The sequence below is a fragment of the Adiantum capillus-veneris genome, chromosome 12, assembly GCF_014529385.1.
Source record: "Adiantum capillus-veneris isolate H3 chromosome 12, ASM1452938v2, whole genome shotgun sequence".
Lineage (NCBI taxonomy): Eukaryota > Viridiplantae > Streptophyta > Polypodiopsida > Polypodiales > Pteridaceae > Adiantum > Adiantum capillus-veneris.
This window is the reverse complement of record NC_140942.1, coordinates 70,424,905-70,569,083: the sequence shown is the minus strand read 5'-3', so window position 1 is coordinate 70,569,083 and position 144,179 is coordinate 70,424,905. Positions and strand designations below refer to the sequence as shown.

Below are 144,179 nucleotides of genomic sequence, written 5' to 3'. Positions count from 1 at the left end.
AGCCTGCAAAGTCTTGTCCCAATCAAATTAGTCATCCATGAGTTAAGTCAATTCCTAGGCCTTATTAGTGGTCCTGATATTATTATCTCTCATTTATTGAGGGGTCTTAATTGAAGGGTCACTCTAGGAACAAAATCTCTACACAATTCACTTGAGTCAAGTCAACATAAAAGAAGGCCTAGGGAGTAGGGCCATCATTTTCCAAAGATCACATTGGGCACCCAAGAGGCAAGGAGACCCAGCGAAGGCACACGCCCTCTCCCTCTCCTCTAGCATTTCTCCTTCGCCCCCATCTGCTAGAGTTGACAATCTCTCTCACCCTAGCGTTTCTACCATCACCATCTGCATCAGCAGCTTCTTCAATGTTTGCCCACAGCAACCATCGCCATCAGCACATACATAGTGTTTTCAACTTGGAGGCTTGGAGTTTACCAGAATTTCCTCTCCCATTGCTGCCCACACATTCAGCCCCTTTCCGTCCCAATCGGCCATCCATTGCCTTCCCAGAAGTGGCCTGATTTCAGCTTATCTGCAGCCAGCCAATTGGAGGACATTTCCATCGCGAAGAAACCATTCAGCTTGCTGTCCATCCGCTGTCTATAACAATTGTTCGCTGTCCAGCCATCAAAACAGTCCATTTTCAGCCCATACAGGTCCCATTCCATCGCATCATCGTATAGGGAATCACTTCCCGACATTGTACACTCATTTGTGCAATTCATAAAGCAAATACCATTCCGGTAATGGAGTGGGGGCCCCTCAGAGGGTAGTTGGGACCCCATCGGTGTCTTGTGTCTTCTCTCTCATTCTCTCCATCTCCATTCAAATCAAGGTTGTGCTAATATGCTAAAGCATAGATTTTGAGCTACGTTTAAATATTTATTCTGCTGCACCTTACAAGATGGAAAAGATTTTAGAGGAGATTGAGGTTGTGCCTGAGGCATTGTGTTGTACCCACAACACCCACAGTCACCGGTTTTGAAGGATTCTTCATTGGTTGTACATCCATTGAACCAGAAGCATTCATCATTCAGCAGAAGCAGTAGCTCGGTCTAGTACCTCACCTTTATAAGGGGATGTAGTGCACAACTAGCCCTACATGCACATGGACAAGCTGTATCTTACTTCTAGGGTTTATGTAAGCCTAGGAACTGATCTGACACCCTTGTGAGCTTGTGCGCACAACGTGCATGTCCAAACAATTTAGCTAGTTACATACCCTCTACTTGCACAAGCTAGTTTTCAGGTGTGATAACACGGTTGTGGGCGTTTGAAAATGTCATCATGTAGAGCCTTGTAAGGGGCGCGGGACTACCAAGTCCCATGCCTAACAAGCTAGACATCTAGCGGTTAAGAGCCGACAGAAAGGCTCAAATTGCGACCATTTTTCAGTTATGTCACTTATTATTATTATTAGTGACTTATTAATAACTAATAAAAGACAGGATTTCTAGGCAAGTCACTTTAGTAAGGCCCTATTAAAGAGCACCTAGGTCATTCATTTTAACTGTGATCACAAGAAGTTGGAATATGATGCGACTCTTTTTCATCCATTGCCGTACGATCATACAAGTGAACTTCCTCCAACTCTCTTGAAATGTATGGCATATCAAATTGTTGAGTATCATGTTGCAATGTTTTTGTGCGAGCATTCACATCTCCAACGACAATAACATCACCTTTGCCTTTAAAATAAACAATGTCCTCATCTAAATCCACAAATGATCGATCTCTATTTATGAAAGCATAAAAAGGGGAATCATGATGAGAAATGTAGCAACCGGCTACAAAAATGGGTGCTCTTTTTGTGTCATAATTTTCAGCTATACATAACGTTTATGCTTGTCATCTTTCACAATTGATACAAAATCTTCCAATCCTCTCTTAACCATACATGCTACCCCTCCTTGTCCTCTTCGTTGCTTGAGATTCTTTGACCACATCAATGAATGCACATTGTAATCCTTCAATCGGTTAATCCTTTGTGTATCATGCTTCCAAGTTTCAGCAAGAAGTACAACATTGGCTTTCCTTGTTAGTTCATCTATACCAACTCCCATATTCGTGTTAGCTTTACACCACTTTGCTGCTTCACACAGGTCTAGGGTACATCCTTGTATGGCTAGTGTCTCTGGGCTGGCCACCCATAGTCTAGGTTGTACTGTGTCCGGCCGCCCAAGTTTGGGACGGCCGTCCGTCTAGTATGGACTCTCTTTGGGCACTCATATATATGGGGCCAGGGGGGTACCCATTTCACATAGTTTGACATCTCATTGTACAGGTTTTATGTTGTGGTAGTCAGGGGGGTTGATCGGCCCCTCTTCCCCTACACCAGCGTCTGGTTTGTCTATTGTCTCTCTTTCCTCTCTCACGCTTCCGCACACGCGCACTCACATGGTATATGTTGCCAGCGTTGACAACGCATCATCTAGATGAGGTTTTCCTCCCAAGAAGAAAAATCTGGGAGCGTTTCTGCAAAATCAGCCAGCGTTTTACACCGGGGGGGGGGTTGGTTCCATAAGTTGGAGGACATCCCTCGCGAAGACCTCAACCCTCCCCTTGCGTTCTTGCTGAAGAACTGCAGATCTGCAAAAGGAACACAAATCTGTCAGCGTTTTGCAAAAATCGAGGCATGCAATGAAATTCTGAGCGTTTTTTTGTCGTGGAGGATCCCACCTCCACCTACGTTGTTGCTCCCACACCTGGCGATCACCTTCTGGCTCCCAATGCTGACCCTTTTGGGCATTTTCGTCGCCGGGAAACCCCTCCTTACAACTTGCGTTTTCAGCCAGATCTCGCGTTTTTGGCAAACAACAGCGTTTTCAACAGAGGGGGGACAACATTAGCCTTGGCCTTCTATAGATCTTGCCCTCCTACCCGGCTTGGCATCCGGTGCCTTGCTGTCTTGATTCCTCTTCATCTGCTACAGATATCAACCATACTTACCTGCTATTTTTCTCTGTTGCCAGCCCTCTCGGGGTTGCTACATTGATTCACCACCCTCCCTACACCCTCTGCACCGTTCCGGACCCTGTTGGGAGCGTACGAGCACGCTGAAAATCGCTGGACAGCAGCGTTTTCATCACCTCACAGTTGTGTTTTTGGGTGGATAGGAGCCTCTTCGTTTTTGTTTTTCATAAAGAATGAAGTTACCTCTTGCCAGGACACCGTCTGATGGTGGTCCATGCGGTCTCTCAGTGACTACTGCTGTACACGGTATCTTCGACATCGGCTTGATCATCGGCGTACGATCCTTGGGAGATCCATTCATTCATACCATCATTCAACGGTTGCGCACTCCAGAGGGGTGGTGTAACATTTAATGGCCTAATAACTTGTGTGTAGCGGAAATGAGCATGAACATAGTGGGCATTTCATTAGAATAGATTCCTAATGAGAATTACAAGAGTGCTTGGGTGGAGAGAGCAACAAAAAGCATAACACCTAATTAGATAGCATCGACAATACTTTCAAAAGAGAGAGAAATTAAGCTATTGACAACAGTTGAGGACCAGATTTTCATGGAGCCGGTCCCCCTCCAAAAGGCTTTGTATTATGGTTTCTCCCATCAAGAGAGACATTGTACAATACAATTCTTTGTGTTCCTTCAAGACTAGCTAGTGCAATGAAGATGAAAGCTTCATGCACTAAGCAAAACACTTAACAAACACAACTTTAATTATCCCCGTTCTCAAACCCAAGACCTCACACACCTTCGAAGATGGTGAGAGCTAGCAGGGTATGAGAGTAGATTGAGAGGAAGAAGGAGTATCTTACGAGAAAGATGTACATCTCCTCACATAATCACTCATATTAGCATAGCTTTAGCTTAGTAGTTAGCTTGGTAGAGGATATGAGCATGCATTGAAGCTTGGCTCTTGGTTGGATTTGCATCCACATGCCAAGAGTGTGTTGATGTAGGCTTCTATCTCACAAGCTTGGAGTAGGTGATGAGCTCTCCATTAAAGCTTGGGAAGAGATAGTCTTCCTTGCTTCACACATAGACTGTGTGTGTAATAATGCCTTGCAAAAATCAGCCCCCTCTCTCTCTCTTGGGCGAGCCCTCTTGCTAATTGCTCTTGCTGAAGCCTCATTGGCCCTCCCCAAGTCAAGCCAATTACAATTAAGTAGCATAAGTGATAGCCTTCTGACATGTGTCCCCCTTTCCCCTTTTGTGAGAGCTTTAGGTAATTAAATAATTAAACTAAACTCTCATTGGACCCCTTTGCCTCTTGGCCAATAGGAATCAGGCAAGCCATGGGGCTCCTGAATGCTCATTGGACCCCTTGGGAGACTGCCCAATAGTCTTCTAGGAGACTTAATTCTCATTGGTTTCTTTTATTAAATGTTTTTAAATTAATTAAACTAGATTTACTCTAGATTAATTCTCATTGGTCCACTTCAAGGGTCATCCAATAGAAATTGGGCACACCTTGTGGGCATCTGGCCTAGGGAGCTGACATGTGTCCCTCATTCCCTTTGTGTAAAGGGAGCCTGTGTGTGTGTGTGTGTGTGTGGCTTTCTCTCGCATCCCCTACCTTTAGGGCTCGCCCCCTCCCATGTAGGGATGTGCAAAGACTTTTAGGGCACACACAAAGAATCCAATTTTCCCTAGGGTTGACCTTTGGACACAACCTTTGAATTTTGGAACCTTAGCATTTTGGAAGTCTTAATGGGCTGAACCTTAAAGTCTTTTTAGCCCATTGTACACATGGCTCTTTTGCAGATGGCCCCCCCCCTTTGGATCCCTATTTTCCCTCCTTTGGATCCCTACTGTGGCCGGTCTGCTAGCTTAACCAATATTCTAGCTTTTTCTCCCCTGGCCTTCCCCACATTAAATGATCAGTTTAATATGAGAAAATCATTTAGGAGAATTAGATATTGATTATTATGACAGGTGGTGACTTGTGGTTTGCTATGGACACACCTATGCACTCATCAGAGGAGTTCACATGAGATATGGCCATGCTCATGGCATAGGGGATCACGAAATTCCCAAAGAAGACACCACCATCTTGGGTGGACAACACTTAGCACTTGACCTCGACACGTCAGATCGCTTGCTTACACGAGCATCTACATGGACTCAAGGAGAGGATCTTGGATCTCCTCTAGGACAGGTTCATTGCTTGGATCTATAGACTGGAGTGGGACTTCAAAGTACTCTCTTGGAGAGTTTATCCGCAAGATGGGGGAGATCAAGCATATCACGCGACTACATCCGGAGTCACCCGAAGCGGCTTGGATGGTAGTGCAGTTGCTCTTCTATACTCCTGATCATTTGGATTGCTACCTTCACAGTTGCTTACACTCACCCTCGGTAACCTTACAACAACAGACTTATACCCCGACTTGGGTAGTAGGCCACTCCCAACTCACTCACATTGAGAGCCACACTGAGCTGCGGTTTGGTGGCGTTGTTGGCGCAGATTCTGTTTTGGTTGACTCCGGAGGATTGGAGGACAAGCAAGACGACGCAGACAGATTGTCTGGCCTTTCCTCTTCTCAGAGGATCTTCACAGCGCATACTACTTAGTTTGGCTTCCCTACTTATATATGATGATTATGGTGCAGACAGCTTGGTCTGACCACACCTCTTCTCAGAGGCCCTTCATAGCGCAAACCAAGATGAAAAGATACGTAGTGTACCGCATGTTTTAGGTACGTACGGAACATACTACTGTACTGAACCACCTTTCAGGTACGTAATAGGTACGTACCATTTGTAAAAAACTCATGTTTTAGTGAAAACCCATAGACTCATAAACAAATTTACATTACAAATTACAATGAACATCTTGACAATTGGACATAAAACTCAAATGCCTCAAATTTCAATGATAAATCATAAAACCAAGTTCGATCACAAGCATATTGTCTTTGGTGTTAGCCAAAATCCGGCACTGTAAATGCTATACAAACTGAAACAAAACAATGAAACACAGGTACAATCGTACAAACTCAACTACAAGCATAATGTCTATGGCATCAGCCACAAGCTGACACTGTAAATGCCATACTGTATCTGAAGCTGATCATCCTCTGAAAACATGAGCCCAACATACTCAGATTGTTTTGTGCTGAGGAAGGTATCACTCCATAGCTCTGGCGACCTGTGGAGAGGATACAGCATGGCGGCCATCGCATGGATGGGATGGCTCATGAAAGTCCACCGTCTCTGCACACACTCCAATATATCGGATCGGCTGAAAATTAAGTTGAGCATAGTAATTAGAGTCCATAGTGTACACTCAATCATTGATAGATAATATCGTAGTATTACATAAAGGAGGAATCTCTTACCGATCAGCAGTCAACAAGGAGGATTTGGAGATATGGTCTTTCATCTACAAAAACAGATGAAAGACTAGACCCAAGGTTGATCCCTCCATATTGGTAAACAGGCTGAAGTGCCACTGAAAGAGCATGCTCCTCCTGCCAAAAACTCTCATCAAGGATCCGCCTCTGCACGTGCTTTGTAGGCTCCTGTTGGGATTTAGACATGTGCTGCCATTTTGGATCCACAACTGTCTGAAGGAGTGGATCTTTAAGCTTGTAGAGCCTCTGCAGAACCAAGTAAATGTATGCAAACCTGGTTTTGGAAGGTCGCACCATATCCAAAGTGCTATGGCTGCAAAAAATAGGAAGAGAGTAATGCTTTTTGTGGAAGAACGTCGTGACCTTTGTAGCATCTGCAACTATGGGCTGCACCCATGAAAGTTTTCCCAATATCCTCCATAAGAAAACCTAAACAATGTGCAGCACATGGAGTCCACACTATGCCGGGAAACGTTTCCTCAACCATCATTCCCATTGCCTTGCAATTAGCCGCATTATCTGTCACTACTTGCACAACATTCTCCTTGCCAACCTCCTCTATCGCTGCTTTGATGGGACCATATATAATGTAACACACTTCGAAACCCCAAGTCAATATTCTACCGGGACACAACAGAGATTCATCTCAAAACAGTTCACACAGATGACACGTCGGCCCGGCGTAGTTCCGTGCCCAAAGGTATTGGCCCCAAAGATTGGCGCCCTTTTCAGTATTTCTTTTTATATTAATCTTGTTGCAAAGTACAAAGAGGGCCTGCGGGTGCTCACTCTCAGACTCTATGTCTAGATGCTCTGAGAAGTGAGCCCCTAAGGACACTTATAAAGGTTACATAGGGTTGCTAAAAGCAGAGCCCCCAAAAGCTTCTCAAGCTCAAAAGCACTAATCTCCAAAAGCTTTAATGCTAAAAACAATAATCACCATAAAGCAACTGACTCCAAAAACTGTCAAAAAGCAGCCAGTGCAATTTACAGAAATCCGTACAATTATGCCACGTCAGCAGCTGTCAGTGCGTTCCACGGAATTGTCCATACAGTCAGCCTATCAGCGCGTCGATGCAATATTCGAGCAGCAGGGTGTGTAACAAACTGCTGACGTGTCAAAGCCCTGAGGAATGGAGTCAACTTGCATGTCGGCTGAGGAGCCTAAACCCTAAGAAGAACAAGTAACAGAAGAAATCCACCCAACTTATGGGGACCCCGTCCGATGGGGCCCCAAGTGACATAAAGGATTAAAATAAAGCAGGACTCACACACACGCAAAAATTGATGGCGTGGCAGATTTTCAAGAATTGCGCTGACATGATGATGTGGCATGCTCTATGGATTTTTGCATTTTGCGTTGGCTGATGACGTGGCAGGTTGTACGGATTTCCGTGATTTACACTGGCAGCTTTTGAGCATTGCTTTTGGACCAGATGCTTTTGAGTTTTGAAGGCTTTTCACTGTAATTGCTTTTTCAGGCCAAGGGCCTTTAAATATGAGGTTAGGGCTCATTCTCTGGCATGCTTCCTAGAGAAGGTGCAAAGTCTGGAGTACCGGCTTGTACTGTGTTGATGCAATATAAAGAAATACCGAAAGGGGTGCCAAGGTTTGGGGCCAATACTCTCTGAGGTGGAATCCCGCTACTCCGTGTCGCATGTCGTCTCTCTCTTTCAGTCCAGTTGTTATTGAAGTGTTAAAAGTCTGTTCAGTATGTTCTTTTCTATTGGCATGTGGTGCCCGTCTTGTGACAGTGGTATCAGAGCATCAAGCGTGTGCTTTTCTGAAAGCATACCGGTTCTACAAAAGAGCAGACAGAGCTTTCGGAATTTTATTCGAGGTATCTTCGCCTTCCAACCCAGACTTATTAGCCACTCCCACCCTTACTTCATCGCGCATCGAGCGCGCTCCCGTCTTCACCGTAGTGTCTTACAGGGCATAAGCCAATTAAGAACCCAATACTTGGAATACATGGATTCAACAGAATATTTGCAGTTCCTGCTCAACGAACTCCAGGACATTCTTTCGCGACATCCTCAGCAGAATCTTCCAATGCTGCAAAGTTTTCAACAATTTTTGAACTACATGTTACCTCCTCTGATGCCCTAGGTGTACCTCCTCCTCCGGCACTAGAAAGTACGAGAGCTTCCAACCGGCAACCTTCTCAGCCGTCTGTTCCAATCGGGGGAGTCTTCAGGAATATGGTGTAGCCATCTGACCCTGATACAATGCAACCGCCTTTGCCACCGCCATTGCCCCCACCTCCACCACCACCGCCACCAGGGTACAATTATTGGAGCCCATATGGATACCCTTATTATCTATACCCGGGATATGCGCCTAACCAACCCAAAGATTTCAAAGATGGTGGCACGACTGTCAAATTTTTTACTTTTTCCGGGGTGAAAGATCACAAGAAAGCATTGCAGTTCCTACAGCAATTCGACAACATCTATGCTTTGGGGAACTATACAGAAGAATCCAAGATTTCTCGAGCAGCGGGATTTCTTAAAGATAATGCTATGCAATGGTGGAGTTCAATCGTGACACAACAACATGCTCCAAGGACCTTGCAAGCTTTCAAGATAGTTTTTGCACGTAGTTACATGACTTCGATATTTGAAGTCCGGATTTTGGTAGAGTGGGGCAACTTGAAAATGCTTGCCACCGAAACCATGGACGAATATAACCAAAGGTTTCTCGATGTGTACCTTCTGGTGTCTTTTTTTAGACCTGTTCCCTTGGAGGCCCAGTGCAAGCGATACACCATTGGACTACCATCACCATTGCAAGAATATTGTCTATCCAAGCAAGTCTCTACCATGCAAGAACTTATGGACCATGCCGCGGTCGGCTACAAACTCATGAAGGGAAAGCTAGATTTTACCACAGCAGAATCTCCGGCCACTAACCACAACTCTCGGCAACAACAAACAAAATTCTCGAGAGTCTCGTGAAGGTCAACCAAAAAGGCCTCGTTTGACACCTCAACAACGAGACACCTTACTACAAGAAGGCCGATGTTTTGGATGCTTTCAAACAGGACATAACTATTTTGGTTGTCCCCAACGCACTAACAGACCTGTGGAGCCGATTCCCGTGTCGACGATCGAAAGAAACCTAGGACCATCTCCAACCAAACGAGCTAAATCGGCCATTGGATTAGTACCTGACATCTATGGCATACGCCTTGAAAGTACAAATGAATTGTGTCGAGCATATGGCAAAGTCAACGGTTTGAAAGCCCTAATTTTCTTTGACCTAGGAGCTACAGAGAACTTCGTCCATCCACAATTCTTGAAGCAGATGGACTTTGATTATGATGCAGAGGGTGGAGAAATTGAAGCTGAGCTAGCCACATGGCAAACTCAGAAAGTGGTACCACTCATTGGTGCTCTTCCAGTGACTATCCAAGATTATCATGGAAAAGCCAATTTCCACATTATGAAGTTGGGAAATTGTGACGTTCTATTAGGCATGCCTTGGCATGACAAGAACGATGCGACTCTCCAAGTTTGCAACCGAACCATCACCGTGATGCAGAAGGGCACGCCAGTCGTCCTCAAAATTCAGTTGTCCAAACAAAAACTGAATGAACTCTCTAGTTGTTCTATAGTTAGATACTTTTGAACTTTGTTTGAGAAAGTATTGTTTCAAGCTTTGTTTGAAACGGATGGTATCTGTTTTGAACCTGTCTTGGTGCCGATTTGAATTGTTTGACTCTGGTTTTAATACTGGTTTCAATGATTGGTGGTTTTACTCCCGGGTGGAGTAGTGAGAAAAGATGTTTGAGAATGCTCGTTCATACTCATGGCCCGGACTCTTGTGGTTATTTGCGCGGGGAGTATTGAATGATTGGAAAGTGTTGTTTTTACTCATGGCCTGGATCCTTGTGGTTATTTATGGGGGGAGTATTGTTGTTGTTACTCATAGCCCGGCCCTGCATGGTTATTTACCGGGGGAGTATCAAGAAGTCCGAGCAGTGGTTACTCTCAGCACCTCCAAACGACGCAGGCTGCGGTCTAGGGGGCGTTTGGTTGTAAAAAGCCTCTATATCTCATGGCTCAGACCTTTTTAGGTTATTTGCGGAAGGAGTGATGAGGGAGTCGTTGAACAACTCATGGCCCGGACCTGGATGGTTATTTGCGGGGGGAGTGTTCATCGGCGGCTTTATGTTTCTATGTGTTGTAACATGCATATGTGAGCATTTGTGTTGCATTGTGATGTGCCAATTACTGAATATTCCTAATTGGATGAGATTGCCTGGGTATATAATTTTAGTGCATCAAGACACCCATGGAAGATCAGTACGGTGGTCTGGGTGTGATGGCTAATTTTACTACGCCGGAATATCAAGAGTTCCGATGTGGACGAAAGGAGAAGCTAACTCCTTGATCAGAACAGCCAAAAGAAGAAGCTAACTCCTTGATCAAAAGAGCAGAAAGGAGAAGCTAACTCCTTAATAAAAAAGAGCAAACTGATTGTCCCTCGGAATGTCCCTCGGAATTTTTTTTAGCTAACTTGAGTTGTTTTGCAGATATGATGTAATCGCGGACGATTACTCTCTTTCAAGAAGGGGAGATGTAACAAACTGCCGACGTGTGAAAGCCCTGAAGAATGGATTCAACTTGCACATGTCGACCGAGGGGCATAAACCCTAAGAAGAACAAGTAACAGAAGAAATCCACCCAACTTATGGGGACCCCGTCCAATGGGGCCCTAAGTGACATTAAGGATTAAAATAAAGTAGGATCCGCACACACGCAAAAATTGATGATGTGGCAGATTTCCAAAAATTGGGCTGACATGATGACGTGGCATGCTGTATGGATTTTTGCGTTTTACGTTGGTTGATGACGTGGCAAGCTGTACGGATTTTCGTGATTTACGTAGGCAGCTTTTGAGCATTGCTTTTGGACTAGATGTTTTTAGGTTTTGAAGACTTTTCACTGTAATTGCTTTTTAGGCCAAGGGCCTTTAAATAGAAGGTTAGGGCTCATTCTCTGGCATGCTTCCTGGAGAAGGTGCAGAGTCTGGGGTACCGGCTTGTACTATGTTGATGCATATAAAGAAATACCAAAAGGGGCGCCAAGGTTTGGGGCCAATACTCTCTAGGGTGGAATTCCGCCACTCCGTGTCGCGTGTCGTCTCTCTCTTTCAGTTCAATTGTTATTGAAGTGTTAAAAGTCTGTTCAGTCTGTTCTTTTCTATTGGCACGTGGTGCCCGTCTTGTGATAGGGTGTGTGAGTGTGTGTCCGGGCTGCCACGTCACCAGTTTGTGACATACCCCCCTCTTGAAAGAATTGTAATCGCTCTCGATTACGCCTGCAAAACAGAGAGGCCATAAACTGTCTTAGTAGACACTGACTGTTAGTATCGACGCACTAGACACAACACATCTAGCACTTGTACTAATCGACTCATACATCACCGGGCATCATAGGACATCACAGGACATCACATGACAAATCACGTTCAAATTCATTCCAAATCTCAGACCATGATTAATCGGCAACGTATTTAGTAATTGCATCTAGATCCAGTTGGGACCTCACAGATACCCGATTAACTAATCCTTATTGCAATCATGTCTATAGAGATTTATGAGACCGAAATGTTGTAGTCATTTCTTCTTTCAGTTCCTGCACTCAAACAAGTCAAGTACAAATCAATCAGTTTCATTTTCGGGAATTCCCGTTCATAAAGTCATATAGTAGAATACTGTCAGCCCAACAGTATCTTTGAAACCCAAAGGGACATCAGTGACTCTATATCAAAAATCACGTAGGATGTCTGATAGGTTTTTGCAGGTCGCCGTTTCTAAAAACTAAGGTGCCTAATGTGTAGCTCTACTCAATGCGAACGCGTGGATATGCTGAAATGCAAAAACAGACATCGTTTGCTTACCGAATCCCTAGAAATAGCTCGTGGGTCAATCTCGCGAAGCCGGGCCGTACACGCGCAGTGTAGGTATTGACGCGTAGCTCTCTCCGGGGGCAACACGTTGCACTTCTCCGTACTCGATTCCGACCACAAGTGTGTGTGTAGCGCCAAGATAAGCTCACTCTCTCTCGTACACAGAATACGCTTCTCACAGATACTTCATAGAATGAACAAAAGGGTTTTTTCATTAAGGTTAGAATTTGGTATATATACCTTTCAAATACAAAACCTCATGTTCCAAAGTGAAGTCCTACTTAGTCTAATGGCAAAGATAATATACAAAATTGGAAAGTTCTGCAAGCTCCAAGTATTTACAAGTGAAATTAAGGGTTTTCTTAATCAGGGAATGACTACATAGGCTTTCCTTCTTTTATCATTTCGCTAGTCTTCAGTTGAGTGTGCCCGCTATTCTTTAGCTAACAATCCCCTTTATCACCGGTGCTCCTCTCTCTTTCTTTCTATCACTCTTTCTATCTTGCAGAAGTTCAACATGTAGATGAGCGCTAGCGCTCACCTTTCATGTTGGCATTTAAGGATATAGAGAGAAAGAGAGACTAGGAAGAGAGAGTTAAACACTGGTGTGGAAACATAGAATTGAGATAGAGACGATTTAGAGAGAGAGGGTGAATTTGTAAAAGCTTGGAAGAGAGAGAAGCTAGACACCATTTTGACAAGAAAGAATAAGAGAGCTTAGGTAGGGAGAGATATGCAAGAGATGATTGAGATAGAGTGAGGGAAAATTCCTTTAACAAGGCTTCGATGTAGCATGGAAGTTTCTTAACTTACGTCAATAGGTTACAAATGACACTTTGTAAGGTTATAATCACCTTGTTTGCTAGAGCATGTGTTTATATTCAAAGACTCTCTTCCTCCCTCTATCAGACTCTTGTCTGAATGTCCTTCTATATCTCTCTCTCTTCATTTCTCACTCTCCCACTCTCTTCCTTCCTCAAGCTCTACATTAAGGCTGAGCTTGAGGAAGTAAGAGAGAGGGAGAGCGAGCGATAGAGAGAAAGATAATTATGGTTTCTTCTTTTGGTTGATTCTGCAGAGTTTTTTGTCTTTGCAGTAACGTCTAAAGTGGAAGATGGCCAAGAAAAGTTATGTTGATGCATACGTCGAATTTATTTATAATGGAGAAGCTATTGGCATTGGAAAAATAGACAAGACTTCAAATTTGGCCAAGCTTCATGGAAGCAGATTGCCGGCTGGATGCTTTTTTGTTGTTGTGCTAGAGGTATATGAAGGGAAAGATGCTTCTCTGTCTCATGTCCGTTCTGGAAATGAGGAGATGACTACTTTGAAGAAGGCAGAGGATAGTTTTGTTGCATGGCCTAGAAGTGAATTGGTAATTTCTAGTTTCATTTCACTAATGGCTTGTCATTGATATCCTCTGAGTGGACTCATGTTGTGTGTACATCTGCAATGGGTTAAGTTGTTGAGTGATCTTTGCTTCACACTTTGTTAAATAGCGGGTCACCAAGACTGCAAGGACAAAACCAACACAAATGTCACCATCCGCTGTTGTCGGCCACTACACTAGTAGCCAATCAGTTAGTGTTGTCCCATCTCTACCTATTTCATCGGTGGAGAAATCTAAAAAGGGTGCAAAGGGTAAGACAAAAGTGCAGAAAGGGACATCTTCAGGGTTTGTGAGAGATGTTGTCAGCTTGGATGAGGATATCGATGATAGAGAGATGGAGGCTTACATGACAGCAAGGGAAAATTTCGGGGGGGAGCTTCCCTCTAACAAGGATGTCACTGTACGACAGGATATGTTGTGTAATCCTTTGTATTGAAATTATGCAATGACTTATGCAGATTGAGGTTTTTGACATAATTTGGTTGTTGCAAATAGAGCATGAAACCCCATTGCCATGGGTCCCTCTATGCCAATTGCTGACACTTGAGAAAGCACGACAAGTAAGTTGGGATTCCCAGCATCTCCAGCCACTCGCAGATACCTTTTTGTTGGAGGGATATTATGAGCCCAGGGGATCCTTCATCTGCTCTATCAATGCACCGGTCTATCCTAGCGTTGATGTTGATGACGCTATCATTCAAACATGAGATCCATTGTGGCGAATGATCAATGAAGAGTTTGAGGCCAAAATCAAAGATACATGGATGGGAACCATAGGTTAGCCGCTTGGATGGAAGTTCTTAAACAGAGTGAGTTTGGTTCTCTATGTGGTTAACTTGAATGCGCGTTTTGGGGTGAATTGGGGAGTAATCTTTTCTATGATTGTAGGTGTAGCCGAGAAAGATATCGATTTATATCCAAGGGTTAGTCTCGAGGCGGTACTCTTCAAACGAGGCTACCATGTTGAGCATAGTGATGTGTATAAACAAGTAAGTACCTTTAGGCAGGTTTGAATCAAGTGTTGCCTTTATAATCAAATAATACTGTCATTTTATGATTGTCAATGCAATGTAGATTGAATGAGACGGGATACGTTGCAACATCCTACACTGATATGTTATGGATGGTGCGGGCTATGGGGCTTGCTTAAAAGGAGGCAATCATGGAGAAATTGTCATGTGTGATCTATAGCTGGATGCAAGTAGACATCGACAAGAGGGTAGGGAGGAAAGCATGGTATAATGTGCCTGTGGGTCTCAACTACTACACCTGTGAGTACCATTGTAGTTTTTTTACAGAAGTTTGCGTCAGATATTGCATCTCGCAACATGTATTTATCAATAATGCCATACATGCAGGAAAAGTAGACTCTTGCATTGAAGGATAGAATGCTTCCTTTAGAGCTTCAAAGAAATTAGAAAAGTAATTCTTTGAAACAAATGCACCGTCCAAAAAAATAACAAAACATGCATTAGCCATTGTTGATCTAGCTTTAGGAGATGATTGGTGGAGGTATATTGTTTGACCTCTCATGTGCTAGATAATATGGAATTGATCCTTGTTGGCCTTTGTGCAGGACATTGCAAAAAATCGAGTAGATCATCCGACCAAAGTGGCTAATGGAAGAAAGATTATACGTGTTGGCATGTGCAGATCTTCTGCCTATGAAGAAAACATTCATTCTCCGTGCAATGGCTTCTAATGACCAGGCAAACATTAAGAGTTTAGACATACCACAAACATGTGAGCACATTTAGCCATTTCCTTAACAATCTACCTCTCTAGCTTGGCATGGAATCCAATTTTCATGACAGATGTTTTCACAATCGAGGAGAATCAGCTGTGTTTAGGGAGTGGCTACAGGTTGAGGTTTTCTGGGCATGAATTACAAGAGAAGCAAGGAAAGTACACAACAACATTCGAAGTATAAATTTGACATCCATTCCTGGTCTCAACCTTGATTCATTCATCGATGATGCCAAGATACCCATAGAGGAAAGATCTTCACATGAGATGGCACTAATCAAAAGGGTAACTCAATCAGAGGTGGCCAACGCGCTGGCGGATACAGAAAAAAGATGTCTTTGCAGGTTAGATCACTTTATATTACTGCTAGAAAGAAATGAAACATATTTTTGAGTGCTTGTGATTCTGTAAAATGTATTAGATGGTTGTATTAGATGTATGCCTGGTCTAGACCTTGATTCGTTCATTGATGATGCCAAGCTTACTCTTAGATAAAAGAGATTCGCTTATGAGCTGGCACTAATGAAAAGGGGAACTCAATTCGAGGTGGCCAAAGCGTTTGCGGACGTAGAAAAAATATGCCTTTGCATGTTATATCACTTTATATTACTGCTAGAAAAAAACAAAACATATTTTTGAGTGCTTGTGATTCTGTAAAATGTATAAGATGGTTGCGAAAGCGTAAGTTCAACATCAGAGGTCTTGCAAGCTTGCAAAAAATGCTTGAGATCAATAAACCAGAGCAAGTGTTCAACCCTTTGCAAGTGGCCCGCAACTTCAAGGGAAGAGTATACCAAGACCTGCCTTGGTTCTTAGAGTATGATGAGGGATGTTTCCCTATAAGTGAGGAAAAGAACACAACAACACAGTGAGTGAAAGAGAAGAAAGAGCACGTGCATGTACAAAAATGTCCACAACAGCAAAGTCTAGTGTGCAATTTCCTCGTGGAGAAGTATTTGATACAACTTCACAGGTACCATCATTTCGTGAATTAAAAACTCTTCAATTATGAGCACCGTCACCGTGGTGGCATTTCATTTTCACTAAGCAATTTAGCTAAGTTATGCAGATCGAACAGTTTGGTTGCTCTTCCAGCTCACAACGAGAGGCTAGTATGAAAGAAAAACGTGAGTTCTATTGATGTTTGCAAGAATCACAGTCTTGATTGTTTAGCTTGTTAATATGGTCTTGTTGTTCAGGAAAAAGAAGTGAGATGTCTGCAGAGGAGGTGGTAGACTTCACCATGAGTCTGGAAGCAGAAATGTTGCATGTCTTAGACTTTCCACTAGTTACAATACCATCTACTGGTAATTTCTAATCTCGGGTGAATGGTTGTTCAAGTGTGATTCAAGACTTGCTTGCTTAGTATATGTTTTGGTTTTGCAGCTGGCGGTGGCAAGTGTGTCCAGATTCTGCATCTTGGCTGGGACAAGACAGAGGATGACTTGAAAAATGCATTGTTGAGCAATGACAGGCCTCACGTGGTGGAGAAGTGTCTGATTCCAATGCGAGATGGGTCGGCCACTGATTTATCGGTGAGCGTATCTATTCTTTTCCTACCATCAAACGTGCCTGTGTATGGGCTGTCTGAAATAGAAGTCCCTGATTGGAGCAAGATGGAAGCATGCCATTTTGGACAACTCATCCTAGTTGCATTAGCAACAGCCGATGATAGAGGTGAGTTTTTGGTTGTTTTTTCGTCAGATAATTATGGAATGGTGCATGCTATGGCATCAAATGTTGGTTGGCAAGAATATCACTTGAGTTGCATGTAAGACACTTGTGTGCAAGACAAAAAGTAGAACCGTGTGCACGTTGTTAGTGTCAGCTATGAGAAAAGAGCAGACTTAGACTTCAGCAGCCATTGACATTCCATCAGATGATGCTTGGTATGATTCACTGCAAGAGGATGATTGGACACGAGAGGAGGATGGGACACTAATGCGAGGTATAGTTCGTCTTTCATTGGCTCTAAGTATAATTTTCCTTTGTCTTGTTACTAAATCCTTTGACAAATATTTGTTGTGTAGGGGGGATGGAATTTGGGAATTGGTTCCTTTGGCAGTTGCTTGCACAATACACCAATGAGAACGACGTTGTTATTCAATTCGGGGGTGATTGCGAACAATGTTTTAGAGATGCAACCCCATCAACTGCGAGAGATTCAGGAGTGAGACAAGAGACTAGCAGATGGGGTCGAGTGTTTTTTCAAGGCAGCGTCTCTTAGCCGCATCCAAACATTGTGGAACTAGATCCACCAGCCCATCCCATAGAGTACACTAACAACAAGATACCTCACATTTTGTAGACGATGCTTTGAACATTCTGTGAATAAATAGATGTGTTTTGTTTGCTCGCAAATACTTATAAAGATGGCTTTCTCTTGTTGTCGTAAACCAGATCATTTACAGTGAAAAAGGATGTACAAACTTGTATGTTTGTTGTCTCTTGCGTACTACGTGTATTTTTGGTTATTTTGTAAGCTCGATTAAACACTATGGTTGTCCTAAGTAGGGTTTATGTAAAGCAAAGAGAGAGCTTTTTCGTCTTTTTGACCCAATCCACTAAAACGAGCATAGAGAAAGCTTTTTCAAAAAAATAAACAATTGTTCTATTTTTAAAGAAAATCTTTCTCAAAATCTCCTTCAAAAATCTTCCTCCAATCCCCTACTCCAAAGAGACAAATCTGATTGCCCAAGTTATGTGAACACATTTTCTTGCCCATTGTAAGTGCACACATTCTTATCAGTCGAGATGTCTATTGTCATGTGTGTGTTTTTTAGGGTTTTTTGTTGGGGTGGGGGGGGGGTGTTTTATAAAGTTAGTGTGCTTATTTTTGTTTTGTTTTGTGTGTGTGTGTGGGTGGGTATGGTTTAAAGGAAATCACAACCAAATAATAATATCAATTAGGATAGAGATGAAGACTGATTATGATAAAAAATTAAAGAGAGAAAAACTCTTGGGCAAAGTGAAGCAGCTCCCCCCCCCCCTACCCAATTTTTTTTTCGTTGCTCGGAGATAGAAAGTTTGAAGATCGTGAAGGAGAAGAATGCAATTGAAGTAGGAATTCATCTTCAAGAAACCAATTCAAGAGACCCAATAGGGCCCATCCAAACCTCTCTTTTTGCTTCTACACTTGGTATTCATCTTGCTTCTGACACTTTACGCGTCATTCACAAATCTACTATGAGCTTGGAGTCTTGTTCTTCGGCTTGCAAAGTGGTGGGAAGCATATGTTCTGCTAGGCTATTGAAGTACTATTTTCAGGCTTCATCAACTAGGCTATTGAAGGACTACTTTTAGGCTTCACTATTGTATGTCTATTTTAATATTGTGAATGTCTCCTCTCTCAGGAGAAGGTTCTTCAGAGTGCAGTTCAAGTCCACAGATCAAGCTATGGAGGTCTTAGCACAAAGCCCTGTGGGATTTCATTTTGCTAAAGATTTTCTCGCCAGATGGGCATAGGGGATGGATCTTAATGGACTTGATGGTGGGATTGCAATTACATCTAGATTTCCTGGTCTTCTTTCAATGTATGCTCCACGTGTAGCTGAAATTGGGAGATGTATGGGCTTTGTGGTTGGTGATGTTGTGAGTCCCAAAGACGAGGATCACACAATCTCCATTCGAATGTTTCTTTGCCCATCCTTAGCAAAGAATCCTACGCAATTCATTTCTCTCCTAACTATCCATGGGAGAGAAATCTTGCGAAGAGTATTCTTCATTGGTCTTTGTGGCCACTACTTTATTGTTACCATATACATGTGGTAGTGATGTGTGTGAACACACTAGGATCGCAGGGGCATTTTTTCCCTCTTTAGGAGGTTTTTCCCCCCGAGCATTGTATATATGCCCATCACTCTAGGGCTATCGATCTTTCCATTGTAAACTAAGTAACACACTCTCTATTGTGTGCCTTGAGCTTCCTTCGTCTTCTCCAAGATGCGTGCATTTCTCTGAAACCCTAATTCCAACAATTGGTATCAGAGCAGATTGCATCCTTCCGAGCTTAGTCGCCAGCTACTCCTGCACACGCTTGCTCACTTTCTGCGATTTCAGTGAGCTTTGGAAAGCGTTTGCAGGTCTGCTCAGATTTTTGATTCGGGCTCATTTCGGCCTCCGTTTCCACTACAGGCACCTAGGTCTGCACAGGCTATTTCGTCATTTTGTGCAGAGTTTTTGTCTGTGCCATTTTTTGCATAACAAGTGCCTTATAGTCTTCTACGGTTTGTGCTATATAGCACGTATTGTTCCCGCTCCATTTCTTCTATTTTCGGGCAGTTTTCACATCAGGTGCAGCATTTACCATGGCTGACAACAACAACACAGATGTGTTCAAGATGTTTGCTGATGAGGACAGGTTGGATGGGGACAATTACCCTATGTGGGCTTATATGATGCAACACGTTCTTGTGTCAAAGGGCGTATGGAATATTGTGCAGGGCATTGATGTACGTCCTGGTTCTGAGGATGTAGGCGATGTTGAGGATGTTGCAGGTCTTACTGCAAGGATTGCAGCTATTCCAGTTGTTTTGCCTATGGCAGAACAAGCTCGTTGGGATGTAAAGGATGCACAGGCTCCTGCACTGATTGTGTTGTCTGTGAAGCGCACCATTGTTCCTCACATCCGTTCAGCAAAATCTGCAAAACAGGCTTGGGATATTTTGGCTGGTCTTTATGCAAGTAGCGATGAGGCTAAAATTTCTTTGTTGCGTAAAGAGTTGGAGTCAAAGATTATGCATGAGGAGGATGATATGGACACTTTCCTTGCTAGTGTCAAGGATATCAATGAGCAACTCATTTCTGCAGGTGAAGTCATTTCAGACAGTTCCCTTGTGCAGACTGCTCTTGATGCCTTACCAGATTCTTACCAGACTTTTGCTAGTACTTGGAGACTTATGACCCAAGGGAATCCAGAAGTTGTCAAGTTTGATGCATTATGCACATTCCTGTTGCAAGAGTCACTTTCCAAAAAAAACAGGACTAGGCAGCGTGTAGTTGAACAGGCTTTTATTGCTTCTCAAAGAAAGGGTGGTAACAGTAATGCAACCACTTCTTATGGTTTTGCTGCGAGTGGCAAAACTTCTGTCCCTAATGCTTCTGTTGGCAGCACTTCATCTGGCAATTCTAGTGATAAGGGCAAAAAGAAGATGCGTTGCGATTATTGTAAAGCTAATGATCACTTGATCAAGTCGTGTCCTAAGTTGAAGGCCAAAGAGGCTAAGAAGAAAGAGGGTGGTTCCACTACAAATGTAGCCATTGTTGAGTCTTCTGTAAAAGGAGACTATAATGCTGATGTTGCTACAAAATAGCTTTTAGCGCAGAGTGCACTTACAATCCTATTGTCCATGATGCATGCTTGTCAGTTGCTGCAGATTCACATGTGTGGTATTTTGATAGTGGTGCTACAAAGCACATTATCTCACATCGTGAATTGTTCACCTCTCTCGAGTCTGTCCCTCATGGGAATTCAGTCACTTGTGCCAACAATGCCTCTTATCGGGTTCACGGAATTGGAAAGATTGTGCTTACTGCTGCTAATGGCAGTTCTTTCACACTTGTTGATGCACTTTATGTACCTGGGATCAAGAAGAATCTTTTGTCTGTATCCGCACTTGCTAGACTTGGACTTGTAGTCAAATTTGTGGATGACAGATGTACAGTTCATGATCTCAGTTTTGGTGATGAAATTGTTGCATCTGGCCTTTTGTGCCGTGGGCTGTATAAGCTCACTTTGTATGACAAGTGTGGACAAAATTTTGCAAATGCAGTTGCAGATTCAAGGGCTATTTCAGATGCAAAAATTTGGCATGTACGTTTTGGTCATCTGAATTTTGCCAGTTTGTTGCATTTGCAGAAATCTAATATGGTTGCTTCTTTGCCACCTCTTGAAGCACCTGTCAAACATGTTTGTGAAGGTTGTATTTTGTTTAAGATGCAGCGTTTTAAGTTTCCAAAGGATGGTTCAGTTAGGGCCACATGCAGGTTGCAGCTTGTGCATAGTGATGTTTGTGGGTCCATGCAAACTCCGTCCTTGGGCAATTACCTGTACTTCGTGACTTTCATTGATGATTACTCCTGGCATGCATGGGTATTTCCGCTTAAAGCGAAGTTCGAAGTTTTTATGTGCTTCAAACAATTTCTGGCTATGGCTGAAAATGTCTCGAAATGTACTATGGGCACCGTCCGTTCCGATCAAGGGGGGGAGTATATGTCTCATGAATTCAATGCATTTCTGGCTACTCGTGGGATAAAACACCAATGTACAGTGCCTTATACACCTCAACAAAATGGTGTTGCTGAGAGGAAAAACAGGTCACTTACGGAAATGGCACCATGTATGGTCAAAAGTCAAGCTTTGCCGCATTCTTTTTGGCTTGAGGCCATCATGTGTGCCACTTATGTACTAAACAAGTGTCCTACGAAAGCTTTGCAGTCTATTACTCCATATGAAGCTTAGCATGATAGAAAGCTTTCTATTGAGCACATGCGTGTTTTTGGCTGTTTGGCATATGCTTTGGTGCCACAAACACAGCGAAGAAAATTGGATGATAAGGCTGTCAAATGTATTTTTGTTGATTATAGTGTTGAAAGCGATGGTTACAGGTTATATCATCCGCAAACAAAGCGTATTCTGGTTTCACGAGATGTAGTGTTTGTGGAAAATTCTGTTCAGCCCTTGCTGTCATGTACTAGAGACAGTAATGTAAGCTCACATGACATTTATGACACTTTGTTGCCTCTTTTCAGTGGTGGAAATACGAATGTAATTTCCAATGAGGCAAATGTAGAGCCTATGGGGGTTTCTGAAAATGTTACAGATCATCCTATTACTGATGCAGATGTACATGATGTACTTGATGAGGAAAGGGCTGAAAATGAGTAGGCTAGAGGTATGCCAAAATGGATGGTGCACACTTTGCGTGACAGTAAATTGGATGCACCTTTGTCCAGTTGTACTCGTTCAAGCTCTCACCATGCATCTTATGCATGAGATTGTTATGCTTTGGCTGTGTCTAGCTTACATGATGTTGAGGAGCCTCTATCTTTTGATGAAGCACAAAATTCAAAAAATTGGATGGCTGCCATGCAATCAGAATATGATGCACTTATAGAAAATGACACATGGACTTTATGTGATTTGTCTCCTGGCAAAAAGGCCATTGGTACAAAGTGGGTTTACAAGTTGAAACGCAAGCCGGATGCTGAGATTGATTGACATAAGGCTCGACTTGTTGCAAAGGGTTATGCACAGCAAAAAGGCATAGATTATGAAGAGACTTTTGCTCCCACTTGTCGTATGACTACTGTGCGTTTTCTATGTGCATTGGCAGCTCATTTTGGTTGGGATGTACATCAATCAGACATTGTTACTGCTTTCTTGAATGGTGACATATTTGAGGAAGTTTATGTAACGCAACCTCGCGGTTTTGTCATAAAAGGACAAGAAGACAAAGTGTGCAGATGTAAGAAGGCTTTGTATGGGTTGAAGCAATCTCCTCCTGCTTGGTATGAGAAAGCTGATACTCATTTGGTTAAACGAGGCTTTCGTAACAGTCCAACAGAAAGCACATTGTATGTAAAGCGTGAGGGTGATGTACTTCTCATTGTGGTTCTTTATGTTGATGTTTTGCTGATCACTAGACCAAATGAGAGACATATTTCTGAATTTAAGGCTGATTTGAATGCTACTTTCAAGATGAAAGATTTGGGGCTGTTGCATCATTACTTGGGTATACAGTTTAAGCAGTGTGATGGTGGTATTGCCTTGTGTCAGAAAAGTTACATACAGACATTGCTATGTAAGTTTGGACTTGAGGATTGCAAACCTATTGCCACTCCCATGGAAACATGTTTGAAGTTGAGTCTACATGATGCTGGCGATCCTGCTGATGTCACTCTTTACCAAAAAGCTGTTGGCTGGCTCATTTATGTATGCAACACAAGGCCAGATATTCAGTTTGCAGTCTCACAGGTCAGGAGTTTATGCATAGCCCAGGGTCTAAGCATTGGCAGGCTATCAAGAGGATTTTCCGCTACCTTAGTGGCACTTTACATCTTGGCTTGTTTTATCCCAAGGGGGGATCATTTCTGCCAGACTTACATGCTTTTTCGGACTCAAATTGGGCTAGTTGTTTTGACACGTTAGTGTCCACAAGTGGTTTTTGTTTCATGCTTGGCAGTTCATGTATATCATGGTTGAGAAAGAAGCAACCTACTGTGGCTTCTATGTTGTATTACTTTGGTGTAATTTTACCTTAGGATATGTGCACTTAAGGTGATTTTTTAATGGAAAGCTTCACTTTTCTAGAAAAAATTTTGATTCTAATCCCATTGATGAAAGTTAATCCACAATATACTGACTTATAATTAAGTTGCAATGTTAGAATAATATCTAATTAGTAAGTGGACAAATTCTATCTTGAGCAAGTGGATTCAACGTGTATGGACTTTTCCCCTAGGATTTCTCAAGCTTTATGAGATTTCATTTCCTCAACAAGGATGCTCTTTTTTAGGTAGTATGTGTCGTTGGTTTTCTGTTTCCACTATTCTTCACCCTTGTCCTTGGCCTAAGGTTTTCAACTTGGCTCATCTTGGTGGCTCTCTTGGAAGTGGAAGAATATGAACATTGCCAGCTATTATTCGCTTGCTTTTTATGGATGGTACTTGGTATCTATGTTTTAGAGCCAAAATAGGGTTCCCTCCCTCACTATGTTTAGTGTTTTACTCACTTTTGACCCTCTTCAACAAGGGATTTCTCCTTTGCTTGTTTCAATACTTTGGCTCTTGGATGAATTGTTTTATTTATATTTTGCCTCAAAGTTGTATCAAGTACGTGCTTTTTGGCCCCATCTTGTTTGTCACTCTTGGAATCTTCCCCTCTTGTGATAGCTTTACCTTTGGAGCATCCCATGAAAGGGTGCACACATGAAAGCTCCGCTTCATCAAAGGTTTCACATCCCCAAACACAGTGTGGTGCCACTCAACACAAAAATTAGACGCTACGGTACAAAGATTCCTACCAAATCACCTATTTTCGCCACTGTGGTTGATTTTACTCTCCATGTGTGCAGCCTTTGAGGGTTTCTTGTCCTACAATGTTACTACTTAAGAGAGAGAGAGAGAGAGAGAGAGAGAGAGAGAGAGAGAGAGAGAGAGAGAGAGAGAGAGAGAGAGAGAATAGGAAGAAGAAGAAGAAGAGAATCCCAAAGATCTATTCGACTATCTTGAACTCAAGACCAAATTGGAGAGAGAGAGAGAGAGAGAGAGAGAGAGAGAGAGAGAGAGAGAGAGAGAGAGAGAGAGAGAGAGAGAGAGCATGTAGTGTACACATTATATGCCTTTGGTCGTCTCCTATAGGATCTTTGTCTTGAATTAATATATGTATGTCTTTGCGCATGTGTGACATACATAGATGGTTTGCATGAGTATATTTTTGTACGACAGAATTCATGTCTTCATATGCTTTCTCATAGCATGTGTGCATGCTCATGCTTCACATGTGTTGTGTGTATGTCTTCATATGTCTCCCATATTATGTTATATCACACATGTGCATACACATGAGTACACACATAAGTGTGTATGTGCATTGCCCTATGCAAACTCTCTATGGATCACAGTCATGTATGAGAGTGTGCTTGCACACACATTTTTTGTGCGGGTTATCAAAGATACATATGCCTGTCTTAGAATGATAAATATATTAATAGACACCGTGGATTAATTTCTTTGAAGAATCAAAGACAACATTGAGCACAGAGATTTCTTTCAATTTTAAAATTGAAAGGGAAAAAAACTTTCTATTTCTTAAAACAAAAGGTTCCTAGCTGGTTGCTACGAGTTCTCTCCATCGTTCTCAGCACGTGGTGCATCAATTCGGTGGGCATGGTGATGCCTACGCGTGGCTCTTGCCCGATGGTATGCGGCCTTTGCCCGACAATGTTTCATGGCTAATATTTGGAAGGGATAAGCTCTGGAACGTTGAAAAAAAAGAAGAAAAGTTCCCCCAAAAATTTAACCCACCCCACTCTCTCTCTTATCTCGTGCTTGCACACCCCTTTTGGTTGCATCTTGTGCATAGTGATGTTTGTGGGCCTATGCAAACTTCGTCCTTGGGTAATTACCTTTACTTCATGACTTTCATTGATGATTACTCCAGGCATGCATGGGTATTTCCACTTAAAATCGAAGTCCGAAGTATTTATGTGCTTCAAACAATTTCTGGCTATGGCTGAAAATGTCTCAAATGTACTATGGACACCCTCCGTTCCGATCGAGTAGGGTTGTATATGTCTCATGAATTTAATGCATTTTTGGCTAGTCGTGGGATAAAACACCAATGTACATTGCCTTAAACGCCTCAGCAAAATGGTGTTGCTGAGAGGAAAAACAGGTCACTTACGGAAATAGCAAGATGTATGGTCAAAAGTCAAGCTTTTTCGCATTCGTTTTGGCTTGAGGTCATCATGTGTGTCACTTATATACATAATAGGTGTCCTACAAAAGCATTGCAGTCTATGAATCCATATGAAGCATGGCATGATAGAAAGCCTTCTATTGAGCACATGCGTGTTTTTGGTTGTTTGGCATATGCTTTGGTGCCACAAACACAGCGCAAAAAATTGGATGATAAAGCTATCAAATGTATTTTTGTTGGTTATAGTGCTGAAAGTAAAGGTTACAGGTTGTAGCATCCACAAACAAAATGTATTCTGGTTTCACGAGATGTTGTGTTTGTGAAAGATTTTGTTCAACCCTTGCTGTCATGTACTAGAGACAGTAATGTAAGCTCACATGACATTTATGACACTTTGTTACATCTTTTCAATGGTGGAAGTTTGAATGTAAATGCCAATGAGGCAAATGTACAGCTTGTGGGGGTTTCTAAAAATGTTACAAATCAGCCTATTATTGATGCAAATGTACATGATGTGCTTGATGAGGAAAGGGTTGAAAATGAGCAGCTAGAGGTATGCCAAAATGGTTGGTGCTGCATACATTGCGAGACGGTAAATTGGATGCATCTTTGTCTAGTTGCACTCATTCAGGCTCTCGCCATGCATCTTATGCATCAAATTGTTATGATTTGGCTGTGTCTAGCTTACATGATGTTGAGGAACCTGTCTTTTGATGAAGCACAAAATTCAAAAAATTGGATGGCTTCCATGCAATCAGAATATGATGCACTTATAGAAAATGACACATGGACGTTATGTGATTTGCCTCCTAGCAAAAAGGCCATTGGTATGAAGTGGGTTTACAAGTTGAAACGCAAGCCAGATGGTGAGATTGATTGCTATAAGACTTGACTTGTTGCAAAGGGTTATGCACATAAAAAAGACATAGATTATAAAGAGACTTCTGCTCCCACTTTTTGTATGACTACCGTGCGTTTTCTATGTGCATTGGCATCTCATTTTGGTTGGGATGTACATCGGTCAGACATTGTTACTGCTTTCTTGACTGGAGACATATTTGAGGAAGTCTATGGAACTCAGCCTCGCAATTTTGTCAAGAAAGGACAAGAGGATAAGGTGTGAAAATGTAACAAAGCTTTGTATGGGTTGAAGCAATCTCCTCGTGCTTGGTATGAGAAGGTTGGTCAAACGAGGGTCTCGTAACAGTCCAACAAAAAGCACATTGTACGTAAAGCGTGAGGGTGATGTACTTCTCATTGTGGTTCTCTATGTAGATGATTTGCTAATCATTGGACCAAATGAGAGATATATTGCTGAATTTAAGGCCGATTTGAATGCTACTTTCAAGGTGAAAGATTTGGGGCTGTTGCATCATTACTTAGGTATACAATTTAAACAGTGTGATGGTAGTATTACCTTGTGTTAGAAAAGTTACATAGAGACATTGCTATGTAAGTTTGGACTTGAGGATTGCAAACCTATTGCCACTCCCATGGAGACAGGTTTGAAATTGAGTCTTCATGATGCTAGTGATCCTGCAGATGTCACTCTTTACCAAATTGCTGTTGGATGCCTCATTTATGTATGCAACATGAGGCCAAATATTTAGTTTGCAGTCTCACAGGTCAGGAGATTTATGCATAGCCCAGGGTCTAAGCATTGGCAGGCTTTCTAGAGTATTTTCTGCTACTTGAGTGGCACTTTACATCTTGGCTTGTTTTATCCCAAGGAGGGATCATTGCCGCCAGACTTACATGCTTTTCGGACTCAAATTGTGCCGGTTGTTTTGACACGCGAGTGTCCACAAGTGGTTTTTGTTTCATGCTTGGCACTTCATGTATATCATGGTTGAGCAAGAAGAAACCTACTGTGGCCACTTCTAGTTGTGAGGTTGAGTACATGGCAGTCTTCACAGCTATGGTTGAGTGTGTATGGCTCAGACGCCTTAAATACAACTTACAAGAAAAGGCTAGTCATCCTTGGCATTTTTGATATATGACACATTCCAATCCCCCTGTGTTGACAAGGGACTATATTAAACCAAGCTGGATGCCAAAGCATAGGTCACACAACAAGAGTAAAACCTTAAACTTGAAAATGTGTATGAGAGCTCACAAGACAATGGTTCAATTTAAGTATCGAGCAAGCATGTTCTCATTGCCAATGATCAGGCACATTGTCTTACATGATTACCATATCCAAGAATGGTTGGATGCTTAGGGGATTAAGTTAGTGTGTGTCCCTTGATAGAAAATAGGCTCACACAGTCTCTATTACGAGAATATCACTTCTTGCTAAAATTAATGTTAGTATTTATGGCTGTGATGATTGTCCCTGAAGTAAGATATGGACTTGAAAGAATAGAAGGTGAGTGATCAAACTCTCACGAGTCTTCCCAAAACAAACACAAGTCTTCCTAACTTAAGACAAACAACAAACACAAACACCACACACCTACACACACACATGCTCACAAACACAAAACATAAGGTATAAACCTCTCTCTGCCTCTCTCTCTCTCTCTCTCTCTCTGTCTCTCTCTCTAACCTATAGCTAATGAAGTAATACACAATGTATTGTGAAATAATTGGTAAGCTGAAAACATGGAACCACACATGAACAAAGCTAATGAACTACCTAGCAAGCACAGTTAAAACACTCAATACATAGCAGCGACGACCGATGGCGAATGCTAGCAAATACCGATCACGAATGAGCAGAAGCACTAAAACATGGAGTGCCAACATAAATTGAAGATGGATCAACACCTATAGATGGCGAACACGTTAATACCAAGCGCATTAATCAACACCTGATAGGATATATTGAATTTTTTGTTTGACTATGCATGAGTTTATAGGTTCACAAACACGGATTCTTTTGTTAATTTCACTTTTGTTTTCTTACCTTTATTACTTAATTTAGGCTCATTCATCCAATCCAACTGCTACCGAAAATTACTATCAATAACTTCATGCCAAGTGGCCTTCCTCACCTTGCACGCTTTCTTGTGACTCCATTAGAGGTCATCAAGGTTCACTAGTGTGCCTTGATTAATTTTGTGTAGCTCTTGAGAGATATTTTCTTGTGGGAGGATATGTGTATTTTGCAATCAACATTTTTATGTTAGACAACTTTTGGAAGATAGGCTTTTGTAGGTTAGCGAGCATGCTTTCTTCTCTTTGTTGTCAAGCACAAACGAGCAAGATTATTTTGCATAATAGAAGTGGCTAAGGAAACGACACCAACAAGGGCTCTTGCCAACATAATATTGTGCCTTGATTGGTTTGTGAGTCTTTGACTGGCAATATTTTTCTAATATGATTTCATGTGGTTTTAGAGGTGGATTTTTAATAATAGACGTTTTGTTATTATATCCAGTTTTGAGATCTAAGAAAGCAATACGAATTTGGAATGCTATTATATCTTTAGTATTGTGTTATTGCTTGTGCTTGAGAATTCGTAATGCTTCTTCTTGAATTTGCTTCAAAACCTCAACCACCCCGCGCACGATTGAAATTAGGAGTTAGATGATACTTTAAGTAAAAGCAATTCCAGATTATATACTTTCTAGATGCATAGAGATGCAAACGTGTCCTTCCCTCGTATACTTGTTATCTTCTCCAATGTTGGAGGGAAACTTATGCTTCCCCTCCAGTGTTGGAGGGTCAGTTTTTAAAACTCTAATGCATGGGGAAGAATTCATACCTTTGAGTTTAGTATTGTGTTATTGCTAATGCTCAAGAATCTATAGCGCCTCTTCTTGAATTTGCTTCAAAACCTCCACACGATTGAAATAGAAGTTAGCTGATATTTTAAGTAGAAGCAATTTCAAATTATATAGTTTATAGATGCATTGTCTATGGGATTCTTGCGTCCCCAAAAAAGAAAAAACCATACATTCATATGGTGTGGAGGTGACACCATCCTCACCCACGTTCTATAAATTGTAAGGTACATGCTGAGAACGTGCTTCTCCTCCTAGTGTTGGAGGGTCACTTTGTTTTAAATCTCTAATGTATGGGGAAGAATTCATTACCTTTGAGTTTAAATAGACTTGATAAGTGTTCCCTCCTCTAGCAAAGGCCATCCCTGCATTTGTTGGATTGGCAACTCGTGGTTTTTTCTCTCCTATGTCTGTCTCGTCATCTGGCTGATCATCGGTAACATTGCTCATATTTAGTGTTTGCCTTTTTTAAAGGCTGTCCATACCAAGTGTATCTATTGGTGACATGAATTGGTCCTATTCGTCTCCTCTTTTGTTATTGAAAGATCCAAGTAGTGAGCTGAAAGCTCTTATCTAGCACATCTCATGCCTCTCCTTGCTTCATTTGCTTCCATGCACCAGTGCTGCTTTCGCAACTTTATTTCTATTAAGTAAATTAATCATGGTCAAAATGGGCATTTCGTGTAGTCCAGACTGCACTGTATCAATGCGTACACAAAATCGTCCTACCTAGGTAGCGTCCTCTCTTTTGCATCATCTAGAAACCCTTGTTCTTTTACTCCTTCACCAACAAACTGATAAAGTTGTTGTAAGGCACGCTCTTTTCCATCTGTTTCATGGTAAGAAGGCCCCCTCCTTGAATTTGTTAGCTTTTGGTAGTCCTTTACGGCAAACATAAGTAGTTGTGCTAGGGGGTTCTATACACGGGCTTTGTTTTGTTGGTCTTTGCTTATGCCAACTTCTGAAAAGCTATACATCCATGAAAAAAAGTTGCACGTGCACTTTTGTTTGTTTCATTCAAGCAAGAGCAATGCATGCTAACTTCACTAAAAATGGTAGAGTTGGCTTGCACCAATCCTTGTTGATTGCTAAGCAACAAGGGAAGCTTCCAAGATTGGTGTCTGTTAACCTTTTTGCAGGTCGAAACAACAAAACTACTCACATTAAGTTCAACCCAGTACTCACACCGTGCAAAAATGTTCTTAATTCAGCTTGTAACTCACACAACACATCTTCTCCCAAAGTTCCAAAGAGTTTTCATATCCTTCTTGCTTCACAACCCAATTCATGAACACATTTGAGTAAGTATCACGAGGGCCTTCTTCACTTCATTAGCATTTAATAGGGTGTTGTAGATGATCATATTTGCGATGCATTCCCTCTTCTCCAGCATCCTCTCTTCTTGTCGGCTAGATCTTTAAGGTCTCTTGAGATAGTTTCCTCCGACGTTAAAACTCTCTTCTTCTTCTATCTCGCCTTCAATAGGTCATTTATCATGCTGTCGTAGGTGATGGTGCACGAAGTGCATCCCCAGCTCTTCGTCATCTCATGCAACAAGCTAGGTCTTGTCGGCTTCCTTAGCCTTGTCAATCCATCTATCACACTGCTTTATGTGATCATTTTTGGGGTGCATCCTCTCTTTTCCATCTCAGTCAGTACAATAAGCCGTTATCAACTTTAACTACACCTTCTCTTCTTCTCCTGCTGGTTCTTAACGAGTGACGCCCTACAACAACAACAACAACGCGATTATGTTGAAGTTGACGACGATGATGATGGTGCTGAGCACCTGTTCCAGCTTTCGGGTTGGGGATTTGATTTGGATTGGTGGTTTAATGGTCTGTTGATCTTATACCCCCAATGCCTCCAGCAAATGATGCGCACGCTCTTCCTTCTTGAGTTCAAGCAAGGCGACATAGATCTCAAGCAATTGCTTTGTCTTAATTGAGCAGGTGCGTATCATTTGCTATATTAGCCGCATTTGTATTGAATTGAAGTGAGTCCGAGGGAAAGCATTTTTATTTACCATTTTGTTGTCATTCAAACATTCAACAAGAGTATATGTCAAGAGTATGCATCTGTAAACAAGAACCTAGAAGAGGAAAGGTTGGAGAGAGAGAGCTTATGCTTTGTTTTCCATAAATCATGTTACCTTAAGTTGACATGGTTCTGTGTTTAAAATGGCTACGCTTTTCACATCCCAATTTTGATGTGTTTAAATCTGTTCTTAGCTTTTGGATTGTATAATTCTTTGATTCAATCTTGCTCTATTGTGTATATTCTTGTCATTTGTGTAAGTGTGGTTGTGTCATATAAAAATTCAACAAGAGTATATATCCTCGGAGAAGAAAATGGAGGGAGAGAGAGAGAGAGAGTTAGTTTCTTACTTTCCACCAAAGCAAGTTATGTTGTTTCTTAATTGGTACTGTCTCTAGTAGCTTATTATCTTGATACTCCAATTTTGATTCATGTACCTTGCAAAAGAGCCATAAGAAGAGTTAGAATTTATATACAATGATGATATGAATCATTTGAAATATGTTCACTTAGATGTTGTTTCCTTTTTATGTTTGAAAAAAAAAAAGAAAACATGCAAGTCTTCTTACATGGGGGAGTTTGCATAGTCCTCCTGAATTTTTATAATATGAGGGAACGCACCATTTCCATTGCAGGGTGCAATTTTCAATGTATTCGTTTCACTACGTCGCTAGTAATGAGTATGAAATTTAGAGTATTTTACATATCCTTCTGTTTCAACATTCATTTGTCAATTGTTGTAAATGAGCATGATGTTGTTGGGCTAAAGCATTACCGACATGATGCTTGTATGCTTCTATTGGTATATCTTACAATCTCATTGTGGATTCTCATTTATGTTGATACTTAGCCTCTCTCTTGGTTACATTTAAGGATTTAAGTTTAGCATAGACATCATCAGATCGTGGATGACTGTCATCTCTAACCGGAAAGGAATGTACTTGATTCTCAACCTCAATGTAAGCCTTGGCTAGCATTTTCCATACTCCTGAGAACCTTCTCATGTGTTGTACTCTAGCTGCATTTTCCATGCACTGGCATAGATGCTAGACATCAATGTATAAGCAATTGTACAACCGCCTTTATCAAGCACCTGATTAAAGCAGTGCTCTCATAATGTCACATCATTATGTGTATCACAAGATCCAAGCAAGGAGGTCCATCCGATAATATCTAGAAAAGTGGTATACATTCCATTAGATCCTCTGCCTCCTTCAAAATTCCTGCTCTACCAAGGACATCTACCATAGAATTATAGTGCTCTAGGATAGGTTCTAAGTTATGGTCCCTCGCCTGCATGACTGTAAGCAGAGAACAAACTGATGAAAGTCGGATCATTTGGCTTGAGCACTGAATCTAGCGTGCTCTGAAAATAACCAGAAGAAGTTGCTCTGTAGAGCATAGTGTCACGTGACACATCCAACCCTATGTGTCCGTGGACAAGCTACAGCGTGACCAGGGTTCGATTCAGTTCAGTCAAGTCAGTCTGGCACTTTTGTGAGTCTGTTCGCAGACCGTGTATGTCTAGACACTTAGATTAGATGCATATCCTTTGGTTGCACACAACATGATCACTAGATTTCCATACGAACCCATCAGGAGCATTTTATAGTGCATAGATCTATTTTTCCTATTTTTTGATATTTTTCACTTATTATTTTGAAGTGACTTTTGTTGGAAACTCGGTAGGGCAAATTAGCAAGTCTAGTATATAAGAAAACCTAGCGCTAGCACTTTCTAGTAGAAGAGGCTGCAGGAGCTTCGGTTCAACAAGCACCTTCTCAGCAGGACACACCCCCCTCCCAAGCAAGACCTAGCGTTTTGCAACCACAGATCAACCTTGGCAATTTTGCATGGCAGATCAGCCTTGGCGACCACAAGACACAGCAGATCAGCCCTAGCGTTAGCAGTTTCCTCAGCAAAGACAGATTTCAGTCCCTAGCGTTTTTGGTTTGCAGATCAATCTCAGCGTTTTTGCAGATCTTCGTGACAAAATCAGTCCTAGACTCAGCGTTTTCAGTTTTCAGCAATCAGTCAGAATCCCCAAACCTCGCAGATCTCACCTTCCCGCAGCAGATCCTCACCGCACGGTCAGATCCCGCGAAGTTTGCAGATTCAGCCCGGAAAACGCAGATTTCAGCATCTGCGTTTTCAGCGCGTCGTCGTCGTACCGTCGTCATCGACATCGTCACCGACATAGAGTCAGAATTCAACAGATAAAGATTTGCAGATTTCAGCCATTAGCATTTTCAGATTTCAGCCCGTCTCGTCGTCGTCCTCATTGTCGTCGACATCATCGGCAAGTCCAAAGCATTGTAGAGATTTGTGCAATCAATAGTAGACCACTCTCGCCATAGAGAGTGGGGCCTTCGGAGGAGGATTTGACAACATTGTGGTGTCGTATTCTTCTCTCTTATCTCTCAGTCTCAGCACTTTCATTCACAATGTTCACTTTGTTTGTGTCCATTACACTCTCTCACTAAAGGAACGAAAGGCTATCCCTTCCGTAAGTAAAAGGAATCCTTGAGCACAGTTTGGAGCACTCATCTTGAGCAAAGTTCAACATTCACTTCCGCTGCACCTCTCACATAGCCAACAATTATCGTATTCCAAGTAGCAACAGTTCTTACTGGCAACCTTTGTAATAGCATGTGAGCGTCCTCTAGACTCCCGCAACTTGTGTACATACTTATAAGTGCGTTGCCTTTGTGGAACAACCTCTGACTAACAATATAATTGTGAATTTTTGTGCCCGTATCAACATCTTGCGTAGAGCTACATGCCTTCAAGATGCATGCGTAGGTGAGTGTATCTGGAGAGAGGCCCTCGCGTCGCATATGTTGAAAACAGACTAGAGCTTTTTGGCCCTACCTCTCTGGGGCAAATCTTGCGATTAGTGTCCACACTCCGGACATAAAGCTCCTTGAGCACTTGTGTAGAGCCACATGCCTTCAGACGAAAGCATAGGTGAGTGAATTTGGAGAGATACACTTGCTTTGCATCCGTTGAAAATAGCCTAGAGCTTTGTGGCCCTGCTCTTGATGCGCAAATCCTGCAATCAATGCATTCCAAGAAGCGACATTCTGGACAGGAGGTTGGTCAAGCACTTTTTGTGCTTTCTCAAGCGCACCACAACCAACACAGTAGGTGCCTGTTTGAAAAAGTGGAGCTCGTGAGGATCCCTGTAGAGCCTCCTCACTCTCCAAACAAATCTCCCACATAGATGCGACCACCTTTATGTTTCAAATTGTCTTTAACTTGCTCTATGTTACTAGCTCAAATCCCAACAAGAAGTTTAGCAAAGGAAAAATTGTGCTTTCATGCACCAAAGAGTTCTTCTTACACGAGGTTAGCAAGAGGGTGCTCTCTTCAAGCTTACTGTTCTTCTTTCCCATGCCACGATATCTTCCTCATTGTGACAAGCTAGATTTAGCACATTAGCAATGGTGTCAGAAGTGTGCACAAAGTGAGGAAGAAGAGAGTTTTAACGTCGTAGGAAACTATCCCAAGAGACCTTAAAGATCTAGCCGACGAGAGAGAGAGAGAGAGAGAGAGAGAGAGAGAGAGAGAGAGAGAGAGAGAGAGAGAGGAAGAAGAAGAAGAAGAGGAAGAAAAAGAAAAAGAGAGTTTTAACATCGTAGGAAACTATCCAAGAGACCTTAAAGATCTAGCCGACGAGGAGAGTTGAACTCAAGACCTGTTATTCCAGAGGGAAATGGCATAACCAATCTACCACACTTGGATGATAAAAAGGTTATACCATTTTCCTCCTTTTATTAGCGCGCACACACACACCCGAGAAGAAGAAAGTTTTAATGTCGTAGGAAACCATTGAGAGAGAGAGAGAGAGAGAGAGAGAGAGAGAGAGAGAGAGAGAGAGAGAGAGAGAGAGAGAGAGAGAGAGAGAGAGTGAGAGTTGTAGGTGGGTAAGTGGGGCGATCAACCCCATGGTTGTCATAGACCCAGACCACCAGTACAAAGTACAATGTGTGTGTGAGATGTGTGGTAGACCCTCATATAAATAGGGGCCTGGCCTAATCTCGAGACAAGTGGAAAATAGGGCACCCCCCCTAGTGGAGGCTCAGTAATGTGGGCGTTGGACCAGAAAGTGGGCGGCCTGCCGAGAATGCGAGCCATACAATGATGTAGCCTCAATGAGATGCAATGGGTGGCCAACCCGGAGATATACTAGCCGTACATGTATGTCCTAAACCTGTGTGAAGCGGTGTAACACCCCCTCTCAGCACTTGATGTTGAACAAATCGCGTGAAGCCGAAGATGTGAGGCAAATGATGAAGATGGTTGCTCCGATGTCCATTGAAGGACAATACTTCGTGAGTGTAGCAACAATCTGAGGTATCCCAACCGCCGAGAAATCTCCGTAGTGAGATGCCGGTACGAGCACTGTAGCAAATTGCTGTACTCCGCCATGTGAAGGTATTGCGTGAAGTTCCCGAATTGAGTGTGAAAACAACTCCTTGTCGTGAAAGAAGTGTCAATAGGCCTGCAAGTGTCCTGCTCAATAGGATTTGTGGTGTCTGTAGTCAAAATTGGTTGGAGAAAAATGGGGAAGCCTAGGAACCCGTCATCAGCATGCACGGAAACCTGACAATTCATGAACCTGCAACCTGATGTGGCCAGGTGGTTAAAACTATGAAAAACTCCAGGAAGGTTAGATGTAGCAATTTGCGAGGTAGACGTCCTCCAAACAAGGGAAGCTAGACTAAGCAGTCTACATTGTAGAAGCTACAGTATACTGCAACAGTCATCGAGAGACCGCATGGACAACCATCGGATGGTGTCTTGTCAGGAGGTGGGGTAATCTAAGATGAGGGTAAAGCAGACTAAACAGTCTACATTGTGAAGGGCCTCTGAGAAGAGGTGTGGTCAGACCAAGTTGTGTGCACTGTGATATCCTCCAAGAGGAAGGGAAGCTAGACTAAGTAGTCTGCGTTGTGAAGAACCTCTGAGAAGAGGAGTGGCTAGACCAATTTGTATGTGCCGTCCTGCTAATATCTCTTGCCTCCACTCCACTCGTGTCAACCAAAACAAAATCCGTGCCAACAATGCCATTAAACCGCGACTTGGTGTGGCACTCGATGTGTATGAGCTGGGAGTGGCCTGCTGCTCAGGTCGGGAGATAAGTCTGCTGTGAGGTTACCAAGGGTGAGTGTAAGCAACTTTGAAGGTAGCAATCCAAATGATCGGGAGTGTAAAAGAGCAACTGCACTACCATCCAAGCCAAGCTCCAGGAGACTCCGGATGTAGTCATATGATGCTCGATCTCCCGCATCTCGCAGGTGAACTCCCCAAGAGAGTCCAAAGCTCTGAAGTCCCACTCTAATCGGCAATGAATCTGTCACAAAATAGATGATGTGGCATGACCACCCATGGACATGCAATACGGGCTGATGACGCGGACAGGCAGTACGGAATCTCCAAAAACGCGCTGACTGGCTGATGACGTGGCAACTGTACGGACGTCCGCAATTCGCGTTGACATGCTAACCTGGCAATTGTATGGAATTCTGCTTTGAGCGCTAGCTGCTTTTACTGGCAGATTTTGATCCAATTGATTTTGGGACAGTTTGCTTTTGAGTTTGATGATTTTTGGGGCTCTTCTTTTGGCATCCCTTGTAAGAATAAAAGAGCCCTAAGGGCCTCACTTCTCAGAGCATCTGGGCGCAGAGTCTGAGAGCGAGGACCCTGCAAGAGTTGTACTTAGCTCAAAGATTAATATAAAAGAAATACCGAAAGCGGCGCCAGTCTTTGGGGCCAATCTCCGTGGGCACGGAACTACGCCGGCCGTGTCAACCAAATTGAACTGTGATTTTTAAAAAGTTGTGAAGTGATTTAAGTGATTCTCTCTCATGTCGCTACAGATTCTAGACTTGGGGTGTCCAAGTGTCACAAGACAGGCACCACATGCCAATAGAAAAGAACAGACTTTTAGCACTTCAATAACAACTGAATTGAAAGAGAGAGACGACACGCGACACGGAGTGGCGGAATTCCACCCCAGAGAGTATTGGCCCCAAACCTTGGCACCCCTTTCTGTATTTCTTTATATTGCATCAACATTGTACAAGCCGGTACTCTAGACTCTGCACCTTCTCTAGGAAGCATGCCAGAGAATGAGCCCTTAGCACATATTTAAAGGCCCTAGGCCCCAAAAGCAGTTTACATGAAAAGCCTTCAAAACTCAAAAGCTTCTGGTCCAAAAGCAATACCAAAGAGCTGCCAGCGCGATTTGTGGAATTCTGTACAACTGTCACATCATCAGTCAGCGCAAAACGCGGAGCGTCTGTACAGTTGCCTCGTCATCAGTTTTGCGTGCGTGTGTGTGTGTGAGTTCCCTTTATGTCACTGGGACCCCATCGGACGGGGTCCCCATAAGTTGGTAGGACTTCTTCTTCTGCTACTTGTTCTTCTTAGGGTTTAGGCCCCTCGACCGGCATTTGCAAGTTGCTTTGACACGTCAGTAGTTTGTGACACCAAGTTGGTTACAAAACCTGTCCAAGAAGAGATCCAAGATCCTTCCCTAAGTCCATGTAGATGCTCCTGTGTAAGCAGGTGACCTTGCTAGAGTTTTGGCATCTCAAGTCAAGTGCCCAAAATGATCCCATTATTTATTTTGGCTTTTAGGTATTTATTTTACTTATTTGACAAAGTCTAGGTAAGGCAATTTACTGAGGTGGGTATATACGTGACCCCTTGCCCCCATTGTATTGTATTATTCAGTTATTCATTACCAAGGTTGATTGGTTCAGGAGACTCTCTCTCTCTCTCTCTCCCCCCCCCCCCCCCCCCCCGGTCTATACGCTTCCGCATCGTCGACTTTGACATGGTATCAGAGCCTAAGCGGAGGAGAAGATGCATAGGGTAGAAGACCTGTGAAGTGAGAAGGTCCATCTCCCCGCCCCCCCACCCCCCCACCCCAAACTTTGCTTCTAGCATTCTAAAACGCTGTTGTGTAGCGGCGCTGGAAACCTTTCTCGCTAGCGTTTTTAAACGCTTGCACCCGTAGCTCTTGGCGATCGTCAGTGGCTCCTTGTTCCCTGGGGATTGCGTTTTGAGTTGACGCTTTTGAATTTGATGCTTTTCATAGGACAAGGGCCTTTAAATATGTGCAAAGGGCTCAGTCTCTGGCACTCTTCTAGGTGAAGACACACAACGTGAGTACTGGCATTATACTGAGTTCAAGCAATATAAAGAAATACCGAAAGGGGCGCCAAGGTTTGGGGCCAGTGCTTTCTTGGGGTGGAATTCCGCCACTTCGTGTCTTGTGTATCTCTTTCAGCTGAGTTGTTATTTGAAGTCCTTAAAGTTGTTCAGTGTGTTCTTTTCCGTTGGCACGTGGTGCCTGTCTCGCGACAGTGGTATCAGAGCTTCGAGCGTGTGCTTTTTTGAAAGTATACTGGTCCCGCCAGAGAGCAGATTAGAGCATTTGGCACTTCCAAAGTTCACACGAAATTTTATCCAAGAATCTTCGTGTCCTAACCCCACACTTATTAGCCACTCCCACCCTTACTTCATCGCGCATCGGGCGCGCTCCAGTTTGCATCGCTCTGTCTTACAGGGTATAAGCCATCAGAAACCCAACAAAATACTTTCAGTTTCTTCTTGTCGAGCTTCGTGACATTCTTTCGCGGCCTCCTCAGCAGAATCTCTCGATGCTGCAAAGTTTTTAATAGTTTTTGAATTACATGTTACCCCCTTTGATGCCCCAAGTGGTACCTTCTCCTCTGGCACTAGAAAGTACAAGAGCTTCCAACTGCTAACTGTCCAAGCCGTCTGCTCGATCGGGAGAGTCTTCAAGAATATGGTGCAACTATTTGACCCTAACCCGACAAAGGCGGTTACCCCCACCTCCCCCACCACCACCGCCACCTGGTTACAATGGTTGGAGCCCGTATGGATACCCTTATTATTCATACCCGAGACACGCGCCCAACCAAGTGAAAGATTTCAAGAATGGTAGCTCGACAATCAAATTTTTCACCTTTTTCGGGATGAAAGATCGGAAGAAAGCATTGCAGTTGCTACATCAATTCAACAACATCTATGCTTTAGGGAACTATATAGAAGAATCCAAGATTTCTCGAGCAGTGGGATTTCTTAAAGATAATGCTATGCAATGGTGGAGTTCAATTGCGAAGCAACCGCATGCTCCAAGGACCTGGCAAGCTTTCAAGACAATATTTGCACGCAGTTATATGACTTCTCTCTTTGAGGTCTAGATCTTGGTAGAATGGGGCAACTTGAAAATGCTTGTCATAGAGACCATGGACGATTATAACCAAAGGTTTCTCGATGTCTACCTTTCGGTGTCTTTCTTTAAGTTCATTTCCTTGGAGGACTAGTGCGAGCGATACACCATTGGATTACCATCACCGTTGTAGGAATATTGTCTATCCACGCAAGTCTCAACCATGCAAGAACTTATGGACCATGCCGCGGTCGGCTACAAATTGATGAAGGGAAAGTTGGAGTTTACCACAGAACTAACTCCGGCCACCAACCAAAACTCTTGGCAACAACAAACAAATTCTCGGGAGTCTCGTGAAACCCAACCTCAAAGGCCTCGTCTAACACAGCGTCAACGAGAAACCCTTCTACAAGAAGGCCGATGCTTCGAATGTTTTCAAACAGGGCATACATTCACTACATGTCCTGAGCGAGCCTCGATGTCTTTAGAGCAACCTTTTGCTCCCACCACAGAAAGATCCCTAGGGCCACCTCCAACTAAGAGAGCTAGACCCGCTATTGGACTAATCCTTGATATCTATGGCATACGCCTTGAAAGTACAAATGAATTGTGTCGAGCATATGGCAAAGTCAACGGCTTGAAATCCCTTATTTTCTATGACCTTGGAGCTACAAAGAGCTTCATTTATCCATAATTCTTGAAGCAGATGCACTTTGATCATTATACAGAGGGTGGAGAAATTGAAGCCGAGCTAGCCACGGGTGTCACAAATTGATGACATGGCATTTCTACTGGACACACACACAGACAGAGTACGGATGCTGACTTGGCTAACTGTACGGACATTGACGTGGTAGGCTGTACGGGTCCCATAAATCACACTGACAGGTTGACGTGGCACAGCGTACAGATTTTGCCCTTTTTGTGCTCACATGCTGACGTGGCCTGTTGTACGGAATTTTGCTTTTTGCGCTCGCAGCTTTTAGTGGCAGATTTTGAGCTAGTTGCTTTTGGGACAGCTTCCTTTTAACTTTCACTACTTTTGGGGCTGCTTCCTTTTAAGTTTCACTGCTGTCACGTGACACATCCCAACCCTATGTGTCCGTGGACAAGCTACACCATAGCAGGGTTCAGTCAGTCAAGTCAAGTTTAGATTAGCAGTGATCTGGCACTTTTGTGAGTCTATTCGTAGACCGTGCATGCCCAATCACTTAGCATAGATGCATATCCTCCGGTTGCACACAGCATGATCATTGGAATTCCCATCAGAATCCATTAGCATCAGTTAGGGGAATTTTCTAGTGCATTTAGCCTATTTTCCTATTTATTGGTATTTTCACTTATTATTTTTAAGTGACTTTCCAACAAAAGTAGGTAGGGAAATTTTGCTAAGTTAATATAGAAGCAAACCCAAGTTAGCACTTTCTGGCAGAAGAGGCAGCAGGAGCACCTTGCTCAACAAGCAACTTCTCAGCAAGACCAACCCCCGCGACAACTCTGGCGTTTTCTCCACAGAAGACCTAGCGTTTTTGCATCAGATCAGCCTTGGCGATTTGTGCACAGCAGATCAGCCCCGGCGTCATCACGACACAGCAGATCAGCCTAGCATTTTTGCATTTGCAGAACCCCGGTGACAGAAGGACCAATTTCAGCCCCTGGTGTTTTTGGATTTCAGCAGCAAATTAAGACCGGCATTATTCACCTAAAGTCTAGCAGATTCAGCCCGTCAAGACCATCAGTTTTCAGCCCTAAGAAACCTCATTTTTCAGCCAAGAAAACGCAGCCAAAACAGTCATTTTCAGCCACCGAAACAGTCCCGAAATTCAGCGATTAGAAGATCTCAGATTTCAGCCATCGTCGTCGTCATCGGCATAGACCAAGTTGCATAGTCCTTTGCATACGCATTGTACACCTTTGTGCAATCAAAGAATAGACCACTCTCGTCGACGAGAGTGGGGCCTTCGGAGGAGGGTTTTACAACCTCTCGGGTGTCGTATCTCTTCTCTCTCCTTCTCTCAGTCTCATTCACTTGCACGCACAATATCCACTCATTGTGTTTGTGATCATAGCACTCTCCATAAGACGGAAAACTCTCTCTTTCCCTAAGAACTAAAAGGAACCTTGAGCAGTAAAGATCACTAATCTTGAGAAAATACAACATTCATTCCGCTGCACCTAACATTGTTATCAGAGCTTTGGAAGTGTTCCGCATTACTCAAGGAAAGAACCACAAGAACCACAAGAATTTTCCCCACTAGGAGGTTTTTCCGACCCTTTCCCATCTACGACAACGATTGCACTAACTCCAATGGAGGAGTTGAAGCTGTTGTTTATGGAACAGACTTTACAACGCAAAGAAAGACATGCTGCAAGAATGGCAGCCATAACGCGTGAGTACGAGCAAGCACGCTTGGAAGCCAAAGAATGACAAGCCAAATTTGATCGTGAATTCAAAGAAATAGAACGCAGACACGCAGAAGCTGAAGCAGAAAGACGAGCAGCGAACAAAGCAAGACAAGCAGAATTTGATCGCGAGATCAAAGCCAGAAGGGAAGAGCGTTTGTGACTCTTTTCTCCAGCTCAGGCACAGATGCACCAGAATCGGGAAAAGGAGACTCTCTCAGTCTCTTCTTCTCCCAAGCATGACACACAGGATTTGCATGATTGTGTGAAGCATGATGATGATTTGATTGACAATGACTTGCATGATGATTTGAAGCACAATGATAAGCATGATGATTTGGATGCCAATGATTTGCATAATGATTTGGATGACAATGACAAGCATGATGATTTGCATGATCAAGATGTGATTTCTCACAAGCATGATAATTTGCATGATCAAGATGTGATTTCTCACAAGCATGATGAGTTGCATGAAGAAGATGTGATTGTTCACAAGAATGATGTGTTAGTTGATGCTTTTTCTAGCGAAGCTAACCTTGTTGTAGATTCGATCAATCACCAAGAATCGATCTTGGCTTTCGAGTCGAGGTCCACAGACCCCCCCATAAGACGATTCGATAGATCCTGAAGAAGCGATCTTGGCTCTCAAGCCTTGGTCAAAAGCAACCTCACAGGAAGTATTATGTGTTTGCTTGATTGATACGCACGCATTGTTCGAGTGTTTCATTCGTGAAGGTTTCCTGTATTTTAGTCAGCATCATTATGTGATCCCTTTTCCTAGGCATGACATACTGTATGTTGAGCACGTTTCTCTCAAGGATGAACACGAATGTATGCGGATTGTTTATGAAAAGTTGAAAAGTTTGTATGTTAGGAAGGCGCATTCCATGTCTCTTCCTTGGCATGACACAGTTTCCGAAAGAGCACATGATTATATGAGCACCAAGCATGGGCATTTCCATTGTGATTTGCCACAGTTGATTGATTTCGATCAAACAGAAAAGATTCGAGCGCATTGTTTGCATGTGTTTGATGAACGGGTTGTCACTCCGTCTATATGTTCATCTACATTGCATCCACAGTCTTTCGAGAAGACAAGATTTTTTTCCTTCACTTTACATGGAATGGGTATGTTCATGGTTTTGTGTTGGAGATGGTTTCAGGAATTTTCAGCCATGGAGACTTTTGAAAACGAAAGAAGCAGGACTCTAGACAAAGTTGAAGCAAGAAAGGAGATTCAGAAGACTTTGTGTCGCTTTCGGCGCGGCCCAAAGAAGCAAGCGTTGCAGACCTTTATGAAGTTCAAGTACCGCACGACCCACACATCAGAGTGGGCTGGCGAAGAGTCCCTTCTAGGATTCCGGATGCTGTTGGCGATCTCCCTCGACGCCATACAGTTCGGTACCAGTACCTCACTTTGAAAAGGAGGGGATGTCACGGACACATCCCAACCCTATGTGTCCGTGGACAAGCTACACCATAGCAGGGTTCAATCAGTCAAGTCAAGTTTAGATTAGCAATGATTTGGCACTTTTGTGAGTCTATTCGTAGACCGTGCATGCCCAATCACTTAGCATAGATGCATATCCTCCGGTTGCACAGAGCATGATCATCGGAATTCCCATCAGAATCCATTAGCATCAGTTAGGGGAATTTTCGAGTGCATTTAGCCTATTTTCCTATTTATTAGTATTTTCACTTATTATTTTTAAGTGACTTTCCAACAAAAGTAGGTAGGGCAATTTTGCTAAGTTAATATATAAGCAAACCCAAGTTAGCACTTTCTGGCAGAAGAGGTAGCAGGAGCATCTTGCTCAACAGGCAACTTCTCAGCAAGACCAACCCCGCGACTACTCTGGCGTTTTCTCCATAGAAGACCTAGAGTTTTTGCATCAGATCAGCCTTGGCGATTTGTGCACAGTAGATCAGCCCCCGCGTCATCACGACATAGCAGATCAGCCTATCGTTTTTGCATTTGCAAAACCCCGGCGACAGAAGGACCAATTTCAATCCCTGGCGTTTTTGGATTTCAGCAGCAAATGAAGACCGGCATTATTCACCTAAAGTCTAGCAGATTCAGCCTGTAAAGACCATCAGTTTTCAGCCCTAAGAAACCTCATTTTTCAGCCAAGAAAACGCAGCCAAAACAGTCATTTTCAGCCACCGAAACAGTCCCGAAATTCAGCGATTAGAAGATCTCAGATTTCAGCCATCGTCGTCGTCGTCGTCATCGTCATCGTCGTCGTTGTCATCGGCATAGACCAAGTTGCATAGTCCATTGCATACGCATTGTACACCTTTGTGCAATCAAAGAATAGACCACTCTCGCCGACGAGAGTGGGGCCTTCGTAGGAGGGTTTTACAACCTCTCGGGTGTCGTATCTCTTCTCTCTCCTTCTCTCAGTCTCATTCACTTGCACGCACAATATCCACTCATTTTGTTCGTGATCATAGCACTCTCCATAAGACGGAAAGCTCTCTCTTTCCCTAAGGACTAAAGGGAACCTTGAGCAGTAAAGATCACTAATCTTGAGAAAATACCACATTCATTTCGCTGCACCTAACATTGGTATCAGAGCTTTGGAAGTGTTCCGCATTACTCAAGGAAAGAACCACAAGAACCACAAGGATTTTTTTTTGGCTTGTTGAGGTCGCATGAACCCAAGTTTACTTGGGCGTGGCGATTCCTAATCGTGTTTTGTTGAAGAGTGAAAGGAATCCCAAGAAAGAAGGGCTTGTCCAGCCTCCCCTTGTGTCTCTTTTCACTCATTGAGAGCGGACCGTGCAGTTAGCGGCCGGCCAATCGACGTGAGGTGGGAAAAAGCAACCTTGGTGTGAGCGCAAGGCCACCAAGGGGTGCGCCCGCAGAAAAGGGTAGAACTAGGGTGAAGAGAATATCCTTCTCCAACGCGATTTGCAAGCGAAAGAAAATCTCAAGACCCGCAGGGACCCAAGTTCCTCGTGAACTTAAGAAACCAAGACCCTCAAGAACCAAAGTTCCTCGTGAACTTAAGAACCCAAGACCCCCAAGAACCCACAAGAACCCACGACTTCAGAATGATCATCACTCGAAGCGGAATGGATACTTCGCTTGGAAGTGATGAGCATGAGAGAGGCGAAGAAGAATTTTCCCCACCAGGAGGTTTTTCCGACCCTTCCCCATCTACGACAACGAGTGCACTAACTCCAATGGAGGAGTTGAAGCTGTTGTTTATGGAACAGACTTTACAACGCAAAGCAAGACATGCTACAAGAATGGCAGCCATAGCGCGTGAGTACGAGCAAGCACGCTTGCAAGCCAAGGAACGACAAGCCAAATTTGATCGTGAATTCAAAGAAATGGAACGCAGACACGCAGAAGCCGAAGCAGAAAGACGAGCAGCGAACAAAGCAAGACAAGCAGAATTTGATCGCGAGATCAAAGCCAGAAGGGAAGAGCGCTTGCGACTCTTTTCTCCAGCTCAGGCACAGATGCACCAGAATCGGGAAAAGGAGACTCTATCAGTCTCTTCTTCTCCCAAGCATGACACACAGGATTTGCATGATTGTGTGAAGCATGATGATGATTTGATTGACAATGACTTGCATGATGATTTGAAGCACAATGATAAGCATGATGATTTGGATGCCAATGATTTGCATAATGATTTGGATGACAATGACAAGCATGATGATTTGCATGATCAAGATGTGATTTCTCACAAGCATGATAATTTGCATGATCAAGATGTGATTTCTCACAAGCATGATGAGTTGCATGAAGAAGATGTGATTGTTCACAAGAATGATGTGTTAGTTGATGCTTTTTCTAGCGAAGCTAACCTTGTTGTAGATTCGATCAATCACCAAGAATCGATCTTGGCTTTCGAGTCGAGGTCCACAGACCCCCCCACAAGACGATTCGATAGATCCCGAAGAAGCGATCTTGGCTCTCGAGCCTTGGTCAAAAGCAACCTCACAGGAAGTATTATGTGTTCGCTTGATTGATACACACGCATTGTTTGAGTGTTTCATTCGTGAAGGTTTCCTGTATTTTAGTCAACATCATTATGTGATCCCTTTTCCTAGGCATGACATACTGTATGTTGAGCACGTTTCTCTCAAGGATGAACACGAATGTATGCGGATTGTTTATGAAAAGTTGAAAAGTTTGTATGTTAGGAAGGCGCATTCCATGTCTCTTCCTTGGCATGACACAGTTTCCGAAAGAGCACATGATTATATGAGCACCAAGCATGGGCATTTCCATTGTGATTTGCCACAGTTGATTGATTTCGATCAAACAGAAAAGATTCGAGCGCATTGTTTGCATGTGTTTGATGAACGGGTTGTCACTCCGTCTATATGTTCATCTACATTGCATCCACAGTCTTTCGAGAAGACAAGATTTTTTTCCTTCACTTTACATGGAATGGGTATGTTCATGGTTTTGTGTTGGAGATGGTTTCAGGAATTTTCAGCCATGGAGATTCTTGAAAACGAAAGAAGCAGGACTCTAGACAAAGTTGAAGCAAGAAAGGAGATTCAAAAGACTTTGTGTCGCTTTCGGCGCGGCCCAAAGAAGCAAGCGTTGCAGACCTTTATGAAGTTCAAGTACCGCACGACCCACACATCAGAGTGGGCTGGCGAAGAGTCCCTTCTAGGATTCCGGATGCTGTTGGCGATCTCCCTCGACGCCATACAGTTCGGTACCAGTACCTCACTTTGAAAAGGAGGGGATGTCACGTGACACATCCCAACCCTATGTGTCCGTGGACAATCTACACCACAGCAGGGTTCAGTCAGTCAAGTCAAGTTTAGATGAGCAGTGATCTGGCACTTTTGTGAGTCTATTCGTAGACCGTGCATGCCCAATCACTTAGCATAGATGCATATCCTCCGGTTGCACAGAGCATGATCATTGGAATTCCCATCAGAATCCATTAGCATCAGTTAGGGGAATTTTCGAGTGCATTTAGCCTATTTTCCTATTTATTGGTATTTTCACTTATTATTTTTAAGTGACTTTCCAACAAAAGTAGGTAGGGCAATTTTGCTAAGTTAATATATAAGCAAACCCAAGTTAGCACTTTCTGGCAGAAGAGGTAGCAGGAGCACCTTGCTCAACAAGCAACTTCTCAGCAAGACCAACCGTCGCGACTACTCTGGCGTTTTCTCCATAGAAGACCTAGCGTTTTTGCATCAGATCAGCCTTGGCGATTTGTGCACAGTAGATCAGCCCCGGCGTCATCACGACACAGCAGATCAGCCTAGCATTTTTGCATTTGCAGAACCCCGGCGACAGAAGGACCAATTTCAGTCCCTGGCGTTTTTGGATTTCAGCAGAAAATTAAGACCGGCATTATTCACCTAAAGTCTAGCAGATTCAGCCCATAAAGACCATCAGTTTTCAGCCCTAAGAAACCTCATTTTTCAGCTAAGAAAACGCAGCCAAAACAGTCATTTTCAGCCATCGAAACAGTTCCGAAATTCAGCGATTAGAAGATCTCAGATTTCAGCCATCGTCGTCGTCGTCGTCATCGTCATCGTCGTCGTCGTCATCGGCATAGACCAAGTTGCATAGTCCATTGCATACGCATTGTACACCTTTGTGCAATCAAAGAATAGACCACTCTCGCCGACGAGAGTGGGGCCTTCGGAGGAGGGTTTTACAACCTCTCGGGTGTCGTATCTCTTCTCTCTCCTTCTCTCAGTCTCATTCACTTGCACGCACAATATCCACTCATTTTGTTCGTGATCTTAGCACTCTCCACAAGACGGAAAGCTCTCTCTGTCCCTAAGAACTAAAAGGAACGTTGAGCAGTAAAGATCACTAATCTTGAGAAAATACAACATTCATTCCGCTGTATCTTACAACTGCTTTGAGCATCCATTTGTAAGAATAAAAAGGGCCGAAGGGCTTCTCTTCTCAAGAGCATCTGGACGCAGAGTCTGAGAGATGAGGACCCGCGGGAGTTGTACTTTGCTCAAAGATTAATACAAAAAGGAATACCAAAAGGGACGCCAGTCTTTGGGGCTAGTCTCACTTGGTTGGTAGAAAGCCATTGAGACACCAATCAAACCGGCAATCATGAAACCTCCTACTCCGACGATGTTCACTAAAGAAGAACTCCATGATGTTGTCGAGACCCGAATCATTCAGCTTTGCTGCGGATTTACTGCGGACGCTCTACACAGATCCGAGATTACTGCCTTGAGCAAAAGTCTCAGTCCATACAACAAATGATGGGACATGCTAAGCGGGAATTCTCGATACATTCGGGTAACTTGACCTACCCCAGTGATGAAGTTTTGACTCAAAGGACCAGACAGACCTCGACAAACGACAATAGAAAGAAGAAGAACTCTTAGAAAAAGAAGGATGCACCACTCCGCTTGGCCGCGGAATAGAGAGTTGACTATCTCAAAGAGGGGAAGTGTTTTAGTTGCAGGGAACAAGGGCACATCTCTGCAAAGTGCCTAAAAAAGGCACAACGAGGACAAATTGAAGAAAGGCCTGAGAGTTCTAGAACAGCGGAAGAACGTGGCAGGAAAGGCAAGATGAAAGAGGGTTACGTGGGAATCGACCCAAGTCAGATGGATGAAAGTACAGAACTTTGCCGTGCAAGGGGCAAAGTAAAAGATCAGGATGCCCTCATTTCCCTCATTTTCTTTGATGAAGGAGCCAAGTCCAACTTTGTTTCACTTGAATTGGCGGCTCGACTTGAGATTACGCCCGATAGGATGGGGCCACTGGCGGAGGCAGTTCTAGCGGTGCCCAGACGGGATGTAGCCATTACACCTATCATCTACAAACTGTTTGCATTGTCAGGGATATTTTGTGCACAAGGACTTTCACATCATGCCTTTGGAAGGGTGTGACGTCCTCCTAGGAATCCCTTGGTACCATAAGAACAATGAAGTGGTTGACTGTGAGGATTCTAGGTACTAATCCTTAATTAAGTACTTAAACTCATGATTAATACTTAAAAAACTTGAACTGAACTCAGAAACAAGACTTAGAAGACTCTGTGTTGATTGATTGAATGTGTGATACAAGGGCTCCTTATATAGGAGACGAAGAGACATAAATGAAAAGACACTTCTCATGGTGAAGAGACGCGACTTTAGACGTAAAGACACATCCTTTCGGCGAAGAGCTGCAACCATTGGGCGAAGAGTCGCACCCGTAGAGCGAAGGGGTGTGACCAGTCGTCGAAGGAGTGTGGCTTTTGGCGAAGAGGCACGTCTCTTGGGCGAAGGGGTGTGACCATCCAAGCGTAGGGGTCCTCCTTGGCATGGCACTTCGTGTATTTGCAACTAGGAGTAGATGCAATGCTGTTAACATAGTCACAATCGTGACATCGACTATCGGGCCACCAAGAAAGCGACTTTGGCCAATGAGAAGGGCAGGAAATTTGTACTTGATGTAAAATTGAAGGGTGAGTGTGCCCCTATTGTATCTACTTCGGCTATTTCAAAATTAATGAAATCCAATCTTTTTGTTTACTCGATTTATTTGAAAGAATTGAATGATGAACAACGAACGAACATGTCTAAATTGGACAAAGAACAACAATAATTTCTGCACACACATGCTGACTATTTCTCAAAAGCCCTACCATCTCCATCTCGTCCTGAGGACCACACTATTGATTTGATCCCTGGACCCTGAACCACACCACCGAACTGGCCACCTTACCGTGTTAGCCGAGCCCAGAATGAAGAAATCATGAACCAAGTGAAAGACCTTCTTGAAAAGGGTCTCATCCAGCCTAATACTTCACCTTACTGTTCTCCGGTTTTACCAGTACTAAAGAAAGACGGATCTTGGAGAATGTGCATTGACTATAGAACTCTCAATAAAATCACCATCAAGAATAGATTCCCGTATCCAAGGATGATGAAATTCTTGACAGACTTCAGGGATCCTCTTGTTTCAGAAGGATTGATTTGAAAAGCGGATATCATCAGATCAGAATCGCTCCGGGAAATGTCTACAAGAGAGCCTTTCGGACAAGCTTTGGTTTGTACGAATTTTTGGTGATGCCCTTGGACTTAAAATGCTTCACAACTTTCAACCGAATGATGGATAGGATTTTCCGAGAGCATCTATTTTTTGTGGGCACTTTTTTTAATGACATTATAGTTTTCTCTAAGAATGAAGCAGAGAACCGACACGATCTGCTACAGGTCTTTTAGGCATTGCGCGATCATAGATTTGTTATCATTGCAAAAAGAGCGAGTTTTTCTTGCTAGAAATACATTTCTTGGGACACATCGTCTTAGCACCAGGAGTACAGATGGACCCGGCCAAAATTGACACTATCCGCGATTGGCCTTACTTAAAGAATGTTCATGAAGTTCGAAGCTTTTTGGGCTTGTGCTCTTACTACCGGCGGTTCATCCGAAAGTTTGCAGAGATAGCTTTGCCTTTGCACTTATTGACTCAGAAAGGAATCCCTTTCTCGTGGGGACCGACAGAGGTGATTGCTTTTTAGACACTTAAGGAAAAATTGACTACTTACCAGTGTTGGCTTTGCCAGACTTGCAAAAGCCATTCAAAGTTTATTGTGACGCTTGTGGTCGTAGTCTGGGAGCGGTCTTGATGCAAGAGGGCCATGTGATTGCTTATGAAAGTAGAATGTTTTTAAGGCCAGAATTGGTAGCCCAGATTTATGAGAAAGAGCTATTGGCAGTGATCCATGCTCTTACAGAGTGGCGACATTATCCACTCGGAGCCGACTTCACAGTTTTTACAGATCATCAGAGTCTGCGCTACTTCTTGTCACAGAAGCAGCTTTCGGAAAAGTAGATGCAGTAGGCTAATATCTTGTCACAGTTTCACTTCTAGACTGTCCATGTTCAGGGACAGAAAAATTTAGTGGCAGATGCATTGTCTCTGAAGCCCCTTGTCTTGGCTATTTCCGCGATCCATCGATACCACCTTGAAGGGGGCAGAGCGTTATTTCTATTGGCCGAGACTCAAGGAAGATGTGGACGACTTTGTTCGCAGTTGTTTAGTATCCCAAAAGGTCAAGTTTGACAGGCATAAGGCATAGGGATTACTACAGCCTTTACCCATTTCCACCTGTCCCTAGAAAAGTATTGCAATGGATTTCATCTTTGATCTCCCGAAGACACAGAGTGGACACGATGGCATTTGGATTGTCATTGACAGATTTAGCAAGCAAGCTCACTTTATTCCAGTAAAGAAAACAATCAAGCCGGACCATTTAGCGAGACTGTTCATTGCACATATATTTCGGTTACATGGCATGCCCGAGACATTACCTTTCTCAGCACCAAGGACAAGGTTTTTGAAGCCGACCAGTACACGAGGGACTTGGACAATGTTTTTGCCAAGGTCAGCGAGGCTCTAAAGAAGTCTCAAGAACGACACAAGAAGGCAGCCGATCGATATCGATGCAACTTGAAATTAAAGGAAGACGATTGGGTGCTCTTATGTTTTGAAAAGGCATGCCTAAGGAAACAAAAGGGAAAGGAGCAGCCTTTCCAAAGCTTAGCATGAGGTATTATGACCCTTACCTGATTAAAGAAAAGGTAAATGACATCTCCTTTCGACTCAAGCTGCCAGATACTCGGAAGTTTCACAATGCATTCCATGTGAGTCTCTTGAAACCATTTAAAGGTGAGGTGCCAGTTGATAGGGAGCCTGATGAGCAACCCGAAGTGGAAAAGAGTGAGGAGACACTCGTTCCTGAATAGATTTTGGTACACAAGGAAAGAAAACTGAAAGGTAAAGTGATTTGGCGGTTTTTAGTTAAATTCAAGAACTATCCGGCTTTGGATGCGAACTGGATGGAGGAGGAGGACCTAGCAGATACTCCTCCGATTTTGGAACTTTACCTTGAAGCATTCGGTTTAGCTGCGTCTACTTTGAGAGATCTTGCAGATCAGCAGGGTTGAATCTGGTGCAGAGAGATTGCACAAGAGGGGAGTCACTCCGCTCGTTTGATCCCTTTGGGTTTCAAGGATACTGCTGTGCTGACAGTATTCTGCTGTATGACTTTATGAAATGGAATTCTTGAAATTGAACATGAATGATTTGTACTCTCTCATGTGACTTGTTTGAGTGCAGGATCTGAAAGACAAAATGACTGCAGCATTTTGGTCTTAAGGATAGGTTAATCCGGCATCAGTGAGGTCTGGGATGGATCTAGATGGGGTAATTAAATACGTTGCTGGTAGTCATGGTCTGAGATTTGGAATGAATTTTTTTGTGATTGATTTGTCTTGTGATGTCATGTGCAGTGATGTGATTCTCGTCTTTGTAAAAGTGCTAGATGTGTTGTGTCGAGGTCGTATCTAGTGCGTCGATACTTAGAGTCAATGTCTGCTGAAGGTTTATGGCCTCTGTTTGTTTTGCAGGCATAATCGAGAGTAATTACAAATTGAAGACATGGCAGTTCTGCCCGGAGACACAAAGGTAGAGTACGGATGTTGATGTGGCAGTCCGTACGGATCTTGTAAATCGCGTTGACAGGCTGACGTGGCATAGCGTACGGATTTTCCACTTTTTGCATCGACATGCTGACGTGGTCTGCTGTACGGAATTTCGCTTTTTGCGCTGACAGATTTTGAGCGAGTTGCTTTTGGGACAGTTTGCTTTTAAGTTTCACTTCTTTTGGAGGCTCTGCTTTTAGCATCCCTTTGTAAGAATAAAAAGGACCCAAGGGCCTCACTACAGAGCATTTGGACGCAGAGTCTGAGAGCTGAGGAACCGCGGGAGTTGTACTTTGCTCAAAGATTTATACAAAAATAAATATCGAAAGGGGCGCCAGTCTCTCTTGGCACGGACTACGTCGGGCCGTGTCGACTCAATTAATTGTTAAGTGTTTTAAGTGAATCTCTCTTGTGTCATGACAGAACTTAGACTTGGGGTGCCTAAGTTTGTTACAACGGGGCAAACTCAGAGAGTGGTACCGCTCATTGGTGCTCTTCCAGTGACTATCCAAGATTATCATGGAAAAGCCGATTTCCACATTATGAAGTTGAGCAATTGCGACGTTCTCTTGGGCATGCCTTGGCACGACAAGAATGATGCGACTCTCCACATTGGAACCGAACTATTACCCTAATGCAGAAGGACAAGCCAGTCGTCCTCAAAGTTCGACTGTCCGAACAAAAATCTGAATGAGTTTTCTAGTTGTTTTGTAGTTACATACTTTTGAACTTTATTTGAGAAAGTTGTTAAAAATTTGTTTGCAATGGATGGTATCTGTTTTAAACCTGTCTTGGTGCCGATTTGAACTGTTTGACTCTAGTTTTAATATCGATTTCAATGCTTGGTGATTTACTCACGGGTAGAGTAGTGAGAAATGCTATTTTGGTATTGTCTGAACCTCAGAATGACACAGACGGGATGTCTAGGAGCGTTTCGTTGCATGCTTGAAAACCTCCGAACGACGTAGATCGGATGTCTGGGGAGCGTTTCTTTGTATGTGGGAAAACCTCCAAACGGGATGTCTGGGTAGTGTTTGGTTGTATGCTTGAATCTCCAAGCGACGCAGGCTGCAGCCTAGGGAGCGTTTGGTTGTACTAGTCCTTTGAGTTCATGGCCCGGACCTTTTAAGGTTATTTGCGGGGGGAGTGACGAGGAAGTCGTTGAGTAGCTTCATACTGCAAACCGTCTGTCTCGGGGGAGTGCTCAACGGCGCTGTTCGTCATGTTTTGTAACATGCATATGTGAGCATTTGTGTTGCATTGTGATGTGCCAGTCACTGAATATTCCTTATTGGATGAGATTTTCTGGGAAGCCAACGACCCAGGATATCAAGAGCTCAGTGAGACTCCTTATTGGATGAGATTTTTCTAGGAAGCCAACGACCCATGATACCAAGAGCTCCGATCTGGAATAAGACTTCTTATTAGATGATATTTTTATGGGAAGCCAAGGACCAGGATATCAAGAGCTCGAATCTGGAATGAGAAAATTGATTGTGACCCTCAGAAATTTTTGAGCTAACTTGACCCTCGATAATTTTTGAGCTAACTTGAGTTGTTTTGTAGGTATGCTTTAATCGCGGACAATTACTTTCTTTCAAGAAGGGGGGATGTCAAAAACTGATGACGTGTCAAGCCACAACGAACGGAGCCAACCTGCAGATTCCGGTCGAGGGCCTAAACCCTAAGAAGGAGCTGTAGAAGAAGAAGAAGTCCTACTAACTTATGGGACCTAAAGGCACTGAAACTAAAGCGGGACCAACACACACACATACAAAGCGTAGATGATGATGTGGCAATTGTACGGACAGTCTGAAAAACGCACTGACATGCTGACATGGCAGTCTGTACGGATTTTGTGATTTACGCTAGGTAGTTTTCAACTCCAGCTTTTGAGGCCAGATGCTTTTGAGTTTGATGCTTTCATAGGCCAAGGGCCTTTAAATATGTCCAGAGGTCTCAGTCTCTGGCACTCTTCCGGGTGAAGGTGCAGAGCGCGAGTACCGGCACTGTACTGAGTTCAAGCAATATAAGAAATATCGTAAGGGGCACCAAGGTTTGGGGCCAATGCTCTCTTGGGGTGGAACCCTGCCACTTCGTGTCTCGTGCATCTCTTTCAGTTGAGTTGTTATTTGAAGTGCTTAAAGTTGTTCAGTCTGTTTTTTTCTGTTGGCATGTGGTGCCTGTCCTGTGACACTGTGTCGGGGTGCGAGGAGCGGGGAAATTGGACTTTAAGGGAGGGCATCAAAGTACGTTTTTGCGGAGCAGCTTGGGAGAATTTAAGGGTAGAGCCTACTTCATGTGGAGCTCTCTGTGCAGAGTGTGTGGAGCAGCTTGGTTAGTGCGGCCACTCTTTGGAGTGCGAGAAGGTCAAATTTCTCCAAATCTTGCAACTTCAATATGCCCCCCCCTTGCTCAAGCGCGAGCGACAAACTGAACGGCGATAATTACGCCCATTGGAACTTGATTATGCGACTTTGGTTCTCACGGAAAGGCTTATGGGACATTGTTCGGCTCGGAGCCTCATCCTACGAGGGATCCTAACAATAGGTACACTCGCCTTCAAGATGAGTATCTCAAATCGTGTGTAGATTGGGTGCTGCTAATGCAAAGGCAATGTCGGCCATTGTGGAATCTCTGACAAAGGAAATTTCTCGAGCCATTCGAACTTTGAAGATTGCCAACGATATGTGGTTCAAGCTCGTTGGAATGTTTGATCGGGATTCTACAATGCGAGCAATCACCCTTCTTGGACAGTTATTTGTCATCTAGTTTCCACGAGGAAGTTCCATGCAATCATTTCTTATGAAGGCTAAAGTTATTCATGATCAACTATCGGCTATGAGAAGTGCACTGACCAATACTCAGTTACGTGCTTTGCTTTTCACGAAGTTGTTTGAGGCGTATGAAACGGTGTTTAGGACACTTCGCCTACAAATCATGAAGGAAAAGCTAGAATTTGATGATCTTAGCTCCTTTCTCATTGAGGAGGAAGCTATGTTGATAACTCAAGGCAAAAAATTCAGATTTCTAAGAAAGGTGTGGAAGCACTTGCTGCTTCGGATTCCAAAAAGAAGACCAAGAACCGTTGTTACAATTGTGGAAAGCATGGTCATTTGTCTAAAGATTGCAGATCCAAAGGCAAAGACAGAGGTTCTACAAAGGACAAAGGTAAAAGCAAGCATCATGAGGAAAGTAGTGATAGTAACTAGGGAAGGACAACAAAGAGGTTGCTGGTGTGGTGGTGACTACATTGGCACAGACTCCTGCCTTCTAGTCACATGGAGATTGGTGCCTCCACTAGTTTCAGCCAGAGAGAGGCTTATGAGTGGTAGAGAGGGGTAAGCAGTGCTTCGTATAATTCATTTGGACCCTTGTGTTGGAGTTCAAGTTAATCACACGTATCTAGGCTTGATTGCTCGGGCATCAATTACGTACCCTTAAGCGGGTTCTTTTAGATGACAGCCTAGCAGACATGGTGGAGAGGATTTGGGAGGTAGCTATGGTTGCAGATGGAGATATTGTAGAGCAGTGTGCTCAAGGGATCTCAAAGATTAGCAAACATTTTATCCACGAGACAGAGCTTTCAAGACTGTAAGAGATTCAAAATAGAAAGCGCGGACTGCGCTGTAGTCTGGTTTGGTTGTAGAGATTTCATGAGTAGAAGCTTAAGCGTTGCTCGATTAAGAATCGAGAGGAACGACGTTTTTTCTTTTCTCATAGATGTAGCTGGGGGATAGGGTGGCCAGTGGGTCCACGGTATTCGTGTGCAGGCGGTAGGTAGCTTCGGAGACAAGATGGCAGCATTTCTCCTGAGTGAGAGGAGTTGCGTGTCATAGCCGCTGATTTCTTTTGAAAGATCTTATCATAGACATAGCTGGGGGATAGGGACCGGGGTGGCTAGTGGGTCCACGGTATTCGTGTGCAAACGCTAGGTAGCTTCGGAGACAAGGTGGCAGCATTGCTCCCGAGCGAGAGGAGTTGCGTGCCATAGCCGCTGATTTCTTTTGCAAGATCTTATCGACTGCGGCTCCTTTAGATCATATCATAGGGATGTATGTAGAGTAGGGAGTGTGGACTTACATAGAGAGGAGAGTTACGGATGGCATGCGAGTTGTCTTAGTGCGGCCTTTGTCAAATTCAAAGCTATGGGATGCGTTGTTTGCACTGCGTTGTAGTAGTTGTCGGAATTGCCTCGTAGTAGTTGTCCTCAGGAGGATGGATTGTAATTTGTATCGGAATTGTTTTAAGGATTTAAGCTCAAAATATGTATGTTTCATACGATTCAAGGGTTCCTTGGTGTTTAATGCATGTTTCCTTGTTTACTTAGAGTAAATGTGCAAAGCAAGTGATGGAGTGAGATAGAGAGAGAGAGGTAGATTTAAAGACTAACGTTGTTTTGTAGGTCTTAGATTAGTCAGATTCATGGGTAAATCTTTATTGTCTTGGTCATTTTGGTTTGGGAGTTAGTATTTTTGTCATTAGTTTGTTAGTGTCCGCCGAGGTTTTTTAAGTTTAAGTTCAAGGATATTCACATCAACAAAGACTGTTGAAAAGTTTTGTATATCTTGGTATAGAGTCGTGTTGTGCATGTGTGTGGTTAGTTATAATAATTAAAATATATATTTTTTCTTTTTAGTCTCGTTTGGTTTAGTTTTTACTAAATAAGAATTTTCTTGGTTTGACATGCTTTGTTTTGTGATTTAATTGTTTTGTTTTGTTTTTGTTTTTGTGTGTGTTTTTATATAAATTATTTTATTTTATTTCGTTACGTTTTTTTTCATGTTTGATCTGTATATGCTTGGATTTAGTTTTTGTTTTGTTTGAGTTATCTTTGTGTATGTTTCTTTCTTCATCCTCTTTAGTTCACTAGTTTAGACCTTTCTGAACTAATGAAGATATATATAGAGAGAGAGGATGATGCCAGATAGGGTCCCAAACCTCCATCCAAGGCCCCCCCCCCCCCTGCTTCTGCTGAATGATGAATGCTTTTGGTTCTATGGATGCACAAACCAATGAAGACACCTTCAAAACTTGTGACTGTGGGTGTTGTAGGTACTGCACAATGCCTCAGGCACAACCTCAAGCTCCTCTAAAATCTCTGCCCTCTTGTAACGTGCAGCGGAATAAATATATAAACGTAGCTCAGGATCTATGCTTTAGCAGATTAAGACAACCTTGATTTGAATGGAGATGGAGAGAATGAGAGAGAAGACACAAGACACCGATGGGGTCCCTACCACCCTCTGAGGGCCCCCCACTCCATTACTGGAATGGTATTTGCTTTATGGATTGCACAAATGAGTGAACAATGTCGGGAAGTGATTCTCTATGCGATGATGTGATGGAATGGGACCTGTATGGGCTGAAAATGGACTGTTTTGATGGCTGGACAGCGAACAATCGATGTAGACAGCGGATGGACAGCAAGCTGAGTGGTTTCTTCGATGGAAATGTCCTCCAATTGGCTGGCTGCAGATAGGCTGAAATCAGGCCGCTTCTGGGACGGCAATGGATGGCCGACCGCGATGGAAAGGGGCTGAAATGATGGCGATGGATGCTGTGGGCAAACATTGAAGAAGTTGCTGATGCAGATGGTGATGGGGGAAACGCTATGGTGAGAGAGGGATTGTCAACCCTAGCAGATGGGGGCGAAGGGAAAACGCTAGAGGAATGAGGAAGAGGGCGTGGGTCTTCTTGCCTCTTGGGTGCCCAATGTGATCTTTGGAAAATGATGTCCCTAGGCCTTCTTTTATATTGACTTGACTCAAGTGATTTGTCTAGAGATTTTGTTCCTTCAGTGACCCTTCAATTATGACCCCTCAATAACTGAGAGATAATAATATCAGGACCACTAATAAGGCCTAGGAGTTGACCTAACTCATGGATGACTAATCTGATCGGGACGAGACTTTGCAGGCTTGTTGCCCTCACAAAGACCTACATGATGATAATTTCAGATGGCCTATACAAAAATGTGTGCAGCAGAGGGTATGCTACCTAACTAAATGGAATCGTTTGGGCATGCACGTCCTGAGAACAGGCTCGCAAGGGTGCCAGAAGGTTTCCCCTAGGCTAAGACTTAACCTAGCTAAGCCTGCAACTCTGGAGTATCCGCACCATTCCTCCCACCAAAGTGGAGAACCTATCTTGAAGCGGTCCGCCTGTGCATCTACCAAACCAAAAGACCCCCTCTTCTCTCTGTTAATTTGCAACTAGTCCTTGATTGTGTAGCGATCCTCCTCACCCTCGTAAAGGCGATCCAAGTTCTGCTGAAGGCCTTTGCTCACCTCTTATTCCTTGTGTTACCCTTTGCCTTGAAACTCAGGATAAAAAATGTAGGTGGCAGCATGGAGGGGAGAGTGGTAGGCTTGTCACCTTTTCAAAAATAGGGATCTGACTTGTTTATGGTGAGGCTTGACTTTGAACATTGCTTTCAGCTTCTTTGTCATGCAATCCATTGCCTCGTACACTTTACCAGTGCATGGCTTAGTGGAGTCCACTATCCTCAGGAGGGCTTCACCATCTCCGCAAGCGCCTTGGCCTCCTCCCATTGGAAACCGATCGGACAGAAGTCACATGCAGTGACACGTAGATGACAATACAAACCCACCGAACTAGAACACAGATCCACTCAGTATGCAAACACTTGGCGAGACCATCAAGTGTGCAGAGAAGATTGGCCCCGAAACTGGTGCCCCTTTCAGTATTTCTTTTTATTGCTAGCCAAAAACTCTCTTAACGTGAGTGCGCGCTCTGAACTGATTACAATTGGGCCCAAGACCTCTCTTTTAAACTAGTCACTTCGAGTGCTAAAAAACAGCTTCAAAAAGCTAAAAAGCTTGCTTTTTAGCTGTTTTTGGTCAAAAACATTGTTTTTTAGCTTATTTTGGCTTTTTTTCAGCCCTCAACAAAAGACACTAAAAATTTCACGATCCGCTTGGAATTTGATAATGCTGTAGAAGATAAAGTTTGTCTCCTTGACAAGGGCAATCTTTTGACGTGAACAGGAGTCCATTCTGACAATTTTGAAAATTAGAGCTTTTGAAATTAGGGTCGCATCAGTAGAAATTAGGATTTCTGCTGCAATGTCATCAATTGGTGACATACCCCTCTCTTTTCCAAAAGACAAGCTTGCTCGATTGACATAAACCAATTCTCCAAAGACGTTCTCAAAGATGGTCCTGCACAAGGCAACATCAGAGAAGAATACAAGTGAATTGTTAGACTAAATTCATCCACATGCAAAATGAGTAAGACACATTCCTCTCTTATCTAACACACACCTAAGGTACTCTTAAGAATGAATGCAGGTTAAGTATCCCTAATATATCCTCTGCTCTACGCTGAAAAATAATCCAATTATCTTTCGTAGAATACAGCAAGACCATTCTTAGATGTAACTCTACATAAATTCCTTTATAGTAACCCTCTCGTGTGTGAAAATTAGGATTGGACTCACACATTTACACGAAAATAACACTTAGAATGATCAGTAACCACTTCTCAAACCATGCTACAATGCACACATATACATTTTGCACACACAAGCAAGAGTTACACAAATCAGATGCAACATTATCTCCCAATAAATGTTATAAATTGACTAGCTATAGTTAGGCGTCCCCAACTTTTAGCCGGATTGACATGTCCTATCCTTCATAGAAACCTTTGGCAGATGTATTGTCAAACTAGTACCCTACATCGTGTTCGGAGTGACCAGTACCCAACATTAGTATGTGATATAGGGAGCTGGAGTGGACTCCCTTCTCGAGCCACAGGTAATGCCCCAGACTTTATTGCTGAACCTATCTAGCCCGAGAAATAGTCGGCTGTAAAGAAAAGGCCTCGAGGTAGAGTTCTAACATTTGAGGTGAATCTGCCAAGTCACATCCATTTCGAATCCATGGCTGAGTAATTCTTAAACTTGACCAAGTATTGTCGAATAAGTCTACCTCCTATCTGCCTTTCTTTATCTGCAAGAATCTGCCTAGGTTATAAAACCTTGTTGAGCTCCTCAACTTCGGGCTGTTCTATAGCTGCCTGCTGTTCTAACACATCTCCCACATACTGTCTAAGAAGACTCACATGGAGAGCATTGTGAATCCTCCAAGAAGCAGGCAAACTCAATCGATAAGATACATCATTTATGAACTGAGTAACCCGACAAGGTCCATAATATCTCATAAAAGAGCTTTGGAAAAAACTTTTTGTCACGTGCACATCTAACCCTATGTGCATGTGGACAAGCTATCTCAGGTCCAGGGTTCAGGTCAGCTTAGGAAGTGTTATGACACCCTTGTGAGCTTGTGCGCAGGCCGTGCATGTCCAGACACTTACGGTAGTTGCATATCCTCTGATTGCACATAGCAGGATCATTAGCATGAAATTCAGTATCCATCGTGAGCATTTTCCAGAGCATAGAACCCTTTTTCCTAAAATACACATTTTTCACTTATTTATTAATAAGTGACTTTTGTTGGAAAAGTAGGTAGGGCAAATTGCTAAGGGATTATAAAAGAAACCTAGCGCTAGCAGTTTTAGGTAGAAGAGACAGAAGAAGTTCCAGCAACTTGCAATGTTCTCTCCTCAGCAAGACCGACAGAAGACAGCCTAGCGTTTTCAGCCAACAGCAGCAGCTAGCGTTTTTCGAGCAGATCCTCTAGCGTTTTTTGCTACAGATCAGCCTGGCGTTCTTAGTTTGTAGATCAAGCCTAGCATTTGCAGATTCCGACGTCAGATCAGCCAAGCACATTAGCGTTCAGTTTTCAGCATGTAGCCATTGCAGATTTAACCCCTAGCCTCGCAGATCTCACCTACACGCAGAAAATCCTCGCCGTACCATCAAGTCAGCCAGCGTTTACAGTTTCAGCCCTCTGTTTTCAGATTTCAGCATCTGCGTTTTCAGCGCATCGTTGTCGAGTCGTCGCCATCGCCATCCTCGTCGACATAGTGTCAGCATTTAGCAGAAAGTCAGCAGTTTGCTTATTTCAACATTTCAGCCCTAGCGTTTTCAGTTTTCAGCCCGTCCTTGTCATCGTCATCATTGTCGTCGACATCGTCGGAAAGTCCGTTGCATCTAGACCATTGTACCAGATTTGTGCAATCTATAGCATAGACCTCTCTCGCCATAGAGAGGGGGGCCCTTGGAGGAGGGTTTGAGAACCACTAATGTCGTATTCTTCTCCTCTCTCTTCTCTCGGTCTCGCACTTTCATTCACAGTAGCATTCACTTTGTTTATGATCATTGCACTCCCTCTCTAAAGGAACGGATGGCTCTCCCTTCCGTAAGTAAAAGGAACCCTTGAGCACAGTTCGGAGCACTCATCTTGAGTAATATCAACATTCACTTCCGCTGCACCTTACATTGGTATCAGAGCTTTGACAGTGTATTGTATCACTCAAGGAAAGAACCACAAGAAATTTTTTGCTTGTTGCGGTCGCACGTAACCCATGTCCACTTGGGTGTGTCGATTCCTAATCGTGTTTTTGAAGAGTGACAAGCGGCCGGCCAATCGACGTGAGGTGGGAAAAAGCAACTTTGGTGTGAACGCAAGGCCGCCAAGGGGTGCGCTTGCAGGGAAGAGTCGAGCTCAGGTAAGAGAAAAGCCTTCTCAAACACCGATTGCAAGCTACAGAACTCAAGAACCCAAGAATCTCAAGAACCGATGAACTTCAAGAACCCAAGTTCCTCAAGAACTTAAGTATCCAAGATCTCAGTGTATGGTCATCACCCGAAGCAGAATGGATACTTTGGGTGAAGGTGATGAGAGTGGAGTTGGTGGCGAAGAATTTTCTCTAACTAGGAGGATTTTTTTTCCTACCCTCCCCCTTTCCCATCTATGCCACAAGTTGCACCAAATCCTATGGAGACTTTGGTCAAGACGATGATGGACATGATGCTACAACAAGAGGCGTAGCGCGCCACCTTGGCCGAAGAAAGAAAGCCAGCTATGGAGCTTAAGTGTGAGCAAGCACGCGAAGCTCAACGCATAGCGGCCGAAGAAAGACGAGCGGCCTTGGAGTTAGAGCGTGATGCGCAGAGAGACCAACGCATGCAAGAGTTGGTCCTACATGTACTCACTCGAAGCCCTAGCCGGTCAAAGATGTGGGCAGTTCATCAAGTAGCTCAAGCAGAGATTCGGACTCCAATAATCTAGTCACTGAGAAGCTGACATTCAGTAAGTATGATGGTAAGATGGATGCTAATGTTACTCGTTCTTGGTTACATCAATTTAATGCTTACTTTGCGACAACTAAGAAAACAGGAAATAGCAAAGTTTTGACGACAGCCATGTATTCTTGCCGGTGATGCCATTAATTGGTATCAAGCATGGCAAGAGACATAGTTGGCCGCGCACCTAGAGGAAGCCGAAGAAGGCCTGCCTCTTTCTTTTAATTGGGCCGACTTCCAAGACAAGCTCAAGGCGCAGTTTATGCCACCTCAGTACTTAGCGCGGTTGAAAGACGATTGGCGCAGTCTTAAGCAAAATGGTATGCCAGTTATGTCTTTCTCTAATCGTGTTTTGCAGCTCGACACCCAACTACGCAAATTGGATGATGAGCGCAAGGAGGCATTCCTTTTTGGATTGGACGAGTACATCAAGTTTGATGTCAAAGTACTCGACCCAATAGATCTCAACAAGGCGGTAGCAATTGCTCTTGCACAAGAGATGAAACACAACAAAGGAAAGCCTAAGGAGAACAAGTCTTCTCACAGTACCTCTCAAACTCCTCAGAACCCACAGAACGGTAAGAACGATAAGAATGGTAAGAATGGTAACTCTTCTAGCCAATCTTCCTCTAATCCTTTGGAAAAGAACTCTCAAAATGAATCTAAGGGTAAAGCTAACTCAACTGCTAAACCTAAGCTCACCCCATATGAAAAAGCTGCAAGAAATTATAGAAGGATACATAACGTCAGAAGACCAAGTCATTTATGCTAAGGAAGGAAGATGTTATCAATGTCACACTAAGGGTCACATAAGTACCTCACTTTGAAAAGGAGGGGATGTCACGTGCACATCTAACCCTATCTGCATGTGGACAAGCTATCTTAGGTCTAAGGTTTAGGTCAGCTTAGGAAGTGTTCTGGCACCTTTGTGAGCCTATGCGCAAGCCGTGCATGTCCAGGCACTTAGAGTAGTTTCATATCCTCTGGTTACACACAGCACGATCATCAACATAACATTCAGTACCCATCATGAGCATTTTACAGTGCATAGAACTCATTTTTTCTATTTACTCATGTTTCACTTATTATTTAATAAGTGACTTTGTTAGAAAAGTGAGTAGGGCAAATTTGCTACGCTACTATAAAACAAACCTAGCGCCAGCACTTTCTGGCAGAAGAGGCAGAAGAAGTTTCAGCAACTTGCAGTGCACCTTCTCAGCAAGACCGACAGGAGGCCTAGCGTTTCCAGTCAACAAAAACTGACAGTTTTTTTGGGATTTCCTCTCACTAGCGTTTTCAGCAGCAGATACAACATAGCGGTTTTCATCAGCAGAGTCAGTCTAGTGTTTTTGCTACAAATCAGCCTGGCATTTTCCAGTTTGCAGACTTAGCCTAGAGTTTGCAGATTCCTGCGTCAGATCAGCCTAGCACATCAGTGTTTTCAGTTTTCAGCACTTAGACACCGTAGATTCAGCCATTAGCCTCGCAGATTGTAAGGTGCAACGGAAGTGAATGTCGAACTTTGCTTAAGGTGAGTGATCCGAACTGTGCTCAAGGGTTCCTTTTACTTACGGAAGGGAGAGCCTTCCGTTCCTTTAGTGAGAGAGTGCAATGGACACAAACAAAGTGGATGAACACTGTGACTGAAGGTGAAACCGGCCCGTAGGGCGGTAGGCGTTGGCTTTCACCCGAAATTCTTTACTTGAGACACACACACAGAACACTTTGCAAAGAGAACATGCGACGGGAATTAACACTTGAATACACACAGCTCGAAAGCTAGAATGCTCCGAGCAGACAACGACAACCTGTAGGCCCCAAAATTGGCGCCCCTTCCGGTATTTCTTTATTCTTTAGGAGGGTAAATTACAAGGTAAGGTCCTAGGAATCCTTCACGTGTATCCACCTAGATACCATTTGATTTGGCCAAATTTCGGCAGTATAACAGCCCCAAAACTTGCGCGAAATCAATTCCCCTGCTAGAACTCACTTGCACTGGCGTATACCCTCTGATTCCTGCCCAAAAACAGTAAATTCAGCACGCTGTATTTACTGGTTTTTGCCCTGTTTTCAGCCCTAAACAGTCCCCGAACTGTCCTCTGCCAGTGGGGCACGATTCCCAATGGTCCTGGAGTCCGTATGGCTGAAAAATAGTAAAATTACAAAGTATACACAGCGCTGATTTTGCACCTGTACGGTGAGGTTATGACCCTCACTAGTGCCTGCTTTGGAGCAGCAGCTAGTTACCCCTGTTCTTGCTCAAGGAGGCTCTTGCCTTAGCACAAAAGCATGAACCCACACAACTATACATCAGTCAAATGAGTAGCCCTCTTGTGGGGCATCACATAACTGCACGTAGGGGAGAGAGAGAGAGCAGTGTGTAGTGTGCAGGGCATCACTCCTAGCACCACACTGTACATGAGAGGGAAAGGAAGCACTCCATAGCTCTTAACCTGTGACAGATTGCATAATGAGGCCTCTCCCAGCTTAAAAATCAGTGCCCATTTTTCTGCAAGAGGCAAGTGCATGAGAATTTGCCACTTGGCGCATTTTGAAGCATTTTCCCGTTTCGGGTTTGCCGCTTAAGAATATCGTGACCGGTTGCCCAGTTGACTTCGCGGCAGAGTTGTAAAATGTTCCCCTAGTCATACCAGAGGTAATGACGCGAACACATTTCACGGCCCAAAATAGCAGTTCCCTAAATTTTAGGAGATGCTTCCGTTGGGCTCCCACTGGTCTTCTGACCATCTATCCTCATTGGAACCGCATCCAAAAGTGCAATGTGGCCCAACTGTCGGATACTTTTTGTTGGTAGTCCCACCTTGACTTTACGCCTTAATTAAGTTCTCTTTCTAGTATCCACCAACTTGCTAAGTGCGACGGGGGGACCTATATGATCTTGCTCTGAGCCTAGACATCCTCTTACCATACGAATTCCAGTGCCGACCACTTCCCGTCTGCGGGTGAATCTACCGTTCACATTGGCCATACAATGTCCGACCGTTTGCTACTTCAAAAAGAGGGTCTCAAAACAAATAAAATAAACCCCATTGGAAAGAAACCAACAACCAAGGTTAGCAGTAGCCACATCCTTGTGACATGGTTAATAACTGCCACGTCCTAGTGACATACCCCCCTCTTGAAATCGCAAACGTCCTCGATTGCATACCATAAATACACGCCACTGATGATCTTGTGCTATCAACACTCTTTTATCATCGCATGTATCCGCAAGAAAGGTCGTAACATACATAGATACAAATGACTTAATGAGGCCTTCATACTTTTGCAATTTCCATCTATGGCACTGACTTCATATGTACATTTGATGTACTAGCTCTATCATTACCCCTTCTTTGCACACGTTGGGTTGGGGCATAAGTAGGCTGTAACCCAAAGGCGTCAAGGTAAAGCTGCAATACATTTGGTGACTCTGACAGTTCATGCTCTTCCATCCACTTTGCATCCATAGGCGGATAGTTCTTGAACTTCACCAAATAGCGTCTTACAACTTGTCCTTTAACTTTTCTGTCCTTATGTGCCAAAACTTGCTCAGGTACCAGGATCTCATCAAGTTCCTCAACTTCTGGCTGATCCTCATCTGGCATATCTTCTGGCACATCACCCACGAAGGGTCTTAGAAGACTCACGTGAAACGCATTATGAATCTTCCATGCATCAGGCAATTTCAGCCTGTAAGCCACATCGTTGATCTTGTCAAGCACTTGAAAAGGCCCATAGTAACGCATACTGAGCTTAGGAAACAGCCGTTCCTTGCCCTTCATCTTCTTTAACCTTGCCTTTTCGAACCTTAACAGAACCCAATCACCAGGTGATAGTAGCAATTCACGACGGTGACCATCAGCAGCCTTTTTCTGCTTTGCCTGAGTCTTCTCCAAGGCAACTTTAATCTTCTGATACATCTCATCCATGTTCTCAACATATCGATCTGCTTCAAAGATCTTGTCCTTTGTATGCAAAATGGGAGGAACCTTTTTGCCGCCTTCAACAATCTCAAAAGGTGCTTTGCCAGTAGACGAATGTACCGTATTATTGTACGCATACTCAAGCATAGGCAAATACTGTTCCCACTTGCCCTTATTATCTGACACATAGCATTTCAGCAGATCTAAGACAGTAAAATTAGCCTCTTCTGACTGTCCATTAGTTTGTGGATGAAACAAAGACGAAAATTTGAGCGTAGTGCACATGTTCTCAAGCAATCCTCTCCAGAACAAACTGGTCATGCGAGGATCACGATCACTAATAATCGATTGTGGCATACCATGGTACTTAAACACATTGTACATGAATAAGCGTGCCATCTGATCAGATTTTATCTTCTTCCTGACAGGGATAAAATGGGCCTGCTTGCTGAACCTGCAGATAATGGTCCATATACCATCACTCCCTGTTGGCGTTCTTGGAAGATCAAAGATAAAGTCCATAGCAATGCTTTCCCATGGCTTATCCGGAATCGGCAGTGGTTGTAAGAACCCGGGTGCCTTTTGCCTGTCAAACTTGACCTTTTGGCAAACTATGCATGCTTGCACAAAGGCATCCACATCTCTCCTCAAGGTAGGCCAATAGAAGAATGTCTCTACCGCTTTAACTGTCGCATCAATGCCACGATGCCCTGCATACGGTGGGACATGACTCTCTTCCATGACCTTATGTCGCAGTGGCCTAGTGACACAAAGTCTGCCATGCACCATCATAAAACCATCTCTGAGGAGGTAGTGCTCGTGATGTTGCCCCTCTTGTAACTGTTCAAAGATCCTTGCAAAATCTTCATCAGCAGTATACTGTTCCTTCATGTCATCTAACTCATGATGATAAGGAATTGACACAGCTGAAATTTGTGGCTTTCTTGATAACGCATCAGCCACAACATTCTTCTTGCCTTCCACATGCATAATCTGGAAGTGGAACATGGAAAGAATGTTTGCCCATCGCATATGCTTTTCGGATAACTTTGACTGTGTCAAGAAGTATCGCAAGGTCTGATGATCTGTTTGGACAACAAAATCAGCACCTAAGAGGTAGTGCTTTCAGCTAGAAAGCGCATGAATCACGGCTAAGAGCTCTTTCTCATAGACTTGCATAGTCCTCTCTGGCCCTTGCAAAATTCGGCTTTCATAAGCTACTAACCGTCCATCTTGCATTAGCACTGCTCCGATGCTACTGCCACATGCGTCACACTGGACCACAAATGACTTCCTAAGATCTGGCAAAACAATAACTGGATCTGAAGTCAACTTTTCTTTTAAGAGACTAAAAGCTGAAATTTCTTTTTGGGTCCATCTGAAAGTGACCTCTTTCTTTTGCAATGCGTGAAGAGATGATGCTATCTCTGCAAAATTTCTGATAAACCTTCTATAGTAGGAACACAATCCCAAGAAGCTTCTGACATCGTGCACAGTCTTCAAGTCTAGCCATGTCTTGATAGCTTCGACCTTTGCGGGATCCATTCTAACACCATCCTTTGAGACTATGTGGCCCAGAAAGTGGATCTCTTCGAGGAAGAATTCACTTTTCTTAGGATTGACAAGTAACCTGTGACTGTGCAGCTCTCCGAACACAATGGTCAAGTGACGCCTATGCTCCTCTTCATTGTTCGAATACACTATCATGTCATCGAAGAACGTTCCAACAAACTGTTGATGCGAGTGGAAAACCCGGTCATAAAGCCCTGTACTACTGGAGGGACATTCACGTTGAGAGGAGGTACAGACTGACGTGGCCGTGAGCTCTCGCCAATCTCAAAAACCATAGGAATCTCCTGCCTGTCCTTTGAAGAGGAACCCTCTTCCATAATTTCCTTCCCCTTGTTGGCCATAGTGTAATCCCCGTGTTCTTGCACTCTGTGTCTTTATCCTAAACAATCCAGGCTCACTCTTTAAGGAAAAAGTGATTGATGTCCCGGCAATGGAACCATGAAACCGGCCCGTAGGGTGGTAGGCGTTGGCTTTCACCCGAAATTCTTTACTTTAGACACACACAGAGCACTTTGCAAAGAGAACCTGCGACGGGAATTAACACTTGAATACACACAGCTCGAAAGCTAGAATGCTCCGAGTAGACACCGACAACCTGTAGGTCCCAAAATTGGCGCCCCTTTCGGTATTTCTTTATTCTTTAGGAGGGTAAATTACAAGGTAAGGTCCTGAGAATCCTTCACGTGTATCCACCTAGATACCATTTGATTTGGCCAAATTTCGGCAGTATAACAGCCCCAAAACTTGCGCGAAGCCAATTCCCCTGCTAGAACTCACTTGCACTGGCGTATACCCTCTGATTCCTGCCCAAAAACAGTAAATTCAGCACGCTGTATTTACTGGTTTTTGCCTTGTTTTCAGCCCCAAACAGTCCCCGAACTGTCCTCTGCCAGTGGGGCACGATTCCCAATGGTCCTGGCGTCCGTATGGCTGAAAAACAATAAAATTACAGCACATACACAACGCTGATTTTGCACTTGTACAGTGAGGTTATGACCCTCACCAGTGCCTGCTTTGGAGCAGCAGCTAGTTACCCCTGTTCCTGCTCAAGGAGGCTCTTGCCTCAGTACAAAAGCATGAACCCACACAACTGTACATCAGCCAAATGAGTAGCCCTCTTGTGGGGCATCACATAACTGCACGTAGGGGAGAGAGAGAGCAGTGTGTAGTGTGCAGGGCATCACTCCTAGCACCACACTGTACATGAGAGGGAAAGGAAGCACACCATAGCTCTTAACCTGTGACAGATTGCATAATGAGGCCTCTCCCAGCTTAAAAATTAGCGCCCATTTTTCTGCAAGAGGCAAGTGCATGAGAATTTTCCACTTGGCGCATTTTGAAGCATTTTCCCGTTTCGGGTTTGCCGCTTAAAAATATCGTGACCGGTTGCCCAGTTGACTTCGCGGCAGAGTTGTAAAATGTTCCCCTAGTCATACCGGAGGTAATGACGCGAACACATTTCACGGCCCAAAATAGCAGTTCCCTAAATTTTAGGAGATGCTTCCGTTGGGCTCCCACTGGTCTTCTGACCATCTATCCTCATTGGAACCGCATCCAAAAGTGCAATGTGGCCCAATTGTCGGATACTTTTTGTTGGTAGTCCCACCTTAACTTTACGCCTTAATTGAGTTCACTTCCTAGTATCCACCAACTTGCTAAGTGCGACAGGGGGACCTATATGATCTTGCTTTGAGCCTAGACATCCTCTTACCATACGAATTCCAGTGCCGACCACTTTCCGTCTGTGGGTGAATCTACCGTTCACATTGGCCATACAATGTCCGACCGTTTGCTACTTCAAAAAGAGGGTCTCAAAACAAATAAAATAAACCCCATTGGAGAGAAACCAACAACTAAGGTTAGCAGTAGCCACATCCTTGTGACATGGTTAATAACTGCCACGTCCTCGTGACAGAAGGTGCTGAGAGAGAGAGAGAGAGAGAGAGAGAGAGAGAGAGAGAGAGAGAATACGACACCAGAATGTTGACCACTCGTTGGCGAGAGAAGTCTATGCTATTGATTGCACAATCTGGTACAAGATGCTGATGAAAATCTAAGTGGTGCTATGTCGAGGGTGACAATGCTAAGGCTGAAAACTGAATGCTATGAGTCGGTTCCTGTCGCGCCAAGTTGGGGCTGTCCCGTGTACTTGATGCCTTGCTGAAAACGCTGTCTGGCTGTCTCTAAAAACGCTGAAGTCTTTATGCTGAAAAACGCCAGGTTTTGCTGCTTGAAAACGCTGAATTGGCTGCTTGAAACGCTGCAGAAGATGGCTGAAATCGCTGATCTAGGGGGCTGAATTTACTGCTGCAAAAACGCTGCAATGCTAGCTCCAAAACGCTGGTCTTAGGTCTTCAAAAACGCTGGTCTTAGGTTTGGATTGCATATTGCACCAAGTACCTTCCAAAGGGATATGTAACAAACATTTGGTCCATATTTTAATGAATTTGAATAGATTTTCTCGGATGACTTCTCTATTTTTTGAGAAAAGTTGAAGCATTTGTATCACCTCTTGCCCTTATTCAAAAAGGATCGAGAAACCAAGTTAAGCCTTAACCCAATGAAGTGTGTGTTTTTTATGGCAAGTGGATGTTATCGGGATGCATCCTTTCCAAAAAAGGAATGGTAGTAGATTTTAACAAAATTGTAGCTATCATGCAAGCAACGCCAAGCAATTTACCAAAGGCGACCTTAAGATTTCTCGGATAGGTGCGGTGACATGGATGTCATTTGTAGTTTTTGACCCATATTGGGGTATGAACTTGTTAGCACATGCGGATAGAAAGGAATTAAGAACTCTAGAGTGAAACTTGGCCTATCGCTGCTTGAAGATGATGTTGACCCGAGCACCACTCCTGTTACTGCCAGATAAGGGAAAGGATTTTCCATGTTTTTAATGATGCTTTCAACATTGTAATTGGCAGTGCATTTTTGCAAGAAACAATCAATGGATGGTTTTGACATGTCTACAATGCTAGTAGAAGGCTTTTTGTAGCTAAGAACAATTATTCGGTGACTGAGAGAGAATATCTAGGAATGATTTTTTCAGTGAAAAAAGCTTCGACATTATTTTCTTGGAAAGTTATTCTACTTCCATGTGAATCACTTGGCATTATTATTCCTTATGCAGTGGCAAAATTTGGTAGGCAAACTAGCTTGATAAGGATAATTTTTCTTCAAGAATTTGAGTTTGATGTGTTGCATCCTCTAGGTGCAAAGCATGTGGCTGCAAATTATCTGTCACTATTGGATTCAGGGAAAGCACCGACTTATGTTGAGGATGAATTGCCAACTATGGAGTTGTTTGGAGTAGATGTTGGAAAAGATGAAATGACTATAGAAAATGTGCAAGGTGATGAAGCTGCTCCAAACTCAGAAACCCTTTCATTGACCTCTGGGGTATGTACCATGTGAGTTCATCACGATGGGTTTTCAAATGCAAAAAATTTAGGCAATTTAACATAGATACATTAATATAAGGGATTTTTATATTCAAATTTTGAAAAACAAATCTAAAATAAGGGATCATTTTATTCATTCAAACATTTTTTAGAAAAGGGGTTTTTTAATTACCTACCGAACGCGCGTTAAATAGGGGGTACAAAATAGTGCACCCTCGAAGCCATGAACCTGGTATGAGGAGATGATGTTCTTTCTGCAAGAAGGCATCATGCCGGCCCACTTGACTATAGATCAAAGAAAGTGGGTGGAATTGAAGAGTAACAAGTTTGAAATTTTATTGGGACATCTATATTAAAAAGACCATTGGGGAGTGTTGTTGCAGTGTGTGCCTAAACCAAAACAAAACAACAAGCGATACTCAAGAAAGCTCATAAAGGCATTGCTAGCGAACATTTGTCTGGGCCATTGATGGTAAACAGGGATTTTAATTACGCGATGACGCATTTTGTTAAATGTTAATTATTGTTGTTATTATCACTATTTTTTTCATGTTAAAAACATATCTAATGTCATGACCTACGAAAACCGGTAGAAAAAGTAGAACCGGCGGGACAACCAACAATCCCGGCAGGCCCGACGGGTTTAATATGAAACCCTACGGGCCCGGAGAGACAAGCAAGAATCCCGCCGGGCCCGTCGTGTACCCCCTCCTTATTTGGCGGCTCTATATAACCCTTTTATAGACATCACATCATATCACATCACATCACATCACCTCTTCCTCTAAATTTAGTCATCCTTTAAAATTTAGAAGAAAAACTAAAGGTAAAAAAATGAATAGTCTCTAAAAAAAAATTAAAACTTAATGTAACTCTGATCATGGATCATTAGTTCTTTTTTGGACTGAACTGATTCTTGAAAGGAGGTAGAAAGATGAATCTTTGGATCGGTATCTCTATATTTGGGATGGATTGATCTCATGTTTGGTTCACCGTTATATTTGCTAAATTGATTGCTATATTGATTAGAACTTCTATCATGGGTCATTAGTTCTTTTTTGGACTGAACTGATTCTTGAAAAGAGATAGAAAAGTGAATCTTTGGGTCGATATCTTTACTTTTGGGATGGACTGATCACATGTTTGATTCACCGCTGTATTTGCTTGCTATTCTGATTAGAGCTCCAATCATGGGTCATTAGTTCTCTTTTGGACTGGATTGATTTATGAAAGGAGGTAGAAAGGTGAATCTTTGGGTCGATATCTCTACTTTTGGGATGGACTGATCACATGTTTGATTCACCGCTGTATTTGCTTGCTATTCCGATTAGAGCTCCAATCATGGATCATTAGTTCTTTTTTGGACTGGACTGATTCATGAAAGGAGGTAGGAAGGTGAATCTTTGGGTCGATATCTCTACTTTTGGGATGGACTGATCACATATTTGATTCACCGTTGTATTTGCTTGCTCATGTTTGAGTAGATTGAGGTTTATTCCTTTTAGGCTTCACTACTACGCTTGTGTGTGATATTGATTATAACACTAATGTTTGGTTTGAATAATACTTGAAAGAAGAGATAGCATACTGAGCTATGTTTATTCGTATTGCAGGCATCCAATAAGTATGTCTTCCACCGGGAATGTGAGCGGTGATGTTGGTGTCTCAAGCCTGGCTTCCTTGAGGAGACCTCCTACCTCGATACCTCGCAGGACAAGCGAAAGGCAGGTGGAAAAAGTCCAGGGCCCGAGTGGAATTTTGCCACAAATTTAAATAAGTATCAAGATTGGAAATGTAACTTTTGTGGCGAAGAGAAATCTGGAGGAGCACCAAGAATAAGGGATCATTTGCTAGGTGGCAATACCAGAATCCAAGGAGGAAAGTGCAAGGGCTTAGGTGCAGAAGAAGCAGCTATGCGCTTAAAAGCTTTAATTGGTAAGCTAATTTCCACGAGCAAAAGATCAAAACTCTCTACTTTCGACCATCACACCCCGGTATCGATAAGATCAAACCAGGACGAGGGATCATTGGGTGTAACGCCCATCAATGGAAGCACTCAAAGCAGGGAACCAACGACATCTCTTGTCGTGTGATGGTGATTGCACTGCTGCGAATGTCCTCAACCGTCATATGAGGTGTCCTTGAGCTGAAGTCCACTGCTTCACCCAAGACATAATGCATGTATAACATCTTGGCGAACCACAATGGACAATCCATATGATGCATAGAATGACCCATAACATCGAGATATATGTTCTCTCCATTGTCTCGTATGTCTGCATTAATGCATTATGATAGCTTGAGTCGACCTTTCTTGATGTTGTCATTTGCAACGCCTGGCCATATGGATTTGACCATTTCTTGGTCAATCCTAGAGTTCACCTCTTTCCATTGTGTACCCACTGGGTTGGCCCACAGGGAGCAACAAGATGCAATTCGAGCGGTGTCATTCACTCCACCGCCTTGACACATGGATTTGAGACGCTCAAAAGCGTGCTTAGCCCTTTGATTATCATTATGCATATCCTGATTAAACACTATACTTCAGTTACGGCATACAAACGTAATGATAATCCATTGTTATAAGAGTAACCACCATTTTACGACAATCAATTGATATAAGAGTAACCACCATTTTACGACAATCAATTGATATAAGAATAACCACCATCTTACGACAATCAATTGATATAAGAGTAACCACCATTTTTTAAATCAATGAATGACAATCAATGATTCCACGTGGCTTATTGCTTGAAACTTAAGAGAAAAAACAAAACTCGTAGAAAATTTGTTGTCTATTGAGATATAACAAAGTGTTTTTATTACTCATACATCATCCATGGCGTATAAAACCCAAATTTTAAAAGTGCTTTTATAAGTCCAAAGTCTCAGAAAACCCTGCTTTATAAAGTACAACATATATCCATCAAAAAAAGGCTACACTCATTTCAGAGGGAGGACGTAAGCATCGTTCTGGCTGGTCAAATCTTTCTAATTCTTCGTCCAAAAGTGCCAAGGTCTTTCTCTCTGTGGATTTCTTCCTCACCCAACCTTCCACAACAATCCTAGATATGGCTTGTACCTCCACTGAAACCTTATGTTTGAACCAATCTGTGTTGTAGTAGTCAGAGAACTCTCCACAAAACTTACAAAATTGCCATATCACCCATCCTATGGCGTACACATCTGTGGCCTTGGTCCATGGGCACGGGTGATTGCCATCTAGTAACTCAGGAACTCGCCAAGGATGAAGCTTTTGCCAGTTTTCATCGGTATTGTTGGTCTTTTGTGTCTCTAAGCCAACACACAGAGCCAATCCCCAAGAGCCAATCCCCAATCAATTATTCCAATACAGGGAGTGAGATCCTTGGTAAAGTCCAACATGATGTTCCATGGATGGAGATCATTGTGGATCACTCCCTCGTCATGTGCGAATCGCAATGCCTTCACCAAGGCATGGATCAACGAGGGAGCATGATTGCACAGGCTCTTGATACGTGTTTTCTGGTCTTGAGAGGTCTGCTTCCTTTCCCCTCTTGATGCGCTACGAGCGTCGTGAAAGAGCCATGTGGATGGGGCACTGTCTCCATAAGATCACCTAAAGTTCCCCCATTGAAGTAGGGGAATATCAGAAACCATGGCAACGTTACAGAGTGGGCAATACTCCTCACAATCCCTCTATGGTTGAGATCTACCCACCCCACTTTCTGATGCAAAGCTTTTCCACTGATGCTTGGCCTGCCCTTTGAACTCCTTGGCACAATAAGTATTCGTTGCAGGAAGAAAACTGATCCCTTTGATTAGAACTTGCCACTCTGTGCCATAAGCCCCTGACCCAAGTTTCTTGATCTTCTTAATGGACTTATTTGGAATGCCCAGAGTCATACTACATTCAGAATTGTATATACTGCTCTTAGGTGACTGGCAGAAGCAGTAGAACCCGATGTTCCCTCAATGGCAGCCTCCTCAATAAACGATTCTCCAACTTGGCTGCTCCCCACAACTCTGGTGATAGCCATTCGCATTTTCTTGCTTAGGCCAAACTGTGTGTCTATGTGGGATGCTCGCCTTCACCTCTCCTTTTCATCTCTCCATCTAGTGTTCCAATGCTCTAGCTTACCCTTGTCTACTTCTTGAGGGCATTCCTCTTTCAAATCAGAGGCCACCTTGGGCAAATTGCCCACCCAACTGCTCAGTAATGAGTTTATTGATTCGGTTGTTTTGTCTGGATATAACAACATTTTGCGGGCAATCTCACTGTATAATGATTGCAATCTAGACTCATTTGCAACAATCTACGCTATATTGTCGGGATCTAGTGCACTGACGATCGTAATCAACAATTGTCTAATTTTATTTTTGAACTCTATCATTGAAGTAGCAAAAGGATCCATTTTGCCTGCAATGGTATTATTGCAAACAACACATTGTGAAATATAACTATGTGCCACTGCATTTGGATCTTTTCTACGTGATAGAAAAAGTGCAATATAGACCATAGATCTTGCACGCTTTTGCAGTGACACACCTAATCGCAATTGCAACCATGTGCCAATGCCTCACCGTACGACAACTTACAAACAGATGCTCCTGTCATTCTAGCAGCAACACACCTAGTCACAATTGCAACCATGTGCCGAAGCATGAATGACTGGGAGCAACATAAAACATAGTTACCCTACACTTTTGCAATGACACACCTAGCCGCAATTGCAACCATGTGCCAGTGCATCCACGCACGATGACTTCTTTCAAACAGATACTCCTGTCATTCTAGCAGCAACACACCTAGTCGCAATTGCAACCATGTGTTGAAGCATGAATGATTGGGAGAGCAACATAAAACATAGTCATCCTACGCTTTTGCAATGACACACCTAGCCGCAATTGCAACCATGTTCCAGTGTATCCACGCACGGTGACTTCTTTCAAACAGATGCTCCTGTCATTCTAGCAGCAACACACCTAGTCGCAATTGCAACCATGTGCCGAAGCATGAATGACTGGGAGCAACATAAAACATAGTCATCCTACGCTTTTGCAATGACACACCTAGTCGCAATTGCAACCATGTGCCAGTGCATCCATGCACGATGTCTTGTTTCAAGATTCAAGCATATGAAGCATTATGAAATTATTTGAGCACACATTCATGCATTAGATGCTACCGTCAATCTAGCAGCAACACACCTAGTCGCAATTGCAACCATGTGCCGAAGCATGAATGACGGGAAGCAACATAAAACATAGTCATCTTGCGTTTTTGCAATGACACACCTAGCCGCAATTGCAACCATGTGCCAGTGCATCCACGCACGGTGACTTCTTTCAAACAGATGCTCCTGTCATTCTAGCAGCAACACACCTAGTCGCAATTGCAACCATGTGCCGAAGCATGAATGACTGGGAGCAACATAAAACATAATCACCCTAAGCTTTTGCAATGACACACCTAGCCGCAATTGCAACCATGTGCCAGTGCATTAACGCACGGTTACTTCTTTCAAAAAAATGCTCCTATCATTCTAGCAGCAACACACCTAGTCGTAATTGCAACCATGTGCTGAAGCATGAATGACTGGGAGCAATATAGAACATAATCATCGTACGCTTTTGCAATGACACACCTAGCTGCAATTGCAACCATGTGCCAGTGCATCCACGTACGATGATTTGATAAAAGAAATTTTAAACCTTTAAGTTTTAACACAAAAAACTCAAAAAAACATCAATAAAATAAGGAAGGGTTTAAAAAATTACTGCTACACTGCTTTGAGAATGTGGAAAGCTGCCAGAAAGTTTGGTGAAGACTTTTCAATGTACCTCTTTTGTGAAAAGACAAGCACCGGCGTCACCTTTATATAGCCATGGCGGGCCCGATGGGAAAATAGCTTTACCTGGCATGACCGCCGGGAAAATCCACTAGCCCGGCGAGCCAACTAATTAGCCCGGCGGGCTACAAGCCGGTCTCTAGGTCTCCCTGGAGGTCAAAAAAGATGAATGTCAATTAACAAAATCTTTGTTATTTTGCATTTCTATTGTTATTAACCTGAAATTATAGTGTGATCACGTCATTTTGAAATCCCTGATGGTAAAGAAAGTGTCCCAAGTTGGGCTTTGGTGGCCTACACTCCATCCAAATACAATCAAATTTGCAATTCAATGTGATATTTGTGAAAGAATTGACCAATGAGTGATACATCACCTCTTAATCCAATATTTCCACTTGAACAATTCTAGAAATGGAGTTTAAACTATATCGATCTAATCAAACTTGCGACAAAACAAATGAAATGCAGATACATTTTGACTTGTACAGATTACTTTACAAAGTCGATGAAAAGATGGCCATTAGAAGATGATAATGCCATTTTAGTTGCAGACTATCTTTGTCAAGATGTGTTCCCCATGTTTGGATTGCCATTGTAATTGGTCAGTGATTAGGGCACACATTTTTTGAATAAAGTAATTTGAGAGTTGATAAAAACTTTTCGGATTATGCATAAAAAGAGTACCCCTTATTGTCTGCAAGTGAAGGATTGGCAAGAAGCAGTAATAAGGTGATTATGTAGACGTTGGAAAAGTTAGCGGCCACAAATGGGATGATTGGGAGTTTGAAGCTCTTGGTGGAGCTTTGGGCCTATTGCACATCATTTAAAGCGGCTACATAGTGTACTCCTTTCAAGTTGTCATTTGGAATAGAAGAAATTTTCCCTTTGAAATTTGTGGTGCCTAGCATGCAGATTGTAATGTCTAAAAGATTGCTACCAAAAGATTTTGTGGTGTATTGGATGGATCAGTTATGTAGCTAGAAGAGGATAAATACACTAGTTTTATGATAATGAGGGAGTTATAGGTTAGGAAGAATAAATATATGGATAGAGGGATGCACTTTAAGATATTCAAAGAGGGTGACCTTGTGCTAATGTTCAATTATCAGCAAGGGACATGTAAAGAAAAGTTGAAATTGTGATGGATGGGACCCTACCATGTTCATGGAAGTGCACAAGAAAATGCGTTACTTTTGTGGACATGTAAGGGACAATGGTTCCAATTTCGATCAACGTCTTTGAATTGTGGCATTACCATGGGACAGTGACCATTCATGAAATGATGAGGAGACTGAGGTAGTAGGTTAGATGCCAATAATCACTTTAATAAGTGTGATGTAAAATTATGAATGTGGCATTAAGACCCGTGTGGAGTACTTGAGGCATACTGACCAAGATCTTGCAAATGAGTGCATTACTTGTAACAAGGGATGGTGGCTCATTAATTGTCATGCATGTGAATTTGAGACCTTACGCATGGTGATCATATTTGGAAATTCAAAAGGATTACTATATTAGTGTGGTGATTACTTTGGTCCTATTTTTACTTTCCATTTACTCCTATGTTCCTTGCTCGCATACTTATGTAGTTTGTTGCTTTCTCTATAAGAGCTTTCAAGCTCTATGCATACAATAGAGTGATGGCACCAATTGTGAGCTCTTCAAGCATGAAGGCTCTCTAAGGGTTCCACCTTTCAAAAATACCTATAGCATGTGCATTCAAGAGATATTTTTAAAACCCCTCTACACACACACCTCATCACGAATTAAAAGACCCTCTTCCTTCATGAACCTATAACTGTTTTTCAATTTTCCATTTTTAAATCCCTCTTGTACATGTAATTTTGTAATTGCTTGGTATATAAAGAAACTTTTTGGGTGAGATCACATGCTACACCTACATATTTTAAGGTGGACCCCCCACAGAAGGCCCTTACTCCACTCAACTATTAAATGACTAAGGCAATGAAGTTGTGGTTGGAGTGCAGAGAATTACTCAAGTACTCGGTCATCAATTGGGCATAGGTATAGCTTCATCCCCACACCCTCTTAATTCTACAAGAGGAATTTTTCATCTCCATGGTAAACCCAAGCAACTGGTTGCACAATTCGCATAAGAATGATGTTGTCTTCCCTACACATGTATGACAATCCTGATAGAAATAATGACCATGCAAGATATGGTGGAAACTTATGGTTATTTGACCACTAATGAGTTTAGAGTACATGGTTGTGCAAATATAGAAGTGACAGAATGTCTTTGTTGGGTGCTAGAAAATGTATGGTTGATGGCCAAGGTTTACAACATATCTTGTGTTATTCATGCAATAAATATTGCTGCTAGGTTTCCAAGCGAGGTCAACTATGTTGAAGTGCTGTGATTTGGAATATTCTCATTGAATCTAGGATGGTATGAATCTAAGTGCCGATAGTTCTTATGTCTTTCTCTTGTGTGTGTAATGTTCTTTTGGTCTTCAATACCTTAGTCATTGTGTGATATTGTTAAGTTTTGTATTTGATGTCTCGACATGACACGTGAGTAGCATATGAGGTTAGATATCAAAGCTTTGAAAAGATTAATTTGGATTACAATCATCACAAATCCTAGCACTGAATGTTCTTAAACTCACTAAGCTCTACAAGATCAAGAATACAAGAGTTGCAACCTCAAAATAGGATTAGTGGGCCTATTTATATCTGTTGGGATTGGGTTCCAGTTGATTGGGATAGTCATACAATGTACGGTAATTGGTGGGGGTAACTCGTCTACACAACTCAAACTCCTTCCAAGTAAACACTCAAAGATAACCCATCACTGAAGGTATCTCTAAGGACCAGTTCCCACCTTCTACACATTAATTTAGTTTTGTGCGGACCACTACATCAAGAGCGAGCTTACAAAAACCAAATTGCCTTTTAGAGAATAAAATTGTGTAGAGGAAGAATAGGATAATGGTTGAGATGGAATGGACTATGCTTGAGCATTCAGATTTTCCAAAGTCTTTGTGGGCCAAAGTAGCTGTGATAGCAATGCACACTATAAACCAAAATCTAACCTCATCAATTCTAAGCAAGACGTTTGAGGCTCACTTCATTAGAAAGCCCGATGTCTCTCATTTTTGGATCTTTGGGAGTGATGCATCCATGTACCAAAGGAGAACAGTGGGAAGTGTGATCCCAAGTCCAACAAAATGTTTTTTTTTTGGCTTCAGTAGTCTTTTTGAGGGATATCAAATCTATGATCCATTGTAGAAGGATGATGTACTAAACCTCGATGTGGTCTTTGATAAGCATATTCTATCATAGAGGGCTTCAATTCCCAAGTCTTCCATGACAACCCCATATTTGCTGATACTTGGAGACCTCGATGATCACATCCTCTTATTGATGAATCTTCTTCTCCTATTCTTATCCCTCAAGCTCCAGAGGAGAATGCACCCATTCCAGATGATGTAGATGATAGTGGTTCTCACCATAGTGCATAGGTAGAGCCACGTGTAGCCCCCTCTTTTGGCGAGAAGTCAAACAAGTTACCCAAAGTGGCTATTAGAGACTTTGAGTGATGCAACTAGTTTAGATTACACTCTATGACTCGTTGCCAAGGGCTTCTCTCATAAACATGGTGTGAACTACAATGAGACCCTGAGACCCTTGCACTGACTACAAGAATGGTGACCATTCGGACAACCTTTTCCCTTGCTTCCTTTTTTGGGTGGTTTGCTCAGCATGTAGATGTCATCTTAGCTTCTCTCAATGATGACTTAGAGGAGGAGGTGTATGTGGAGCAACCTCAAGGTTTGTTGGATCTTGATTTTGGTGACATGGTTTGCAAATTGTGGAAGGATCGTTATGGCCTAAAACAAGCCTCTCAAGTATGGTACCAAAAAATAGACTCTATCACTCCTTTTGTCGTTCTTTTGCAGCACCAAATTTGGGGGGGGGGGGGAGGGTTCACTCTATGTAAAACCTATGTATCACGCGCATTCAAGGACTATTTATAAAACCCTTGAGTGTGAATTTTCACCAATAAAAGCGTAATGTTTTTTCCAAGATCATTTTTTCAACACCCTTCTGCAAGTGAAAATGTGAGAAAACATAGAATAAAATAATCCATACTATTGAACCCACATGATATGCATTTTTTTATTGTAGTGAACCACCCACACCCCCCCCCCCCCCCCCACACACCCTTTGAGGCTATTTCCAAGAGTTATTAGAATCATTTGGTTTGAGTGAGTGAAAACCTATCTTATCTCCTATATGGACCCCATCCAAAAGTTGTCAAAGTATGACCTCTCAAATGTAGTGGAGGCTACAAAGTACTGGAATTTGGTTGGTTCTCTTATTTGAGTTCCTAGTCTCATGTCAATTTTTTGGTAGAACTTCTTATCTCTTTCATGCAATGACCTACCAAAACACATATGGAGCAGGCTCTTTGAAATTTATGATATTTAAAAAAGTCAAAGTCATTAGGCTTTTCTATGTGATTTTAGGTATGGATAATAAATTCATTTTTTGAGGATGGAATGATCAAATTAGGGTGGAGATCTAGATGGACAATGGTCAACTACAGATTACACCCTTTCTTTTGGCTCAGGAGTAGTTTCATAGAGCAATAAGAAACAAAATACAATCTCCTTATCATCCATAGAGGTGGAGTATAGGGCTATTTGTAGTGCTACATGTGAGTCATTGTAGTTTACAAAGAATACTTTGAGGGACTGGCCACGATAGACAACCACAATCTACTTTGAAAACTAGAGTTATATACCCATTGCAAGAACCCAAATTTTCATGCCCCAACCAAGCATATAGAGATACAATACCATTTATGTTCATGAGAAGGCCAAGAATGGCTCTATTCAACTAAGGTATGTTTTGATGTTAGATAATGTTGTTGTTGATATCTCACCAAATCTCTACCACATGCATCATTATCCTCTCATGCCATCTCCCTTAAACTAGTTCTCCATCTAGGAGCTAAGAGGGGATGTTAGAGTTTTGTATTCTTATCTGGTGGTGGCTCCAATATCTCCCATGAGCAAATTAGGGAGTGAGGATGTTTTGGTTTTGTGCTTGGTGATACTTGATGTAGACGTATGTTCTTGGCGGTGCATTCCATTCTATTGCCCACCCAATAGGCTAGCATGGGGCAAGACCCCCGTTCCTAGAATCTTCCTGGGTCATAGTCTCTTGTGTTATACATTTTTCCTATTTCATGTGGACCAACCTTTTAGTGACTTAGTATATTTATTAGGGATAGGATTACTTACAGGTTCCACTTGTAAATTTCCTATATGTGCCTATTTGGTGGGTGGTACACATTAGGAGGTCGATTCAAAAGAGATCTCTCAAGATAGATCTAATATTCATTGGATTCCTAGTCCCAAGAGGAAGTTTGGTCACAAATTCAGACAAGATCATCACCCAATTCACCATGTTTTTGTTGTACCCTTGATACTCATATGGTTCCACACCTGTGATGACATCCTCTTCATTTTGATCTTTCCACTATGCTAAATTGAAGAGTTTTTTGAGTTTCACCCACTTCTTGAGTGCTTTCTTATGCAACATCGAGGTGGACCGCCATGTCTATGCATTAAATTTTAGAAAAGACACCACTTGTCATACCTTGGAGGCTTCAAAAAAAAAAATCCTCCAAAAAAATCAATGTCAATCTCTTATATGAATGCAAGAGTTGGATGCGCATCCTTCAAGCTTATTGGAGCTCCCACAAGATCCTTATGCTTGGTTGGCTCCCGAGTCCTCATGGAAATTGACACCACATGGCGTGGTTTGAGCTACATGGTTTCTCTATGAACACGCTCCACCCCTTTCAATATTTTCTAGATGCACCTTCTCTCTCTCTCTCTCTGTGACATGTAGGGAGGTCACTAGACTTATATGATAGAATTTTTTTTAGCAACCCAGAGGACATAGACATAGCCTATATAAGAGCTAAGCACAAAGATGACTACAGACAAAGAGAATTTTCTCCAGCTCACAAAGGGTGGTTTATTATCCAGGCCTACCTACATGGACACTCACTTGTCCCAAGAATTACAATGTGCTATTGAAATTATTCGGGCATTATCATACCATTTGGATATTGAGACTAGAAAATTTCAAGGCATCTTGAGACCAGGTTGTGGCAATTGTGTTAAGAGAGAGTGAGAGATCGTGTTCACTATACATGGCACTTTAAAACATACTATGAGATATGTGACCGCTTTTGTTGCCTTTTTAAAGAGGTTTTTGGGCTTTTATCTACAGTTTTGAGGTACTAGGATCAGAGATGTTTTTGAATTTGTCTAATCGAGATTAAACAACATCGAATAGGGTTAGAGAGAGAGAGAGAGAGAGAGAGAGAGAGAGAGAGAGAGAGAGAGAGAGAGAGAGAGAGAGAGAGAGAGAGGCTTACAGACTAGGAGACACACCACAAGACAAATCATAGTGTTCTTCCATGGCATATCACTAGTAGAGGTATACTGAGTGATCGAGCAATAGAGCTAGGTAGATCTTGGAGACCTAGGATGAGGGGATGATCCCATCAATGGTGGAGGAGGTTGCAGTAAAGGACCAGACCTATATTGGCAAGCCTTGGGAGATGCCTTATGCACACTCTCACCATGGAGGACATTAACATGTTCATGCACTGACCGATACAAGCCATCTCCTAGTGTTGATACACATATCTACCTTTTTGTATCTGTTCTTTGAGATATACACCCACATCTTGTATATGTACCCCTCACAATGTTGATACCTTCCTATTATAGCTCTTGTGTACATGGTAGTCATCCACTAGAAAAAATAACTATCGGCTCCATCATGATTGACTAGATCCTATGACATCCCCACTAATGTTGTTAGAGTCCAATTGTGGGTGTAGAACTAGGTACAAATATATGCTCCCACCCACCTGCACACCACACACAAACACACACACACATGAGCATTCATCAATACAAAGATCTATGTACTGAGTTTCTATCATAACTTTATAGATGTAGGGCAGACTCAGCCATGATTGGGATGAGAGATGCCTTGGACTCTATTTACTCGAGATTCAACGACATTAAGTAGAGTTACTAAGAGAGAGGCTTAGAGACAGAGAAACACACCCACATATACATCTCAATGTTCTTCCATCTAGAGATTGAGAAGAGATGAGAGCAACCAAAGATAGGGTAGAGGTATACTAAGTGATCAAGCAGCAAAGTTGGGGAGATCCTAGAGGCGCAGTATGGTGGAATTCTTCCATTGCTAGAGGAGGTTACAACCTCATCACAACAAAGGATCATATCTTCATTGGCAATACATGGGAGATGCCCTATGTAGACTCTCACCATTGAGACATCAAAATGATCACGCACCGATTGATGCGAGCCATCTTAAAATTTTGATACACACATATCCACCATTTTGTATTTTTTCTTTAAGATACACACCCACCTTTTGTAGATTTAACCCTCAAGCTCTTGATGTCTACCTTCTATAACTCTAGTATGCCTAGATGAATCCACGTTGAACCCAAATTCAAAGCTAAATGAAAGTACAAGGTATAGACTCATCGTAGTCATCCACACAAGATAATATGACCATCAACTCCATTGTACATAGTATTGATTAAATACTACAACTTCAAGGACCTGGGCCAGGGGCCGTGGTTTTGGATTGCGTTGCATAACTCAAAGATGGGCGGCAACAACAAGCTACAAGCGCCAATTTGTTGTGTTTAAAGAGCATAGCTTGATGATGAAGATCGTGAGAAGATGATGTGTTATTCCATACAAGTAAAGATGTACAAGTAAAGCAAACAAGGCTTGTGTGCATGCAGCTAAGAAAAGCAAGATCATGCATGCCATCAAGGTGATTTTGAATTGCAAGGGTTTGGTTTTGAGGAGCAAGGCTCTGGATAAGATTGATGATGAGATTTCAAAAATGTACTGATATTTCTAATGATGGTTATGTAACTCTTAGTTTTTTATAATGATTTCACAAGCCAACAAGCCAACAATCAAAGGCAAGCTTGGCAAGCATAGATTGCACAAGCCAACAAGCATAGATTGCACGTGTATAACATGACAAGCAAAGCTTGCATCAAGGCAAAAGGAGTTTGTGTACATAAATCAAGGCAAGCTCAAAGTTACTCAAGTATTGAACTTGAATGCGGCAAGGCAAGCATCAGAATAAACAAGGGGAGCAACACTCTTAGCCTAAAACGGTATTCTAAGTTATCAATGTTTTATCATGCATTGCATATGAATATTTGAAGAATAATCATAAGGCTATGAGCACACAATTTCTATTTACGAAGGCCAAATGCTTCAGTTCTTAAGACATGATAAAGTTTTCAAGACATAAATTATTGACACCAAGTACGGCACAAAGTGTATCTAAAAAAAGATCCAAAATAATTGAAACTTTGAAATTCAAGGCAAGGACAAGGCTGAGTCAAGCAAGATACAACTTGCTACTTCTCTATCTATTTCATGCAAGTGTTGTGGACCTAACTCCACACAAGAAGGCTTTTCGATGCTTCCACTACAATGTATGACATTCTACCAAGGACGTCATTGATCAAATTATTGCACATTTTTTTCTAGTGTAGAGTGGGTGGATAGATTTTATGCTTTAAAAGTTCAATTGTTGGTTGATAATCGACAAGGTCAATTCTACTTACGATATGCAAGGCATACATAATGATGCATAAGCCTTACCCATGCTCTTAGTTATGACTTTTTGCACGAGGGTGCTGAATTCTACATAGGGTGCACACAAGATTTATGATTGGCACTTATTTTCTCCTATACACATTTTCTATTATGTTTTGGACATGGATATTTTCTTCCAATCTTTATTATGCCCCTATGGGTGAATCTTTTGGAAAAGGATTTTTGAAAAATAACCAAAAGATCCCAAAGACCCCCTTCAAAAATAGCCATTAGCCCCTAATGTTTTCCTTGGATGGATTATAGGATTTTCCCAACATGTCTATGGAAAGAAGCTTAGGGTTCTTTTAACCAAATGAGAAGGGAAGTCCTTTGTCCAAATGCAAGCATCTATGTTTGCATAATTCCGTAGGATTTCAAGATGCAAGAACCTATGCTTGCATCTTGAAAGCCTATGGAATTTTGCAAGACCTCACATGGGTGCGAGAATTCATGATGAGATTTCTAGTCAAGAGATGTTGGAGAAACATGTTGCACTTGGCAATACTTTGGTTGATATGTATATGAAATGCCGTGCCCTCACGAAAGCACAAAAGGTTATTGATGTTGTGATACTGCAAGGAACCTTTGGGCTATTTGAATCAGATGCGAAGTGAAGGTTTCTTGCCAGATGGAGTCTCTTGGAGTGCTCTTGTAAGAAGATTTTCCTAACAAGGGCTAGTCAAGGAAGTTTTGAATTGTTTTTTGTTAGATGCAACACATGGGCACCTTCCCAACTGCAATCATTTTTCTTAGTGTGCTCAATGTTGGATGAGGGCCAAATTCTTTTTGATGGCATAAGAGAAAAACATGGCATTATATCCTAGACACGGAGCACTACACTTGTAGTGTTGACCTTTCTAGGCAGGCAAGGCATTTTTACAAAGCTATGAGCTTAATGAAGAGGATGCCATCATCTGATTATCCTCCAACTTGGTTAGCTCCTCTAAGTGTTTGTCAAAAATGGGGAAATATGGAGCTAGCATGATTGGCCTTTAAGTGTGCACAATAAAACTAGAGAATTGCAATGCTTTGGACAAGACGTAGTTGCTAGATTGATGTACGCTACAATATCGTGAAATGAAATTGTCCCTACAAATTTGAAATGAGTCTCACAAAATATTTCCCTTGATTCAAACAAGGTTTTTTCTTTGTCAGCCTTCTAAGAAAATGACCATTGCTGGTTCAATTTATCAATACACGACAAAGGGTGGATATACCAAAGACAAAGGTTTAGCCGACAACACTGGATTGGTCACAACAATTGATAAATGAATATTGAACTAAAGGAAAGTCTTTGAATTTTTTATTTATTACCGACAATGCAATGAAACGAACGTATTAAAAATTCATGCTGCCATGAGAATGGCACGTTATCATGCATCATAAACATTGAAAACGATTGTGCAAACTTCCCCATGCAAAGAAACTTGCATGTTTTATGTTTCCAAACATATAAGGGAACAACATGTATTTAAACAAGATGAACGGTCACTTTGACATCCTAAAACAATGTTAGGAAAAGAACTAGGGTCCAATGTATTTTAACCAAATGAAATTGTAAAATCCCGGCTAGATCTTGAGCTTGCTTGTAAGAAAACTTGGCAAAAGCTTCAAATTATGACCTAAAAGCCGGGAGAATTTCAAGTTTGCCCTTACATTCACCGGTTAGGAAAAATATATTTTTTCTAATCCTCTCCTAAAACAAACAAGTCAAATTTTTACAAGACATGCCAAATTCCAATGGTTAAGTTTTGAAGGGTGGATGTAATGGAGTTCAAAAATTAAAAGGCAAACCATCACAAAGTGTTTAAATAATCTTTCTGTAATTGTGACTGCATGTGCAAAATTCTATGGTTGTCAAGGTCTCTCTTGCATGTAGACAAACTATAAAGAAAACATAAAACATGCTAAATGATGATTTAAACTAGAACCCTAAAAACACATTACACCAATCAACGAAAAACGGTCAAGTACTGTATTGTGTTGATCGTGATATTATATATAAGGACTAGACTAATGGGATAAGAAATTAAAAATTAAAAGATATTCCTAATGGCTTAAGAAAATAAAAGGTATTCTTTTTTTTTTTCAAAACTCACAATTGTGAGTGGATAGTATTAAGAACATCAAAAATATACACCAACCTCGAGCTCAGACCGAACATTGAGGATCAATGGATTACAAGTTTTTTGCTTGATATAGAAACCACAACTACTCCTAGGCTTTACTTATTACAAGATGTCATCATGACATGTATTGTTCTAGACCAATCCTTTGAGGCAAAGATTTTCTCAACAACAACAAAAAGGATGCGCTAGTCTATAGTACATAGCAGCGGGCAATGATAAGGCACGTAGATTTACAAGAGTATCAATTGGGAAGGACATATACAACATTGTGTGTGTGTGTGTGTGTGTGTGTGTGTGTGTGTGTGTGAAAGAGAGAGAGAGAGAGAGAGAGAGAGGACACTATAAAGAAAAGAAAATGCTAAAAAAAAAAAAAAGGAGACAAGAAACATAAATATACCAATGTGAAGTTGACTACCTCTTTATATGGACACAAAATGTTTTTTGAATTTCCACCTTCATACGTCTTTTGACTTTTTGCCTTCATCTGTCTTTCTACTTTCCACCTTCGTTTGTCTTTTTATTTCGTGAACTCACCCTTCACCTATGCCCTTAATATGTTTTGACAGAATTTTTGTTTTCTTGAGATTGGGGAGACCTAATGGAGTTAGAAATTAATAACAATCATATGACATAAATCATTTGAAAATCACGATCTTTTAATGATTTTTGTCTTTCCAACAAATGAACAAGAGGAAATAAACTTTATGTTCGGAAAACTCTTTTATCAACCATGTGGAAAATTTATGAATGTGTGCAATCTATTGTTTCAATTTAGGATGGGTTCAGATGACCTGGTGCAAGAGCAATGGGCACATTCATAGCTCCATTATGTCGAATTCTCATTGGTGCAAAAGGGGAGAACCTTCTTTTGGACCCACAAAACCTTGGGCAAACCCCCCTCCTCAAAAAATTACTTCTTTCACTTATTTTTAAGTGGGATATGCAGAAATGGCTACTCGAATCTTTAATCAATGGCTACCAGTGTTGGAATCAAACCATCAAGGTAGCGCCTATTGGTTGATAGCCCTGTGAATAAAAGCATATTAAAACTGCTAGTGCCTCATGCGAAGGAGAGAGGAGTCGACATGTGAAAAACTCATTTCTTGTTGCCACCTTCATCTGAACCCACTCTTAGGTACATTAGAAACACGGTATTAGAAGCACTGTCTGCAAGGCTATTCAATGAGCATGTAAGAATTTATATATCCACCAACGAATATTATTTATCCATGAAAAGATATCAACAAAACTACTTTTGATTTTTTTCTAATAGCGAATCTCACAATATGTGAGAGGTTATATTAATAAAAGAAAGTCATTACATTAGCACCATGATTAATCTGAGCCATGGCCACATATATTCCAATGGAAACAAATGATTAAAAAAACACCAACTTGGCACCCAACAAATTTTCATAGATCTGATAGTAAGAATCACCCAGTTCCACATGTTAGAGGTCCTGTCCTAGCCTTCCAAACATGGTGAAGAAGTAAAATCTAACTACCTGAGTGCAAATCAGAATCCGTTGGCTCTTCATCTCTTTCCCTCCAAGGAGCAAATCATTCTTGGAAAACCAAATCTTCCAAGTCCTTTGGACGATTTTACACACCTTACTAGCCAGGCCACTATTCACTCCAAGAATAAGTGTGGCAGGTTCTCCCTAGTAGTTCTGTAGCCCGAACACCTGTCGGAGCCGATGCCTCGAGCTAAGGCCTTGTCACATGTTGGCAAGGCCCCCCACAACACCTTCCATAGAAAAATCTTCATTGCCAAGGGAACCTGAGGGTTCCATATGTTCTTTGTAACTGCCGGCCACCGCACCTCTAGCCATTGTTTGCCCCACTATTTGTTCAGAGGGGTTGACTAGAATGCCTTTTATAAAAGACCTATGTAAATTCCCTTGGTGTGTGGTTTGAGAAAGTGACCACTCTGTGGGCGTCGCCAGGCTTCCCACTCAAAGTTGGGTGTGCTAAGGGGCATTAAGAGACTGCCCAACCTTTCTAAAACTTTGTTTATCAGCAACCTCTTTGTGCTGTTAAGGTGAAACTGGGTAGGGGCAAGGTCTGCCTCTTTCCAATTCAGCTTGCAGGCATCCCCCTTACGTGGGTTAGACACTAAAATCCTTTATTATCACCTTTCAAGGCAATCTCCGTCCAGCAAGGTCCAAAAAAAGGACTTTTGAATTTTAGTTAGTTTTGAAGTTTTCAATCATTTAATGCCTCCCATCCAAAAGTCAAATGTATGCTTGACTCTCTTCTTCACTAAGGTTTGTCTTAGAAAGCCAAAAAATCATCCTGCAAATGATTCGATGAAAAGATTAGAATTTTTTTTTATTTTTTTTGGGGAAGAACTCCCAATCGTAAGTGAATTATATTAACATGACCAAAAAATTACAAATTCTAGTCATGCTCTTCCCGATTCATGATATTTTCCAGCACCCAAATATACATCAGTTGACTGGGGAACCACCCTGAGACATTGGAAAGGCCCCCATAGATAAGCTTGACTAGATCTTGGAGCAAAACTTGCACCTGCGTGGTTAATACAGTGCCCATCACCCTATTCCAATCCGTTTTTCAAAGGAGACCATCGCTTCCTTGCTTTCTTGTATCATCTCTGAGAATTGAGGTGTTTGAACTGTGTTCTTGAAGACTCGGCAATTTTTAGCATTCCACACGTGTTTGAAGTAGAACTTTACAAGCTGCGGATGTAAATTTAGAAAAATCTAATAATTTGCATACTGATAAGTAGCACTTTACAAGTTGCGAATGTAAATTTGGATAGATTTTAACGTTTTTATGGTTCTTTTTCCAGGTACATGTGTCAAAAATGGGACCTCCAAGGTAATATGCTTAGAATAAAGGCAAAGCGTCCCATTAATGAAGCGCTCTCAGTACTTCTCCTTGGTGTATCTCAGGACTAAGTGACACGGACATGGGAGGGTGGGATCTACGGTCGAGGGATTGTGGGTCGTAGATCTGAAATGCGGGTACTTTTGTAAAAAGTAATCTAGGGTACCCACATTTGCGGGCACGATTTTGAACCCGTGACCTCACCCACGAGAGACGGATACCCTAACCACTACGCCATGCGCGCGTTGTGAAACGTGGGAGCCTTAGTTTACTTAAAACCTGTATGTACAAGGGCCACAACCAAAAGTAATCTAGGGTATCTTATATTACTTTTTAAAATAAAAAGTAATCTAGGGTACCTTAGATTATTTTCGACGCCGCCACTGGGATCTACGGCCCACAAATCTCCGACCGTAGATCCCACCCTCCCATGCCTGTGCCACTTAGTCCTGAGGCTTGGCGTAGGCACCATTTTTCAAAATATTGCATTTGTGTGTGTGTGTGTGTGTGTGTGTGAGAGAGAGAGTGAGAGAAAGAGAGAGTGAGAGAGAGAGATCCGTTTGAAAGGATCAAGGGTCCAGGTGAAAATAGACGAGATCTTCCATCCATTTTTTGTAAGGGCAATTTTCACTCTGCGCAGTGCGAAAACGACGGGCTGATTCTCTGCAAACTGCGAATTAAAGGCCGCGGGCTCGTTCTCTACATACTGCCCTGCGCCGCGCTGACGGGCTCATTCTGCGCATATTGCCCTGCGTAACAGTGACGAGCTTCATTCTATACTTACTACCCCGCGCCTCGCCGTGCTCATTATCTGCGCCATATCTCCGAATGAGTTGTTGTGTGTCGCTTAGCAGCATCGAAAGAATGGACAGTTAGTTTTGTGCCCTTCGAATGAGTTGTGGGGCGTAGCACTGTGCCATATTTGCGGACATTTGGCGAGGTAGAAACCACACAGAACCTGCCCGCCGGAGATCTCTGGTTTACTTTGGAAACTAGGTTAGTTTTGGGTGCTCATCTATGAGGGCACGCGATTACTTGTTATGCAATTATCTACTAAACATCTTGATGCTTGTGTCCTTATGGCTCCAAGAATGTAATCGAAGCACATGCACCTCTATCGCAAGTAGAGAAATAGCTTTCGAACAATCACATGGGTGTTTTTGAGAGTGAATGGCAAGCGGAGGCGAAGTGGAAAGCGATATCAACATGAGCGAAACTGAGCTATGTCTTGTTTGGATACTTTTGATTTTTGGGTGCGCCATTGGCTTCATTGATGCTCTCCCTATTGGAAGGCTAATGATTCATTTTATGATAGTATCTCAATTATGTTGTACAATGTTTGATGGTGCACCTTGTTTAAACTTGAAAATCGTTAATGAGACATGTCACAGGTTGTGCTTGTGTATGTGTAGAGGTCATATGGTTTGTATGATCAATAAACTTCAATCTTTTTTTCGTATCTTGGTTAGGATATGTCTCCATTTATTGAGGTTGTGGGGACAAATGGAAAAGTAGCATGTGAGTGTCATGCATCATAAATGTGTATTGATAGAAAGATCTATTATGAAAGACAATTTCTTCTCATTAGACATCTAAAGATTGTGCACAAAATCACTAATATCCATGTTTCAGAGCATAAATCGAAGCAACGTAACACTAGTGAGAGACCACCATGAACAGTGTCTTCTATATTTAAATGCCAATGTATGACAAAATTGGGAATGTTGTACATAGAGTTAAGGTGGCATGAAGAAAGTTTCACAAAAATTTAGAGCAACGAGCAACTAAAGAGTGGGAAACAGTGTATGACCTAAAAGAGAAATCACAAATAGAATGGGAACACACTTGGATCAAAACTCAAAATATTGTATGGGAAGCAGACATGCTGAGTAGAGTAGTAAAGATAGAGGCAAAAATAAAGCGTCGGTACAAAGCTCGCGTGAATGGGGTCCCACATGATACCGATGCCTCTCATGAGGAAAATTCTAGTGCCAACAAAGAATAAATCAATGATTGTGAGGATGGATCTTCCATTGTAAGTTTTGTATAATATATTGTGCAACTCTTTTTTCTTCAGAAAGGTACTTTTTGATATTTACTCGATTTATAATTTTGTTTGTTATTATAGCTTGTTTCATCATCAACATCTAGCTTTACGCATACCAAAAGGATTATTTTCGTGGTGAGCCACGATCACCTTGTATGTGAGAGCCACGACTTGAATATGGAGCAACTTCTCGACAGGTTTGTTGCTAATATAGATTTGTATAATAGTGTAAACATTTGAAGTGTATTAAACAAAGGTAAATAATGTAAGTGTATTAATTTTAATGTAGGTGTCATAAAGGAGTTACGTTTCTCTTGCGATCAAGTCGGGATGGTCTTGAGTCGCGGGTGGACTTAGATGCACAAGTTATCGATGATGTTTTAGATCTTGAGTCTTCGACAAAGGTTATCAATCTCTTTGCATTGTGAGAAAAATAACACTATATTTAAGTAACGTAGATTTTTATGCTCTTATAACTTATTAAACTACTATTTGATAGATGGATGGAAGATATATTATCATCAGATGTTTTATTAGTGGCGGTGTGGTGGGTCGACAGCATGTGGTACCCTTTTGTCTCGGAACGTACTATAAGATACCATACTCTCGATAATTTCTTTGGGACTCCCAATTTAGGAAGTCATATCTTTATATTTTTCCATGTCTTAGATGTGTATGATTATTTCACTGTTACGTATTACACAATAGATTAAAAAATACGAAGTCTAAATTTAACATGTTTGTATAGATCTCACTGTGTTCTTCTGGCATTTTACAATGCCCATGTGGTACGCATACCTCCTCTTTCTTGACAATGTTCATCTTTATTTCTCTTTAATTCACTCTCAATTGTCACCATTGAGAGACTGCTACTGAGTGTGTCTATGTACGCACTACTATTACTCCTTCAAAATGATTGAGTTGTTTGTTAACTTTCAATTAAACGCATGCATTTGGTTGAAGGGTACTAAAGCATTTCAATACACACTGCTCAAATCTACAAGTCAAAGAGGAGCTAGAAGATTCCCGAGAATCATATAAAATCATTACTGCAAAGGTTGATAGCTTTAATGTAGTTTTTGATTGAGTACTGGCATTTTCATTGATAATGTATTTGTAGTTGTTGTTTGCAGTGTCCCCAACAACCAAATGCAACTGATTGTGAATATTATGTAATGACTGCAATAAGATTATTGATTAAGACCACGTTCAAAGATAAGAAACCTCAAGTCAATCTGGTAATTGCATGTCCTAATGAAGCATATTTTTATCAAGTGTGCTTAGCATTTTTTGATGCACATATTTTTTGACAGTTAAAAAAAATTTGGTTCCAGTATGAAGAGGTTGATTTTACGAAAAAGAAGCTCAGCGAGTGGTTGCACAAGCAGTTGGGTGAAGTCACGGTTGGCTAGGCTACGATTTAGTGTTGAACTATTTTGAGATTACATAAAAATGTGATCACCATTTTTGTTTTGAGCGTTAGCTTTGGACATAATTGACAAGCATAGCTCTTGTTTTTGTATTGAGCCTTTTTTATTTACATCGAAATGTGATCATCATTTTTGTATCAAACGCTAGTTTTGGATAAAATTGCCACTCCGTATTGATGTTACTATCAAGAGAGCTTCTCTATCTCTATATTTTGAAGCCTTTCTTGTTGCATACAACGTAAAGTTGAGTGTTTATGTTTGTTACTCCTTGCTTTGGATATAATTGTCACTCTGTGTCGATGTTACTATCAAGAGACCTTCTCTATCTCTACATTTTGAAGCCTTTCTTGTTGCATGCAATGTAAAGTTGAGTATTTACATTCGTTATTCCTTGAACTTTGAATGGTAATAAGCAGGCCGGGTATGGAAATAAAGTTTTTTTGATTGGTTATATTCTTTATGTACATAAAGTGATCTTGACACAATGCCCTTACTCTCGTCCCTTGAGTAGAGGATTTCTTAATGGCTAATTACAATAGAGTTTATTTCTTTATGCTTGGAATTCTTTAGGTTTGTTCAAAGCCTCTCAACAAAGGTTAGATCATGCACAAATCAAGTGGTTGGAAGTTTCATCAATTAGTCTTCAAATGACATTGCTTCGACTAGAGGAATACAAAAGTAGTATTCTGACGATGGAAGCTTTGATGCCTGGTAGTTGTTTCCCATTTTCTTGGGTAAGTGTAAAGCAACACTCAACATCCTCTGAACCACCATATTGACAAGCAGAGATCATCCCCTCAAAAATCTCAGCTTCATTACAAATGTGAATCACTTGACCCACTAGAGTTTGTATGACATTTTCTCTGATGTGCATAGGCTTTACTAGGAGGAGAGCATGGCACGTGTGACACATGGGTGTGGCTTGGGAATCCACTAGCAAGGTTTTAATGCAACAATGTGGACACCAAATACGGAGCCATTTATCAAAACGGATATGAGATCTACTCCTTTGGGGCTTGTGTCTGAGTTGGCCCGTTTGACGCAATGGTTTGAAAGGTTAGATAGTTTCATCAAGATCTATGATTTGTTGTTCTTCATTTGTGCAAACTAGTGGTACACCATGCCAAGTCAAGTTGCTATAATGTGGGCCTGGATTTGTCTAATACTTCCTTTGACAGGGAGATCAATCTTCATAAGGATCACAAATGTTAAGAGCGTCCCTTTCATGTTTTGCAATTGTTGCATAATGACTTCAATCTCTTTCAGATCCTTGGAATACACCTCTTTCTATATTGTTGACAGTGAACCCTTGAGGTGGTTGATGCGATCCACCACATCATCTTTCCTCTCTTGTATATCATTGTCACCATCGTGCGCTTCAAAGGATCTCGACAAAGGCTAGATCATGTACAAATTAAGTGGTTGGAATTTTCATTAATTGGTCTTCAAATGGCATGGCTTTGACTAGAGGAATACAAAAGTAGCATTTTGACGATGGAAGCTTTTATGTCTACCAATTGTTCCCCATTTTCTGAGGTAAGTATAAAGCAACACTCAACATCCTCTAAACCACCAAATTGACAAGCAGAGATCATCCCCCCAAAACTCTCAAATTTAATGCAAACGCGAATCACTTCTCACTAGAGTTGGTATGACATTTTCACTGATGTGCATAGGCTTTATTGGGAGGAGAGCATGGTACATGTGACACATGTGTGTGATTTGAGAATCCACTACCAAGGTTTTGGTGCAACAATGTGGACACCAAATACGGGACCGTTTATCAAAATGGACACGAGATCTACCCTTTGGTGCTTGCTTCTGAGTTGGCCCGTTTGACGCAATGATTTGAAAGGTTGGCTAGATCCATCAAGATCTATGTTTTGTTATTCTTCATTTGTGCGAACTAGTGTTACACCATGACCGAGTCGAGTTGCTATAACGTGCGCCTGGATTTGTTTAGTACCTCCTCTGACATGATTCCAGAAAGATGATGGAAACTTTTATGATTTTCGGCCTTTCATAACTCCCACATATGATCTTTGATTTGAGTGGAGATAATAGATCTGCAATCTACGCGTCAAGCTCTTTCCATAGATATGCTACATGATATGATTTTACCTGCTAGATTTTTAATTCCATTTTGGGAGGAAACTTTGAATTCAAATAAACTAGCCGTTTTGCCTGTTTGAATTCAAAAGGTGTCCTTTGATTACTTTCTTAATACTAAAGGTTTGACTTCCTTAAACTGCCAAATAAAGAGACCCTCCTAGACTCCATTCTCTTCCTAATGCCTCCTCCTCCTCCTCATTTGGTCCCTATGGATCCCCAGATAGACTCATTCTTGCGCATGCGGCAAGAGTATGAGCAAGATTTGCAAGGGTTCTTCTCTTCATATACGCCACATTAGTTGTCCCAGTATGGGATGTCCCCCTCACCCTCGTCCATGCCCTCGCAAACCCCCACTACCTTTCCTTCACCCTTTCCCTCGGAACCCCCCACTACATTTCCTTCACCCTATACCTCGGTCCTTGCTACTACATTTCCTTCACCATTTTTCTCGCCACCCTCTTCTACAATATCCTCGCATCAATCCTCCCCGCTTCGACCATCAAGACATCCTAGACCTCGTGATCGTTGATCTTCTTTAGGGAAAAGTGAGCAACGTAGTTAACGTGGCTCTGGGGGTCGACGAGAGTCCACTGACAGCTAGCACAGACAAGGATCGGGGGAAGGCTCTTATTTCAATGCTTGCTTTGGAGGAGGTGGAGGAGGATTGTCCACTGACTTGCGAGATACGGGGTACAGTTCTGATGTGGAAGCTCCAGATGCCGATGATGATGGCCTATACTATAGGTGTCATCAAGATCTGAGCGTTCGGGGGGGGGAGGGGGACAAAGATACAAACAAAAAAAATGCTTGAAGGGGGAGAATTTTATGAAGGTTTCAAACCACACCATCTACCTTTCAGGTTATAAATGAAGGGTCACTTCTCTTCAAGATTCAAATTACCATATGAGAGTAAATGGTATCATGTCAGCTTGCAAAGCATTTATTGTGATTGTGCGGATTGGGGCAGCCAATGTAAGCATCTTAATGGTGTTCAAATGACTCACTTTCCTTGTTTGAAAGAATTTCTACATGGTACACATAAAGATGCATCCAATATCTACAAAGATGCGATGCATCATGATTTTGAAGTGTACGATGGTGACAATGATATACAAGAGAGGGAAGATGATGTGGTGGATCTCATCAACCACCTCAAGGGTGCACTGTCAACTATACAGAAAGAGGTGTATTCCAAGGATCCCAAAGAGATTGAAGTCATCAAGCAACATTTGCAAAACATGAAAGGGACGCTCTTAACATTTGTGAAAGTGCATCCTTTGACCACTCTTACACATCTCTTACATACCCACCATTCTTACACACATAACATACATCTATTTGTCAAAATGTTAATCACCTCCATAAGCTCATGGCAAATAAAGAGTTTCTCCTACATCCCATCCTCTTCCTAATGGAGGGGAGTGGTCATAGGGACCAGAGCCCCCAGAAGGATTCCCAGAAGAGGAACCCACGGTTGTCCTCAAAGAGTGAAAGAAGTCTTCATCTTGCCCGGCCATGTCACAACTAAAAAAGAGAGAAAAAAGAAATCGAATACAACCTAAATAGACATGCTAAAACCCTGCTAATAGAGGGGCCAAACTCATGCCGTTTGCTAGGGATAATGCCCCTCTATTAGAGGGATTTGGGCATGCCTATTTGCATGCAATGGGCAACCCAAACTGCCCATTGCATGCAAATAGACATGAAAAAACCCCTTTGATAGAGGGGCAAAACTAAAGGGGTTTTGGCATGCTTATTTGCATGCAATGGGCAACCCGTTTGGGCTGCACATTGCATGCAAATAGACATGCCAAAACCCCTCTAACAGAGGGGCCAAATGGCATGTTGTTTGCTAGTGGTTTTGGACATTGAAGGGGGGAGGTAAAATAGGGCCAAAACAACATGAGCATGGGGGACAACCCATGGGCTCACATGAGCCTTTACCTCGACCAATTAGGCCAATAAAACATAGGGTTTTGGACTGGGGTCAAATAGACTTGCCGTTGGGCCCCTCTATTAGAGGGGTCATTAGAAAATTTCGGAGGTCATTTGGAGGGCCTTGTAAGAAATTGTATTTCTCTCTCTAGAAACTTTTTTTAAAATGCACTTGCACCTTGTGAGTACGTCCAAATGGACAACCAGACACTCTAAAAAGTAGATTTATATTCCCAATCGTCCTTGAAAACGGTCACTTTTTTATTTAATGCGAGCGTCTTTTTCAGGAGGCAGGTGCGACACATTCAATGCAGCTTATGTCATCACTGGAACTTAAAAAATCACAAACTATCAAATAGTGATAGATTTTGAGGCTTTTGACACCACCAATGCGTCCGAAACGCCAAAATACCCTAAAAACGAATGTCTACTTGTCTCGTTCCGACATCCGGAGAGGCAAAAAATAAAAAAAAACCCCAAAAAATGGGCTTTTTACTTAAGGCACGCGAGGAGGCATTCTAAAATTCTAGAATGCCCCTCTGCGCGCCGTTAGTACAAAGCTTCTTTTAGTGGGTTTTGGATACTTATCTTTTAAGAAAGCCCCGTTTTTTGACATTTTCCTCTCAAAAAGCTCCCTAGAAAAAGGAAAAAAGGGGCTTTTTACTAACGGCGCGCGAAGAGGCATTCCAAAATTTTGGAATGCCCCCTCGTGCGCCGTTAGTAAAATGTTTTTTTCGGGGTTTTGGATTTTTTTTGCCTCTTTGGATATCGGAGCGAGGCAATTAGACATTCATTTCTAGGATATTTGGGCGTTCCGAACGCATTGACAGTATCAAAAGTTTCAAAATCTTCCACCACTTGATAGTTTTGTGACTTTTTGAGTTCCAGTGATGACGTAAGCCGTATTAAATGCACCGCATCTACCTTCTGAAAAAGGTGCTCGCATTAAATGAAAGAGAGTGATCGTCTTCAAGGACCACTAGATTATTAAATGAGGAGAGGGACACCTTTTATATTTGTATTAATATCAATCTATTTTTCTACGTAACGTAGGCTCTTCTCTCATTGGAGGAGCTTATTTTCCTCTCTCTTCCAAAAGACCTCCGAAATCTCCTAATGTTTGGCATGTCGATTTGCATGCAATGGGCTGCCCATTGCATGCAAATAGGCATGCCAAAACCTCTCTAAACGGGGGGCCAAATGGGAAATTAGGGCAATAAACATAGGGTTTTGGACTAAGGTGAAATAGACTTGCCGATTAGAGGGGCCAAACTCATACCTAAAATGGCATGATTTAAGCCCTTCTATTAGAGGGGTTTTGGGCTACCGGTTTGGCCCCTCTATTAGAGATATTTTGGCATGCCTATTTTCATGCAATGGGCTGACCCATTTGGGGAGCCTATTGCATGCAGATAGGCATGCCAAAATCCCTCTAGCAGAGGGTCCAAACTCATGTCGTTAACCCCTCTAATAAAGGGGCTAAACACATTCCAAATGGCATGAGTTTTGCCCCTCTATTAGAGAGGTTTTGGCATGTCTATTTGCATGCAATAGGCTCCCAAAATGGGCTGCCCATTGCATACAGATAGGCATACCAAACCCCCTCTAATAGAGGGGCCAAACGCATGCCGTTTGCTAGTGGTTTTGGACATTGTAGGGGGGAGGCCAAAAAAACATGATCATGGGGGACAAGCTATGGGCTCCCATGAGCCTTTACGTCGACCAATTAGAGGGGTTTGGGCTATCAGTTTGGCCCCTCTATTAAAGAGGTTTTGGAATGCCTATTTGCATGCAATGGGATGCCCAAACGGGATGTCCATTGCATTCAAATAGGCACGCATAAAACCCTCTAATAGAGTGACCAAATAGCATGCGTTTGGCCCCTCTATTAGAGGGGTTTTGGCATGCCTATTTGCATGCAATGGGTGGCCCATTTGGGGAGCCCATTGCATGCAAATAGACATGCCAAAACCCCTCTAATAGAGGGGCCAAATGCATGCCGTTTTGGCATGAGTTTGGCCCCTCTATTAAAGGGGTTTTGCCATGCATATTTGCATGCAATGAGCAGCCCTTTTGGGGAGCCCATTGCATGCAAATAGTTATGCCAAAACCACTCTAATAGAGAGGCGGCCAAATGCATGCCGTTTACTAGGGGTGTAGGACATTAAAAGGGGGAGGCCAAAAAAACATGAGCATGGGGGGCAACCCATGGGCTCACATGATCCTTTACCCTACCGGTTTGGCCCCTCTATTAGAGAGGTTTTGGCATGCCTATTTGCATGCAATGGGATGCCCAAATGGGCTGTCCATTGCAAGAAAATAGGCATGCCAAAACCCCTCTAAACTCATGCCAACACGGCATGCATTTGGCTCCTCTATTAGAGGGGTTTTGGCATGCATATTTTCATGCAATGGGAAGCCCTTTTGGGGAGCCCATTGCATGCAAATAGGCATGCCAAAACCCCTCTAATAGAGGGTCCAAACAGCATGAGTTTAGCATGCCAAAACCTCAATAGAATTCAAAAAAATGTGAGCATGGGGGACAACCCATGGCCTCACGTGAGCCTTTACCTTGACAATAAGTGGAAATAGACATTTATTTTAAAACAAGCAAAAATAGACATTAATTTTAAAATAAATGCATGCCAACAAAAAAAGTGCATTTACATAGTTGTGTTTTGTGTGTCTCCTTGCCGCCTCTTGCCGTCAACAAAAGAGTTGCGGTCGCCATCAATGCTGCTTTGCCACCTTTTGCCACCAACAAAAGAGTTGTCGCCACCGCCGCCAATGCTCCTTTGTTCCTCTCTTGCCGTCAATGTTTGCTTGCCTCCTCCTTGTGTGTGTGTGTGTGTGTGTGTGTGTGTGTGAGAGAGAGAGAGAGAGAGAGAGAGAGAGAGAGAGAGAGAGAGAGAGAGAGAGAGCGAGAGAGAGAGAGAGGAAAGTTCTAAGAAGAGAAGAATAGGAGAAAAAACACAAAGGTCATCGTAGCTGTTTTGAAAATGGGTTAGGGTAAAAAAAGCCCAGCCAACAGGTTTCCTTTTTTATATAATTTTTTTCAATGTTTTCCGCGTTGATTTCCATGCTATTTGCCGCACTCATTGCCACTATTATACCCATGGGTGCTCTTTTAAAAAAAAAAATTGATCACTTCCCCCTTCTTTTGCCGACCTTCTCCCTCCACGTCTTTTAAGAAGAATCTATTAGACATGCAAAATCATTCTCATTTTAAGCTCTTGTTCACCTTACCTACCTCACCTCTCGCATTTCAAAGATGTAAGCACCAAGGTGGGATGAAGACGGACCAGACAATGCAGTGGAACGAATTGATGGTTGAACAACAGGTTGTTGTTTCCGTTCGAGCATTGCAAAAGGGCCATTCCTAGACTCCAAAGTGTCTGTTTGAAGCATGTCGAGGACTATGGAATGTGGGACTATCCATGAACACAAATAACTGATCTTCGCAAACTTTCCCACATGGAAACCGCTCCTCAGTGGAGTGTTGTAGGAGGAGGCTCTCAAGCGAGAAAGTCAGAGAGACAATTGCAAGAAAACAGGGTTGTCTCTCTTCCGCAACGAGTATGATCGGTTGGAGAAATGTCCAAAGTGCGATTAAGAGAGATACAAAGACCTTCCCATTGATCCAGAGGAAAGAAAGAAGACTCATCTGGTACCTAGGAAATTTTTACGACATTTTCTCCTCATCCCTCGTATCCAATACATGTTCAAGACCATGACCTTCAACAAACCCTTTACATGGCATGCCGGTAGTTTCTCTGTGGATGGTATAATGCGTGTCCCAGCGGATTCACAAGCATGGAAACACATTGAGGAAAAATGGCCCGTGTTCAAAGGAAACCCATGATATATTCATTTGGGCCTTGCAAGTGACGGTGTCAACCATTTCGACACCAACAGTATGTCATGGAGCACATGGCCAATTATCTTGATCAATTACAATATCCCCCCTTGGAAGAGCACCAAGAAAGGCTACATCATGCTATCTTTCTTGATCCCCAGAAAGCACAAAGTCAAAAACTTGGATGTGTATCTAGCCCCTCTTATTGATGAGTTAAAGGAGCTATGGACCGGTATCCCTGTCTACAATGTGTCTCCACCACCAACGAAGCGTCAAATCCATACTCGAGGCATACCTATGTGGACTATGCATGACTTTCAGGGTCTTGGAGAGGTCTCAGGTAGCCATACATGTAGAGCCCCTCAATTATTGGTTATTGTATACCAAAGGTAACCATAGTAATTATGGATATAATGTACTACCAAAAGGTTTGTCTACATCCATACATGCAATGTGTCCTATTTGTGGTCACTCTCTCGTCACAGAGCATCCATCACACCTTAAAAAGGTCATTTATCTTGATAGTCATCATTTTATACCACGAACACATGAAAAATACAAAGAACCTTTGAATGGAAAGTCCCCATATAGATGGACAATGAGAGATTGGAAAATAGCATGGGATAGGCATTGCTCAATGGACCCCCTTCCCCGACAGCCACCCAAGGGTATGACACAATATTCTGTGTTTTTTGAGTTGCCTTACTAGATCGATTTGAAGGTCCAACATTTGCTAGATCCAATGCACATATTCAAAAATGTAGGCCAGATGATCTGGGGACACATCATAGGCAAGAGCGACAGTGTTGGAATTAGGGAGGACATGAAACATCAATGCGAAATGCCTGCATCAGCAATGCCGATGATGGAAGACAACGGGAAGTATCGTCTTCCAAAGGCATCATGGATCCCATCAAATACTGACTAAATCAAAGTGAAAGAAGTTATTGCTTCCATCAGAACACCTACAGGTTACATGCGGTCTTTAAAGGGAGCATTCTCGAAGACAAATAAGGGTGATGGACCCCTATTACATGGGTTGAAATCCCACAATTGGCACAAGATGCTCCAGGTGATTATCCACCCTTTACATTTTATCTTACTTGGATGATACTCTGATGTTATTACTTTTGAAAATAGTATGCAGTTCATCTTACCATTGAGCATCAGTGGATATGGAAGCAAGAAAGTACGCGATGCTATATATAAGATGGGAGAGCTTGTCAGGTGGGTGATCTCTATGGAGATTGAAGTCGCATCCATACCAGTGGCAAGATTGTTAGCCAAAGAAGCAGTTTTTCTCATTGAAGAGAGCTTTCCCAAGTCCATACTATTGAGCCAACTCCATCTTATATTGCATCTTGTGGATGAGGTAGAGATTTGTGGAGTGGTCCATTCCCGTTGGATGTTCTTCCTTGAGCGTTTTCTTAAGACACTCAAGGGATTCATGAGGCTACGTTCATAGCCAGAGGCTAGCATGGCCGAAGGATGGATTGTGCTCAAGAGTCATTTGTGTACATCTCTGAGTACCATGTTTATTGACTGATAAACAAGATCCAAGGGTGCACTCCCATATGCCAAATGGGAAGGGGAAGATAAATCTCATGGAAAGGCACATACGTGATGCAATAAACAACTACCTTGTCCTTAATGCACCAAAGATACAAAAGTGTGTAGCTCTATATGCAAAATTGAAAAGAAAGCGTGAAGAAGATCGAGAAGCGTATAGGGAAATACACTCTCAGAGAAGAAATTGCAATGTGGTTTACCCACCATACCTTGCCATGTTTCCAAAACTTGTAAGGCCCGATTGGTTGCATGAACAAATGATTAAAGCTAAAGCTGATATTGAGCATGTTAGCAATGAGAAATGGGAGTATGTGCGAGGTTGTCTACCAAAGGTAATTGATAATCAAACTCAATATGCACAATATAAAGTATTAGTATATAGCTACCTATACTCAAACTTGTTCTACTTTCAACAGGCAAGGATGTTCAACTCGATGTTCCATGAAGGAAGGCACTTTCGAATTGATAATGTATACAAAAAACGAACAACGGATGATAGTGGAGTGATGGGCAATTTTGATGCGCAAACTCCAAACGGTACGAAAAATAGATATTGTGGAGTTATTTAAAGAATATAACGAGTAGATTTTCAAACTTTTTGAAAGTATGTGTTTGATGTGAAGTGGTTTGCAGGCATTTCATCTAGACATGCAAGCGGTATCTACATGGTGGACTCTATGAGATTCCATACGGGCACAAGTGATATCTACATCTCTCCATAAAGTTGTGAGCAAGTGATCTATCTTCCAAGTATTTACGAACGAAGGTTTTGGTTTGTCATACAAGTCACTCCAAGAGAAAGATGTATACTAGATGACGCAGTGAACATATTAACCACTGTGGATGAACACAACAATGATGATGAAGCAGACATAGAAGGTGAAGAACTTCCAGCACGGTTGCTTGACGAAGCGAATGAGAATGATGTCGATGAAAAATAGCAAACCTATATAGAAGATGAAGAAGAGGATGAAGAGCTAGCAGAAGAAAATGATGATGATGATGATCGTTTTGATCCCTATATTGCTGATTTTGATGAATTGGGACTCCACATAGACCGCGTCATCGCTATGGAACTAGCAGATGATGATGTAATGGATGATCAATTAAGTCCATGTTTTAATGCACCGTAATGAGGATGTTGTAGCTAATGTCAATCACGTGCTTTTGTGAATGCTTTGTTAATGATCTTTTGCTAGCATACATTGTAACACATTTGTTTGATCTCTCTCTCTCTCTCTCTCTCTCTCTCTCTCTCTCTCTCTCTCTCTCTCTCTCTCTCTCCCCCCCGTCGGATAGATCTTTAAGGTCTCTTGGGTGTGTGTGGGTGGGTGTGTGCGCTAATAAAAAGAGGAAAATGGTATAACCTTTCTATCACCCAAGTGTGGTAGATTGGTTATGCCATTTCCCTCTTGAATAACAAGTGTTGAGTTCAACTCTCCCCATCAGATAGATATTTAAGGTCTCTTGGGATAGTTTCCTATGAGGTTAAAATACTCTTCTTCTTCTTCTTCTTCTTCTTCTCTCTATGGCTCGTTTCTTTGTAGACAGGACGAGCAGCAACAAGGCGAGCTGAGGTGAGGTGGTCTTTACAGAGGGATAAATTTGTTAGGATGTACATGTCGGCGAGACGAGGGAGGACATGGATGGAAAAGGCATGCGAACAAAGTGGAGGGTGTTGGGGGGGGGGGGGGGGGGGGGGGCTCACAAAGGACTAAGCTATCACAGAGGATTGGAAGGGAATGCGCGGTAGATAATTGGTGAGGGCGACGAGGCAAGCAGTCTCTGCTAATGTGAAATTTTGGAGTGGGAGGGGGGATAGAATATTCCAAGAGAATCCTAGAATTTAATGGATTTCTTGTGAGGAGAACCAGTAAGTAGCTATAGTATATAGAGAGGATACAAAATGAAAGTACTTTTTCTTATGTATTTTGTATTATATAAAGGAGAGATATGAATGGGTATATCAATAGAAGTATATTATATTCATTCCAGGGTATCTATGAGACTATAACTAAGGCAAATAACAATGCTATCTGTGTGACAATGTCTAAAGCTATCAGCGCGGTAATTTTTTAGGCAATAACTGCAGCAAAACAAAAGTCTTTTTCTCTATCTTCCCCCAAGCCTCTTCTCTCTACTCTCTCTCATCCTTGCACGGCTATCATGTGCGGTAAAGACCTCACTCTCATACAGTGTACAATAATTGTGAACTTTAAAGCAATGACGCCATGATGACAGCTAGGATCTGTCGTACACAACATGAACCAAATTGGTAGGCCAACACCTTGTTGGCTTGGCAACACTCCGAAATACAATGGTAAACCATATATGTTTGTTTTATATGTGCTATCAATAGCCCATGAGTTATTTGTAGAGAATCGTTTGGCCATTTGCAGCATCCAGTTGTCTTGAATGATCGAGATAAAAGGCTTATCTTTGTCATTAACTGCTTTTGGATTATACGGTTGGCAATAAACCACCTACATAAAAATTTGAATGTAAGAAGAAAAAGAAATTTGAATTACTCTCTGAGACTTATGACAAAGCTATTATTTTGTTGGTTTCGTACAATTTCATGCCTCCATATACATAGAAACCTAATCATCATTTGATGCGCGACCTATATCAACTTGATCATTTAGAGGGTATCCTCTGTATAGAGAAATTTATTAAAGAAACAAGTCATAGTGCTACCTCGATAACACATTTGATAAGACAAAATATTGATTTCATGTGGTATCATAAAGAACCTGTAGATAGTACAGTCAAGAAGGGAGGCTCGCTCCATGTGAAATCTTTTTTTCGACAATGACATGGAAGCAACATATCAACATTCCCGACATCAAAGAGGTCTTCCATGCAACACTCAATTACGGATGGATGGATGGGCAAGTGATATATATCACTTCTTGAACCTGGGATATGACCATTGTGACTAGTGTTTAGATAATTATGAACATCATTACTCTCATTGATAGTTATCACTTGTATTTTAAACGGACCACCACATTTCTTTGATGTCCTTGTTCTCTTTTTATCTCCCCTTCGTCAAGGCGCACCACCTTGATGACATATATAATCAATCACAATTTTTGATGCACAAGATTTTTTGGATGAGCGGACCATCACTAGCCTTGTCTTGTGCTCGATCATGATGGTCTTTAGGTGCCTCTCTACATCGGACATTTTTGTAGCAATCACATCTCGAGGCACTTTATTCAGGTCCATTCTTTGACTCCATGATCTTGAATGAGAAGCATTAGTTGCATGCATTGCTACACCCACAAGCATTTATGTACTCTTTGATGTATATGGTAGATATACCATGCTTCCTAACTTCAATGCGCCATTTGAACTTGATGGAAATTACGGTTTTATTAAACCCTTGGTGTTTTGATCCTTCAACAATGTGGGAAAATTTTATAATATCCTCCCAATCTTCAACACATGGAACTCTCACCGTCTACAAATATTTCAAATATAGACAAAGCATGCCGTTTTCATCACGTCCAACATGGAGCTTATCATCTTGCACCACTTCTTCAAATCCAACATGTCTCTAGAGTCATAGGTTTTAAGAGTCTCCAATGTTGTGGAGAGGCCATGGAATTGGAGCTGATCTCTTTAGATAGCTGATTCCAGTGTTAGAAGTTTACAGCTACGGGTGATGTGTTAGTTCAAGCAGTAGATTGGAAAAGGAAATGGAAACTAAACTGGAATACATCTACTGGAATGAGAAACAGACTGAAGTACTGAGAATGATGTTCATATTCACATTCAAATTCAGACTCAGAGAGAATGAGTACAAAGTATGTATGACTGGAGTACACTAGACTGCTGTATTTAGGATTACAGATAAAAGATTACAGATAAAGATGTTGTAGCTCAAGAACAGCTCAAGAACTAAGGATTATTAATCAAAAGCTAAGCAGAAGTACAACCGACAAATGCCAACCCGATTGCAATGTAATGGGTCCTATTTATATGCCTTGGGAATTACTGTGGTAACTACTGTGGTAATTACTGATTGATCCATTGTTCATCTCACAGGAGCCGGTTCCCACCCAGTGAGACAGTCTCAACCATCTACATCCTTCCCTCCTTTCTTGAATTTTGGCAAGATTCCAAAATTTCTAAGAAAAAATCCACCGTTTGATTCTTCTGGAATTTTGCTCGTTGAGTGCTTGACACCCCTATGGTTGTAGTTCCATGGGCATCAAGCCAAGTGGGACTGGAAAAAATCCATCGTCTGATTCTTCTAGGGCTGGGTTGTTGAGTGCTTGACGCCCTTATAATTGTAATTCCATGGGACATCCAGCCAAGTGACACCAACCTCTGAGTGGAAAAATCCAGCGTCTGCTGTGAAAATTGCTAGAAAAATCCACCATCTGATTCGAAGACCAGCGGAAAAATCCTTGATCGAATTCTGAGATGGAACTACCCAGTATCCTTCCACCGAACCCGCTTCCGTTTACCCTTTGGCCTGGATGGCGTCTGAGAAGTCCCAATGGCAGCATTCTCCTTCTGAATGAGCCGGTAAATGGCCTCCTGCTCAAGCTGATCCCGCCTTTTTGTGGTCATCTCGATTTCATAAGGCGTGAGAGGATGATAAGTTTTGGTGTCGGGATCATAGAGCGTGCGTCTACCTTTGGTGAGTCGAGTTCTGGCTAGTTTGTGACAATGCAAGGCTGTATGGATCCATCCTTCTGGAAGAGGCTGATTGGTTTTGATTCGAGCTTCAAAAAGAATCTCAACCATCTCTTTGTACTATGGTCCTAGGCCTAGTTTAGCCATAATGTCCTTTTCAGGCAGTTTAGAGGACTCAACATTGAGTTGCAGCAGTTGGTTGGTGATCTTAGTGAGGCCTCTCATCTGAATTTTCCACTGGCCCATACACAGTTTGATCCTCTGCACCTCATCTTTCAGCTCCCGGAGATCATTCAATTGGAGAGCGTCATTGAACAGTGTTTGCTAGGTTTTCCATTCCACAGTGGATTGCTTATGCCAATCCTAAAGATCATCAGTAATCTTAAAATATGTGAGCCGATCGATTGGTTCTAGATGTTGAGGATAAAGTGCTGGAAAAAGTCTTGGCAATTCTGCCTCTCTTGTTGGTAAAGCATATAAGAGAACTGGAGAATCATGCACAAATTCCAAGAAACTAAGGACAACCTGGTTCTCTTGCTGCATCATCTTTCTGGTTACTTTAACTAGCTGAAACAGCCGTCGGAGAGCAGTTGCCTGTTCTCCCATTGACATTCGAGTTTGAGATCCCTTGCTGGTGGTAGTCTGGTCTTCAAGAATGGTCCGCACCCTTTGATCCAGAACTCCCCTAGCAATCTGCATTTGCACTAAGACCACTTTCAATTGATTCCTGACATCCTTCATACATTTATATGTCGGCTTGTTCCCTAGCAGAAGCTCTAATTCCATGGCCAGAGAGCGGCAATCTTCAGTAGACTGCCGTTGCCAATGTGGATTGGTTACTCTCTCTTCAGCAGTTAGTATCCATTCAGGCACCCTTTCTAACAGTTGTATTGTACTGGGATGTGCACGCAATTGGCAGGCCTCTTGATCATGGAAAGAAGTTGATTTCCAATACTCAACCATTTCCCTGGCGCCGACATACAGTCGTTGAAAGCGCTCCAAATCAGAGATAAGATCGCCATCCTCTAGATACCGCCTGGTTATAGGACCCTGCTGATGTCTCAATCTCTTATTCAGTGTGATGAGGTGTAATGAATGTTGCTCATTACCTGCTGGTCTCGGAGTCACTGCTTTCCCTTTCTCTTTAGCATTCTTGCTGTGTTGTGATTGGTGTGCCAGTGGATTCCCAATGTTGTTGGGTTATTGCTCTCCTAGCTGCTCATCACTCGACCGCTGCCCTTCATGCCGGTCTGGCTGGTCTGCTTGTGACTGATTTTCTCCAGTTGACCCTGTATCGCCAGTACCAGGTTGCGGAGGTGGAGATGGAGGAGAGGCATCATCATCATCATCATTATGCCCTTCGTCTGGTTCATCCTCCTTCTCTGGTTCTTCTTCCTCCTTATCCTCATCTTCTTCAATGGTAGTCTGCTGCTCAATGTAATCAAGGATAGCTTGATTTGTCAGAGCATTGTTATATTCAGTAACTTTATCCTCCAAATCACTCTCTGCATCATCTCCATAAGATAATTCAAGTTATCCATGTTGAAAACAGCATTGCCCGCTGGATTCAAGATCTTGGCCAGATTATTATAGATATATCTTTCTATTAATGTGGCCTTCAGAGCATTGTGGCGATCAGTAAAGAGTTGAACTCGACTCGCTTCATTCTCAACATGGTTTCGAACCAATCAGTAGCTCGTTTAGCTTCTGCCTTTTCTTCCCGCATGGTCTGCATCTTAGACTCTATCTCGGCTAGCTCACTTTGTAACTGCTGAATATTCCTGTCTGAGTGAGCCTCAAGGATAGTGTGGCGCAGGTTCTGGGCTACTCTCCCTTGCTCCAGCTTTTCAATCTGCTCCTCAGCCTCCCTTAATTCACTTTACCTTAATTAGTTCATCTTTTGTCCCTGCAACATCCAGTATTTTTCTCATACAATTGACAATAGTATTCCATGATGATTGAATGAGTATTGAACAACCATCATTAACCGTTGCTGGGTCAGAATTAGTTGGCTCATAGACTGTGACCGGAGCCATATAAGGTAATGCAACATAATCACATTTTTGCAATAGGAGACGTCCCTTGAGCGGATGAGTCTGCAGCTGTTGTAATTGTCTTTCTTTGTCAAGTGCAGGGCTTCTTCACTGTATGGGATGGAGACTCGACCAAGTGGATTTGGAGAAGCTGGGCCTTTGCTCTTCTCAGTCTGGTCTGCTGACTGTTCAGGACTGGCCCTTTCCGATTGATTTTGTCCAGTACTGGTGATTATTGAAATTTGTCTTGCTGACTGGTTGATTCCACCAGTGGTCTAGTCAGTATGTTATTCAGTCTGGCTAACTAGAATCCTTTGAGTAGACACTGTTTTGATTTGACTTTCCAACTGCTTCAGGAGAGCAGTGCTTTTAGTCACTGTCGTCCGCGGCTTCTTTGAACTTCCAGCTTCATCTTGTTTAGCCTTCCTTTTCTGTCTAGTGGGGGTTGACTGGCTTTCGGGCTCTTCTTCATCTGATGACAAGTCTATATTCTTGGATACTGGGAATGGCTTCTGGCTCCAAGCCATTCTCACCTGATCATGGGTGTCTGGGGCAGTTGCCCAGTAAAGAAACTGCCAAACATACCAAGCCTTGAATACACTTTGAGATTTCAACTTGGTAGTTTGCTGAAGCACATTATGCGACAATATCTGGAAGAGGTTGATAGAGACTTTGGAATCCAATCCGCATAGCAAAAAGTTTCTCTGACACATATGTAGGATTATTCTTCAGGCTTATAGCAACCACAAATCGGTAGGCAACGGGAGCTTCTAGTCCTGCGACTGGAATCCCTTGCACACTGGCTTTCCTTTTCCTCTTAGCAGCATCATCTTTCTTCAGAGCTGCACTAATCTGCTTTGCAGTTGCCACAGATGGCTTGGGCCCCTTTGGCATACGGAATGCAAAAGCAATACTTTTTGGTGTGATAGACACTTTCATGCCATAAATCACAGCACTGCCATCTTCAGCATTAAAAGAGTCCAAGACTTTCCTTATGATGGCTGTGTCAAATTCAATCCTCGTGGCTTGAAAAACCACATGCAAGTCCCACAGTTGGAGTAGAGCCTTATCTTGCTCAGTAAACACATAACGCTGAATTTTTCCGTGCGGGATGAGTGGAAAAGTTGCCTTTGTAGCAATAATAAGGGCTCTGGTTTCGTCGATAGTCTCCTACATCTTTTCTAATAGTTTCTTTCTACCCATGCACCGTGAAGATGATGAAGCATGTGAAGAAGAAGATGACTTACTTGATTCTTCGAAATCGTATCCAAGTGTGGCTGGTAAAGACAAAAGACAATCCACGATCTCCTCAAAGGATGAGGTTTGTGACTACAATGAAGAAACTTCAGAGCTTGGTGATGGTGAGTGGACAACAGAAGGTAAGCGTCGCATAGGAGATTTACGAGGAAAAATGCCTACTCGCCTTACTATTATACGCATTCATGCCATAAAAGCTCCACCACTTACCGTTCCTAGACTTCTGTGCACCGCAACTGACGTGGAGGACATGCATTGGACAAGAATTTCGCCCATCATTGAAATGATTACCAGTGATATTCCATCTGACCATTGGTCCTCTAAAAACAGATTACTTTGTTCCCACTTTTCTGGTGTTGAAGCACTCTTATCATGTAATTATATGCCTCTCTATCAAAGGAAAAATATGTTGTGGATATATAGAGATTTGGATTCGGAAACACCTTAACCATTTGATCATCAAGAGGCCCGTTTTCTCCAAGAACATCACCTTCTTTCATGGAGTACCTCGAAGTCGTCATCAATACTTTTACTACTCGCATGGCTTGAATCCTCATCAAATAACTCCTCAAGCATATGATCACCTTCCATGTTTTCTAGATCCCAATCCATCACTTGGTTTTAATTGAGGGTGATTGGATGAGAAAGCACACTTCGCTGTGTGTGTGGATGTGAATGTGTTTGTGTGTGCGTGTGTGTGTGTGTGCCAGAGAGAGAGAGGGAGAGAGAGACAAAGTTTTCTCTTGCGTGTGTCGCGATTACACACAGTGTGTCGAGATTACATACAGTGTGAGTGTGCACATTATTTTGATGTGGGCCGGGAGTTAGTCTCTTTAAAGTAGGAAGAGTGAATGATGCACATACTTGCGCGAACATAAAGGAAGGAATCTACTTTTAGCTTGACTTCATTGCACAAATAAAAGGCGCCGTGCTGTGCCGCCGAAAGTTATGATTGTGCAGAGATTACTTTTTGTGTAGAGATTACAATTCCACGGTGCCGAAAAAGTTCGCGGTCCTCATTGAATCTTGATCCAATTTTTCACTCCTACCCTTGATCCCTTCACTATGACCCCGTGACATATATAGATGTGGGGGAGGGGGGGGCTCGTCTATAATAAAGGCCACGAGTGAGAGTTGAGGGATCTACAATGGAAATTCAATTTACCATTGACCCCATCTCCGCCATGCACTGTCGCGTCACGACTCGAACTCCCGACCTCCCACTGAGGACTCGTGCTCCCTATCCAACCCGCCTATCACGACACGTTGAAAGGATGGTGGACTTGTACTATAAAAGCTTGCTCTCCCCCTGCTGCATTGATCCAATGGCCCAAAGCCCCCCGCCCTGCAAAAAAGGCGCCCCGCCATACATCCCCTTACTCCGACCCCGTGTCACTTATAGAAGAAAGGGGCGGGGGGGGGGGGGGGGGGGGAGGGGGCTCATTATCTCACACCGATTCAGCACAGAGGGGATGTAGGACCCAGATTGAGGGGGGATGCACATCTTTGATCTCCACCATTTGATTGCCACAATTAACTAGGATGAAACTAGGGATAAATAGGGGCAAAAAGGGTGAGATTTCAAAAGTGTTTCACACACAGTAGGGCCGGGATATAGGTTAAGGCATCAAAGTCGGATGAATCAGATAATTGTGGCGAGGGTATGTGTAACTCTGCCTCTTTTGACGGAGTTACTGTGAGGGGGCGGGGATAGAGAAGTTCAAAGATGTCGTGCACAGCGGGGGTAAACCGTGCCTAATGCAAAATGCCTCTAACATCACTGACTTGTCCTCGATGGTCTATTGTCTTAAGAGGCAAGAGGGAGTAAAAACTATTCAGAGGAGGAAGTGAATCCTCATCACTATATCACAAGGGCATGTTCAAATGGGATCATTGGTGGAGGAGGAAAATTGGCGGCCATTAGATTTGGCGGAATGAAGACATCCCAAATTCACAAAGTTGCCCCGTATTTACATATTTGTCCGCTTTTACAATCTGGCACACTCAAATCCCTTACATGTCAATGAATGCAAGCGAGCATAGTGGTTAATGCACATGTTGGAGGCCGTATCTGCAAGATGTGGGGCGTGGACTGTCCATAGGAGCTAGCTTAGTTGGTTGAATCTTTGTTCTTCCGTGACCCGGATCATGGGTTCAAAGGCGGCCAAGCGACCATGTGTGCCCATAAAGACGTTCGTATCGATTTGCACAGGTCGTCTGGGATTTGCGAAAAAAAAAAAAAAAGATGGGTGGTGCGGACTGCCCCCAATTTACAAGCCTACCCAGATATACTTTTCGCCCAGTATTTACAAGCCTATAAGGTCCATTTGAAGCTGCCCGTGGAGATAGTGAGGATAGCATAACTCGATTACCGAGGGCGCGGACTGGTACCTACATATAAGGATGATTCTTGATGGTGAGAAAAGCAGGGGAGTCGGGACTCGGGACGAGTTTACAAAAGCGGGGTTGAAGAGGCCTGACCTTGAGCACTGACTTCTCGACAGTCAATTATGCCTCATATGAGAACAGAATGATGGCCATAGTAGTTAAAAACTTAAAGCTCCATACTACCTTTTGACCCTCAATGCTGTAGGCCTTTAGCACGCCACAAGGCTGACAAGGAGACCATAATTCTGTCTCATAAAGGCCTCGGACCGAGTAAAGCAACCCCAGAGCTTGAGAATGTCCTAAACATTGCTGGAACTGTTTGATGATACACAAGAAGTTTTGGACAGATTCTCACAATAATCCCACATTATGACTTAACTCAACATCATGAGCTTCTGTGAGGGAGGCACGGCATACCTAGCTAGGTACGATTGGGGGCAGCCGATCGTCGGCCTGGTAGGGGACCGGCGGTCTCCTGTCCCCCAATCGTACCTAGCTAGGTATGCGGTGCCTCCCGAGCATAAGCTCATGATGTTATGCATTATATGAAAAACACGGAAAAAGGCTCCCTTTTCCTACATGAGAAAATTTCTAAATCTTCTTGTGTATATATTAGCCATCCTATGACCCTTTGCAATGTTTTGGCCGCAGGCTTAGGAACATGGCAAAGCACGCGCATTCCTTTGCTGAAAGAATTCAAGTCCAGCATTCCATTGGCTTGTGGTAGTGTAACGTATAAGGCCAATATGGGTGTTAGGTGTGCAAAGCTCAGCATTCTTGTGATTTTGACTCCTATGTTAGTGTGCATGGAGCTTGTACTAGAATCTTGTTTACTTTTAATGGCTCTACCCGTTAGATCAATCCTTTACCACCATCATTGTAGACATCAAGTAGGCTTTGTGGACTATCATTTTGCTAAAAACCATGAGAGCAATCCCCCGACCACCATCAACTTCGAGTCAAGGTAGCTTTGTTGAAGCTCACTTTGCTAGCTTTCAACCTAGCTTCTATGGAAAATATGTAAGCTAGGTTTTGTGGAAACTAATCAAGATTAGTCAATTAATAGCCTATGTTTTATGCAACTGTAGACAGGGTGCTGTATCGCTGTAACGAACATGTGCAATAAACTATGTTTTATTTCAAGAGAGCAGTTGATGGTATATTGATCCTTGGTGAAGTATAAGTGGAAAATTCTGTAGTAGCAAGAAACATGGCTACCATACATCCACTTCATCGGTATATTATCAACACTCATCTTTTGATAAAAATATCGAGTAACAAAAAATTCTGTGCTGACAATTCTACAATGCTTGTATTTACATCCTTGTGCAGAGAATCATCAACATAGCAATACCACCAGACACGACTATTTTACAATTGTTGACCTCAACAGATGAATCAAAAGAGTAGGACAACACTATGTTACAACGCTATGACGGTCACAGAAATGGTGCCAATCTCCAAATTGAACCCGAGGGCCAGCACCACAGAAGCAAAATGCAAGTGAGAAAAGGCACCAAGCTTTACACAGAGTAAAAATGGTATTATTCATGTAGCAAATGGGAGATAATTTCTTGCGAGTAGTAGTGATGTACTCAACAATATACTGACCAAGCATGCAAGTATCCTTCAACAATAGGCATTGTGAATTGGAATTCAGAGCAGCTGAATTTAAAGAAACAAACATAGCTTTGCCCGTTTATTTTCTGTCTCTTCTCCTCCTCAGACAAGGATCAATCTGCAGAAGCAAAAGCCTCAGATGCTGAAGGCCACATCTCATTGGGCAGAGGTGCCCATTCTTTCGATTTTGGCAAAGGCTGTCTGAGGAGAGCATTATCACCATCCAAAGTTTGGCATACTTGTCGCATATTGGGCCGACTGTCCGCTGAAGGATTGCAGCACATGAGAGCAAGCTGTAAAACCCCTTTCCATTGTTGCTCTTCGGGAGCCGACATGGCGATACGTATGCTGGAATCAAGAGCTTCTATCAATTTATTGCTCAAGTGAAGTTTCCATACCCATTCTGCAAGCCTGACCTGATATCGGTCAATAGCAGGGCATCCACAAGCAATTTCCAAAGCAAGCACTCCAAATCCATAAACGTCGGCTTTGTCAGAAAACTTACCTGAGAATACAACTTCCGGTGCGACATATCCAGTGGTCCCTGCTGCTGTCATTGTAATTGCGTCAGACTGATTATGGCTTATAAGCCGTGCAAGACCAAAATCACACAACATGGGCTGAAAGTCATCTGTTAGAAGCACATTAGCAGCCTTGACATCCCTGTGAAGCACACAGTCCCCCAAACCAAAGTGCAAATAATGCAATGCGGAGGCGATCCCTCCAAGTATCCGAAATCTTGTTTCCCTCGGAAGCGTGCCTTGTTCGCTTCCATACAGATAGCGATCCAAGCTCCCTTTGCTCATGTAATTATACACCAATAGTGCCTCCTCGTTCTCATAGCACCATCCTTGCAGTTGTAGCAGATTGCGGTGTCGAGTGTTGCGTATTACTTTAAATTCTGATAAGAACTCAGCCTCCCTCCGATCTTTCTCTAAGTTTCCCTTTAATCTCTTAACTGCTATCATGCTTCCATTGTCAAGAACACCTTTGTACACAAAGCTGTATCCTCCTTCACCAATTTGATTGTCGTTTCTGAAATTGCTGGTCGCTTTCTTGAGTTGTTTGAGAGTGTATAGTGCCACGGACGGGGAATGGTCCATGGAAATTGCTATAGAGCCACTATGCGGGCGAACTGTCCTGTTTCGCGCAAATTTGCTTTTCTTTTCTCTTCTCCAGATGAGGAAGCCAGCACAAGAAGCAATTCCGGCAACTACAATAACACCGACAACTATCAAAGCTGGCTTGAGTACAGATCCAGCACCTTTTGGGTGGTCATCATGAGGATAGTGAATGGTGAAATTCCATGAAAACAGAACATGCCCTTCCATGCCATCTTCACTTGCATTGTTTGTAGCAGAGAACCCAACAAACATAGTGTCATCGAAGACATTAGACAAATTGTATCTGTGAGTGAGGACTGTTGTCGAGGGCCGCTGAGATGTACTAGAGTTGGTCATCCAAACCTCTATCAGATTTGTGGAACTATTGTAGTCAACCCAAGTAGTGAAGGTATAATTGTTATACAAAAAGAGCCTTGGGTAATATGTAGGATTTGTGGAATTGGGGCTGGTATCTGCAACTTCAAGGGATTTTAAAGAGTTAATGTCAATGCCAATGTGACTACCACTCACATCATGCAAGTTGGGCGAGATGTGAGTGTCAAATTCGACTGCAAAGAAGCGTTGCCCATCAGGGGTGGTTGGGCTGACCATGCCAAAGTACCTGCCATAGCTTCTCTCAGGGGCTTTAAAATAATCAGAAATGAAGAAAACCATAACGCTGCCGCATTCCGGATAATCGCGTGTGGTTGTGATCTTGAATGTGAAGCATGTGGAGAAGGATGCCATACCGTATTTAGGAAATTTGAATCTGATGGGATCCTTGTACACCATTTTCCCTATATTTGCCTCGGCGAGTGTTTTGACAGCGATCGGATCGGGATTCAACCAGATAGTACCATTGCTGCCAGGGGCAGCAAGTTGGCCTCCATACCAGGCATCCTGGTGGGCAAAAGTGATATTTGGAAGACTTGGGTTGTCAAAGGAGGGAAAGGAAAAACTTTGAGAAGGGTCGAGGTCCTTGGCTAGATGCAGAGGCATGGCAAACACAAAAAACAGGCCAGTGATAATAATTATGTGCCTTCCATGTCTGATGGGATTATTGGAGGTTTGCCTTGAAGAGAAACTATTCTGCTTGTAGCTTTTCCTACCCATAGTTGTTCAATGCATGTGTTTCTCTAGTTCATTAGATTTTGCAGAAAACCAGCTGCTTGTCTACTTTAATAGATTTGGCGGTAAACCAGCTACGTGCGCGCGCCAGTCTTTGAAAGGGGGGGGGGGGAAATCTTTCTCCTGCTGGATCAAAGAGAGATGCAAGCAAAGAGACCATAGTACAGAGAATGTGGTGACATTAGAAACAAGCTTGCGATGTGGTTCTAAAGTGCATAATAATTCTGCCTTCTGTCAAATACAAACTTTGTTGGGCAGCTCACTTTTCAGGTAGAAAGGGTGTAGTGTAGCCTCCAGTTTAATCCACTGATAGGCTAGCGCCTTGAGCCTTGAGGCTGAGGGGGTTGGGGTTGACTCCACACACAGTTTTTAGGACCTCACTTCACTTGGATCTGACGAGGACTTTCTGTTTTGTTTTGTGCACGTCTTTCCTCAACTTTATATAGCCTTTCTAATCATATATTTATCATTCTAAAGTCTCCTTGGAACTAAGGCCCCTATCACACGAGGGTGGGCCGTAAAATCGAAACTTGGGCGTCCGGCTGGTCACACAGCGCGGACAGACGTTAAGTATTTATTTTTCGAGCTGAACATGTTCCGTGATCTTTGGTTTCCGTGTCGGGTTCAAGTCCTCTGGGTGAATTTTGCGCTGCTTGTTTTGCGGTTGTCCGCCAATGAGGGAAGATGGGCGAGGGGTCTGCTGCGGGAGATTTTGAGGAGATGTGGACGACGTCTTCTTCCAATCATCTTTTGCCCCGTCACCTTCACACACGTCCGGGCGGACATGTATGAGGCCTAAGTGACACCGGGATCTACGGTGAGGCGATTGTGGATCCTAGATTACAAAAACCCTATATTACTTTCGGTGTTGTCGCCTTGCACATGTGTTTTAAGTAAATTAGAGTCTCCATCCTTCAAAAGCACACACAGGGCGAAGTGGTTAAGACAAGATGTGACCAAAACCCACAATCAGCGCACTTGATACAACTCTGAGTCAAAATATAAATAAAACAATTCATCCAAGAGCCAAAGTATTGAAACAAGCAAAGGAGAAATCCTTCTTGAAGAGGATCAAAAGTGAGTAAAACCTAAACATAGTGAGGGAGGGAGCTCTATTTTGGTTTTAAAACATAGATACCAAGTACCATCCATAAAAATGACTTCACCAATTGAAAGCAAGCGAATATTAGCCGGCAATGTTCATATTCTTGCACTTCCAAGAGAGCCACCAACATGAGCCAAGTTGAAAACCTTAGGCCAAGGACAAGGGTGAAGAATCGTGGAAACCAGAAACCACAACACATACTTAAAAAGAGCATCCTTGTTGAGGAAATGAAATCTCATAAAGCTTGAGAAAGCCCACGGAAAAAGCCCATACACGTTGAATCCACTTGCTCAAGAGAGAATTTGTCCACTTGCTAATTAGGTATTATTCTAACATTGCAGCTTAATTATAAGTCACTATATTGTGGATTAACTTTCATCAATGGAATTATAATCAAATTTTTTCCAAAAAAGTGAAGCTTTCCATTAAAAAATTACCTTAAGTGCACATATCCTAAGGTAAAATTACACCAAAGTAATACAACAGAGAATCAACCATAAAGGGTATCATAAAGTCCTAGAGCAATCTAAAGTACAAGATTGCCTCAAATAGGACGGATGAGGCCTAAACGACCTCCTAAGCTTAGAGGTCTTCAAAGCCTTCTCTTTAGCAAACTTCTTAGCAATTTCTACCAAAGAAGGGAAATGTTGCTCGTAAGCTGAATTTATGCCTTCAAAACTATTGTTGATGTCCAAATCAGTGCCTTGAGGATCAGGTGGTAGATCATGCAGAGGTGTCCATAAATATTTGAAGAGGGAAGAGGAACATGAACTTTACGTATATACACAAGCTTTGGAGCCTCTATCCTTCGAGCTCGTCGTCTTCTTTTCTTGCTTCCTTCCTCTTGGATTTCTTTGCTTCACTTCTTTTCTTTACACTAACAACTTCCAATCCGCCATTTGCATGAAGTGCCTGTTGTTCTGATGCATGATACCTTTGATCAGAAATTATCCTCCAACAAGAAAAAATTGCAACAACATACCCCTTCTTGCAAATAAAGCAATGGCCATGAAGACCAATGAAGAATACTCTTCGCAAGATTTCTCCCCCATGGATAGTTAGGAGAGAAATGAATTGCGCAGGATTCTTTGCTAAGGATGTGTAAAGAACCATTTGAATGGAGATTGTGTGATCCTCATCTTTGGGACTCACAACATCACCAACCACAAAGTCCATACATCTCCCAATTTCAGCTACATGTGGAGCATATTTTGAAAGAATACCTGGAAATCTAGTTGTAATTGCAATCCCACCATCAAGTCCATTAAGATCCATCCCATGTGTCCATCTGCGAAAAAACCTTTAGCAAAATGAAAGCCCACAGGGCTTTGTGCTAAGACCACCATAGCTTGATCTGTGGACTTGAACTGCACTCTGAAGAACCTTCTCCTGAGAGGGGAGACATTCACAATATTGAAATAGACATACAATAGTGAAGCCTGAAAGTAGTCCTTCAATAGCCTAGCAGATAAGGCCTAAAAATAGTACTTCAATAGCCTAGCAGAACATATGCTTCCCACCACTTTGCAAGCCGAAGAACAAGACTCCAAGCTCGTAGTAGTAGATTTGTGAATGACGCGTAAAGTGTCAGAAGCAAGATGAATACCAAGTGTAGAAGCAAAAAGAGAGGTTTGGAGGGGCTCTATTGGGTCTCTTGAATTGGTTTCTTGAAGATGAATGCCTACATCGGTTGCATTCTTCTCCTTCATGACCTTCAAACTTTCTATCTCCAAGCAACCAGAAAAAATTGAGGAGGGGAGGGGGGGGGGGGGGGCAATAGGGGGAGCTGCTTCACTTTGCGCAAGAGTTTTTCTCTCCTGGATTTTTTATCATAATCAGTTTTCATCTCTATCCTAACTGATATTATCATTTGGTTGTGATTTCCTTTAAACCATACCCACCCACACACACACACCCCACCCCCCCCCCCCCCCCCCCCCCCCCCCCCCCCCCCCCCGAAAAAAAAAAAGAAAAAGAAAAAAGAAACACACACACACACACACACACACGTAACACACAGACATCTCGACTGACAAGAATGTGTGCACTTACAATGGGCAAGAAAATGTGTTCACATAACTTGGGCAATCGGATTTGTCTCTTTGGAGTAGGGGATTGGAGGAAGATTTTTTAGGGAGCTTTTGAGAAAGCTTTTCTTAAAAGTAGAACAATTGATTATTAAAAGCTTTCTCTATGCTCGTTTTAGTGGATTGGGTCAAAAAGACGAAAAAGCCCTCTCTCTCCTTTACGTAAAACCTACTTAGGACAACCATAGTGTTTAATCGAGCTTACAAAATAGCCAAAATTACACGTAGTACGCAAGAAACAACAAACATACAAGTTTGTACATCCTTTTTCATTGTAAATGATCTGGTTTACAACAACAAGAAAAAGATATCTTTACAAGTATTTGCAAGCAAACAAAACGCATCTATTTATTCACAGAACGTCCAAAGAATGTGTATACAGTGGAAGACACAAATAACATCGTTTACAAAATGTAAGGTATCTTGTTGTTATTCTGCTCTATGGGATGGGCTGGTGGATCCAGTTCCACAATGTTTGGATGCGGCTAAAAGACGCTGCCTTCAGGGAACGCTCGATCCCATCTGCTAGTCTCTTGTCTCACTCACTCTCACAGTCGATGGACTTGCATCTCTAAAACATTTTTTAATCTGCTAGAGACATCCTTATTGCTCTCAAACACTGTCATCATATGGCCCATCTTGCTACCCATTAGGGCCAATGCGCCGCAATCACCCCCGTATTGAATGACAACGTCGTTCTCATTGGTGTGTTGTGCAAGCAACTACCAAAGGAACCAATTCCCACATTACATCCCCCTTATACAACAAATATTTGTCAAAGGATTTAGTAGCAGGACAAAGGAAAACTATACTTAGAGCCAATGAAAGACGGACTATACCTCGCATTGGTGTCCCATCCTCCTCTCGTAATTTTGGGAATTATTCAAGTCCCATTTCTTATAACGTTGTTAAAAAACTTAGTATTTTTGTGTAGTTTGAGCTATCATCTATTCACGGTTACACTCTATGTTTCATATACCCCTTAACACATATCTATAGAGATATGTGTATTTATATACATACTTATATGCATCAACTACAATGACATCAAAAGAATGAGGGAAGCATGGCACTAACTCAATTTGCATTATACTACATTATTCATGTAGAAAAAGTTCTTTGAATCAGTAGCTCAGATTTGAGACATTAACGTTAAAGAATTGGATATATCAACACTCATAAAAAGAATCTACAATAATCAAAAACAAATTTTAGAATTGAAGGGACCTCAAAATAGTGTGGTGTTTAGAAACACCAAGATAAAAAATAAAATCCAATTCACATATATACATGGATCCAATTATTGTACAACTCATCTGAGGAAATGATACTATGTCAAGAGGCTCAATGACTATAAATACATCATTAAAATTTGCGTTTTCTCATGTATTTCTCCAATACGCACAAGGTTTCTCTATCACAAGCTACTTCATTTACCAACATATTGCAAGTATACTCTCGTTTGTCCCTTGCATAGATCCAACCAAGTAACCATGCAGTGATTGTTCTCTCCAAAAAACTTTCAAGCTCTTCATTTGATTGATTCCACATTTTTGGAAAAATCAAGTAGGTTCTGGGCATATTCCACATTACATTGTAAAGGGCCTCGTCAAAAATTAAGGTATTATTTCCATCTAGATCATGAAAAATTCTCCATGCTACATCCAAGTTCTTGTGGTATACAAATCGATATCCAATTAGAAGATCTGTCTTTTGGCATGCTGCATGTCCTGCAATTTTTGATGGTGTTGTGGAAAGCATAACTCAAGAATACGACGAGTCCTTTGTAATCTATTAGTGCTCCAAATCCACACCTCAAACCATTGCATGAAAAAAATCAAGGAAAGTGAATTCATCTTTGCGAATAAAATGCCACACATTTGTACTCTCTTCAACGAGATGCATATGTTTTTCCCAATCTGGGCATACATCACCATGTTGCATTTCAATGGTCTTAAGTAAAACACCATTGAGTTCAAGGATCAATACTCTTGTTTGTTTCCGTATAGTATCTGAGGATGGTGGAATCAATTTCCTTCTAGGCCTATGAGTCCTCAATGACATGTGCCACCTCAATAGTAAATGCTTTGTACATTTGAAATCAAATTTATATGCTTCAGAATCTCCTGTTCCAAAAAAAAGGCATGATGGTCAATGGAAGAGATATTATTTTCAATCAACACACTGTGCACCAATATTATTTATTTTATCCATGACATATATAGACTTAAACCTTGAGAAGACAACAAAAGAAAATATGTTTCTTCAATACACAGAAGAAATCTTGTACAAAGAGCTCCAACCACAAAGATAAAAGAGAGACTTCTTTTCCAAGGTTGAATAACATCTAGTTGATGAAATATAAAAGTGTACGTATTTGGTTCATGTTCAAATAATTGGACCCAACACATTGTTTTGACCCGAATACTAGAGCTCAACACATTGTTTTGGTCAGAATCTTCTTAACACATTTCCACCACTCTAGATGTATGTGAACATTCCAGGTGATTGAGTCAACGCACACGCCAAGCCCTTACTGGTTTTTTTCTTCCACATGCAATAACAAATATGCTAGATTAGATAAAAATTTGATTTTATTTTTTATATTTTTTGATAAATCTAAAGTGAGTCCTATCCATAAGCTTAAGCAGGCCTTTTGTAGCTTTGATATGTATGCTTTTGCTGCAACTCCGCTAATGAAATGACCATGACCATACCCCAAGCTAGTAGCATAAGCAATAGCATGTTGATCACTCAAATTTTTTGTTTTGTGAGACAATTTTAACAAGTTCAGTTGGTTTGAAGATAATAGTGGCACACCAAACTTGGATGCCAACATAGCTGGATCCTTGCTTAAGCAGTTTACTAATTTCTTGCCTCTACTTTCTTGGAACATAACTTAACTTGTTATTGCACAATGGTACCTGTGAAGATGCACAAGATGAGCTTTCCACTTCGACTGAATTGTTGTCAAGTTCTTCCCTTAGAACTTGGACATTGAACATGCCCCATTCTTCCATAATGTCTTGAAACTTTGTAAATAGGTCATGAACCTTTGTGATTGGAGATTGTCCTAGCCGATTGAGTGAAATAACAGATCGAATGTCATCTGTATTATTTAGATTTAAAAGGTATGGTAGAAGCTCATTGCGAAGAAGATAGTCAGGCCTCCCTTGAAAACTTTCAAGATATAAGCAATTATCATTTGGGTTAATACATCCCTTGAAAGGGCTATCATCAATGAGCAATGTATTCTGTGTACTGCATAAATTCTTGCACTGATACCAAACCCTCAACAAAGGCTTAAACATAGCCTCAACATTAGGCTTATCCGGTCTATACACTTTTCGAAGATTATGGATGTAGCAATATTCTTGTCCCCATACCATAAAGAAATGATATTTTTATGTGCATGCTTTTCAAGAGTGTTCACATAAGTGCAAACATTCTTTTGTAGCATGGTGGACCAAACACCAACATGAAAGTACTGACATATCTCATCCAAAAATTCAAAACAACCCGGGCGAACAACAATTGTGGTGTGACCAAGGTCAATTTTGACACAATCTGTACATGGATGCCTCTTGTCTTCTTTGTTGAGTAAAACTCCGTTAAGATCAAGAATGAGTGCATGTTTCTTCATGCTGATTGCATGAGCAATATTTTCTGCATACGATACAAAATAATGATAACAATTTAAGTTTTTGCACTTATAAATCTCAAAACAAGGGACTATATATTTGCAGCACACAATTGTAAATTGCACACGTTTATTTACGTCTCATACTCCCATACTCATCTATAATGATGTCTCCTAAAAGTGATTGCATTTCTCTATTGATATGGGAAGATTGAAAGACTAGTTTATCTCCATATCTCTCAAAAGAATATAAGCTTCCAAGTGGCCTACGTTTTCGTGCGTCAGGACGTAGCCCGTCAACGTTGATGTCTACTTATGGCACACTGGATCCTTGATTTTGAATGTCAATTTCACCTGCAAAGACAACATAATAGAATTTTGTATTATCTTCCAAAAAGGGCCATATCTATACTAATCACATTGGACAAATAAGTACCTTTGTTTTTCTCTCCAACTTCAATCCCTTGCTCCCTTTTTTGAATGCTTTGGACTTTGTTTGTATTTGGTGTCGCTTTTCCTGTCCCTTTGTCAGTTTTTTCTTGTATGTCCTTGGTTGCAAGAGTCGCTTGGAGCTCTTCATTGGCTTCACCCTTCTTCTCACTACCCTCTGCATCCTCATCTCTTTGAGGCATGTTCACAACAAAATCACTTTGATGCTCTACCACCACCATCTCCTCTTCACTATTCCTAATGTCACTTTCATGAATTTGGGTCTCTCCAATTGTAGGTAGCATGTTCTCGCTCTCTTTAGTCATGTCATTTGAAGTTTTTTGAGAGGTTTGTTCTACAAGATCACTTTTGTGCTCTACAAGATTACCTTTATGAAACTGGGTCTCTCCAACAATGGTGGGTAGCACTTGTGCTTCTTGATATATGTTATCTCCGTCTTCTATTTTGTTATCTTCATCTGAAAGATGAAAAAAACCAAATTTTTACCTATTTAGAAAATAGTCTAGTGGATTTTCAATAACCAGAGAATCCATTTCATTTCCATCATCTAACCCAGACGTTTTATGCTAGAAAGGCTCCATTTAGCACATTAACACAAAAATGCTAACCTAGAATGATACCTAAAACACATTTGAAAGTGAGGCTTAATTTTAAGCTCCGGCCTAAGGCTTAAGTCTCAAAGTTTAGGCTTTTGTTTCAAGCCTAAAACTTAAGTCTCAAAATTTATGCTTATGTTTGAAGTTTAAAATGTAAGTCCTAAGCCCTTTTTAGTCTTCATCATTCACTATGTGAAAACCTTTTATACTATGTGCACTGAAGACCTATTTATAAAACCCCCTATCTATGAATTTTTCAAGGTATCATCCAATTTTCTTCATAATCTATAAGTATTTTGTTATTTATAACATTTTTTTGCTACAATGCTCATGAGACTGGACTCATATGGTAGTGCTACACTAACATACAAAGACAAGGCTCGAACTTAAGTTCGATCCTACAAAATAAATTTCAGTTTCTTGTTATAGATTATGACTCTTTCTCTTTCTTAACATATGTAATCGCTACAATAGGATATGAAATTGTGAGCTTCACTTGGAAGTATTGAGGTAGGATTCTATGACAAGGACTTGGTGGCTTAGAAGGACAACCATTTGCATGCCATTGTGCTCGCACTTGCATAAGTTGGTCAAGAAATGGCTCCTTTTGCATTGACATTGCAACAGATAGATTCGCATCTTTGGAGATTTCACGAGAGATCTTTGGTGGGCAATTGAGAATAATCTTTGATCATCTATATTTGAATTGTTGACGCAATTGAGGGGTAACCTTTGCAACGTTTGCACCTTGCAAACGTTTTGTAGCACTAATGGAGTGTTGTCCAGAGATGATCCAGTAATCAACATTGCAAACATCCTCTTTGGCAAGTTTGTCAAGAGGATGTTTTTTGGAAGGATCACAAGGCATCAAAATTGCTAGTATCTCCTCTTGCTTTGGTTCTTGAATGAAGTTTAAAGTCAAAATCTTGACCCAATCTAGATTTAATCTTCTGTACACATAGTTTGATGGAGTAGGAAAACACCTTGTCACGTCAATGCTAAAGACTTCATTTATTCCAAAAAGGATAGAATCCCTTCTTGATTTCTAAAGAGTTCAGTGCTTTGTTATCTTCGGATGGAGTTTCCATGTCCATCAACTCCTCTTCAGAAACCTCTTTTTCTTCTGCACTCTTTTTCATCTTCCTCTTTTCTAGTTTTTGTCGATCTTCCTCAAGAGTAGAATCATCCTTTGCCTTTATTTTTCTTCTGAGTCCTTGTGCATCTTGCCCTTGTGAACCTTCTTGCTCCTCTAAATTAATGGTGGCAGTGATCTTCTCTACATGTGTTAAAGCGCTTGCATGGGAACCTCTTGATGCTGCAAGTGCACTCCTAACTATGGCTTTCCCTGTCTTCTCCACAACTTTCTTAGGTCGTGCCCCTATTGGTTTCTTTGCAGGTACAATCTTCTTTGGTAAGCTCAAGACTCGCTTTGCATGTTTCACTGTCTTCACTAGGTCTTCCACACAGTCCACACCCGAGTCTTCTTGATTAGTGAAGCTGGAGATCTTCAATCCTAATTTTACAATAGAATTTTCTTTTCCTAGTTTGCTACCATTCATGTCTGCTACATGAAAAGTGCCCAATGATAAGAAAAACTTGTTTGCCTTTGTGGTATATCCAATAGGTAGCACATTACATGCAAAGCATGGCATTGTTGTTGCATCCACATCATCTTTGACACCCACAACAATCCCCATGTCTCCATATTTCATATCACCTTGTGACAAATATAGATGGATGTCACCTTTGTAGTTTGCATCTGTATCGTAGGTATCCACAAACCACTTCACTCTTTCTTCTTTTGTTAACTCAAAGGTCTTGTCAACCTTTATTCTTGGAGCAGTAGTTTTGGCGTGAGTGGACATTCCAAGAACATCTAGTGTGAAGACTTGTGCATCTTGCTTTGGCATACATGGTACATTGGAAGCCTCCATTCCTGAAACAACCAAAAAGAACAATGTTAGAACCTAAACAAGGAGCATATGTTTAAGTTAAATAGTACATTAAAAAAAAAACACTAGCATGTGTAGGCGAGGCTCGAACTTAAGTTTGAGCCAAAAGATGTTGTTTTGTACCCTTGCTAACCACAAGGATGTCATGAGAGTAGTCTTGCAAGTTAGTGCTACATTAAATTTGAGCCTAAAAGTGAAGCTCTATGATTTTTCTAGCTAGAAGTGAAGGAGTACGAGCGGAAGTGCGACGCGAGAGAGAGTGCAAGAAGAATAGCACGACGATATGGTGAACTCGCTCTACTGTAATGTGTAGAGCATAGTGAGTTCTTATTAGGTTTTTACAAAAGAATATGTGTACATACCTGGTGGCCCGCCCACTTACCTGGGCGACCACATTGGGCTTTATACCCCAACAACCTCCCACTTAAAGTCCAATGTGGTACTTTAAGTGTGAGAGAAGCTACTATACAAGCTAATATACAAGAGATGTAGAGAAGTGATGTACTACCCTACACATATGTGCTTGCGAAAATGCGCAAAGCTCTCTGAGGGAAGTCCTTTTGTAAGTAGATCAGCAGGATTTTCTGTGGTGTGAACTTTGACAAGCTGAAGTTGCTTATCCTCGAGCATTTCCCTGATGAAATGATACTTCACATCCACATGCTTTGTCTTTGAGTGATAAACTGGATTGCGAGCCAATTGTATAGCACTTTGACTATCACAATATAACACGGGCATCTCTTCTTTGATTCCCAAATCTGTTACTAGTCGATTAAGCCAAATTGATTCTTTGCATGCCTCTGATGCTACAACATATTCAGCCTCTGTAGTAGACTGAGTAACACAATCTTGTAATCTAGAACGCCATGATACTGCTCCACCAGCCAATGTAAAGACATACCCTGACGTAGACCTTCGGTTGTCTAAGTCACCTGCATAATCTGAGTCTGTAAAACCCTTTACACTTAGCTCCTGACTCCCATAGCATATACGCATACTCTTTGTAGCTTTCAGGTATCTCAATATTCCTTTCACTGCCTCCCATAGCATATACGCATACTCTTTGTAGATTTCAGGTATCTCAATATTCCTTTCACTGCCTCCCATAGCATATACGCATACTCTTTGTAGCTTTCAGGTATCTCAATATTCCTTTCACTGCCTCCCAATGTTTCTTGCCTGGGTTTGACATGTATCGACTTACTACTCCCACTGCAAATTCAATGTCTGGGAGAGTAGCAATCATTGCATACATCAAACTACCCACTGCAGACGCATATGGAATCTTATCCATTTCAGCCAGTTCTTCCTCAAACACAGGACAATCTTGTTTGCTAAGTTTCACATATGGTGGCAATGGAACACTCAGTGCCTTTCCCTTCTCCATATTGAAACGTTGCAAAACCTTGTCGATATACTCTGTTTGAGATAACCAAATCAACTTCTTTGATCTGTCTCTCTCAATGCGCATACCAAGTATATGACTTGCCTCACCCATGTCTTTCATGTCAAACGATTTTGCCATCTTTGACTTCAAAGCTGAAATTTCTTCCAAGTGCTTTCTAGCAATCAACATGTCATCCACATACAAAATAAGGATCAGCCAACTACCATCCTTAGCCTTCTTTGTATATAGACAGTGATCGAACTCACTACGTTTGTAGCCTTGAGAAAGCATAAACTTGTGGAATTTATGGTACCATGCCCTCGGTGATTGTTTTAAGCCATAAAGACTCTTTAACAACTGGCATACCCAATCTTCCTTGCCTTTCTCAACAAACCCTTCTGGCTGCTGCATGTAAATTTCCACATCTAAATCACCATGCAAGAATGCTGTCTTGACATCCATTTGGTGCAACACCAAATCTAATATGGCAACCAATGCAAGAAAGCATCTCAGTGTAGTCATCTTGACCACCGAAGAGAAGACTTCATCAAAGTCAATGCCTTGTTCTTGCTTAAAGCCCTTGGCAACAAGCCTTGCTTTGTACTTTGGCTGACTATCATGAGCGGTGATCTTATACCTGTGAACCCATTTACAAGGTAGAGCCTTTTTGCCCCGTGGTAATTTAACTAGCTTCCATGTCTGGTTTTTATGCAGAGCTGTCATCTCTGATTGCATGGCCAATTGCCAATTCCCAGAGTCCTTCATTTGCACTGTTTCCTTGTAACATGAAGGCTCATTGCAATCAGTCAACATGACATAGTTCATAGATGGAACAAACCTATCAGGAGGTCGCGTGACATGTCCAGATCTACGCACAATAGGTGGCTCAGGCTCAGCCACAACCTGTGGTTCCACTCTATCCTGTCCTTGCTCCTCTTGAGCCCTGACATTTTGTCTTGCACGTGCAGGTCCATCTTCTTGGAAGACAACTCTTCTAATCTCCTCAACCCTCTATGGTTTAGAATGATATTTGGATTCATTAAAGTGAACATCATTGCTGCGGATAACCTTTCTGGATTCGGGATCCCAAAGTCTGTACCCCATCTCACCAGAATTACCATAGCCTAGAAAGATGCACTTTCTACTCTTTGGCTCAAGTTTGTTCCTAAATTCCTTCGGAACGTGAGTATATGCCTCACAGCCAAAGACTCTGAGATGCTTGTATGAGGGCATTTTGCCTGACCATACCATTTCTGGCACTGAATCCTTCTGCAAAACCTTGCTAGGAGATCTATTTACAAGATGAACAGCTGTTGATACAGCTTCAGCCCAAAACCCATTTGGCAATTGTGCATTAGACAACATACTTCTGACCTTCTCTTGTATGGTCCTATTCATCCTCTCAGCAACATCGTTTTGAGGAGGATTGTAAGGAGCAGCAAGTTCACGTTTTATACCTTTTGACTCACAAAAGTCCTTGAAGGCCTTTGAAACATACTCTCCACCATTGTCAGTGTGTAAGCATTTAAGCTTCTTGCCACTCTGATTCTCCACAAGTGCACAAACGTTTTGAAAACACTAAACGCTTCATCCTTGTGCTTGAGAAAGTAAACCCATACTTTCCTCAAGTAATCATCTATAAATGTCATAAAGTAAGAAGCTCCCCCTAGAGATAGGTTAGGCATAGGTCCACACAAATCACTATGAACAAGTGCCAACTGTGTATCTCTTCTACTGCTTCTATGCTTATGTGGCTGCTGTGTTTGCTTACCATACAGACAATGTTCACAGAATTCAAAATCATTAAATGAGAAGCCAGGCAAATAACCAGAACGAGACAAGATTTCCATTCCCTTCTTGGACATATGTCCTAACCGGCTATGCCACAAAGAAACGTTCGGCTGCTGGATTACATTGATTACATTTTTAGAGACATTTGATACATAAATCATGTAAAGTCCTCCAGACTTTACTCCATGTGCTACTGTCATAGAACCCTTGGATATCTTCCACATGTTCTGTCCAAAAGTGGTGACGTAGCCAGCATCATGAAGTAAACCTGTGCTGATCAAGCTCTTTGTAATTGCGAGAACATGTCTCACATTCTTCAGCGTGAAAGAAGAGCCATTCTGAAACTTCAATTGAACATCTCCAACACCTAAGATCTCACATGTCTGCCCATTGCCTAGCCGAACATGATCTTTAGTGGTCACATAAGAGGTAAACCACTCCTTGTTTGGAGACACATGAAGTGATACCCCTGAGTCTATAATCCAGTCACTCAGTACATTTCCATCAGATGCTGTAAGAAGAGATGAGTCCATTGTATTCTTCAAGAAGTAGATGTCTCCTGACACTAGACTGTCATTGAGGACTTGTTCTTCTCACCATGGTCTTCAGCTTTCTCTTTGCCTTTTTCTGCTTTCCATTCTCTGCAGTCTCTTTTCATGTGACCCTTCTTGCCACAATGGTAGCATTCTATGTCACTCTTTCCTTTAGCACTGCGGGACTTGCTACGAGACTGATTCCTCTTTCCACCTTTGTACTTTTCTTTGGTCCTTCCCCTGACAACTAAGGCTGTTCCTTTGCCTTTGTCCATTGTCTTTCTATTGGTTTCTTCAGTAAGCAGACTTCCTTCTACACCTGCTATGTTCAAACCATATGGAGGTGCAGAATTACTCAAAGCTGTGCGAAAAGTGTCCCAACTTTTCGGCAATGTGATCAACAGGAACATAGCTCTAACAGGTTCATCAAACTTGACACCTTGAGCTGACAAGTGAGTATAGATTGTGTTGAATTCATTCAAATGATTGGACATAGGTGTTCCTTCTTTCATCTTCAAGTCAACAAGCTTCTTAAGCCAGTATACCTGTGAAGCTGCACTCTGCTTCTCATAAAGATCACTCAGCTTTAACCATGCTTGATAAGCCGACATCTCGTCTGCTACATTGAAGTAAACGCTTTCTGCCAAAGTCAGCATAATGGTAGAAAGTGCCAATTCATCCATTTCGCTCCATTCATCTTCGTCGATATCTTCTGGTTTTATCCCTTTGAGCTTTATAGGTTTTATCTGCTTCTTTTGTCCCACCACGTGCCAAATCTGCTTCTTCCACAATGGGAAATTGGTTCCATCCAGCTTCTTGATATTGTAAAGGGCAGTGTCGTGTGATCCAGCCATAGCTACGCTTCACAGTGGTTTACTTTCCTGGGAAAAATTCGGCAGAGTTTCCCCTGTAAACTGACCTCTGAACCAATATCAACCTGTCAAATGAACCAAAAAAGCTTCAGATTGTGCATAAATTTTGGCAGAGTCTCCTTTGTAAAATGGCTCTGGTGTACTCAAAAACAGACCAAAAAGAGCTCAAAAAACACTGTCTCTCTGACACTGTAAGCTGCGGGTAAACCTGTCCTGCACCTGTACTGTCTCTGACTGTCCTGTCACTGTCCTGTAAGCATAGACTGCGACAATGCCTCAACGGCAGTAAAGCGAAGATGCAATCCCAACTGTCTAACTCACAGTCAATACATCCTAGCTGCCTATCTAAGGGTGCTCGAGGGATCGCTCCAAGACCTGTATCACCGAAAGGATCTCAACATTCGAGAATCCCCCAGCTCAATATAACCTCACTCGACCCTCAACAAAGGCTGCAGTAAATCTGACAGTACATAGACTTCCCACAAAGTCATACATGCACAAATTTCCCACTGTATGCTGTAACTGCTGCGGCGGTTGTTTGCTGCGTGACTCACAGCCAACAAACCCTCAATAGCCATACATCATCTCTAGCAATACATCCCATGTGGAAGTACATGCAATGTCAGGATGAAATCTGGAATATCAATCAGCAAACACAAGCTACCTGATGAACTAGTGGATGTCGCCTACAGACTGTGTGTAGATGCGATCGTGTCGTATGTAACACGCCTCCAAGAACTGTGAGCCGTCCTTCGATGTGTAGACAGCCACAAATCAACACTCTGGGAGCGTCGATATCCTCAGCACCTGCAGTCGTACGCCAAAAAAAAACCCCAAATCTGCAGAGTCGGATCTGCACCCGCCGAGACCACGTAGTCGAAAATGGCCTGCGCAGACCTTTGTCGAAGCCGAACGGTGACCGAGATGACCTCAGAAGGAAATTCTGAGAACACCAAGCCCTTCGGCCCTTCCCATAGGATTTGGGGCCGTGTCTTCGCCTGTCGAATTTCACTCCAATCCGAACTGGTGACTCTAGCCTCCTGCAGTGCTGCCCCGAGTCTCGATCTGAGCTCTGATACGAGTTGAAGGAGTACGAGCGGAAGTGCGGCGCGAGAGAGAGTGCGAGAAGAAGAGCACGACGATATGGTGAACTCGCTCTACTGTAATGTGTAGAGCATAGTGAGTTCTTATTAGGTTTTTACAAAAGAATATGTGTACATACCTGGCGGCCCGCCCACTTACCTGGGCGACCACATTGGGCTTTATACCCCAACAAGAAGGATGTCATGAGGCTAGGTATGCACACTAGTGCTACATTAGCATATGGAGAGGAAGCTCAAACTTAAGTTTGAGCCTAAAAGTGATTTTTTATTCCCTGATGCACTTGAGGCTCGAACTTAAGATCGAGCCTAAAGGTGCTATTCCATGCCCTTGATAGCCACAAATATGTCATCAAGATAGCCTTCCATGCTAGTGCTACACTCAAATATGCAAGTGGGGATCAAACTTAAGTTTGAGCCTCTTGTCATTGGTAACCAAAAGGATGCCATGAGGCTAAACTTAGACTTAAGTTCAATCCTAAGTGTTTTTCTATTCTTACATGAATCCTAAAAGGACTTAGTGAATCTAGATTTTCATGATAGTTCTATACTAACATATCTAGGTGAGGCTCGAACTTAAGCTCCAGCCTCTTGCCTCTGGTAGCCACAAGGATGTCCCTCGGTTAGCCTTACACCCTAGTGCTACAATAGCATATGCAAATAAGGCTAGCCACAAGGATGTCATGAGGCAAGCCTTGCATCCTAGTGCTAAAGAATATGCACTTGAGGCTCGAACTTAAGATTGAGCCTAAAGGTGTTTTTCTATGCCCTTGGTAGCAACAAGCCCTACATGCTGGTGCTACTCTAGTATATGCAAGTGAGGATCGAACTTAAGTTTGATCCTACTGGCATTGGTAGCCACACAGATGTCCTGAGGCTAACCTTACACCCTAGTGCTAAATTAACATATACAGTTGATGCTCAAACTTAAGTTCAAGGCAGACTTGCTATATTAGCATATGTAGTCAAGGTTCGAACTTAAGCTCGAGCCTCTTCCCCTAAGTAGCCACAAGGATGTCATTAAGCCAGACTTGCTACAATAGCATATTTAGGCAATGTTCGAACTTAAATTTGAGCCGCTTTCCCTAAGTAGACACAAGGATGACATTAAGTTAGACTTGCTATACTAGCATAAGTAGGCAAGGTTCAAACTTAAGTTTGAGCCTCTTTCCCTAAGTAGCCACAAGGATATCATTAAGATAGCCTACAATAGCATATGTAGGCAAGGTTCGAACTTAAATTTGAGCCGCTTTCCCTAAGTATTCACAAGGATGTCATTAGGTTAGAATTTCTATACTAGCATATGTAGGCGAGGTTCGAACTTAAGTTCGAGCCTCTTTCCCTAAGTAGCCACAATGATATCCCTCAGCTAGCCTTACACATTGGTGGTACAATATCATATGCAATTGAGGCTTAAACTTAAGTTTGAACCTAAAGGTGTTGTTCTGTTCCCATGGTATCCACAAGGATGTCATGAAGCTAGACTTTCATGCTAGTGCTATACTAGCATATGTAGGCAAGGCTCAAACTTAATTTCGAGCCTCTTGCCCTTAGTAGACACAAGGATGCCATGAGGGAAGCCTTGCATCCTAGTGCTACACTAGCATATGAAAATGAGTCTTGAACTTAAGGTGCTATTCTATACCCATGGTAGCCACAAGGATGGCATTAGGCTTGCATTCTAGTGCTACACTAGCCTATGCAAGTGAGGATCAAACTTAAGTTCGAGCCTCTTGGAATTAGTATCTCTAAAGGATGAGTCTAGATATACTCCCTAGTGCTAAAATAGCTTATACAATTGAGGCTTGAACTTAAGCTCGAGCCTCAAAGTGTTTTTCTTTTCCTTTGGTATCCACATGGATGTCATGAAGCTATATATGCATCGGAGTGCTATACTAACATTTGTAGGCAAGGTCTACACTTAAGTGCAAGCTTTTTCCCATTGTTTGCCACAATGATGCTATTCTATGACCTTAGTAGCTATAATATTTCACAAGGCTAACCTTTCCCCTTAGCGCTACAATATGAAATACTCAAACTTTAGCTTGAGTCTAAAGATATTTTTCCATGTCCTTGATAGCCACAAGGATGTCATGAGGCTGTGCCCTTGCATAGTAGGGCTACACAGCAAGCAAAGCTCTTTCCATTGGTAGCTACAAGGATGTTAGGAGGCAAGCCTTCCATCCTAGTTCTAAAGAATATGCACTTGAGGCTCGAACTTAAGATCGAGCCTAAAGGTGTTCTTCTATGCCATAGGTAGCAACAAGCCCTACATGATGGTGCTACTCTACTATATGCAAGTGAGGATCAAACTTAAGTTTGAGCCTACTGGCATTGGTAGCCACAAAGATGTCATGAGGCTAACTGTACACCCTAGTGCTAAAGTAACATATACAATTGAGGCTCAAACTTAAGTTCAAGGCAGACTTGCTATATTAGCATATGTAGGCAAGGTTCGAACTTAAGCTCGAGCCTCTTTCCCTAAGTAGCCACAAGGATGCCATTAAGCCAGACTTGCTACAATAGCATATGTAGGTGAGGTTCGAACTTAAATTTGAGCCGCTTTCCCTAGAGCTATTATGCTCTAGCCCTGGTTAAGTCTCAAGCACTTGTATGAGGCAATGCTATCATGCTAAAATATCCACAATAAGCTCATGAGGTCACACTAGAGTGGAATATGCTAGTGCTTTGAGAGCATTAGAAGGTGAGGTTTAAGCTACATCAGCTCATTGTTCTAGTTTCTCAACAAGGAAACAAGGCACCAAAAACAAGCTAAATATCAAAAGCAAAGAATCTACGTCAAGTGGAAATGTCACACTCAGTACCCAACCAAGTAAGTGTTGTTATCTATCTTTTTCTTTAAGTAGATTAATTACTTAATTATAGTTTTAAAAAAAGTTAATTAAAGTACTTATTGATTAAGTACTCTAATTAAAGAATAGCCACTTACTTTCAATTTATAGAGCGTGATTTTAGACGTAGTTGTAGTTTGATTAACTTAATGATAGAGTTTAAAAGGTGTATCAAGGAGACGGTAGCAAACAATAATGAGTATAAGTAGTCATTAGAAGTAGATTAAATAGAGATTAGAAACTAATAGAATGATATTGAAGAATGAAATTTTGAGATGCAGGTTTAGGAGAGATTAAGAGGAAGGGAGGGAGTGATTAAGAGGAGGCAAGGGAGATTACATAGAGAGATTAGAAGAGATTAGGGAGTGATTAAGAGGAGGCAAAGGAGATTACATAGAGAGATTACAAGAGATTAGGGAGTGATTAAGAGGAGGCAAGGGAGATTACACAGAGAGATTAGGGAGTGATTAAGAGGAGCTGATGGTAATTACACAGAAAGATTAAAAGAAGATATCACACACACACGCGCGCACGCGAGAGAGAGAGAGAGAGAGAGAGAGAGAGAGAGAGAGAGAGAGAGAGAGAGAGAGAGAGAGAGAGAGAGAGAGAGACAAAGAAGTGCACCTGGACAAGCCTTTCAAATTTGAAATTCAAATTTCAAATCTAAATTGCAATCAGATCTTCACCTGCAATCAAAAAGAAAAAGATATGCACACACACACACACACACACACACACACACACACACACACACACACACACACACACACACACACACACAGAGTTAATGTAGAGCCTTTTGGGACTGCAAATAGATTCATAGAGGAGAGGGAGATGGAAAAGTAAAGAGCCATACCTGCACGTCGTCGTCAGTTTTTTCATAGTCTGCACAAAAACCGAAACCGTGTTTTAATGTAGAAGAGAGAGAGGGGGAGAGAGAGAGATAGAGAATTAATATAGAGTTGTGAAGAAGAGCCTTGTGGGGCCGCGAGCAGATTCGCAGAGGGCAAGGAGATGCGGGAGTAAAGAATCTCACCTGTCGCGCCGTCATCGAATTCATCACAGTCTGTAGAAAAATCCAAACCTATTATAATATAGAAGGTTTTAAAAGGATTAAAAAGCCTTTAATAGATTTTCCCACCAACCCTACCAAGGTTAGATTAGCAAACTCACATTCGTGGGCCAAAACTAATGGTTTTCATGATGGTTAAAAAAAGTGGAAAAAGAACTTTTCACAAAAATCGGCATAACTTTCACATACGGAGTCCGATTGCAAAACTTTTTTTATCAGCCTGTAGCTTGAGAGCGGCTCTACGCTTTTCTAAACAAACCCTGTTCAAAAAAATGATGCTTAAGGGGTCAAAAAATTCAACGAAGTTAGGGGTGTCTAGAACTAGTTTTTTGAGAGTTTTGGGAAAATAATACTCACAAGTTGGACATAGTTTTGACTTCCCTTGGCTAAAACCTCTTAGGATCAATGAGTGAGGGACCCACCTCCACCAACCCTCTTCCTTAACCGATTTCATTGCACCTTTTTGCATGTGAAATTGTCCTACTACAACACGTAAAACACCAGGACTATAATCACCAAGAATCGATTTACACATAAACAACTGAGAAAAAAACCTCACTGTATTTTGAATGTCCATCAACGCTACATTGTCATAGCATAATCTCCAAGGCCACCTATACTCAAACTAATGTCCTATCCTAAAAAAAAACTATATGACTAACTAGGCTCGAACTTAAGTTTGAGCCACTCATGCAACTACTTTGAAGCCTCACCTTCTTGTAAGCTCCGACTCTTTTGATAGGTCATTCAAGGAAACTTAGGTTTGATGTAAAGCTCATCATTACCTTGGCTCCACCTTACAACTCTTTAAATGTATAATATAGCTCGAACTTCAATTTGAGTCTCCTTCCAAATTCAAGGCTACTTCAACATAGCTAGGGTTTTTTCTCACACCTGTTGTTGCTCGTAGATTTCTAACACTTGAATGTGCATCTATGCTCAAACTTGAGTTTGAGCCTTCTACCAAATTCCATGGGTGCCTCCATGTAACTTGGGCTACATCTTGCAACCCGTATGACAAGCATAGATTCCTAACACTTGGATGTACATTTAGGCTCAAACTTGAGATCGAGCCACCTACAAAATTCCATGCTTGCCTCTATGAAACTTTGGCTTTGTGAAACTCTTTTTATCTAGGTATTTATAGCACTTAGATGTACATCTAAGATCAAACTTGAGCTTGAGCCTCCTACCGTCGTGCGTGGGTTGACTCAATATAGCTTGACATCCATCTTGCAACTATTTTAAGCTAAAGATTTCTAGCACTTAGACCTACATTTAGGCTCCATCTATGCTCCGGCATTGTAACTTAGGCACCATCTTGGACCTATTTTGAGCTTTAGATTTCTAGCACTTAGATGTACATTTAGGCTCAAACTTGAGCTTGAGCCTCCTACTATCCCAATGGGTTGATTCAATATAACTCGAGATCCATCTTGTAACTCTTGTGAGCTGTATATTTCTAGCACTTGGATGTGCATAAAGGCTCCATCCTCCTATCAAATTCCATGGGTGCCTCTGCAATGTAACATAGTCCCTATCTTGCAACTCTTGTCAGCTTTATATTTCTAGCACTGGGATGTACATACTGGCTCAAACTTGAGCTCGAGCCTCCTACCATCCTCCATGGATTGACTCAGTGTAGATTTTCTTAATTGAATGGGATGCAAGATTTTGCCAAAATTGTGAGTGTATCTTGCGAATGCATTAAATTTTGAGTTATATGTTCAGAAATACAATTTTATTGATATCTCTTGATTTTCTCAAAAATTGCAGCGTCCAAAACAAGGTGATTCAGTGTTTCTTGTTGATGGTTCCACAAGGAAAGCTCGTGGGGTTATTCATTCCACTGATGCATCTCAACGTTGTGGTTTTGAATTGATTGGCACAACATGTGTGGCGATACATGTACTAGAAAGTTTTGATGACACCTTCTTGATTCCATTCGTCACAATGGATGCAAGAACCATGTCTCAAGCAGTTGGAAGCATCGTCAAATGGCCATTGCATAATATTGTTATGGACAGAGGAAAATCTCACACAATAGATGAGGATTTTCTTGTTGGTCAAGAAGATGGCTTGATAGATAGAGCGAGTTGGAAAGAGAAAAGAGTCATCCTTTGGGCTGACAATAGATCTACAAAACTTGGTAATGGAGTGGTATTGCTGGTCCACCCATATGAGGCTATAAACTGTATTGAACTAGGTGAGAGTAGCTTGGGTGTCATTGTGGAAGGGTCGATGCATCCACATCAAAGTGATATTTCAAGTTTGAATTTGGTAAGCTGGCCTATTTGGCAGCTCACATTTGAGAATGGTGAGCCCTTGATCAAAGACACTGGATCCTCTTCTGCCATTGAGGGTATTCAAGATTTCCTCATGGAAGAAACGGGAGATTCCCTTGACATCTTATATGCTTCCAGTGATGACTATGAGGATGATGACATAGATAACAACACTGAAAATAGTTTTGAAGAAGGTACCACCAGTACAAAACTAGGTCTTCTTCTTCATACTCAAAATGATAGAGAGCGGGATGCCATTGCCGGTGACTATGATATAAGAGATGGGACAGGTAAGAAAAGGATTTATGTACATAGAGTTAGTCCTAGAAAAAAAAAGGTAATGCTCATGATTTCAACAAGCAATGTGATGCTGCAAACATTCACAAAGTTGCAACAATTGATTGTTGTGAGATGCGATGCTGCCAGATTGGAAACAGATCCAAAATCATGCAAGCAAGGGCAGACTTTTGGGGACAAAGCTACACTAGTCCATGCACATTTGTATTGGATTGTATGAGCATGGCTCATAGAAAAGATCAAGAAGAGGAATGCTTTGAGTTTACTTTTGATGGAAAGAAGGTATGTAGTAAAGCATGGTATGTAATGCATGCAATAGGAAAGTCAACATTTTATAGGCTGCGTAAAAAATTCTTGGATGGAGCATGCAATGGCAATCATGGAAACACTAGAATAATAAGGAAGAGCTTGACACATGTTGAGATGGCAAAAGCACTCATACAAGGCTTCATAGATAATAATGCAGATCAAATGCCACATAAGTCAAGGACAACCATGCATGGCACTTGGGAAACTCAACGTGTTCTACCAACGATGTACAAACAAGTGGACATTTTGCGGGAAGTAAACAACACACTGGTCACAATGGAATACAAAACGTTGTCACAGCCAACATTCTCAAGGTTGTGGAACATAGTCTTCAAGACAATCACTTTATCAAAATCAAGCACATTCTTTAAATGTGACATTTGCACATCCATAAAGGTCAAGCTGGAGTCTACCAAAAATCAGGTGGAGCGTGTTAGATACATGGCACAGAGGAGATCACACATGTTGCAACAAATGAGCTGTAGAAATCTGTACTATGCTTCGAGGAGCTCTTCAAAAATGAATCCAACCAAGTTCTTGTGCATTATACATGACAAGATGGACCAGAGTAAGACTGCTATACCACAAATTAAACCAGCTCCAAAATCTCTCAATGGAGTTGAGAGGCTTCCAGTATCCTTGACAGGAATGCTCACTCATGGACATGGACAAACAGCTTATGGTCACTTTGCATTGGGATTATGGCCGAGTGATCCCAACTTGACAATTGCATCTCCTCTCAAAATGTCTAAGAAACTTAGAAAGAAGAGATAAACATATGTTCGGTGACTTGAGCTTAGAAAACTCAAGTGTAGAACCACGAACAAATCTTTTTGAGTGTGTTTTGTCTATAGCTTCTCTCTATCACCATATGAAAGTGCTTAAGGAGAAAAACCAGTACTGCAAGGAACAGAGTGCTCATAATGAAGAGGCAGAGACTGATCTAATCACAAATGTGAATGTGGACATTGAGAATTTTGCAGAGAGATAGGGAAATGATTGTCCAAGGATGCAATCAATCTTTGTTACTAATGCACATGTACAGGAGGATGGCAATGTATTTGGGTTCAAGAGGTTGCCAAGAACATTGCTGTTGCAACTTGACAATTGTGGTTAGAAAATAAGAATCGATATGTGTTTGCATACCTATCATTGTTGATTGCACAAGGAGTATTTGACACTGTACAACTTGGATTTCTTATGGTTGGTCACACTCATGAAGACATTGATGCATTGTTCAATCGCTTTTCTGAGAAGCTTAGAAAACAAGCCATTTTTACATTTCCACTTTTGATGAAGATCTTCAGTGAGTGTGTTAGCATGCATCCAGCACCTTTCTCCTACAAAAGGTGGTAGACTTTAAAGGATTTGTAAAGGGGTTCTTACATGATGGAGCAGATAGCTTAGTGGGTCATTCAAAGCCATTGCAATTTAGGTTCTATATGAGTGATGGAATACCTTTGATGCAGTACAAAGTGCACCCTAAAAATGTGGATTGGTTACCCGAAAATGGTATAGAGTTATGGAAGAGAAATGACCAAGGAGGAGCCAAGCTTCCTGAAGGTGTTCCAAAAGTATTACCACCCTTTGAGTATGTTAAAGATAGTGAGAAATTTATAGAAGGAATAAAGAAGTATGTTAGTTGGTGGAAAGATCACTTGCAAGAGAAAGGAGATGAAAGTGAGTATGCTAGGTGGATCAACCCAGTTCTTATGTACCGGGAGAATCTCATGCAAGCTATGCAAAACCCTGGACAAAGTGAAAACACTTTATTTGATGACTTTTGGCCAAGGAGTATGCGTGAACAAGATCATCCTCTTGAAGTTCCATTGAAAGATGGTCTAGATGAAGCATTTGACATAATAGAGGGCCACTATTGTGGTCCAATGCGCAACAAACCTGCTCAAGAGTTCAACCCAACCCTTGATGTGGCAAAGGGAGAATTTGTACTTGTGCAACCTTGTGATGAAAATTACCCAATTTGGTTAGGAGTGGAAGCAACAGATATTGATCAGAACAATGACTCGGAAACCTATCTTCAAGTGAAGATACAATACTGGGCACCAATTTCAAAGAAGAAGAATGCAAGTGATGTGGAGGTTTACAAGGATTGTTGGAACAAGTATTGGAGAGAGAACATCAATGATCCTCAACGTTGGGAAGACACTAGCTGCATCATTTGGGCATGGAATCCCAAGGGTGGACGAATTCCTGAAAAAATCGAGATTCCAAAGGCAATAATCCTCAAGGCCAAAGAGAGCTAGTTGAAACTTGATGAACATGAGGCACCATCAAATGTCAATGCAAATGAAGAGGAATGATCGCTTAGCATTTGCCTTTCAACTTTGTAATCTTCTAGCAATGGTTCCAATTAGTCCACCCGTAGCTATGGTCATTATCAACATTGATAATGGCATCCCACCTTTGTAATCTTCAAGAAATATTATTCAATATGAATGGTGTTTTTTTTCACATTATTCACCCAAGTTTTTCTTGCAACTTACATTTTAATTGTTTTATCAAATGAAGCATGTGTGGGAAGAAAATTTTGGGTGCATGAGCATGTGTGTGTGTGTGTGTGTGTGTGTGTGTGTGTATTTGTAAACTAACATGTGCAAAAACACTCTAGTGTATAGTATGGTTGTTGAAAACGGACCATATTGGATCTTGCAAACTCATAAGCATCCACTAAACATTGTATCTCAGTTTTCATATGTGCAACAACCTAGTACAATACAACCTTACCTCAAGTCCATGAGACACAAAGAATCATCCCAAATGTGTGAATTTTTCCCTATTTTCCTAAATAGGTGTTCTTTTCTCATAGCTGACACCAACAACGTGCACACGGTTCTACTTTTTTTCTTGCACACAAGTGTTTTACACATAACCACATTCAAGTGATATTCTTGCCAGCCAACAGTTGATGCCATATCATGCACCATTCCATAATTATATGATGGAAAAACAACCACAAACACACCTCTATCATCGGCTGTTGCCAATGCAAGTCGGGCGAGTTGTCCAAAATGGCATGCCTCCATCTTGCTCCAATCAAGGACTTCTATTTCAAACAGCCCATACACAGACACGTTTGATGGTAGAAAAAGAATAGATACGTTCACCGATGAATCAGTGGCTGACCCATCTCGCATTGGCATCAGACACTTCTCCACTACATGAGGCCTGACATTGCTCAACAATGCATTTTTCAAGTCATCCTCTGTCTTGTCCCAACCAAGATGCAAAATCTGGACACGCTCACCACCACCAATTGCAAAACCAAAACATATACTAAGAAAGCAAGCTCTTGAATCAGACTTAAACAACCATTCACCCAAGATTAGAAATTACCAGTAGATGGTATTGTAACTAGTGGCAAGTCTGAGACATGCAACATTTTTGCTTCCAGACTCATGGCGAAGTCTACCACCTCCTCTGCAAACATCTCACTTATTTTTCCTGAACAACAAGACCGTATTAACAAGCTAAACAATCAAG

The 144,179-nt window shown here is 42.1% G+C and overlaps 2 protein-coding genes, 1 long non-coding RNA gene and 1 pseudogene across 6 annotated transcripts; 3 read left to right on the top strand and 1 right to left on the bottom strand.

Annotated features, from left to right (window-relative positions):
* The first annotated feature begins 30,860 nt into the window (after positions 1–30,860).
* Positions 30,861–76,238, top strand: LOC147445907 (uncharacterized). Of its 3 annotated transcripts, none has more exons than XR_015189817.1 (3): positions 30,861–31,470; positions 71,500–71,698; positions 73,303–76,238. It is a non-coding gene; the product is annotated as an uncharacterized LOC147445907 (long non-coding RNA). The 3 variants fall into 3 exon arrangements; XR_015189818.1 differs by having other exon boundaries at positions 30,864–31,470; positions 71,500–71,687; positions 73,303–76,235; XR_015189819.1 differs by having other exon boundaries at positions 30,865–31,470; positions 71,500–71,640; positions 73,303–76,237.
* Positions 76,239–93,446: 17,208 nt separating this feature from the next.
* On the top strand, positions 93,447–94,949 carry LOC147445906 (uncharacterized). Its single transcript, XM_086526127.1, has 3 exons — positions 93,447–93,466; positions 93,559–93,673; positions 94,583–94,949. The coding sequence occupies exons 1-3, from the start codon at positions 93,447–93,449 to the stop codon at positions 94,679–94,681; spliced, it is 234 nt and encodes a 77-aa protein (XP_086382253.1). The 3' UTR covers positions 94,682–94,949.
* An 8,629-nt stretch (positions 94,950–103,578) lies between these two features.
* On the top strand, positions 103,579–105,304 carry LOC147445905 (uncharacterized; annotated as a pseudogene).
* Positions 105,305–115,920: 10,616 nt separating this feature from the next.
* On the bottom strand, positions 115,921–118,693 carry LOC147445904 (putative L-type lectin-domain containing receptor kinase S.7). Of its 2 annotated transcripts, XM_086526126.1 has the most exons (2): positions 116,625–118,693; positions 115,921–116,467 (listed from the first exon to the last, which is right to left on the bottom strand). In XM_086526126.1, the coding sequence occupies exons 1-2, from the start codon at positions 118,333–118,335 to the stop codon at positions 116,199–116,201; spliced, it is 1,980 nt and encodes a 659-aa protein (XP_086382252.1). In that variant the 5' UTR covers positions 118,336–118,693; the 3' UTR covers positions 115,921–116,198. The 2 variants fall into 2 exon arrangements, with proteins under 2 accessions (XP_086382252.1, XP_086382251.1); XM_086526125.1 differs by having other exon boundaries at positions 115,921–118,693.
* Positions 118,694–144,179: the final 25,486 nt, after the last annotated feature.

Bases quoted from the DNA above. Each gene is read 5' to 3' on its own strand.
- LOC147445904 (XM_086526125.1), bottom strand. From the start codon at position 118,335: ATGGGTAGGAAAAGCTACAAGCAGAATAGTTTCTCTTCAAGGCAAACC.
- LOC147445906 (XM_086526127.1), top strand. From the start codon at position 93,447: ATGGAGCAACTTCTCGACAG. The intron at 93,467-93,558 runs GTTTGTTGCTAA...ATTTTAATGTAG, and splicing joins ATGGAGCAACTTCTCGACAG to GTGTCATAAAGGAGTTACGT. The intron at 93,674-94,582 runs GTTATCAATCTC...ATTTTTTGACAG, and splicing joins ATCTTGAGTCTTCGACAAAG to TTAAAAAAAATTTGGTTCCA.